The sequence below is a fragment of the Marmota flaviventris genome, chromosome 10 (assembly GCF_047511675.1).
Source record: "Marmota flaviventris isolate mMarFla1 chromosome 10, mMarFla1.hap1, whole genome shotgun sequence".
Classification (NCBI taxonomy): Eukaryota; Metazoa; Chordata; class Mammalia; order Rodentia; family Sciuridae; genus Marmota; species Marmota flaviventris.
This window is the reverse complement of record NC_092507.1, coordinates 23,198,521-23,327,099: the sequence shown is the minus strand read 5'-3', so window position 1 is coordinate 23,327,099 and position 128,579 is coordinate 23,198,521. Positions and strand designations below refer to the sequence as shown.

At 53.4% G+C, this 128,579-nt stretch overlaps 5 protein-coding genes across 8 annotated transcripts in view; 2 read left to right on the top strand and 3 right to left on the bottom strand.

Moving 5' to 3' along the window:
- The first annotated feature begins 19,435 nt into the window (after positions 1-19,435).
- On the top strand, positions 19,436-67,412 carry Col16a1 (collagen type XVI alpha 1 chain). 2 transcript variants are annotated; one of them, XM_071617584.1, is made up of 72 exons: positions 19,436-19,614; positions 21,153-21,259; positions 23,226-23,300; positions 23,406-23,523; positions 24,287-24,410; positions 24,672-24,938; positions 25,500-25,580; positions 25,733-25,858; positions 26,576-26,629; positions 26,892-26,918; positions 27,446-27,481; positions 28,520-28,546; positions 29,614-29,676; positions 29,900-29,941; positions 30,047-30,091; positions 30,189-30,224; positions 30,580-30,642; positions 30,962-31,006; positions 31,085-31,180; positions 31,364-31,402; positions 31,971-32,015; positions 32,167-32,202; positions 32,871-32,981; positions 33,370-33,405; positions 33,634-33,669; positions 33,743-33,853; positions 34,169-34,204; positions 36,078-36,113; positions 36,263-36,307; positions 36,619-36,750; positions 37,486-37,521; positions 37,724-37,831; positions 38,117-38,239; positions 38,346-38,399; positions 38,602-38,643; positions 39,004-39,039; positions 39,133-39,186; positions 39,349-39,417; positions 41,466-41,519; positions 41,606-41,632; positions 42,316-42,375; positions 42,563-42,610; positions 42,749-42,802; positions 45,800-45,853; positions 46,077-46,109; positions 48,421-48,537; positions 48,620-48,661; positions 48,749-48,835; positions 49,491-49,535; positions 50,321-50,365; positions 52,023-52,076; positions 52,579-52,632; positions 53,153-53,206; positions 54,542-54,586; positions 54,699-54,752; positions 54,919-54,954; positions 55,280-55,342; positions 57,068-57,139; positions 57,316-57,369; positions 57,967-58,011; positions 58,204-58,248; positions 58,420-58,473; positions 58,785-58,838; positions 60,817-60,867; positions 61,207-61,296; positions 62,719-62,754; positions 63,842-63,886; positions 64,693-64,881; positions 65,214-65,280; positions 65,930-66,106; positions 66,243-66,320; positions 67,059-67,412. In XM_071617584.1, the coding sequence occupies exons 2-72, from the start codon at positions 21,187-21,189 to the stop codon at positions 67,259-67,261; spliced, it is 4,869 nt and encodes a 1,622-aa protein (XP_071473685.1). In that variant the 5' UTR covers positions 19,436-19,614; positions 21,153-21,186; the 3' UTR covers positions 67,262-67,412. The 2 variants fall into 2 exon arrangements, with proteins under 2 accessions (XP_071473685.1, XP_071473686.1); XM_071617585.1 differs by lacking the exon at positions 42,563-42,610.
- A 7,631-nt stretch (positions 67,413-75,043) lies between these two features.
- Pef1 (penta-EF-hand domain containing 1) lies at positions 75,044-91,777 on the top strand. 2 transcript variants are annotated; one of them, XM_027937264.2, is made up of 6 exons: positions 75,044-75,143; positions 75,252-75,343; positions 85,868-86,153; positions 88,997-89,152; positions 89,616-89,759; positions 90,816-91,777. In XM_027937264.2, the coding sequence occupies exons 2-6, from the start codon at positions 75,320-75,322 to the stop codon at positions 91,043-91,045; spliced, it is 840 nt and encodes a 279-aa protein (XP_027793065.1). In that variant the 5' UTR covers positions 75,044-75,143; positions 75,252-75,319; the 3' UTR covers positions 91,046-91,777. The 2 variants fall into 2 exon arrangements, with proteins under 2 accessions (XP_027793065.1, XP_027793062.1); XM_027937261.2 differs by lacking the exon at positions 75,044-75,143 and adding an exon at positions 76,271-76,397 and having other exon boundaries at positions 75,242-75,343.
- On the bottom strand, positions 84,069-85,494 carry LOC114094215 (transmembrane protein 230). Its single transcript, XM_034636207.2, has one exon. It carries the CDS (start codon positions 85,365-85,367, stop codon positions 85,005-85,007), a length of 363 nt encoding a protein of 120 aa, XP_034492098.2. The 5' UTR covers positions 85,368-85,494; the 3' UTR covers positions 84,069-85,004.
- Positions 91,778-94,744: 2,967 nt separating the features above from the next.
- Hcrtr1 (hypocretin receptor 1) lies at positions 94,745-101,966 on the bottom strand. The gene is made up of 7 exons (XM_027937550.2): positions 101,768-101,966; positions 101,412-101,590; positions 100,142-100,385; positions 99,784-99,899; positions 97,920-98,146; positions 96,566-96,687; positions 94,745-94,935 (listed from the first exon to the last, which is right to left on the bottom strand). The coding sequence occupies exons 1-7, from the start codon at positions 101,964-101,966 to the stop codon at positions 94,745-94,747; spliced, it is 1,278 nt and encodes a 425-aa protein (XP_027793351.1).
- A 21,207-nt stretch (positions 101,967-123,173) lies between these two features.
- Tinagl1 (tubulointerstitial nephritis antigen like 1) overlaps positions 123,174-128,579 on the bottom strand; it is a 9,636-nt gene continuing 4,230 nt past the window's right edge. For both annotated transcript variants that reach the window (XM_027937574.2, XM_071617582.1), the window contains exons 4-12: positions 127,051-127,143; positions 126,790-126,904; positions 125,665-125,788; positions 125,438-125,588; positions 125,144-125,333; positions 124,990-125,035; positions 124,622-124,745; positions 123,801-123,846; positions 123,174-123,711 (exon numbers count right to left, since the gene is read on the bottom strand). In XM_027937574.2, coding sequence (XP_027793375.2) covers positions 123,571-123,711; positions 123,801-123,846; positions 124,622-124,745; positions 124,990-125,035; positions 125,144-125,333; positions 125,438-125,588; positions 125,665-125,788; positions 126,790-126,904; positions 127,051-127,143 — 1,030 coding nt within the window. In that variant the 3' untranslated portion in view covers positions 123,174-123,570. The remainder of the gene's footprint in view (positions 123,712-123,800; positions 123,847-124,621; positions 124,746-124,989; positions 125,036-125,143; positions 125,334-125,437; positions 125,589-125,664; positions 125,789-126,789; positions 126,905-127,050; positions 127,144-128,579) is intronic.

Here is a 128,579-nt window from a genome sequence, read left to right as displayed (position 1 = left end):
GTGGAGCCTCAGTGTCAGCCCAGGGCAGGGCTTGGGGTAGGTGGGGTTGAGGAGTCCGGCTGGCTTGGTGGCAGCAGGCGGGGGTCAGGGACTCAGTGCCAGGTTGCATTGTTTTCACAACTCAGCAAACACTTGCTTGATTCCTGGGCACCCAAGAACGGGCATAGGGTCAGCACGTGGACTCATCTTGCCATGCATGCTGGGGCTCCTCTGTCATCAGCACCTGGAGCGGGGCAGTTAGCAGGGGCCACAGAGCTGGCTGGGCCGCTTAGCAAAATGACCACTTCTAGGGACTCTGAAATACAGACCCAGGCTCATGGAGTGTTGAGGGAGAGGTCAGGTGCTGTGGGTGGGTAAAGAAGGGACTGCCCAGTAGGGTGGGCTATCACAGCTGAGGCCTCACTGACCAGGCTGGAGGCAGAGCAGCAGCCCCTCTGGGGTTTTGCAGGCCTTGGTGGCACGGGCTTCTGCTCAGTCCCTTGCAAATCCTGCCTTCTTGGACCTCATAGAGGAGGCATGTGGGCAGGTTCCTCTCAGGACTGTGCTTCTAGACCTCTGAGCTCTGGGGATTCCTTGGTCCCCTTCCTCTTGGGCAGCCAGAAGTGCTCACTCAGGCACCACCTTATCTGATGCTTCAGGGCAGCTATTGTGACTCCCATTTACGGATGAGGAAATGGAGGCTCAGAGAGGGCATGTGATTTTCCCAAACTCCCACAGGTTTCCCGTAATTATTATATTGGAATGTGGTCAGGAGAGGTAGAATCTAGTGCCAGCCAGCTTAGGCACAAGGGCACTGTGACCACTCAGGAGTGCACATGGGTCCGTGGGCATGTGGGGCTGGCCCTGGGTGATAGGCTCCACTGTCAGAGGAGATTCTGCTCCTCCTCTCTTGCTCTGTGGGTGGCCTTCATTCTTGGAGGCAGGCTTCCCTCCCAGCTTCTGTCACTCAACTTTGCCCCCAGAGGGGTAGAAACTTTCTCTCTTGAATCCCAGTTAGAAAACCCCCAAGGAATGAAGGGCTCTAATTGGCCTCAAGCCCTGTGATTGGCAGCCCACAGGAGCCCCTATGGAGAGGGAGGAGAGCAGGTCTCCAAGAGGGGGCTTCTTCCTAGAAGAAGGTGACAGGTTTGCACAAACAAAGCCCCTGTCCATGACCATGTGCCAGCAGAGCCTACTGCGCCAGGCCAAGCCTTTCTCTGAGCTACCCCTGACGCCTTCTAATGGACTTCTTAGTGCCTTTGCCTGTGCTTCTGTCTCCTCCTTCCCAGCCCCGGGCTCCACGGCTGCTGCCTCTGGGGCCATCCAGGGCTGAGCTTTGACGTGCATTTCCCTCTCCTCTTATAGTTCTAGCTTTGCCTCTGGTTGAGGGGAGTGTGTATGTCCACCTTGTTGATGCTGCTCCATCAACAGCCACAGCTGAAGGCAGAAGCTTCTGGCAGCTTTGAGACCCACCACCTCTGTGGTCAGGAACCGAGCTTTCCTGTAGGTGGAGGCTGTGCCCCTCCCCACCCCCTCATCCCTGCTCCCCTAGGAACCATTTTGCCATGTGACCTTGAACCAGGTCACTGGGCCCTGCCTGACAGATTTCCTTATGTATGAGTTGGCCTGAGAGCTCTCTCATTTGGGCTGATGTCTAATGACCATTTATTCCCTGGGCATAGCTTTCTCACCTCTTAGTCCTCCTTGTGTCTTTTGCTTCCAGCCTTAGTCCCTTGTCCACATGGCCCAAGTAGGATCTTTCCAAAATGCAGATCTGGTGGGGCCACTGCCCTGCTCAGATGCTTTCTGTAGGTCCTAGAATTAGCCTAGAAGGCCAGACCCTTAGTGACATGGCCCTTGTCTTCTTCCTCTCCTGGCCCACCTCTCACCTCTATGCCTGTGTGCCCATGCTTCCCTCGGCCCGAACTCCCTCCTGATGAAAACCCTCGTCCCTCCAGGCCCAGCCCAGGCAGCCCTCTCTGTGATGCTGACCCTGAATCCTCTCAGCCCAGCTGTTAGCACTCCTTGGGCCCCCACTGCCCTTGGTACATATGTCACTGCCCTGATCAGAGTAGCTGCCATCTGCGACCAACTGGTTCAGGTGGGCATTCAGCTGGGTCACATGCAGCAGGCATCAGTTGACCCAGCTGATCACCTTTACAGAGTGAAATGGAATAAAGCTCTTTGAGCCTTGGTTTTCTCATCTGCAAGATGGGGATAATGATAATGCCTACCTAGTGTTCCTCACTGGGTATCTGGAGCATGACTCAAGATGATTCTTGTGTGTGCTAGGCAAGTGTTCTGCCAGCTGGGGACGTAGCTCTGCGGTAGGGCACTTGCCTGGTATGTGTGAGGCTCTGGATTCTAGCCCTAGCACTGGGTTTGGGGTGGGGAAGCTTGGGAAACACTTGTTGGGTTCTATTTACTCCTCTGCAGTTAATTATTACCTGCCCCAGCCTCAGGGCTAGTGCAGATCCCCCTGTGGGGTGCTGTCCAGGGTGCTGAAAATGGCTGATCCTCTCCCAAGAGATGAGGCAAAACTCCAAGACCTACCCAAGGTCAGGTACGCAGTCTCTCCTTGCCTTCCAGGCTATGGCATCCTGGGTCCCTGCCTTCACAAGGCCAGTCAGGCCCTGAGGGATGTCCAAAAAGTGTAATGTAATCCACATACATAATTGAAAATTTCCTAGTAGCCATTTTCTTTTAATTTTTAAAAATTGAAATTAATTTTGATAATATATTTAACCCAATATATTAAAAATATGATCATTTTGACATGTAATCAATATAAAAAATTACCAAGATGGTTTACATTATTTTTTTGTATTAAGTCATTGAGTGTGTGTGTATGTGTGGGTATGGGTGTGTGTTGCGCAGTCCTAGGTATTGAATGGAGGGCCTTGTACATGCTAGGCCACTGAGCCACATCTCTGGCCCTTTGTGTGCGTGTTTTTCTTTCTTCTTCTTTTTTTTGGGGTTCTGTGATTGAACCCAGGACGCTTAATCACTGAGCCTCATCCCCAGGCCTTCCTATTTTTATTTTGAGACGGGGCCTCACCAAGTTGTTGAGGTTGGCCTTCTAACTTGTGATCCTCCTACCTCGGTCTCCCAAGGAACTGGGATTACAGGTGTGTGCCACCGTGCCTGGCCATGTGTATTTTACACATACAACACAGCTCAATTCTGTCTCATCACATTATGTGTGCTCAGTCCACATGTGGCTGGTGGCTACCACACTGGACAACACAGCTCTAGGCAGAACAAAGGCAGTGCCTTTGGGCAAGTTCATTCAGTGTCACCTGTGAAAAGGAGGCATCTCTCTACAACCTACCTCACCTGAGTCACAGAGAGGGCCCCAGGGGGGTGATATAGGAAAAGCTCCCCACAGTGACAGCTTGAAGGAGGTCCTAAGTCAGTGATCCTGGAACCTAGATATTCTAGGGCTACAGGTGGACATGGAAGGGGTATGGGGAAGCAGAGGACAGTCCTGAGGACCCCTAAAGGCTGATAACAGGCCTGTCTCAGCAGGACTGGGGGAAGGGTATGCTGCCCACCTGACCCCCAACGCCTGCTTCTTCCCTCCCTCCTACAGCCCCAGACCCAGGGGGAAGGGGAGCAGATTGGGGCAGGAACTCGAACACACACATTAAAACTCAATTGGGTTTAATTCACTTTCATTAAGCACCAATTAAAAGGAAATTAGGTGACCTGGGTGTCCTCAGGGAGGACCTGGGGTGGGAAGTTGCTGGCTCCTGCCTCACTGGGCTCATTTCTCTCTGGCTCCTCATGCCCACCCTGGCGGCTTCATGGGGCCCACAGTTGGGATTTTCTAGGGCCAGTGACTAGGATGCCCCCATATTCCTTCCATTCCAGGAAGACTGCCACCCTCTCAGGCCCTCAAGACACACGCTAAGTGTCCAGGCCAGGGGACACTCCACTGAGGATTTTGGCCTTTAAGACCAGCGGGAAGCCAAGGAAGGCTCTGGTGGAGGGTGGGCAGGATGGGATTTCACATCAGAGGGGATCTTGGGGTGTGTGAAATGGAGGGGGAGAGCACCGAAGTGAGAGTAGACACAGCGACCCAGAGACCATCCAGACCAAGGAGACCTTTGAGGGGTGCTATAGAGGAAGAAGCGGGTGCCAGCCCCAGGGGTGGACTGGGATTAGGAGAGGAAGTCAAGGATAACCCTTGGGCTTCTGTCTTACCCACCCTGCCACTGGCTTAGGGGCACAGGAAGAAGACCAACTTTGGGGAAGACAATTAAGAATTGGCCTTGGGCATATTAACTTTAAGATGTTAAGCAGAAAGCAGGTGGTAGGATACCCAGGGCTGGAACTCAGGAGAGGGCACAGCTAGAGTCACTGACAGGGCAGGAAGCAAGATTGGAGAGTAGTAGGCTTTTGAGGGAGTGGGAGGTGAAGAAATGAAGGCAGTACAGACAATACTTGAAGTGAAGCTTTGAGAGAGGGAGAGAAAACCCTGGGCCTACTGTAGGCTCTGAAGGTGAATTAGCTGGAGAGGATGTCCTTACCCTGTCCCCAGCATCCTACAAAATGACAAACCAAAAATAACCAGCCCTACCACCCTGGGAGGCAGGGTCCTGAGACCCAGTAATGGATATCATCACAGAGATTGATTCTACTTATCTGTTGGGCTGTGGGCCAGCCACAGTTCCTGGATGGGATGAAGGGAGTATTGTGGGGGGTGAAGGGGGTGCTGGAAGGCACTCCACGAAGCCTGACTCCTAAACCTTCAGGGAGGAGACAGCTCTGGACTCCAGGAGGAAGCTTCCCGGCACAGATAGAGGTGCCAGCGCAGTGCCCAGCACTCCCTGCAGCCCTCACCCCAGGCACGGGCAGGGGTGAGCCCGCCCTGCAGGGTTCAGCTTCCCACAGGCCTGCTCCAGGCTGGTGTGTCCCCATCTCCTGGGGTGGCACCACTGGGCCCCAGCCATCAATCCAGGCATCCCTAGAGTCAACCAAGAAAGTCAATATTTAATTTGGGCACCATGTTAATGCCATCGATCGCCACCCCCTCCCCCCTGACTTCCTCAGGCTCATTTGTCACTTCCCACTCACTGCACACACTGCGGGTGGGGTAGGGTGCTGAACCCAGTGGAGGCAGAGAGAGCTCAGGTTGGAGTTGCCTTGGGGGAACTGGCCTGTGAGTGGGGGTGCTTGCTCCAGCTGCCTTCCTGTTCCCCTGCAGAATCACTGATCGGCGGTGCTGGAGGTTCCCAAGCCCTGTCCCTGAGGAGGGCAATGCGGAGGGGGACAGGGGGATCTTTCCTTCCACCTGGGAATGGGGTCTAATTCCCTTCATGTCCATACACAGAGCAGCCATTCCTGGGGATTGAAAGGGTGAGGGAAAGATGGAGACTCACCTTTCCTAACAGCACTGGGGGACAGGGGCGAGGACAGTCCCTGAGACCCAGAGCCCATGGGCGGTGCAGGCTCAGGCTTCCTGGGTCCTTCCTTCCTTGGTGCCCAATGTGTTTGTGTGATGCTACAGGACAGGGGGATAGACCTGGATGAGGGTCTATCTTTAGATCCTGGAGAGGGACCCAGAGGGACCTGGAGGGAGCAGGGAGCTTACAGGCTTGAGCCCAGCTGGGAGCAAAAGGGAGGATGGGGGGAGGGCCGCCCCGGTGGAGGCTGGGCGTGGCCGAGCGCCACTTTGTTCTTGTCAGCTCCATGCATCAAGCGGTGGGCTGTGCCCCTTGGGCCAACTTCCTGTCACTGAGTGGACAGTCAGGGGAGCTGTGATCTATAGCACTAGACCACCCAAGGGAAAGATTGAGCCCTGCTTGGAACACCAGCAAGGCAGCAATAGCACAAGTGTACACACAAAGAAGCAGAAAGGAATCCTGCTTCAGTGAACTTATCCAGACATTTGCAATTGAAAAGCCAAAAAAGTCATTTTTTTTATTTCATCACATGTGGAAGTATGATGCTTCACGGAATAATGGGATTCCCATTATCAATTATGCATGGGAATGTCAGACTCTTTTTAATGGGCACCTACATGTCTTCATCTGGCCCAGATGACCCCATCCTAAGCTGCCCAAGGATCTTCCAAGCCACCCAGGTGACCCATTCTGAGCCATTGAGTCCAGCCTGGCCTTGGTCATTCAGTAAGCACTATCTGTGCTGGGCCTTGGGCCTTAGGCACTGACAATCTGAAACCAAGGAAGACAGAGTCTGTAAAGATACCAAGGTGGAGGAGCTGGGAGAAGAGATTAAGCTTCTTTCCTAGAGTCCCTAATTGTTCTTTTTTGGGGAGGGGGTACCAAGGATTGAACCCTGGAGTGCTGAACCACTGAACCACCTCCCCAGCCCTATTTTGTATTTTATTTAGAGACAGGGTCTCACTGAGTTGCTTAGGGCCTAGATAAATTGATGAGGCTGGCTTTGAACCTGGGATCCTCCTGCCTCAACCTTGCTTAGTGCCTTGATTTTGCTGAGGCTGGCCTTGAATCCTCCCGCCTTGGCCTCCCAAACTGCTGGGATTACAGGCTTTCGCCACCATGCACAGCCATGATTGCTCTTTGAATGAAGTTAAGGCTCCTCTCATGGCTCAAAAGGCCAAGCATGATCTGGCTCCTCCCTACCACTCCAAAGTAATCTCCTGCCACTCTTCTGCTCACTGACTGAGCTGCAGATACATGGCCTCCTGTCTGATCTTAAAACTCATTTTATGGTTTCTTCCACCCCAGGGCCTTTGCATTGGCTTTATTCTTTACTTGAAAGACTTTGTCCCAGTTTTCTCCTTTGTTGCCTCTTCCTCTGTTGATTACTGCTCCAATACTCCCCAGAAGAGCCTTGCCTGCCTCTTGTCCTCTCGGAATAATTTGTTTTAATCACATCATCTTAATCCTTCCATTGTAGTGTTTCTCCCAATCTGAAATTATATCACCTATTTCCTGTTTATATATGTCTCCCCCCTGAACTGTGAGCCTCTGAGGACAGAACAGGGTCACATTCACTGACATACATACTGTTGCCTGGCACATGATAGGAACTTAATAGATGCTGCCAAATTAAGGAAGGAAGGAAGGAAGGAAGGGGAGATATTGGGGGAGGAATGTCCAGGAACCAACTGGTGCTGAGGTTCTGGGCCCCACACCCAGCCTAGAGCAGACTGTGTCTGTGTTTATGCCCAGGGTGGGGTGGGAGCCCTTGCCTGTGCAGGCCTGGGAGGGGGAGAGCCCCCAGGACACCAGCCTCAGGGCATGCATATTGCAGAGGCTCATTCCTTGAATATTAACTCACCGCTGGACTGGCAGCCCTGACTGTTTTCTGAATTTTTCACTGTCAAGGCCAATAGCTGACTGGGGATGGGGGTTGGGAAGACAGAATCTGCTTCCAGAAGGCCACATACGCTTTTGTGTGCAAGTGTCACACACAGCTCTTTTTCGGCAGGGGCTTGCTCCCAGGTGGCTGTACCTGGTGTTGTGTACAGCGGTATTTCTGGGCATGTTCTGCCTCTAGCTGGCCTGCAGGGTGCACAGGTTGGGTTGGGCTCAACATGCCATCACTTCCAAGCTCAACTGAGAGACAGAAGGGCCCTTAGAGACCATGGACTTTCACTCCCCCATTGTGCAGAGAGGAAAACTAGGTCCAGAAGGGAGAGGAAGCTTGAGGTCACATTAGATGCCACGGAGGCTCAGGACTCCAGCTCAGTGAGCAGTGGGTATGTGCGGAGGGAGCCTTTAGCGTGTCCAATCCTACACCGGGCACTAGGGACTCACTTCCCCAGAAAAGCCAACAGTCGAGGAAGCGGGGCTTGGGATGAGGGAGACAGAGCCAGAGCAGCAGGCTCTGGAGCAGGAGGGGCTCTCCTCTGCCTGGCGGGGAGAGAGTCGGGGAAGACAGAGAAGGAAACGCTGAGCTTTGAGGACTAATTGAAAGCTCAGCAGGCAGAGAGAGGGGAAAGGGCACTCCCGGCTGAGGGTGCCACATAAGCAAAGGCACAGAGGCATGAAACAACCTGGCAAGTTTGGGGAATGGCAGATAGTGCGGTTGGGCTGGAGAGCAGCGTGCAGGGAGGATGGGCCGCAGAGCTGAGGCCGTGAGGGGGCGGCTGACATCCCAGCAGGCCCTGGGGGCCACGACAGGGGTTTGGACTTTTATTCTGAGGGCCATAGGGGAACCACGGAAGCAGACAGGTTCTAGAAGAATTTCTATAGCTACCCAGGAAAAGTGCATTCAACAAATACATTTTGAGCACTTATTGTTGTGCCAGGTATCACTCTGGGTCCTCGGGAGACAATCCTGAATGAGGCGCACACAGTCTCAGCTCTGAGTTGGAGACGTACACAGACAGGTGCACCAGGTAGGAATCTTGGCAAACGAACAAGAAATACCCTGTTTCTATACTCTCTTTAAACCAGCTCCAGTCTGATTCAACCTAAGCCCTTTCCTACAAGTTGGCAGAAAATTCCAAATTCAGTCATAACTGGGGATACCCCCCCCCCTTCCTCCATAGGTGTGCAATGACCTAATGGTCCCACCTCATTTAAATGTGGAGGAGGTGCCTCCTGTCCTGGGTCACAATGCTCACAGAGTCCTAGTCCACGTGGTTCCTTGAGATTCAGTGACTCAGCTGTTCCCCTGGGGCCTCTGGTACCTTCCCTCCCCACCCACAGCTCCCATCACCTGTCAGGGAGGGCACCACTCCTCATAGGACCCTCCCTCCTGCCCCCTGTACAGCTAGATGCCACTCTCCTTTCTCTGTCCTCTTCTCTCTGTCCCTTGGGAACCCCTAGCACAGTCCCTTCCAGAAGGTTAGCTTTTTTTAAAAGTCAGAATGAGCCATCAGACTTCAAGCAGCTTTTGTGTTCAGCCCAGCACAGTTCCCCGAGGCTAGGAAAATCAAAGGCTGTGGCTACCAGCTTGGAAGGGGAGAGGGGAATACAGGGAGGCAAAGCAATTCACATCTCAATAAGTCGTCCTGCCTCTAGAATGACGGTGACTAGAGACCCAGGTGTGCACTGGAGGTGGGGGCATGGGGTTGCTGTAGAAGCTCAGACAAGGGCACCTGACTCCCACTTGGGATCAGGAAAGGCATCCCAAGGAGAGGAGCTTCTGCCCGACTGAGCCCTGAAGACGGTAGGAGTTGGACAGGAAGGGTGTTCCAGGAAGAGACAGGAACTAACACCCTGGTGGGGTGGAATGCAGAAGGAGCCTGTGAGTGACTAGGGGCTGGGTGGTGAAGAGCCAAGATTTGGAGTTATCAGGACCATGTGAAGCCATGGAGATATTTTAATCAAGAGAGCGACACAGCCAGAATTCTGTTTTAGAAACAGGCTTGGCTATGAAGAATGGATGAGGGAGAAAGTAAAATCGGAGGCAGGGAGAGCAGTTGGCAGATGCTTCAGGAACCAGTGGCTGGGATGGAGAGAAGGCAGGTTCTAGAGATATGAGGAGGACTTGAGGCTGGGGACGGGACAGGGGGTGACCTTAGGATGGCGCCGATTTCTATCTGGGGAGAATTCTGGAGTTGGAGCACGTTGGGCAGGAGGGACATCCAGGGAGAGGAAGGATTACCCGCGCCTCCCCACCTCCATCTCTGCGCCGCGCAATTCCCAAACTTCCCACTAGATGGTGCCGGGAGAACGGGCTCCGCCTCCCATCCTCCACCCGTCTCCCGAAGAAGGATGGGCCTTGACTTGGGCCTCCCCAAACGCGGGTCCCTGAACTCGCCACGAGATCATATGTGTCTATCTGCCCTCACTTCCTAGGAAGTGTTTTCATGGTCCAAGGATTATTAGTAGGGAATCTGACGAGATACCTCTGCCCAAGTGCCACGTGTGCCTCCTGGTGCCCACCTGTCCAAGGTGGTTTCTGCGCTCGGTCCCTCTGGCCTCCAGGACTGCCTAGGTTCTGCAGTTTAGAGGCTTCTAGTAACCGCGTCTTCCCTCCCTCCCTTCAACACTCTCCTTCTCCCTGAATCCACGCGGGGGATAGGGCCTCCTTCCCTCACGCCTGTCCCACCTCCCTGCATCCACGCCTCTCTGGACCTTGGGATAGGATCGAAGGTTGGCCAGGGTTGGGCGGTACCGCCTAGGAGGCGGGATCTAGATTTCAGTCCGCACCAGGGCTATGGGTGGAGCCCAAAGTGCTTCGGGGGCGTGACCAATGGGGGCGTGGTCAGGGTAGGCCGGGTAGACCGCAGGGTGGGGTCGGGATCCCGTGAACCTGGAGGGTCCCTCCTCTCTCCCACCCTGGGCAGTTCCGTCGCCGGAGCCCCACCCGCCCCGTCCTGCAGCCCAATAGGCAGACACTGACCATCTGGAGGCTCCTTGGCCCCACTTAACAGAGGTCGTTCCTCAGGAGGTTGCGCCCAGCTCTCTGGAGCTGCCCGACCTTGTAGGGAGGGGGAACGCGGGACGCACCTCTGGGCCTAAGTCGTACCCCCGGGGCAGGTGATGACAGCCCTGCCCCACGAGCCTCTGCCCTTTTCTAGGTGGACGGCTGGAGGGCATGGAACTTGAAGCCCGAGAGGGAAGAGCTGGTCAGGCACTTGCGCCCCCACGAGGCCCCCCTTCCCAGCCATTCAGCGCTCCAGCCCCGAGCCGGCTCTAAAAATAGCCCGGGGCGCCGGGACCTGCCCACCCAGGAGCGGGTCAGGGAGGCCTGAGTCACCCAGTCGGGCCTACCCCCGCTCCCCCCACGGGAGTGGAGGCCGCCTTGATGGCCGGGCATCACTCCGAGTCTCTTGGCTCGCCTCCGCGCTCTTGGCTGTGCGGTGCCCTCCTCCCAGGCCCGGCGAGCCGGTAGCAGCCACAGCCGGGAAGGATTAGGAGTTCCTTGGCCTGATTTATTTGGTTGTTTTTGTGTGTCTGGCGGGCGGCGCCCCCGCCTGGCGGGTCCATCACGTCTGCACCTGCCCTTCCCTAGAGCCTAAGCTCACCAGTGTGTTCTGGGCTTCTGGGTGGAGACCTGGACTGGGACCAAAGGTCCCTACTGGGAGCTTAGAACTTCTGGAGCAAACATCCCCATTCTACAGATAGAGAACAGAGTTCCGAATTGAGGAAGGGGCCATCACACAGGAGTGCGCGGTGATAGCCCCGAAGTCAAATCGCAGCTCTGCCTCTTGCAAAGAAATGTTAAGAGGACCACTTGCCTAACTTCTTTTAAAGCCTGTTCTCTCATGATTCCTATTCTTATTTTCAGTACTGGAGATTGAACCCAGGGCACTCTACCACTGAGCTAAGTCCCCAGCCCTTTTTCTTTCAAAACAGGGTCTCACTAAGTTGCTCAGGACAGCCTGGAATTTTCAGTGCTCCTGCCTCATTCTCCCAAATTGCTGGCATTGCAGATATGTGCCACCAACCGATTAAAATGACTTTTTAAAAAGCATGTTGCAGTCACACCCAGCAAGTTAGTTACCACCTCCAGCACCTCTTTTCCTCCCAGTACCAAGCAGGATTAATGAGTGTGGTGTGCGCAGCTCTCCACCTTGCAGCTAAGGTGGTGTGGGGAAACTGGATGGACATGGAACCGCTGGTAAATTGTGAGGGGTACACTAAGCCTCCGTGGGGGGAGAGAAGGGATGGCATCCTAGGCCTCACACAGGTCTGGCTTTACCTCATCCCATTCCGCGTTCCAAGGTCGGGGCATGTTTGGGCCATTATAGGTTTAAGAGCCTCAGACTTGAGGAATGGAAGGGGCTCAAGCATTCCCAAGTTCAACCTCCCCTAAAATCAAATGCATCTAGACAGACCCTGGCCTTGAACCCAGGTCCTTAATCCTAAAGTCTTACCCCACGTCTTCCAACCAGCTTTCCTCTTTTGCCTCAAAATACCAGCATCAGGCCTTTCTGAATGGTCAAGGAGGACAAATATTCCAGCTGGTTTTATTTTTTTACATATTATCTAGGCCACTCTACAGAAAATTCTATCTTCTGTCAGAAACTATATGATGTCATCTATGTAAATAGTGAAATGGTGGGGGAGGGGGAAATATCAGAGATGAACATGGATGTGAGCTGCAGAGCAAGAGTCTCTGGTAAATTACTAGCCCTCTCAAATGATAATAATTAACATCATTGAGTGTTTCCTGCGGGCTTGGCTCAGTCTTCATGCATTATCTCATTTAATCCTCCCTACAATTCCATATGGTTCGATATCTCCATTTTACACATATGGAACCTATGGCTCAAAGAGGTAAAGGGAATTGGCCTAAGAGATCAGTGCCAGGAAGTAGCAGAGCTAAGGTCAGACCCTCTCATTATCTTTGATTTTATTTTCTGTCTTGGTGAAAAGTTGGGTTTGTACCCTGAACATTCCCCAGCTCCCCTCAGGCAGCCCATCTTGCTAGCCCGGTTGTCAGGCCTCCCCAGCTAAGGCCCAGGGACTGACTCCTGGGAGGAGGTGGGCAGAGCAGCAGCCAAAGCTCCACCCCACCCCAAGATCCCAGGATTCTAAGAATTATCAGTTCAACAGTCTGAGGCGCTTGCGTGCAAAGAAGGAATCTGGGGTCCCCTGGCTGCCCCTCTCCTCCCCAAGCCTCACCTGGAGGCTCTTTGGTTTGCATTTCATGAAGGAGATGCTGAGTGTCCCTTTCATTCACATGGCAAGTATTTATAAAGTACCTGGACTCTCCAGGGCTCTTGGGGAAATGGTAGCAAAAGCAGGTCCTTCTGTGCCTTATGATCTGGCAGAGCACCAGAAGCCTGACACACCACTAACCAGTAACTGATTATACCCCTCCCTCCTCCAAGCTTCTGCTCAGATCTACCCACTCTGAGAAACTGGTCCCTGCTGCCTTTCCTACCCGCAGAGGCAAAGACAGTCTCAAAGCTAAATGCTGTGGGGAGAGGGGGGCGGAGGGGAGCCAGCCACAGACTGCATGTATTGTGCAGTGAGGGTTAGACACACTCCCTGTCTGTCTGGGGTAACTGGCATCTGTTGAGTTCCAGGAATCAAGCTCAGCACTTTACATATACCCTCTCAGTGACCCTCACCACATCCTTGTGAGGAGGGACGAATCCATTTTACCAACAAGAAAACTGAGGCTCACTCCAGGAGATGCAGTAATCTGTCAAAAGTCCACAGCTAGTAAATGGTAGAGGTGGGATTCGAATTCAGGTATTCCAGGGCTGGAGCCCCCACATTTAGCCACTGTGTTAAGCTCTTAATTGATTTATTATAAAATTCTATTTGAAATGTTTCTCTTTTTATTGGCTCATTATAATTTTATATAACAGGGGTGTTCATTGGTATATATTTGTACATGAACACACTATCACAATATAACCCTTACTTAATTTTTATAGAATAAACTAAGGTCCAGAAAGGCCTAGGGGTTGACTCAAGGTCACACAGCACAGCAGGACTGACTTGAGTCGGTTGGCAGCCAAAGGGATGCTTGAGTAAGGGTACAAACGATGACAAAAAAGCCTTGGGAGGCCAACTCTTGCCCTGACAGATTGAGGTTCTTAGGGGTGGGACCAGGCAGGCCTAGGGGACCTCTATGCAGCCTGTACACCACCCTCACACCTTCTCTAGGAGACCTTGTTCTAAGGAACAGAGGCCCCAAGGGGTGCCTGAGAAGACATGGCCTGTATCCCACTGCCCCTCCTGTGCTTATTTTGCAATTTAGTGTCTTCTGTGCCCTGCTCTTCTGTGGCCAGAGTCAGGAGAAAATGACGTTTTAGTCTTTGCCTTCTGGGAATTATGTCTGGGGAGGAGACAGTTGGCTGTGTTGCAGGTTGTGATGTGGGACAGTAGGAGCATCCCCTAGGTGCCAGCATCAGGAAGGGGGCTTTCCCTTTGTCACCATCTCCTTTAATCCCCCAGCAACCCTAAGTGGCAGATAACTCTTAGAAGAAGAGAAGTGACATCCCCAAGTGACAGGGTGAGCAAGAACCCGAGCTGGGATCTGAACCCAGGTACCAGGGTCTACCACTGTGCCTGCTGTGGGTTTCTCGAATGTGCTCCTGGGGCCAGCATCACCTGGGAACTTTGTAGAAAAGTGAACTCTACAAAACCAGAAGCTCTGGAAGGTTCAAGAGGCCAATTGGGCTGGGAACTTGCTCAGTGGTTACTTGCCTACCATGCACAAAGCCCTGGGTTCAATCCCCGACACTGCAAAAATAATAATAAAAATAATAAAAGCTGCCCCAGGGATGGGACCCGACCCTCCATGTGTACCAAGTCCTCCCAGTGTAGGAACTATGCCCCTGCTTACAGCACTTGGGAGTCTGTGGGTGACCTGATTGCTTGAGATCACAAGCCACGGGATCAGGCACAACTGAGTTCAGATCTCAGCTCCCAGCCCCCGACATTGAGACTCTGATCTTGAATCCTGGCCTTCCTGATGAAGTGGAGGCCACAGTGGCATCTTACCTCCTAGGATTGTTGTGGGTGAAATGAGATGGTGGATCTCATCAGACAGAAAGCGTGGCCCAGAGGGGAAGGATTCACCCAGGCACATTTGTGGGCTCTTTCCCAGACAGTCCTCTGGTGGACCTGTTCCCAAGTGACCAGTTCAAATCCAGGTTCTGTCTGTGTCCTCTGTGTGACCTTGAGCTGTTTCTTCCTTCCCTGTTTCCTCACCCTGAGAATGGGGATGGCAATAGTGCCTGGGCCTCCCGTGGTTGTCATGAGACTGAATTGAGTGTCTTCATGAATGGTGCCAGCCGGCACTTCAGAAGGGCTCCATAAATGCTAGCTGCTGTTATTAAAGGCAGAGCCAAGATCAAACTCTGGTGTCCTGAGTCTTCTAATGACTCCCACCCCTGGTCAGAGTATGATTAAGAGTTTAAAGGAGGACACGGAATGTGGGATTCTGCAGAGCCGGAGCTTCCTCTGGGAGCAGTGCAGGGCTTCTTTGCCTTGGAAATACTGACATTGGAGCCAGCAATTCTTCATTGAGAGAGGACTTTCCTGTGCTTGGTAGGATGTCTGCATCCTGGCCTCCACCCTCGGATGCCAGCACCTCTCTCCTCCTCTGTTGTGACAATCAATAATGTCTCCCGACACTGTCCAGTATCTCCTGGGTTGGGGGGAGTATTGCCTCCCTGTGGAGCACCACGGGGTGGAGTGAGCAGGTGCCCTGCTTTCAGGTGCTTTTAACACCAGGCAAGGTGGGTCAAGCTGGGATCCTACAGGGTTGGAGGCCCAGGCTTATGCAGTGGGTAGAGGGAAGACTCTTGTGCCTGCTACTTCTCCATAGTCCCTCAGAACAGGTGGCAGAGCCCAGAGGATAACTGAGGTGGGGCCCATGATAACTGGAGTGTTGCCCTCCCCTAGCCTCTCCCTGCCCTGACCGTGGCCATGTCCACATCCATGCCCAATAGCGTCTGGCTTCACCTTTCCAGCTGCTCTAGGGTGGTCAAACCTAGCAGGTGCCTAGTAACATGAATGACTTGAAGTAAAATGTGGTAACTGGGCCTGGGTGATGGATGGCCATCGCTAGGGCCCAGGGTGTCTGTGAGGGGCTTGCCATGGCCCTATAGGGCAGATGGGGCATGAGCAGGGTGGAGTGCTGGCCCTCCCACTAGGACCATAAAGCTGCCAGCCAGAGATGAAAGATGGGTCTCCCTGCCACAGGAACGCGGACAGCTGTGGAGACGTGGTGGCAGTGCTGATTTAGGGCAAGGAGCATGGGAATGAGAGAGAGAGAGAGAGAGAGAGAGAGAGAGAGAGAGAGAGAGAGAGAGAAAGAGAGACAGGGCCAGAAAGATGGAGCCCTAAACCGAAACAGAGACATGGGAAGACAGAGATAGGGAGAGATACCACTAAGAGTCAGGGTAGAGCTAGATACAGAAGCATAGAGATGGTGGCATGGAAATCAGAGATAGAGACAAAGACAAAGACACAGACACAGAAATTGAAAAAAGACAGAGACAGAGAACAGAGACATAAAGAGAAAGAGGTACAGAGTTGGCGTCCCGGAGCAGAGGGAAACGGGTTCCTGGGTGGGTTCCAGGATCAGTAAGGCAATAGTAATGGTGTCCAGGGTCACTCAGAAGGACAACACACACACACACACACACACACACACACACACACACACCAGAGCTGTGCAGGGTTTCCACCAGAGCCACGTGGTAGGGAGTGATGGGGGCTTCTCGTGCCTGGAGGTCAGGGAAGACCACTCTGAGGAGCTGGCTGGGGAGGGGAGCCCTGGACAGCAAGGAGCCAGCCTGGCAAAGATTGGGGGTCCAACCTAGGTAGAGGGAAAAGCAGGATCAAAAACCCTGAGGCAAAAACAATGTGGTAAATTCAGGGCTGAGAAAGGAAGTGGGGGGTGGAGTCGGGGAGGCACAGCTTTTGGGGAGAGGTGGTCAATGGGAAGGCAGAGGCCAGATCATGAAGGTCTTGGTGAGGCTGAAGGAAAGGTCTGGGGTTTTATTCTGTGTATACTGAGACCTCGAAACCCCATAGGTAGAGGTCAGGGAGTGTCTCCTTGGCTGCAGGGCAGGGGCAGAGCAGTGGTCCCCAGCAGTGGGCGGAATAGCTGGGAGCCCCTGCAGTGGGCTGCATCAAAGATGATGGTGACTCCAGCCAGGGTGGTAGCAGCGGAGGTAGGGAGGAGTACTCGGATGCGTCCTGTGTTTTGGGGTAGAAGTGACAAGATTGGATGGGACTGTTGGAGGAAGGAAGGAGCCAGGCTTAGGTTTTCAGCCTGCACATCCAAATGAATTATGGTGATACTTACCAGGATGAGGAACCAGGGAGGGACAGATCCATAGAGAGCAATCCATCATGTGTGACACGTCTGTGTGCGCACCCGTGTGCACCTATGCCAAATCCTAAGAGTGTGTGTGTGCTTGGAGGCCTAGGACCACTGCAAGACGAGGACACGCGAGCCACCTCTGCTTGGATGTATGGGGGCTCCGGGTCTATCCTGGGACCAGGCCCTACCCCAGTGCCCAGTGGGAGTACTGGGAGGGGGCCCTGAGCATTGCCAACATCTGGGCACATTACCCAAGGCCCAGGATGCCCAGGAGCTCTACCCGGCAGCGTCAGGCAGGCTCCAGGGCAGCTGGTGGCGATTAGCAGCGTTGATTATCTTGTTGTGATGCCATCTGGGGTGAGGGCACTGAGCCTGGCCCCACGGGATACCCCACTTGCTGACTTTCTGGGGCCGAATGCATGTAAATGTGTCCACATCGATACATGGACTTACATACACACGTCAGTGTGTGCATGACTGATCTTCTTGTGGGGACAGAGTCCATGTTGCCACCTGTGTCTGTGTGCACATGTGTTTATATACCACAGGTGTGCAGGGGTCTCTGCTTGAACAGCTGAGTAATTATGCCTGCAGGTATAATTCTATGTATATGTGTGCACACGTCTATGTGTACACACGTAGCTGTGTCTGCACATTCAAACACATGCAGTGCTGTATGCATACATTCTGAGAATGAAATGCCTGTCTATGTTTGGATATGTCCAGGGATATATTTCTGTGAGGTCCCCTGGTTCCTACCTATGTCCTTGTGTATCTCTTTAGGAGGGCATATGTTGTGCGTGTGCACACCTATGTGTGAACATGAGTGTCTATGGATGCATGTGGAGTGTGCAACCTAAGTGCTGCGAGAGAATGCGTCTGGCTGTGTACACATGGTCAGAGTGAGGAAGGCACATGGCACATTTTTACATTGCGTTTATGATCCAAGCAGAGGGTGTGTCCCAGGCTTGGCTGTTGTGAGTGCACTTGGGGTGTTATGGGAAGGCATCTGAACTCCCCCTTCTCAGGTTCCTGGGTCCCTGGCTCTGGCTGCTCTGGCCCAGACACCCACTGCTTGGGGCATGATCAGGGTAGGGGTGGGAGTGGCCAGAATGACACAGGATGATGTCCAGGCTCAGGGATGGTGGTCTCTGCTGCACCGCGGACTAGCTGCGTGATCCTGGCTAGTTATATTTTTCCTCTGCTTCCTTTCTCCAACAGCAAGATGGGGTTGAGCATAGACTTCTGCCTCACAGAGTTGCTGTAAAGATGAAGGGCAGATGTGGGATTGTTCAAACAGCCTGGCCCATACGTTTTCCCCAGTTCTCCCTGTGCCCAGCCCTGGGCAGTACTGCTGGGACTGTGCCTGCCCACTCCTCAAGCCAGAGCCTCAGAAAGTCCCACCCCCTGCACTTCCTGCCTGCTGAGCTCAGCACTTCGCAGGCCCCACCACTGTCACCACCACATCTGGGCCCAGCTCCTCTGCAGGGACCACAGTGGGGCGCCTCTGTGGCCTGAGGTAGTTGGGGTTTCCACTGACTCAGCGCCTCTGAGTCTGGAGGCGGGAAATCCCAGGCCCGGTCTCTCCCTGCCTGGGTTAGACAGAGCCACAGGCCTGTGGCTACACGCCGCTGCAGGAAGCCCACTCCCCAAATCAAGGCCCTCCAGTTGCTCCCTGCTCAGCCCCACATCATTCCTTACCACTCCTGGGCTTCCTGAACCCATTTCTCTGAAGCCCCTCGATCTTGGTGCCAAGAAAGTTGTTGGCTGCCCCTTGGGGGAGACCCTTCTGCACATGGGCTCACCTTAGTCCATCTCCCCTGCTTTTCCCTCCTCAGAAGTCTCATCTTTCATCCAACCTCAATTCCTTTTGCTTCCTTAGAACCTGGATATAAAGCAACCACCCCACCCCCACCATCCTCTGCCAAGGATCACAATAATAATGAAAACAGCAGCAAATATTTCTCCCCTATGTGACAGACCATGTCTAAGTGCTTTCACAGACTAACTCATTTCCTTTAACTAAGGTATATGAGGCAGATACTATGGTGACCCCATCTCACAGACGGGCAAGTGGAGTCCAGTGCATTTGAAGTGCATTTGAAGCCACAAACCACAGCGGAGGGCAGGGATGTGAGCTCTCCTCCTCTGGACTGAGAAGGAACAGGGCATTCCTCAGTTTCCCTACTCTGCGAATGAGGCCAGAGCAGAAGGGGTTAATTTAACGCAGGGTTGGGGGGCTGGGGATCCTCTGTCCCGCTCCAGTGCGGACAGACAGACGGACAGACTGGGAATGTTAGGCCGAGGAACTGGAAAAAACTGACCACAGAAGCCTGCGCAGCAGCCACGTCACGGGTTCCAAGATCTTGGGAGGAGGGTCTCCGCCCCCCAGCCTTCGGCCGGCGGGGAAGACGAAGGGGGGCCCGGGGGCCCTCAACTCCAGGCCTGGCTCTTCAGGCGCTGGGCCTCCCGCCGCCCGCAGGAGCCCCTTCCAGGGCAGCTCTGGGCACGCAGGTCCCGGCTCGCTCGCTCACCTGGCGGGGAAGCGGGAGGGGCGGGCCCGGGCGCTTGGCCAGGCCGGGAGGGAGCGGGTGCGCGTCCGACCGCGGCCAGCAGCCCCTGCCGCCGCCGCCCCTCCCGCCTCCCTCCTCCTAGGGCCCGGCGGGCTGGCCCAGCTGGGAAGCATTAGCCGCGCTGGCAGGTCCCCAGCCCCTGGAACCGCCCCTCTTCCCCCACCCGAGTGGCCGGCAGTCCCGGCAGGCGTGTGCCGGCTGCACTCAGCCCGGAGAGCTGGGGCGCCGGGAAGCCGGGGACAGGCCCTGCAGGGACAGATCCAGGAACTCCAGGTGGCTGGTGGAACCCAGCCCCTGCTTCCCTTAGCCCGCTGCCCTGAGGCTGCCTGGATCGCTCAGCGGGGGTGAGGATATACCCGGCCACCGGCCACTGGTAAGTGGGCATGGACTGGGCTGCCTCCCTGCTCTGGGCTCAAAGGCCCTTTCTGCCCCTGACTTGCTGTGTGTCCTGGGGCAAGTGGCATCCCCTCGCTGAGCTTCAGTCCTCTTTGCTAGGTAGGAATGAGCTCTAATCTCTATTCTGGTTCTACTTTCCCTGCCCACAAATCTGTCCCTCTGTGTTGAGGTGGACATTTCCTTGAAAGCCTGTCTCCTTCCATGCCTGCTCCCTGTAGCTCTCCAGTCAGACTGGGGCTTGGAGCGGAGGTCAGAGATTGGGAACCGGAAGAGGACAGGAACACATCCACATTCACGCCTCCACATGTACCCACTTGCCACCCACAGTTGGCAGCTCTGCCATTGGCTGGCAGAAGCGGAAGGCCAGAATGGGGCTTGAGAGGTGGGATGTGCACACCGCAGGGGCCGGGAAGAATAGGGTGAGGGCACACTTCTGTCCTAAGGAGAAGGGACAGGAGCCTGCCTCCAAATATTTTGGAACAAGGGGTCCCTTCTGTTCACGTTTCCTATCCAGGACCAAGGGAGGAAAAGTAGGATTCCAATGGAAGGAATGAGGTCAAACTTGCATAAGAACTTCCCAACAGGAAGGCCTACTGGAGGGGTGGTCACAGGCTGGCTGTGTGCATGTGTACATATGCAAATTGGGATGTCTGGGTTTATCAGGTGTCACACACGTGAGCATACCTGTGTGCAGGTAGGCTTGTATGCACTCACCGGTACCACATGTGTCTGTGCTTGTGCATCTGCATGCGTTGAGCTGACACACACTTGGCTCTGTGCGCATGAGCTGCCTGTCCTGGAAGAGGCCGAATGATGTATGGCTTTGAGGGCCGCTTGCTGAGCCTGCATTGATTTATCTGGGCCCATCCATCAGGGTTTAATAAAACTAAAAGACGAGCATCCATCAGCAGGGGAGGTTGGCACCAAGGTCCGGAGCCCTGGCGACCTGCTCTACCGCCTACTGTACCCTTGGGGGAAGTTTCCTTGGCCCACACACAGCCCTGGAATACCTGCCAGGAGACTCATCCCAGTCTCTAGCCCCTGACCTTGTGGGTGCCTGGCAGGGCTGCGTGCGCTGAGCCCGGAACTGGAGTTAGGCAGGTACTGGGCTGCTCTCTGCCAGCGCGGTGCTCAAATACCGAATTGCTTCTCACTGTTTTGATAAATAGCCTTTACCTCAAGTTCCATCACTATCCCAACTTTCCTGGCCTTCTAGGACCTTTCTAGAGCTCTCTCAATCCAGAAAACTACCAATCCCCTTTAACTGGCACAGCCAGAGGTTGCCAGGGCCTGGTTTTAGTGCTCTGGCCAGTATTCTGCTCTGGCTGGCCAGTGTTCGTGCCATACCGGTGGTTAAATATTTTAATTATCATCCTTGCCCAGATGCTCACCCCAAGATGTGATTGGGCTCCCAATTCCAGAGCCAGGGCACCGGGGGCTGTCAGGATTCACCCCCATGTGGAGTTATGCTATGGGAATTCAGGACCTTGCCTTCCTGGTCTCTGTGGTTTTCAGGTGCTGTGGCTGTGGCTGACCCCTCTGGACCAGGATGTGGGTATCCTGGGCTCCTGGTCTGTGGCTGCTCAATCTCTGGGCCACCTTCAGCCATGGGGCAAATACAGGTGAGCTAACACAGGAGGACTGGGGCACCACAGGTCTGCAACTGGCTCCCTGAGGTGCGGGGGCCTTTGCACATATGTGATCATGTATGTACTGGTCACGTGGGCATTCATGGGAAAGTCTAGGGGCCGGGCTTAGGATGGCCTGAAGCGTTGGCAGACTCAAGCCTGGAGAGTGAGCTGGAGAGTGTGTGCGTGTGTTTCTGTGTATGCTTCTGTCCCTGAGCACCTCTGTGTTTGCATCTTGGAGTGGCTCTCCATGTATACACAGTCCTGGGCCTCTGGGGGGAGAACAGCCCCCTCTCCAGTACATAAACCCATCTTTGCGTGCCTAACTGGGGCCAGTGGGGTGGGGAGGAGCCAGCGCTGTGTTCTCCTGCAGAGAGCAGCTGCAGCATCCTGAAAATGCCTCTGCTCCTTCTCATGGTGGAGAATTCATGCTCCAGCCCCGTGCTCCTCCTCCACCCCAACCTGGGTCTTCCACAAAGGGCTGCCCAGAAGTAAAGTCTGCCCCAGACTCTGGATAGAGTAGAGGGGGGGCATTTTCGAGGGTTCAAAGCCAGGGGAATTTGACGTGGCCAACTGCCCAGCCCTGCTGGGTGCCCTCTGGGCTGGGTGGCTGCACTGCCTAGCCAGGCGGGAGCAGAACTCCTAGAGCCCAAATCCAGCCAGCCAAGGGGATAGAAAAACCAAGGTTTGGAAGTAGAAGAAAAGGGGTTGTGCAGCGGAGTAGGTGTGACTGCCAATCCCGTGTGCTCTGTGCGTGTGCGTGCGTGAGAGAGGGCATGTGCGCGCCCACACGTGTGTTTCTGCATATGTGTATGGAGTTGTGTTCTCCTCTCTCTTACTAGGTCCCCTGGGGGGCTGGGGCAGAAAGTTTCAACATCTGTAAGGAATCTGGGCCCATTGCCAAGGGGTGAGTCACCCATGGCTGCTGCAATGCTGAAGACAGTGATGGTCTTTCTGTCCAGACCTGGGGGAGGGAGACGCCGGTGGGGTCACCATGCCCAGGAACACAGGATGCCAGGGGGGTCACCGGCTTCTGGGAGCTGACTTTACTGTCTTGCCCCAGCTTCCCCACCTACCTTGATGGCAAGGCCCTTTTGATTCTAGCCTCTATGTCTCTGATGTAGCACCTCCTCAGTACTCTGCCCAGTCAGCCCCAGAGACAGGGATCATGGCCGCCCGCCTGTCCCTTCAGGGCTTTGGAGACTTGCATTAAATTATCCCCTTCTTCGGGACCCTTTACCTGCTTAGTGTGCCCTGCCTGGGACCCGAGGCCCTGATGGTGCTCTTGAGCTTGTGGTCCTCTGCAGCCCTCTGTCTCTTCTCCCTGTTTTACTAGATGGTTATCTAGGTGAAAAGTCATTCTGTTAGCTGGGACTTGTGTCTGGCCTGCTTGTCTGCTTTGGATGTGGGAATCGGAACCCCACCCATTACAGAGAACATGTGTGCCAGCTGCACATGGCATCCCCAGTAGCACTAGTGTCCACAACTCACAAATGTGCAGATGAACACATGCACTCTTACACAACATGGAGTGTGCGCACACCTGACCCTTCCTCACCCTGAGGTGCTCCTCTGCTCCCGCCTGGTGTATATCGTGGAGGGAGTTCATGGATATCCATGGCTCCCCACTCCACCTGTGCTCTGGGGCTCCCCAGAGTTTCTTTTCTCCTCTGACTTCTGCCTTACCCTGACTGGGGGTGCTGGGAGGTTCAGGTTCCTGGAGTTCTGGTCCTGTGGTCGGTGACCTTGAGCTGGGCCTCAGTCTTCCCAGCTGTACACTGGGCTCCTCCTGGATCCCTGGGCAGCCAGGGTCGGAGTGCGAGTATGGCCTCAAGGCAGGACCAGGCTAAAGGTCCAGGACGAGGTCTCTAAACTTGCCCCTTCCCAGGTTCTCCAGGAGCCAGCTAGCCCGTACCCCATCCTGAGTCCCCCTAAAGCCCTTTGGTCCCTTCTCTTCCAGGTGAGCAATGTCCACCTTCACAGCAGGAGGGACTCAAGCTGGAGCACAGTAGTGACCTATCAGCCAACGTGACTGGTGAGTGTCCCTCTCATCCCACTCTCCCCCTCTGCCGTCTTCCTGGAGTGGACTGTGCCCTCTTCACCTGCCCACTGAGCTCTTCCTCTGGTGTCTCCCCTGAAGGCTTCAACCTCATCCGCCGACTCAACCTCATGAAGACCTCTGCCATCAAGAAGATCCGCAACCCCAAGGGGCCTCTCATCCTGCGGCTGGGGGCAGCCCCACTGACCCAGCCCATGCGGTAAAAGCATCAGTGTGACCACGGGGAATCGATACTGACCTCAGCCACACCCCAGCCACTCAATGTGGGGCCTAAGCCCAGGGTCCTTTCTGGGGGTCATGTCATCCAGGAATCAACCTGATCTCCACCTCTGGGGCTTGCAGGGTGGGCTGCAAGGGGGCGCCTGGTAGACCTACCTCCATCTCTGGCTAGTGGGTGGGACCAGGTCTGCAACCCTTGGGCACCATGAGAACACTAGAATGGAGGCAGGACTCTCTCAAGTGTGTGTGTGTGTGTGTGTGTGTGTGTGTGCGCATGTGTGTGAAGTCCAAGTTCCCACCAGTCTCTGGGTGTTCTGGCCCCTGCTTACCTCGGGCTCCATTCCCTCTTTCTTGCTGCTCTGGTCACGCTGAGCCCTCTCCATGTTCTTTTGTTTCATTTTGGTTTTGGCATCTCTCCTTCCACCCCTGGCCCAAATCTTCACCACTGGGCGTCCTGGATTCCCCAGAAGCCCTCACCCAAATCATAGTGGAGTGAAATATCATTTTCTGGGGATTCTTTGTGTATGTCCGTCCTCCCCTCCCCACCTCCCACCACCATCAGCCTTCTCTGTATTTTTGCCACTTGTCTCCCCAGCAGCCAGTCCTGCGTCTGGCATCTAGAAGGCTCTCAGTAAATGTGCGCGGAGGGAAGGAGCGCCGTGTGTTTGGAGGTGTGTGCCTGTGTGTGTCTTGGGTGGGTTTTTCAGTCCTGAGCCTCAAGCACCCCTGTGTTCCATCCCCAGACGAGTGTTCCCTCGGGGCCTACCCGAGGAGTTTGCTCTGGTGCTGACGTTGCTGCTCAAGAAGCACACCTACCAGAACACGTGGTATTTGTTCCAAGTGACTGATGCCGATGGGTACCCACAGGTGAGCCCAGCCCCCTCCTCTGCCCTCTTAGCTCCTTGGGGCGTCAGGGTAGTGCCAATCCAGCACAGCTTTTAGCCCAGTGTGTGACTCCTGGGGCTTTCCTGCTTCCCCCCACCCCCACCAGGGTCCACCCTAATTCATTTAGGATGTACTTCTCCGTTTCCCCCACCCGGTGAAATAAATTTGAGGGCCCTTGGCTTTGCTGTACGGTGGTTCTAGGGCTCTGAACCTTTAGCCTGCCCCTTTTCCGATTCTGCACAGATTTCCCTAGAAGTCAACAGCCAAGAGCGGAGTCTGGAACTCCGGGCTCAGGGTCAAGACGGCGACTTTGTGTCCTGCATCTTCCCAGTGCCCCAGCTCTTTGACCTGCGTTGGCACAAACTGATGCTGAGCGTGGCTGGACGCGTGGCCTCCGTCCATGTGGATTGCATCTCAACCTCCTCCCAGCCTCTGGGGCCCCGGCGACCCATGCGACCTGTGGGCCACGTATTTCTGGGCTTGGATGCTGAGCAGGGCAAACCCGTCTCGGTGAGTGCTGGGTTGGGCCCTGGCTTCTTCCACCTTCTGGGAGCCTGAGTGAGCGCCCTGGAGTCTGTATCTGGCCTTGTTCAGAATCTTCCCTGGTTCCCCCGGGACCTCCAGATGCAGCCTAGCCTGGCATTCAAGCCCTTGGCGTCTTGGTTTCTGCAAGGGTCCCTGGCACCATCTTCCTTTACGTCTCTCCATGCAGCTCTGCTCTGGCTCCACTTCCTCCTCGTCACCCAGCTCACCTAGTGCTTTGCCACCTCCATGCCTTGGCCTGCGCGGGGACCTCTGCTGGCACGACTTCCCTTACAGACCGTCCTCTGCTGAGCCGGCGCAGCTTGCATGGACCTCCTCTTGCCTGTCACTCTGAGCCTCCTCTCCCTCTTTCCTGTACGTGCAGTTTTGTTTTGCTTTTGGTGACAGCTCTATTCTCGATGGTCTCCCAGGCCAGACTGGACTCACACTGAGGTCATATTGTGGGCTGGACATCTTTGTGCCTCATGGGAGAGCTTGCAGGAACTAGTTGATAAAAGAAAAGGAAATTAACTTGTGTATCCCCTGCAGTTTGATCTGCAGCAGGCCCACATCTACTGTGACCCGGAGCTCGTGCTGGAGGAGGGCTGCTGTGAGATTCTGCCAGGGGGGGTGAGTGGTGGCCAGACACAGCCGCTGGGGGCTGCACGCTGTCCAGGGGCACAATGGGCTGAAGATGGGGTGGGGGTCTGGAAGGGGACTTGGGGAGGTCTTAGAATGAGCCTGCCTCTGTATTGACCCCAGTCCTCCCCTACACTGAACAGTGCCCCCTGGAGTCCTCCAAGGCCCGCCGGGACACACAAAGCAATGAGCTCATCGAGATCAATCCACAGATGGAGGGCAAGGTCTACACTCGCTGCTTCTGCCTGGAGGAGCCTCAGAACAGCAAGGTGGGCAGGCAGGGCAGGCACCAGAGAGATGCTCCTCCCCTGACCTACTGAGGTCACCACCACGGTCAGTTAGTCACGTGCCAAGCAAGGAAGGGCACTGGATGCCCTGTCCATTGTATACCACCCTGTAGGTTCAGGGAGGCAGCCCACTGGGTGACCCTGGCCCCTTCTACCTGTTGGTATTGAGAGCTTTGCCAATCTAGCTCGGGCACTGCTCAGACCCTCACTGATGCCACCCAGACCCTCTGGTGAGGCCAGGACCAGTCTTGCTGCCCAGGTATTTTGTCCAGAACAGGGGTACCTGGGGTCAGAGTCCTGGTTGCACTGTTTCCCCCCAGGGCTCCCTCACTCGCCCAGCACCATGGCCAGCTGCCCTGTCCACTCCCAGGTTCCTTGGAGGTGGCAGGGAAGCCTGGTTCCTCCCTCAGCCCCGCCCCCTGGCAGGGCCCTTGATTCCCATCCACCCGGGCTGCATGCCAGCCTTTGGCTGCAGGAACACAGGATCCCATTGATTCACAGCCTTATTTTCTCCGACATCACATGGGCACCAGGGTGCGGGGGGGAAAGGGGCGCCTGTGGGGGTGGCCTCATACCCTGGGAGGTGCCAGACGCCAGGCTGAGGGGGTACCTGGGGCCCACGTGCCCTCCCTAGGTGCTCCTTTCTAGCACAGGCCCAAGAACTGCCTCGGGGGGTCTCCCTTTGCTCTGTTTGTCCAGGTGGATGCACAGCTGACGGGAAGAATCAACCAGAAGGCTGACAGGGGAACGAAGGTAGAGATGGTGGGCGGGGGGAGGAGCCTGCAGTGCCCTCTGTCTGCCCTGTAGGTGCCCTGTGTAACCCCTTGGAGAAGACACCCCCACTCCTCCTGCCTGGACAGAGCCCAGGTCGCGTAGGTGCCAGCTCTGAGCAGGAAAGAGACACAGTACCTGGCCCTCTCTAGAGAGCCCACTCCTGCTGGCTCTTGGGCAGGGGTGTTGGAAGAGTGCTTGACCCCTGAGTTCCCTGCCCACTCCCATGTTCCCCTCTTCCCAGGTCCATCAGGAGACAGCAGCCCATGAGGTAAGCCTCCCATGTGGGCTAGCCAAAGAACTCAGTTGAGGGGTATCACACAAACTTTTGGACAAGGCCTTGGGGCCCAGAGCCTGGACATTGGGGCGATGGAGGCCTATACAACCCCACATTCCTCAGAGATGCCTGGCCTGTCTGTATACTGCCTCTTCCTGGGTTGTGGGTCAGTAGCCATGGAGGGCAGCCTTGTCCATGGAACCCCTGATTTCTGCTCTTCACTCTGCCTTGTCATGCCGCATGACCCAGGGCCCACTACTGTTCCACTCTGTCCCCTCATCTGGAAAATGACAAAATGGCTATGGGTCTAGGCTGGTGGGAAGCGAGGGGCAAGGGTTGTTTTTTGGGATTTCTGTCTTCACGCTGCTCTCAGATCATACCCAGGACATGTGTGATGCTCTATGGGTGTGGCATGTGCTATACGTGTGTGTGTGTGTGTGTGTGTGTTTGGCAGGGGTGAGGTGCAGAGGGCTGATCCCCAGGACTCACAATTGACCTCCAGGCCTGTTCTCCCCTTTCAGTGTCCACCCTGTGTCCACGGAGCCCGAGAGAGCAACGTGAGTGAATGGAGGGTGTGCAGGATGGGGTGGGTGAGGGCTGGGCGTGGATGTGGCCTGGAGTCGGCTGGGCTGCCTCCTGGTTGAGGACAAGGGGGTCTTTGTGCATGTTCGCACTCCCTCCCTGCTGTCTCCCTGAGCTAGGCCTGACCCCACCCCCATCCCCACCAAGCCAGGGCTGCGTAGAAGATGGCCTCCTGCCCTGTGTTGGGGTCCAGGGTGGAATGGGCATGGGGTGGTGGCTGGCAGGATGGGATCAGGACTTGGCTGCTGATCCCATCTCTGCACTCCCCACAGGTCTCTGGCCTGCTCTGTTTGGAAGGCTTCACGCGTCACCTTGCAGGCCTAGGGAAGGGGCGAGCTGGCTCAGCTCACACAGCCCCGAGCCACATATTATTTCAGGGCCTGAGCAGATTTTCCTCTTCCCCTTTGATAACTGGCTCTAGCCCACCTTCCCTTTGGGGGTCCGGAAGGACCAGGGAAAGGGGCTCTGTGTGAGCCCAGCTGGTACCCAACTGTGCCTCTTCCTGGGGCAGCATGAGTCACTGCTTTTCCATAGTTTGACATTCTGACATGTCACGCCCCACCTCCCTTCAGCTCCAAGCCCCCAGATTTTGAGGGACACATCAGGAAGCACCCTCTCTGCTGCCTTTTCCTCTTCCTATCCTGTCCTCCACCAAATCTAAGGCTGATGGTCCCCAGATGTGCAGGGGTTACCATGGCAACTGAGTGCCATGTTATCCCAGCAACTGGGGGGTGGGGCTAGCCAAAGCCAGGCAGTTAGAGAAAGTAGATTAGACCCCTCTGAAAGATCCTAGGAAACAAGCCTTGCCCCTCATTTCCCACTGACCCAGTTTTAAAGCCATGGAAATAGAGTCAGCATACTGACCAGCCTGGGAGGCAGAGAAGGGGCTGAGATTCAGGCTATGGGGTCCTGACACTATGCTGTGTGACCCTAGCTGAATTGCTTGCCCTCTCCAGGCCCCTGGTTTCCTCCTCCTGTCCCAAGGCATAATACTCTCTTCTTTGTCCTCTCAGGTCACACTAGGTCCCTCTGGCCCCAAGGTGAGTCCTGATAGCAAACAAGGTGGTCTTGCCTTCTTTGGTGGCCCCATCCCATCCCATAGTGTGTAGCCCTGTGGCTGTCTGTTTATATCAGGACTCTCAACGGTATGAGTGTGGGGCGATTAAGTGTGTGTGCTGGACAGAGCAGGGACTTGTGTGTGTACAGAGATGTCAGGGCTGCCCTTCTCTGATGCCCTATTGTGCGCTAGGCCTGGGGCCACACGTGGGCACATCTATTACCTTCTTGATCTGCTTAGTGCTTGTTCTGCAGGGTGAGTGCTCTCATTTTCCTCCAGGGGAAACAGGCCTTGCTGTGCCTATGTGTGTAGGACTGGGTGTATCAGAGCCGTATGTGTGGACATGGATAGATGCCTCTCTGGGACACATGTTTGCATGTGTGACCAGGGGTTGAGCCGAGTACCTGTGCCTAGGGGACCACAGAGCTGTGGGTGGTGGGGTGGGCGGCACCTGCCTATGCTCACGTGCGATGCGACTCCTGGAGCCAACTTCAGGGACAGTGGACTGTGTGCCAGGCTCTGTGCCACCACCCTGCCTGTAGCATCCCACTTCTTCCTTGCCACAACCCTCGAGGCAGGAGCTGGCATGAACCCCATTTTATTAATGGGGAAACTGAGGCTCAGAGAGGTGACATGACTTGCCCTGAGTCACATGCTGGCAAGATGTGAACTCAGGCAGCCTGATCCTCAGCCATGGTGGGCTTCTCCACCTGCGTGTGTGTGACTGTGCATGTGTGTCTGTGTACTTCTCCGGATGTGCTGCATGAGCTGCACATGGGCGCGGTGGACGTGATACCCTTGCCATGAGACTATAGGTTTGCCAAATATAGCCTCTCGGGGTGGGAGGAGCATGTGGACGGTGCTTATGGAGTCCATGTGCTGTGTGCGAGGTGGGGGTTGTGGTAGGGCTGGATGCTGGGCACGCACATGTGTGTGGGGGGGTGCGCGTTCATGGAATGGGTGGGTGGAGGAGCCCAGGAATGGGGAGCACTTCCTGGAGGCTCCCACATGCTCCCTCTGGTCACAGACACCATCTGGCTTCCCCCACAGGGAGGGAAAGGTGAACGAGGCCTGCCTGGTCCATCAGGCTCCAAAGGAGAGAAGGGAGCACGGGTAGGTGCCCCAGCTGGGTCCTGGGGGTGGGACAGGATGTGAGCCATCACCCCATCCTCTCAGCATCAAGCCTGACCCAGTGGGGGCTGAGGGCAGGGTCCCTCTGGGGGTCAGCATGTGGAGTCCTCTGTTTTCCAGGAATACCTGGGCCTTTCCTCATATAGCAGGTCTAGGGTGACTCCCCCAGGAAGCCCCAGCTCAGATCCCCGTTCCTCACCCCCAGGGCAATGACTGTGTTCGGATCTCCCCGGACGCTCCACTTCAGGTAAGACCTGAGGTGAGGCCCACTTGAGGGCCACGACCGGGTCAGCTTCTCTGCACCCCATCATGCCAGCCCGGGGCCCTCTCAACACCTTGTCTCCCTGTTCAGTGTGCAGAAGGCCCAAAAGGAGAGAAGGGGGAGTCAGGAGGCTTGGTGAGTGTGGGAGCAGGGAGCGGGCAGGGGTGGCGGTCAGGGCCACCATCTCCCTTCCTTCCTCATCCCTCCTCTTGTGTCCCCCTCCTTGCCTCAGGGACCCTCAGGACTCCCTGGCTCCACAGGCCAGAAGGTAACAGGCCTAGATTTGGAGTGGCGGGTGTCGGGGTGGTCTGCAGGCCCTGCAGCAGGAGGGAGGCGTCCAGGGTCTTCCTGGAGGATGGTGACAGTGGGCAGAGTGGGTAGTCCCCTCCCATTCCTCCCAGCCCCTGCACCTTGTCCCAACACCCACCCCACCTAGAGGAAAATGTCACAGACTCCCTGAGTGAGTGGCCTGGCTGGTTTTGAAGCTCTGCCCTCCTGTGGAAGCCATTCAGTTTTAGGGGAGGCAGAGACCAGGGCTCTGGAAGGCTGTCGCCCCTCCCCCAGGTGGAGCTTCCCGGGCTCTTCCAATCCTTTCCTGGTCACTTTGCCTCTTCTTTCCCCAGGGCCAGAAAGGCGAGAAGGGTGACGGAGGCCTCAAGGGCTTGCCGGGAAAGCCAGGCCGAGATGTATGTTGCTTGGGACCCTCCCCCACTACAGCCCCCAGCCTGGGATGGAAAGGCTAAAATTTAGCCAGGGCATGCCCCCCACCCGCCCTTGCTCAGCTGGGAGGACAGGGCCCAGGGAGGGGAGCAGCTGTGTTCAGGAGGCGCAGCAAGAAGGGGGAAGAAATGGCCCGGAACCCAGGCCTACAGACCCCCGCCTCAGTGTCCTGAGGATGACATTTGACAACCTGGAGTGGGGCCAGGGGGCAGGCAGTGAGGATGGACGTACTGTCTCAGTGGGGAGGTGTCAGGCTGTCCTTCCACCCTGCCCTCCTCCCCACAGGGCCGGCCTGGAGAGATCTGTGTCATTGGGCCCAAGGGGCAGAAGGTGAGTGAGGGTCTGGAGGTGCAGAGGGCAGTAGGGCTGAGGTGGCCACTGTCTCACACCCACTTGTGTCTGTGCCAGGGAGACCCCGGCTTTGTTGGGCCTGAAGGTCTGGCAGGAGAGCCTGGACCCCCCGGTCTTCCTGGGCCCCCTGGGATAGGACTGCCCGGAACCCCAGTGAGTGCCCTGTTGTCTCTCCTGCTGTCCTTTTCTGAGACCCCCCCTCTTGCCCTGGCCATGGCTGGGGAGGGTAAGGCCTGTCCAGGGATCCTGGTTGGAAAGGGTTTAGGGTGAAAGATGTCACTGTGCAACAGTGATGGGTCCCTGGGAAACTTCCATCCACCCTGTTTCTGCCCTCAGGGGGACCCAGGTGGCCCTCCAGGCCCGAAGGGAGACAAGGTAAGCCCAGGCAGGGTTGGGCACATGGAGGGGGGGCTCCTGCTCAGTCTAGAAGGGAAGAAATGGGGAAGAGGGGTTCCTGCAGCAAGCGTGTCCCAGAGAGGAGGCCAGGCATTTGACTAAGGTGGCTTAGTTCAGCCTGGCCAGGCCCTTGGTGCTCACTGAGGTGGGCCTTGGCCTGTGTTCCAGGCAGGGGACAGGCAGGGGACAGGCAGGCCTAAGCCTGGTAATGACAAATTGGCTTCCATTGCAGGGCCCAAGCTCCTTTTTGATGAGCAAAAAGCCCTGAAAATATCTGTCCCTGAAAATGTCTGTTTGTCTGTTTGTTTCCTCTGGGGTCACTCAGGTCACCTCCTCACCTATTACCCCAGGGAAAGGTACACAGAGGCCTCCTTTTCTATCTTCTTTTGTTTGAGTTAGACATGGAGGAGAACAGGGAACAGGAAGGGAGGGTTTACTGAACAGATGGGAGATTTGGCAGAGAGTGTCCTGCCATTCAAAGAAGGGACTGGATGGGGAAGGGGAGAATGGGCTGAGGTCACATCTTTTAACCTTCTTCTGACCACAGGGCAGCTCTGGCACGCCGGGAAAGGAAGGCCCTGGTGGCAAACCTGTGAGTGGCCCTGATCTGGTGGGGGAGGATGTCCCTACCCAGCATTTCTGGTCTGTTCTTTAAGGCCTCTGAGGGTGGGGGCTAGGTCCCTGGGCTTGGCACCCCAGTGCCCCCACCCTGTCACTAATGCCCCCTGCTTCTTCTCCAACAGGGGAAGCCAGGGGTACCAGGGATGAAGGGAGAGAAGGTGAGTCCCAGGCCTGGTTGCCCAAGGTTGGGGTGGGAGTGGGAGCCCCTCTCTGCAGATAACACAGCCTCAAGGCTCTGGGTCTAGGCTGCTAGGCCTTCCTCCATGTCCCTCCTCTTCTTTATTCCTGTGGAATGCACGTGTGGTATGTGGCTCTGCCATCCAGGTGGTCTATGAATGAGGCAGGTCAATGAACTAGCTCCCCTCAACCCAAGCTTCAGCGGGACGCATTCATTCCTTATGGCTTGCTGTGGGATGTAGTTTTGTGATGTCCAGGAGGTGTGTGGGGGGTAGGAGGCCCCTGCAGTGTTTCTGCTGTCCACATTTTTTTTTTTTTTAGTTCCAGGGATTGTACCCCGGGGTGCTTAACCACTGAGCCACATCCCCAGGCCTTTTTATTTTTTTTATTTTGAAACAGGGTCTTGCTAAGTTGCTTAGGGCCTTGCTAAGTTGCTGAGGCTGGCTTTGATCCTCCTGCTTCAGCCTCCCAAGATGCTGGGATTATAGGCATGTGCCGCCACGCCCAGCCTTTCCGTCCACTTCAATGTTGGGGACAGTGTGCTGGCCACCTACCCAGTGTCTCTAGAGCTGGTGCAAGTAGGAGGCACTTGACATTCCCTGGGGTCTCAGCCCCATCCTGTGCTCCTGTGGCCTTTCCTTTCTTCTAGGGTGACCCCTGTGAAGTGTGCCCAACGCTACCTGAAGGGTTCCAGAACTTTGTGGGGCTCCCTGGAAAGCCAGGGCCCAAAGGGGAACCTGGTGATCCTGCACCAGCCAGGGTAAGTGCCACGAAGGGACACCCCTCAAACACACACCTCACACACAGAGACCAACCTTGGGGGCATGATCATAGAGAGGAATGGGGCAGAGGGACTCGGTGCCTCTCATGGCCACAGAGATTGTGGGCAGAAGGTCAAGGCCATAAGGGGGTATGAACCATAGAGCTTAGGGATGAACTAGAGTGTCACCCCAGGTCTCCATGGCAACCTTCTAGGACTCTCCAAGAGACTTTAGGATGCCTTTTGGGGAAGCTGGGGTGGATCCAACCCTTATTGTGAGTGCCCAGGCCTGTTATTGGCCAGAGGCAAAGGAAGGGAGAGGGCTGGGCTGGGCTGGGGTCTTGGCCTGGTCTCCCCACCCCACTGTCTCACAGATCCTCTGTTTCAGGGGGGCCTGCAAACTGCTGGACAAAAAGGTGATCGGGTACGTACAGGAGCTTTCCATGGGGGTGATTTCTCCTGGCCTCATTTCCCTTATTTGTTACATGTGCTGGCTGACACCTATCCTTCTGCGGTGCTGATCTTGAACCCTGGGACCCCTGCGTGTTTGAAGAGCATGTGTTGGGTCACCTTGCTGTCCTCATATATGGCTGTGGAATTTGGGGTGCCCTGACATGCCCAGTTTCAGCTCATAAACCATTGTTCTCTGCAGGGAGACCCTGGCATCCAAGGCATCAAAGGAGAGAAGGTGAGGGAGCCCCTGCCCTGGCTGCCTGTCTGCCTTCCAGGGAGCCTTTCTGATCCCTGCCTTCCTTCCCCAGGGGGAGCCGTGTTCATCGTGCAGCCCAGTCGTAGGAGCCCAGCATCTTGGGCCCTCTACAGGGGCTAAAGGAGATGTGGGCTTTCCTGGCTCTGGTTTGCCTGGCCTTCCGGTGAGTGACCCACCCTTGCCATGCTGGTGGCCTTCCTGGCTATTCAGGCCCTAAGTCTTTGGGCAGGGACCAGGAGGCGGGCCATGAGGCAGGTGTCCCAAGCCTGTATCCTGATCCCTCCCTCCATCCCTGCGCTGCCCTGGGATATTTACCCTGGGGTTTCCTCTGAGCCCCTGGAGGTGCCATTTGTAGCAGAAGAAACTGTCCAGCTACCTGCAGGGTGGGCATCAGACCTTCCTCTTTCTGGCTGGACACTGGGACATTGGGGTCTTGGGAACAGGCAGGTGCTGTGACTCTGTCCTGGTTGTTTTTCAGGGGAAATCTGGGGCTCCAGGGCTGAAAGGAGAGAAGGTGAGACCTGGGCTTGATGCGAGGGGTGCCAGGGCTTCTTGGCAGGGAGGCAGGGCAGGGGTGGCCCTGGGCAGGGCACAGGGGCAGAGATCAAGCTGTAAATTCACGGTGAAATGCACTCATCAGTGTTTTGCAGACCAGAGACAAACAATTGATTTCTGAGAGCCTTCATGTTCTCCAAGAGAATTCTGTCGTGTTTGATGATAATCTAAAACCCTTAAGCACATTCAAGACTATATTATAGTAAAATAATATTTAGCATTTCTTTTCTGCTTAGTATGTGTTGGGTACTGTTCCAAGTCTTGCACATACATTAACTTCTTTTTATTCTCCCTGCACCTTATGGGGAAGGTGCCCTGTTTGTTATTCCCATTTTAAAGATGAGGAAAGGGAAGCAGAGGAAGCTACCCAAAGCCACACGGGTGTTTGTAGAACTGGGATTTGAGCCCAGGAAGTCTGGCTCCAGAGTCTATAATCTTCACTACTCGGCCGGGTCACTCAATTTCAGTGCCCGTGTTAACGTTTGTATTCATGATTGTGTGGGAGACAAATGACAGCGTTGAACTTCTAATGGGGTGTTACTCAAATGAGGGGTTCTGTGGGCGTACGAGCACCCAAGTGTGAGAAATACCGAGCTACGTGTGCAGACTCGACTCGAACGGGCAAACCCCTTGGCATTTCTCAGAGTTTCTGTGCGCCTCCCCGCCCGCCCCGCCACCTGCTTCTCCTTCTAGTCTTTTCCATGTCAGCAAATGTCATGTATTCATATCCCCAAATCCCAAACCTGGTGTCATCTTTGACTCCTCCTTTCCCTCTGTCATCCTCCCCACCATCCCCTCCAGCAGGTCCTGTCAGCTCTGCCGGCAGCTCCTCCCTCAATGCCCCTGCTTCTCTCTACCTCCGCTGCAGCCACCTCAGTCTGGGTCCCCGTCATTTCTCACCTGGATGGCGGCAGCTCCTCTGACCTGCCTGGGGCCTCTGCAGCCCTTCAACGGTCCATTTATCATCCAGTAGCTAATGTGGCTTTGTAAAAAGGAGCTCAGATCACATTTTTTCCCCTGCTTACAATTCTTCAGGGACTTGACTTTGTGCCACAGTCCTACTGGGCTTCACCCTGGATGACCCCACCCTGCCTCCCCTTCCAAATTCGTCTGGTCTTTCCCTCCTCTGCTTTACTGTGCTTTAGCCATACTGGCCCTCCTTCCATTCTGGAATACCTCAAGACCATTCCCACCTGTTAGATTCTCTACTGGTGGCTCCCATTAGAAACATCTAGAACATTTTTCCTCCTCACCTTCCCCCTAGGTTTTTTTTTTTTTTTTTTTTTTTTTTTTTTACCAGCTGATCTTATTTTTATCTCTCTGGCAATATAATGTGTTGTTCCTGCTCTGACCGCCTTGTCTAAAATGAGCTCCCATCTTTCTGTCTCATCATCCTGGTTGTCCCCTTCATAGCATTCATCACTGTTTTTGATTATTGTTTAAAAAGTTCCAAGTGTGCAGGCTCCACAAGGTGTTTTGTCTGTGCTGCGCACAAACCCAGCACCCAGCCAGAGCCCAGTACAGAAAGGCATTCAATAACCAGCTGTTGGGTAAATGAATTGATGCCCTCTGGGTGCTGGATCCCAGGCAAGGGTGGAGCTGGGCTCTGAAGTGAGACAGGAAGCAGAAACATAGTTGCTAGCCTGTGGCTGCCACAGGCTCCCTTGGGGACTTGGGGAACTCCTTTTTCCCTCTTCAGGCCTCTGCTTCTCCGGGCAGGAGACAAGAGGGTGACCTAGACATCCCAGGGGGCTGCTCCTGCAGTTCCTCTCTGGATAGCCCTCTGCCGCTGCCTCCTGCCTTTGACCATTTGTTCTCTGTTTGACCCTCAGGGTAATTTCGGGGAGGCAGGGCCAGCCGGCAGTCCGGTAAGGATGGTTGGATGGCAGCAGCTCAGGGCCAGGGGGGAGGACAAGGCCGGGGTGCTGCCCACTGCCTGGCAACCTGATAGGCCTGGGCTGTGCCTCTGCATGGCCCAGGGTGAGGCTGGGCATCATATTGGCTCCTTCTTGTGTAGGGGCCACCAGGACCAGTGGGACCAGCAGGTATCAAAGGAGCAAAGGTGAGTCGGGGGCATTCCCTGTGTGCGGTGGGCACCCCCCCAGGGTGGACACTCATCTTGCTCTGCTGTTCACCCTGTGGGCTCCTCACTGCCTGCAGGGTAAAATCCAACTCCTTAGCCCGGTGTCAAGACCCTGATGACCTGGTCCCCACCCAGGTTTCTCTCCTGTGTTCCCACTGTCTCTCCTAGATGCCCCCTGCCCAGCAGAGGAGCTATGTCAGCTCTGGCTATATTTCATAGCCCCAGACCCCAAGTGGAGCCCTAGGGCCCCGGGGCCTAGGGACCCCTAACCCGGCACCCTTGCTCTTCAGGGGGAGCCTTGTGAGCCGTGCCTGGCGCTGTCCAGGCCTCAGGAGGGGGATGGCCGTGTGGTGCACTTGCCTGGCCCGACTGGAGAGAAGGGGGAGCCTGGGCTTCCCGGCTTTGGCCTACCAGGAAAGCAGGTGAGTCTGGGGGCCTCTGGAGGTGGCTGTGGGTAGGGCTGGAGAGAGTGGAGGAGTCCCTCTGGCGTCTCTTGACTCCCTGGGCAGAGTAGAGCACTGGAAGTACCTGGAGGGGTTGGCGCCTCTGTCTTTAGCAGAAGGTGTCTGCCTGGGACACAGCAGGGCAGGCAGGAGGGGCACCACCCTTGAACCAGACAGACCTGGCTTCTAATCCCAGCTCTGCCTTTTCCCGGATCTTTGGCTTGAGTGCATCAGTTCTGTTCTCTGTGCCTCTGGATTCTGCCCGTAGAATGTGGTCAGCTGCCCTTGTGTGAAGCTGTGAGCAGCAGGCACAGGCACAGCAGAAGCGACACTTACGGCCCTGAGCATTACTCTCGTCACTGCTTTAATAGTAACACTAACATTGAATGGCAGCCTAGGGGACACTATGTGCCATGTGCTGCTCCGTGCACATCAGCTCATCACATCTCACAAGAACCCCATGGGCAGAAGCTCTACTAGTTTATCACCCCCCATTTGACAGATGGGGAAACTGAGGCACATAGGTAAGGTAATTTGTCCATGTCACATAGGCAAGGAGTGTGGCTCAAGGCTCCTCGTCACCTACACAAGATTCTTCCACTAGCTGAGAACAGAGAGTGTTTTTCTTTCTGTCACATCCCCTGGTCTAACAGGGCTGGGTGCTCAGGTGTGTCCAGCGTGGGTGAATGGGTGCTGGGAACACTCTCTCCTCAGGGCAAGGCCGGAGAGCGTGGACTGAAGGGGCAGAAGGTGAGAGAACCTGGGCGGGCATGTGGTGGGGGACCAGCCCTTCTCGGAGGCCCTCCTTTTCCTGGCTGCCTTGCGCCCACTGTACTCCCTTCCCAGCCCCAGCCCCAGCCCCAGTGAGGGACTGTGAGTGCCTGCAGGTCCTAAGGGGGCAACCTGCCCCCAACTGGGCCACCCCACACTCCTTGAGCCCCACTTCTTACAGGGTGATGCTGGGAATCCCGGAGACCCTGGAACTCCAGGGAGCACAGGACAGCCAGGGCTGTCAGGAGAGCCTGGGGTTCGGGGACCTGCAGGGCCAAAAGGAGAAAAGGTCAGTCAAGGGGCGCAGTTTGTTGCATGGGCAAAAAGAAACCGGGTGGAAGCGAGTGAGGAGGAATTGCAGGGCAAGCATGAGCCTCGAAGGAGGCCAGGATCACTGGGTGGAGGCTCCGGAGCTCGTTTTAGCTTGGAGCATTGGGGACCCATTTTGATTTCCCAGGCTGATGTGGGGGCAGTAGAGAGGTAGGACTTTCAAAGGGGTGTGAGAACCCCTTTAAGTGCCTGTGGCCTGGTTGCTAGTCCTGGCTCCCTGGCTCCCATCTCCATCTCTGAGCAGGGTGATGGCTGCACTGCCTGCCCCAGCCTGCAGGGGCTGCCGACCAATATGGCTGGATTGCCTGGGAAGCCTGGCCCCAAAGGAGAGCCCGGCCCAGAAGGTGTGGGCCAGCCTGGCAAACCGGTGAGCTCCAGCTGCCTGCCCTCTGGTCCTTCCCTCCTGGGCTTTGCCTTCTCTTCCTCCTGCCCCCCCTTTCCCGGGGTGATTCCACAGGCCCCTTGTCTTTTAGGGCCAGCCTGGTCTACCAGGAGTTCAAGGACCCCCAGGACTGAAGGGCATACAGGTATGTGTGAGTCTGGGGCCTGGACTGCAGCTGTGTGAACCAGAGTAGGGGAATTGGGGGGGCTGAGGGCTTAGAGAGGGAACGGGGACAGGTGTAGAGTGGGGAGAAGATGAAGGCTAAGGAGGTAAAGGAGAAGAGGCTGGGAAGAGGGTGAAGGGTGAGTTACGAATCTTGAGCCAAGGATGCACTTCTGCCTCTTCAGGGGGAGCCAGGTCCTCCAGGAATGGGAGCCCAGGGGCCCCCGGTGAGTCTCCAGCCTTACCTGTACCCTCCCCGCTTCCCTCTCCTGCCCGTACCTACCTCTCTCTACCTCCTGTCAGTAGCCCACTCCCTCCCTCTCCCCAAAGCACAGAGCTCTGCCTCCCCCAGACACTCAAGGGCCCACCTCTGGAACCAGGGGTGGGACAGCAGCCCTGGCCTGCTGTTGCTCTCGGGGTCATGGCTTTAACCCCCATGTCTCTGACCCTCGGGGGTCTCCTTGGGGAGCTCTCCTGACATTGAGCCAGTAGATACCCCCACCATGGCCAGGTCTGCCAATGGGATGGGGCCAGCGGGGCAGGTTGGCTGGGCTGCCACGTCTCAGCCTGCCCTTTCTAACTTACAGGGAGAGCCTGGAGCCCAGGGTGTGCCTGGCATGCAGGTATGTCTGCCTTGGGCCTGACGGAGACCCTGATGGAGACCAGCAGAGGAAGGGACAGTCTGGGATAAGAAATAACTGTGTTTCCATCTACAGGGATTTCCGGGACCTCGAGGACCACCTGGCCCCGCTGGAGAAAAGGGTAACCAGGTGAGCCTCTGCCTCTGTGGACGTTGGACCCAAGGGACACAGGGGCGGGGGCTGAGTGATGCCAATCGGAGGATGGTCCAAGACCCAGTCTGATGTATCACAGCTGCTGGATTATGCAGCTCTAAGCCTGTCCCTGCAGTCTTTGTGTCCTCTCTTCCCCAGGGATCTCCAGGGCTGAAAGGAGCCACCGGACCCATGGGACCCCCTGGTGCCAGTGTTTCTGGACTTCCGGTAAGAGTCCCCTCTGTGCTCTATGCTGGGGATATTGCTGGAACCAAGACACTGCTGCTGGGAGGAGGGCACGGAGCTGACCCTGCCTGTCCCACAGCTTGAGCAGGAGAGGGGAGCGTCCCTCAGCCTCAGGGAAGGAAGGTGCTCTGGGGGAGAGCTCTTGCGTTGTAACAAAAACGATCGCCACAATCTTTTTACTGTCCTCTGTTGTTTTTTAGAAATATTTTTATTAATTTTTTTCCTTTTAATTCACGTGTAGTGATTGCACTTATTTATGGGGTGCGGCGTGATAATTTCAATACATGTATACAATGTGTAACGATCAGATCAGGTACTTGGCATTTCCATCTCATATCATTCCTTTGGGTTCAGTGCCTTCAGCTCTTCTTCTGCTTCTTCTCAAATGTTTAATAGGTTATTGTAAACTGTAGTCACCTACTGTGCTATGGAGCTCTAGAAATGGTTCCTCCTGTCTACCTGTGTCTCGGTACCTGTTATTCAGCCTCACTCCGTCCTTCCCCCTCGACCTCTAGAAATCACCTTTCTACTCTCTTCAACTTTTTTGGGGGAGCATGGAGATTGCTGGGGATTGAACTCAGGGGCACTTGACCACTGAACCACATCCCCAGCCCTATTTTGTATTTTATTTAGAAACAGGGTCCCACTGAGCACCTAGGTTTAGCTGAGGCTGGCTTTGAACTCACGATCCTCCTGCCTCAGCCTCCCGAGCTGCTGGGATTAGAGGCATGCGTCACCATGCCCAGCTTACTCTCTTCCACTTTGAGATCAACTTTTCTAGTTTCTGCCGAGGAGAGAACGTGCCCACCACTGTGTTGTGAGCAGTAGCTGTGCTAAGGCCCGGGGCTAAGCTCTGAACACACAGCCTCACTTCTTCTCCCAACAGCCCTTGAAGGGAACTGTTATTGTCCCTGTTCCCTAGATAAGGAAGGCCAGAGAGTAAGGGGCAAAGCCAAGAACTTGAAGCCTGACCCTACTTCCAACCTTGGAGCCGCTAGAGACCGTCTATACCAGTACTCCCTGGGAGAATGGTCGGACCCGTGCTGCACTGCCCAAGAAAACGATTCGCGGTCATAAAGACATTTCCATTGAACAAATTACATAGATTAAGTCATAATAAGTGCATTTTCTCATTTTAGTCATCAAAGACCTGTCTAATAGTCAGCTTCCACTCCACATGAACCCACTAGAACTTTACAAGATGATATAATTTTAGCCTAAATCAAAGAAATGCTACCTTTCAGCTGGCTCGGGCCATGCTGGGCCGTGGGCAAATGTATAATTTTTCTTGAGCTTTTGGTGATGTTGAAAATAGCCCAGTGAACCATATCCTTTTCTATCTTTGTGGATCCCTAGAGAAATTCTTGTTCCAGTTTGGGAATCACTGATGGATTCCTCCTGAGGGGGCACCGAAGCCCAGAGGGGGTGGGGACTTGCCCAGGGGCACATGGCCAGTCTGTGATGCTCAGCAGAGCTGGGCAGTCAGGGATCCTCCCAGTCCCAGGGAGCCACAAGGTGAAGGCAGAGATGGGTCCTGGTCCTGGGGGAGCTTTGAGTCCCAGGTGTGACTATCGAGGGTCCCCTAGGAAGGCAGCCCCATCCCACACTCACTAGCTGTGTGACCTTAGGCAAGTGACAACATCTCAGAGTCTCCAGTTCCTTGGTAATAAGAATAGGGGCTGAAATTCTCTTCTCCCAGCTCAGTCAACTGAGGTGACTTTCACGACAGGGAGACGTGTACCATGCACTCAAGTGAGAAATGGGGAGCAGGGACTTGGGGCCCCACAGCCTGGGTGCTGTTGTGCTGTCGGATTGACAGTGAAATTTCTCCAAGCCTCGATTCCTCACCTGTGGAAGGGAGCAGTGCCACCTGCCAGCCTTCTTCTCCTTCCCTTCTCTTTTGCTCCTGGCCTCAGTCTCCTCCAGCAAGACCGGCTGCTTCTCTTTGTCGCCATTGCCCTTCTCTGAGGCGGCTGGATGGCTGGCCACTGTCCGATCTCACCCACTCACTCTGAGCTCTCTCCCTCCAGGGCCTTGATGGGCAGCAAGGACAGACTGGACTTCCGGGGGCCAGAGGAACGCCGGTGAGTGTGGGCCGCGGGCAGCAGGAAGCCCCGGCTGGCCCTGCCTCTGCGCCCCTGCTTCCTCACTGCCTGCTCCTTCTCTGCAGGGTGAAAAGGGATCTCGAGGAGAGAAGGTAAGTTCCAAGGACCTGTGGCCACTGCTCTGGGGGAAATAGCAGCCCCTACAGCCCCACACCAGGGGAACCTGTGCACATGGTAGTGTCCCCAGACCGGAGGACAGGAGCTGAGGAGACACCCTGGACTCCTTGCTGTCCAGAAGCCCCAGGTACTTCCCACTCTACATATTTGCCCAGGACTTAACCAGGATCCCAGGAGGCCAGAGAACTCCAAGGCCCTCTTAAGAAGGAGCTGCAGTTGCAAATAGGGTCTGAGTCAGAGGATACGGCAGGAAGTAAATTGGAAGGACTAGAAGTGAGAAGGCAGAGAGGTGAGGGTCCAGACAGAAGGGTCTAGAAGCAGGACTGCAGCTGGAGGAGCTGCGGTGAGAATAGCTGTGTAGCTACAGTGATGCGACTAGGTGACAGCAGTAACAGCAGCAGCCGCCCGTCACTTGCTGAATACCTGCCAGGTGGCAGGACTGCTATACACATTAATCCAGCCTCATGAGAGCCTCTAAAGTCCGAATCGTTATCCCCATTCTACAGATGAGGAGACTGAGCTCCACAGGTTGCCCGAGGGTAATTCTGAATTTAAGCCCTGGCCTCTCCATCTCTAGAGTCCAGGCTAACTCACAGATGTCCGTTTCCAGAGAGCCCTCCATCCTTGCCGCCTCTAACCAAGGCTCTTGTCTTTCCAGGGTGAGCCAGGGGAGTGCTCTTGCCCCCCTCGAGGAGACCCCATCTTCTCTGGCATGCCGGTAAGTGGTGCTGAGAGCCTTCCCCGCCGGGGGAGAGGCCTGGCCTCCAGCCTCGCCTGGTGCCCAGTGTGCAAGGGCCCCGCAGGGCTTTGCGCCCCAGCCAGCCGCCTCCCCTCGCAGCCCTGCGCTTGGTGTAGACGTTGCCTGTAACCTCTCCCCTTCTTTTGCGACTCCCACTCCCACCCAGGGTGCTCCGGGACTTTGGATGGGCAGCTCCTGGCAGCCGGGCCCGCAGGTGTGTGTCGCTTGTCTCCTCTGTCTCTCCTCTTGTCCGCCAGCGCCCCGCGGCTTGCCCACCTGGACTGGACACTGCTGCCCCCAGCAATGGGGTGAGCTCTCTCTTCTGGCTCTGATTCTACCATCTCTCCCTCAGGGTCCCCCAGGTGTCCCTGGACCTCCAGGCCCCCCAGGAATGCCCGGGCTGCAGGTAAGGGGGAGAAGAGAATGAGGAGTTTGGGGGAGCCAGGCTCTTGCACTCTTGGTGGCCACTCCATGCTGGACCCTGAGGACACTGATCCCCTACACTAGCCACATATGCCAGTCATGTCTTGCTGGTCATTTGTTCCTGCCTGCCAGGGTGACATGGAGGACACATGGATGCCTCAGGCCAGGCCGTGCGCACACTCAGCCCTTTTTAAAGGAATGCCCAGGCATCTCACCAATGGGTACCAAGCTCAGACCTTGGTCAACTCTCAGAATCTGGGTCAAGTCAAAGCCCTATACCCTGGTACAGAGCTCTCCATTTTGGAGCAGAGTTTGACATCCATTCACTCATGCAACACACATTTTGCACATCTTCTATTTTCCAGGCACTGTTTTAGGTGCTAGGAGACAGCGGCAAACAAAAATGAAACCCTCTGCCCTCTCGGAGCTCGCATCCTAATAGAAGAGACAGTCAATAAGCAGGATAAAGAAATAGAATATAGTGTTTTGTAGCAAGTGGTGTGTGCCAAGGAGAAAAATAAAGCAGGGTGAGGATAGGAAATAGAAAGAGGGCAGGAAAGATGTTTGTGAAAAGAAGTGGACATTTGAATCAATACTTAGGAAATGCAAAATGAGCCCACTGGGGAAACTGTTTCTGGCAGGGAAAGCAATCAGTGCAAAGGCCCAGAGGTGGGAAGGTGCCTGATGGGTTTGAGGAACAGCAAGGAAGCCAGAGATAGGGAGCGGGGAGTTGAGACCTGTGCGGCATTTTGATTAGAGTTTGCATTTTGGAGCCAGGCATCCTGAGTTGGAATCCCAGCTCTGCCATGTCCTAGCTGTGTGACGCTGGACAAGTTACTTAACCTCTCTCTGACTCAATACCTTCATCTGGGGATGATTACAACACCCACCTGATAGGGCTTTTTGTGGGTATTAAAAAAGAGAATCCATGTGAAGTATACACTGTTCCTGGCACAGAGTAAACATTTGAGAACATCAGCTATCATAACTGTCCCGATGGCTGCTTTTATTGTTTTACATCCATTTTTTTTTTCATTCATTTGAGCCTCACATCAGCCCCAAGAGGCAGGTGGAGTCATCCCAGCTGGACAAGCTGATCTGAGAGTTGCAATATAGTATCCAAGGTCACATGCCCAAGAATTGGCAACCTGGACTGGGGCTTCCCCCTGCAAAGCACTTTCTGTTCCCGCCCACTGCGTCTCAGGACAGTGCAACCAGGAGCTAGAGTCACGCCATGTGTCTGGCAGCCCCACAGTTGCTGAAAGTGTCCAAGCTTCCTGTACAGTGCCAGGAAGTAGTAATTTGTCTGCAGGGGGGCTTGCAATTGCTTGGGGAGGCTGAGAATCATTTCTTGATGACCCAGTAACAAGGGAGGGCTGATGTGCTATGAATCCTGCTGAGCTGTGCTGGAGGGGGGCGGTGGGAAAGCCCGAATGCTGAGTGGTCCCAGGCACCAGCGTCCTCCTGTGGTGCCAGTGACTGAGACCAAGCCCAGGCTGCTGCTGGCAAGTGGGCCAGGCAGAGTGCAGGAGGGCCGAGCAGCTCCTCCCTTTGGGTTCAGAGAGAGGCTCAGAGATGCATAGTCCTTACCAGCCCAAGACTGCATAGTCCTGGTGCCTAATTACTGCATTTCATCCCGATCCATTTCATAGATGGGGAAACTGAGGCACAGAGGGTAGGAAATGTGCCCAAGGCTGTATAGCTAGTAGGCAGTTGAGCCTAGACTTAAACTTGGGCTGCACTACTCTCTTCTACAGTGGAACAACACAGGGACATTGAGTTCTGGGAGGGCAGGAAAAGAATCACAAAGTCTCAGGCTGGGACTAACAGGCCAGCCGCAGAGAATGGAGCAGGGGGTGAATCACCGTCGTCATCACATTCAAGGCACTTGCCCTGTGCCCGGCAGGGTTCTAAATCCTGATCGCTCTGGGCGACAGAGGGGGCTGGGTGGAGGCTGACTCAGGGCTGACCCAGGCCTGGGAGAGCCTGCCCTGGATAGGGAGGGCTGCTCTGGAGGAGGAGATGTGTTCCTTGCTGGAAGCTGGGACTTGAAGGGAGGCCAGATCTCAGAGTGGGCCAAGGAAATCCTGCACAGGGAGGAGCAGGCTGAGCGGCGGTGCGTTCACTCAACACATATTTAATGCGCACTCCTCCATGTTGGGCGCTGGGGATTCAAAATGGAGTATACTCCCTGCCTCTGTAGAGGATTTAATATGCAAATGTGAACTGCCAGTCTGCAAGGGGAGCTGAGCGCTGCCTGGTGCTCACTTAACAAGAGTGTCCGGGTGCGTCCCAGGCTCTGTACCAAGCCCCTCATAGCCACTATCTCCTTGAAGCCTTGCTGTAAATTATCACTGTTTTGCAGATAAGGAAACTGCAGCTTGGAAGTATTCCCCCCCCTCCCCAAATAGCCTGCCCAAGTTATAGGTGTAGCCAGGTTTGCTCCTAGACGGGACTGATTGGCCAGCATCCCGTATTCTGGAGATGTCTTTTGAGGGATGACGTGGAATAGTGGGAAAGAGGGTCAGAAGCCGGTGGTCCTCACTCTGAATCTCAGCTCCGTGGTTATCTTGAGTTGTGATCTTTTACACTCTTTCTCTGAGGTCTTTCTTTTGTTTCTAAGATGAGGTAAAACACCGAGTTCACCAAGATAGCTGTGGTTCAATGAGAAAATACCAAGAAGCTAGTACAGAAAGAAACAGCAGTTCCTCTAGGGGAGACCCGCTGACCAATGGCTGACCTTCCCCTGCTGCACAGGGAAGACACTTCCAGCGGGGCTGGTTTCGGTGGTCACTCCTCTGAGCCTCCTTGGCTCCTCTTTCTGAGCTGTCTGGAAACTTTTGAGCTAAGAATAGAGGCAGACTTGTGCTGTGCTGGCTGGGGCTCTCAGTTCTGCAGGATGAGGGAAAGGGCTGAAGACAGGGAGCAGGGAGAGGGCCAGGGAGGCGCCTGCTCACTGTGTCTGTGTCTTCTTGCGCAGGGAGTGCCTGGAAACAACGGCTTGCCAGGACAGCCTGGGCTCACTGCAGAACTGGTGGGTACCAGCCAGGACTCACCGTCCATCACCCTCCCTGCCCTTCCCAGGCCTGAGCTTGCCACGCCCACCCCTTCGGCAGCTGTGAGGGTCCCTGTTTTCTCCCCCTTCCAAGGCTGGGAGAGGCCCAGATGGCATGATACATCCTGAGACTGCACCTGATCCCATAAGTCTCCTTCCCCTTTCTCCCACCTGCTAGAACCCACACATCTGTCTCTTGCAGGGCTCCTTACCCATTGAGAAGCACCTTCTTAAGGTAAGAGGCCACGGGGGGTGGGTGGGGGGTGGCAGGGTTGTCTCCCAAGGGAATTCTCATAGTAAACCCTCAGCTGTGTGCACCTCATGGAGAGCACAGATTTAGTTTGCTGGTTCCCTGTTCTAGGGATTGCATTCCAAGCATCTGTCTTAAGAGGGCCTGGCTGGTGCCTGGCTTATAACAGACCCCCAGGCAACATTTGTTGAATGAGTGCTCAAAGGAATCCTGTGAAGGTCCCCACATGGTGGATGCTGGTGGCAGAATCCAACCCTGAAGTCTGCTTGCAGCAGCTGGCAATGAGCTCCTGTAGCACTCAGGTCACACCAGGGCAGGGCCCGGCAGCTTCCAGCACAAGGCACAGTGCAGTGGTGGGAGGCTATGAAGGTCAGGTTCTCCGAAGACTCTGGGTGGGCCAGACTGGGTATTTCAGGGAGGAGAGGGATTTGGGGAACAATTCTAGCAATAAGAAAGGGGACATGGTGCTTGGGAGGAGAGTCGGCCGTGTCAGGCCTCTGAATAGCTGTAAAACCCAGACCATAGTAACTCAGGCTCCCCCAGCCCTGCCTTGCGCAGTTTCCTCGAGATCTTAGAGCACAGTCATTGCTAAAGGCTGCCTTCTGGTACCTGGACTTCCTCCTCTAGCCCAGCAGCTTTGGACCCTGACTGTGCCTTGGCCTCCAGGGTCTCCCCCAAGCTCCCATCCTGGCCACCCTCTCCTGGTACTGGCTAGCTAGTCAGTGTCCTGGACATCCCACTCCTGGGTGGGCCTTGGTCAGGGCGGAGTATGGGGACTGTCTCTAGGAGGACTGTTGAGGTCCAGAGACCTGGGGAGCCTCTGAGGAGCAGTGGAGGGAAGGTCCATTCCTGTTCTGAATTCAGATGTTTCTGGAAGAAACTGGAAGAGGAGGTTGGCTGACCTGGCAGCCGCCACATGTTGGATCATAGTACATTTGTGCCACTAAGGCCCCTGCTCCTCTCTCTAGGCAGCAGCAGCGGCCTCCTCCTCCTCCTCCTCCTCCTCCTCCTCCTCCTCCTCCTCCTCCTCTTCTTCTTCTTCTTCTTCTTCTTCTTTTGCAGTGCTGGGTATTGAACTCAGAGCCTTGCACATACTAGGCAAGCATGCTCTACCACTGAGCTGCACCCTCAGTCCATTTCCTAAGCTTCTGTCAACCCTGGGTTCTGTTAATCCTGCTCCTGAGCAGAAATCAGGCCAAACCCAGGATCTGACATTGCTTCTCATAGCATCTCACTTGTGGGCTTCGTAATCAAATGCTCAGCGAAGACCCCAAACAGGATCTGAACATAGCCCATAGAAGAGGTCAGGTGGCAGCCTGGGTGCCTCCAGGAGCCCTGGCCATGGCTGTGTCCACAACCCAGAAGAAGCATAGACTTGGCTGCAGACAGACGGGGCCAATCCAGGCTCCCACTTACCTAGAAGAAGTGCATCTCCTCTTTCTCAAAAGAGAGGCTCCCTCAGCTCCACAATGCTCAGGAGATTCCCCGCCTGGCTGCGCCCTGAGGATTAACTGTGATAACGCTCTAAGGCCTATTAGGAGGGCCGGCCTCGTAGCTGAGTAAATGACAGCATTATCCTTGGGCAATGCAGTGAACAGTGAAGGTGAGATGGGGGCTCCTGCCTGGGGTCCCCGACGCCATGCCAGGCCAGAGAGAGGCTCCAGATCCCCAAGTCCTTTGAAACTGCAGGCCGGTTTTACAGGTGGGTTTTAGTGGATGGAAGGGAGGGTCAGAGAGGTCTGTGAAGGAAACGCCTAGGGTAGGAGGAAGCTCTTCCTTCAGGAAGCCTGTAGAGGCCCAGTGACCTGGGGAGCCTCTGACAGTTGGTCTCTCTGAGCAGCGGAGGGCAGGCCCTCCCCAGAGGGGAGGCCGAGAGCTCTGCTGCTCCTGCACCGCTTCCCTGGCTCCCTCAGGCAGGGGAACTGGCTGTTGGAGCCAGTCTTTCCAGCCTAGATTCTCGTGGCTTGTCCTCACGGTGGGTGCAGGTTGCACGAACAGCCGGGACAGATGGTCCCTCTGTGGGCCCCTGCGCCTCCTCCCACACGCCTGTCTGCAAAGTGCTGTGGCTTGGCCCACCAGAGCTGCTTCCTGGAGGAAACTCAAAGCCAATTGTTGGGATTGGGTCCCCTGAGGATGGAGCAAAGCTGCCGCAGGGACGTGGCTGGGGAGGGAGAGAGTGTGGGCAGAGAGCTCCTGGGCAGGGTGCCCCGCCCTGGGTTCTGAGCGGAGTTCCCCATCTGGCCCACCCTGGCCGGCTCTGACCCAGGCCCCTCCGCCCTCCCCATTTTGTCTTCAGAGCATCTGCGGGGACTGTGTCCAGGGCCCGACGGCCCACCCAGCATCCCTCCTGGAGAAAGGAGAGAAGGGAGACCAGGGCATCCCGGGTGTGCCAGGCCTGGACAACTGCGCTCGGGTAGGGCGTGGGCTGGGGCAGCCCGTGTGCGGCTCGGGGGTCTCCCAGCTGCCCCAGCTGACCGCCTCCCTGTCCTCTGCAGTGCTTCTCAGAGCGGGAGCGCCCGAGAGCTGAGGAGGCGAGGGTGAGTGAGCTCTCGCTTCTCCTCCTTCCTCGGGCCCCATGAGGAGAGGATCTGCTGCTCACTCTGCCACCTCCGTCCCACCTCCAGGGAGACAGCATCGAGGGCGATAATGGCTGTGTGGGCAGCCCTGGCCTCCCTGGTCCTCCGGGACTGCCAGGCCAGAGGGGAGAAGAGGTAAGGCCAGGGAGCAGGCCCTCCTCTGGGCAGGGGTGGGAGCTCCGGTTTCCCTGGAGAGCTCCCCGGGGGCCTTCAAGGCCTCTGTGGCCCGGAGTGCCCCCTGCTCCCCTGGCACCCTGGCTCCTTGCTGCTTCCTCTGCCCACCCTTCTTCAGCAGTCAGGTCCCATGTCCCCTCAGTAGACTTTCCTAACCACCCTCTTTAAAATGGAAGCTCCACACAACCGCAGCACCCCCGGCACCTCGCCTGTACCATCCTCACCATCCTCTGCCACGCCTTGCTTTTATTTACCTCATTCAGGAATATTTTACGGATAGCGCCTGAGCACCAACCATGTGCCAGCCCTGTTCTGTGTGTTACTGTCCACCTTGCCTCTAGGATATAAGTGCTGTGAGGCAGGGATTTTTGTGTTTTGTTTATGGCTGTGTTCCCAGCTCCTGGACCAGTGCCCAATACATAATAACTGCTCAATAAATGTTTGTTGGGTGACTGAATGAACCAAATGAAAGCCATTTTATGTCAGCTGAATTGTCCTGTTTTGACATCGGCCCTCTGTTGCCTCCAGCTGTGGCAAGCTAGGAGGAAGGCTGCTGTGACCTGGGGCTCTGTGAGGCCCCATCCTCTTCATCTGTTTCCCTTGGCTTCCTTTATAGGGTCCGCCAGGCATGAGGGGCTCCCCGGGTCCTCCAGGCCCAATTGTAAGTATCTGTGGTGCCCTGGCTGCTTGAGAAGCTCTGCAAGGGGTCCTAACGCTCAGACGTCATTCTGTTGCCTTGTCCAAGAAGCCCAGCAGGGCACAAAGAGGGGACACCCACCGTCCTTGCCTTTCTCTCCCGAGAGCAGCTCTGGGGACCATGCTCTCCACCGTCAAGTCCCCTGGAACTGCCCAGCTCTGTCCTTGGGCACGTCTTCACCTCTGCACCCAGGGAGCTCTGTGTCCTTCTGGCCAGATCTCTCTGTGCCCTTGTGGGGCTGAGACAGAGCTACCCTGGGTTGCTCTACGGGGCCATGTCTAGGACAGGTCTATAAAGCCCAGCCCTGGGGCACCCACCCAGTGTCTTTCGTGGTATTGACAAGGCTGGAAAAGAGAAATGATTAGAAATCTGGGAAGGCCCGGCACTGTGTTCTTTGGAGAAAAAGAGCTGGTGGGATCTACCCACCGGAGGGTGGGCCGGCGGAGGGCAGGTGGCAGGCAGGCTGGGCAAGACCAAAGGAATGGGCTTCCACTGCAGCCAGGGCATTCAGGAAACTCTGGAAAACTGGGGAAGGATTTACGGACTCTGGGGCTGTTTTGCGTCTCTGCCAATGAAGGGGCCATCCTTTCTGGGGCCACGAGGAGGAGCAACTGCCTTTTGGGCCGCGGAGGTCAAAGAGTCTCTTCTTCAGCTGCCTTCAGAGCACCCCCTGGACCTCCTCCCCCCATGGCCCCCCAGTTCCAGGGTGACTGTGCTTGTGAGATGTGACCTGCTGTTTCTCCCACCAGGGCCCCCCAGGCTTTCCTGGTGCTGTTGGCTCCCCCGGATTGCCTGTAAGAACCTAGTGCTGCTCCCGCTCCCCTCCCCACCAGCCAGGTCTCTGTGGCTTCTGCTTGTGTGCCCTCACCTCCGTGTTCGTTGTCCCATGCAGGCACGGTAGCTAACGACACAGGTTCCCTGAGGTCCCAGCAGTTGGACGTCCTCCCGGTCGCTGACTTCTTCCCACTCTCCCTTCTCCTCCTGCTTGCTTCTCATCTTCTCACTTTCACTTCTTTCTGTTTTCCTTTCCTCCTTCTCTTGCCACGCTGCGTCCCTCCCCCTCCGTCCTCTTCCACCTTCTTATTTGAAGCTGGTGCCCCCAGGAGCCCCTTTATTCCGCCCTTCTCACTCCTGCCTCCTGCCTCTCACCACCTGCCGTGTGGACTGAAGATTTGCTGAAAGTAGTTCTTGGGGCCCTGCCAGGCACTGGCTCTGAGCCCGGCAGAGATGCCAAAGCTTTAGGGCTTCACATTGCAGGCTGGCACAGGTTTGCTGCCCTGCTGCTTGGCAGGGCTGTCCAGCGGCCCCCCGGGGACTCAAGGCAGCCCTGCCTGCACCCTTCGCTCCTGCTGGAGGAAACCCTCAGCTTCCTCCTCCTCCTCTTCCTTGGCTCCAGCCCCAGTTTGCTCGAAGGCTGGGCATGTGACACCAGCCAGTTAGGTTTCTGGGTGTCATGGGGCTCTGCCCCTCTTGCCAGGTGCCCTGGTCCGCTCCTTCTGCCAGGTGTCGTTAATTGCTCTGCCTTCATCATCGTCACAGGTGTGTTTAAGTCACCCCCATCCTCGCTGTTGCTCCTTCCGGGGTCACGGAAGCTAACCTCCTGTTTGTCAGATTCGTGTTCCTGGGGCCTGGCTCCTCTCCTCCCAGGCCTGGTGACGGAGGCTCGGGAGCAGGGCCCCTCCTTGTTGCAGTTCCATCTGTCCCCACGTCCTCATCTCTGGCCGGGCCTTGTCTGTTTCTGCTTGCTTGGGTGAAGGGGCCATCTGTCTGTCTAGCCATCTGTCTTGTGTTGTGAAAAAGTTTGGGCGCCGTTTCTGGAGGGCACGAGGGAGAAGGGACAGCAAAGGTGCACTTAATGTCGTGGCCGACCTACCAAGGCCAGGGTGAGGAGTGAGGGCTGGGGCTCTGGCTCTGATCGAAAGTGACATCCCCTTACACGTTACTGAGTGACAGGGGTCACTCTGGAGGGAGCCCTCTGTGCCTCTTCCCTGCGTCCCTAAAAGGAGGTGATCTAGGGCTTGATGGGGACAGGGACAGGTAAGTGGTCTGTCACGATGCACTTCATGGGGAAGTCACTCTAGGTGCACCTCTCCTGACAGCTGCCCCTCAGAAGGAGATTATATCTGATTTGTCATCCTTTTAAATGTGTACCCCAGCTAGCTCCCATGGTAGGACACATCGGTGACACCCATGTGACACTCAGGTGAGAGGTGCCATCTGAGAGTCACGCACTTCAGGGGCGATTCTCCAGAGCCAGCTGTCTTGAGGGCATGCTCCTATGGGCACCCATAGGTAGGGGTTGAGAGTCAGCCTTCTGGAGCACAGATCCTGAGTGCCATTAGCGACGTCCACCTTTGCCGAGATTGTGATCAGAGGCTGCAGGGCAGGGGCCATCAGGGGCTGGGCGGGGACTGCCCTCCTCGGCAGGTTCTCATGAACTTTCTCTCCAAGGGTCTTCAAGGAGAACGAGGTCTCAGGGGCTTGACAGGAGACAAAGGTGAACCGGTAAGAAGAGATGGCATGAGCTGGGGGGACAGGAGCCCTGGGAGAGAGGTCGAGCCCTGAGGAATGGCCGCTGAGCAGAAACTGGGTGGTGAAGCCCTGAGGCATTCAGCATGGGGTCTTGGCACTCTTGGGGTCAGAGGATCTGGGTGTCATGGGGCTCTGCCCCTCTTGCCGGGTGCCCTGACCTCCATGTGCCTGACTCCCGGTGAGGTGCACGGCTCCGTCCTGCCCTCTCCACCTCCCTGGGGGCTCTTCTCCCCTTGGCCTGTCTGGGCCTTCTCTGGCTCAGCTCCCAGGGTTCAGTTCAGCCTGGGCTTGCCGTGGCCGGGTCGGTGGTGATGGTCATGTCCAAAAGAACCTGGGGCTTGGGAAAAGGCCTGAGGTGGTCCCGGCTGGGTATCACCTGCTAGTTGGCAGCTCTGGATATTCTGGCTTAGGTCACCTTTTTGTTCCCCCAACCAAAATGGGGGGGCTTGTCCATTTTGTCTGCCTTTCTTTGCAGGGTCCTCCAGGACAACCTGGCTACCCAGGTGCCATGGGCCCCCCGGGACTGCCAGTGAGTAAGGGGGTCCTGTCTGGGGGGTGCGGGAGGCTTGGGCTGGTAATCAGGACAGGACCGGGCTGGCATCCCTTAGCAGGCTCCTTCTTTCGGAGCGTTTTGGCCTTGGCCTCTGCCAGGCCGGTGGTGTAGTCCCCTGCATGCCCGACTGTAGCCCCTTGGCAGCATGGTCTGTCCCACTCTGCCTGGGGGCCAGTCTCTGTGAGCACACTGGGAATCCCAGATATGGCAAGAACTGAGATCTACCTCCTGAGGTTGGGAGAGTTGGGGAGACAGCTGGGAGGTGCCACCCCCTCTCAGGTGCCCGCTGGGTAGGCGGGTCCCTGCTTTCCACTGAGGGCCACAGTGGCAGGTGGGGAGGACACTGTGGCCCAGTCTCTCCTCCCCCAGCCATCTCCCTCGGTGCCCTCGACCTCCAAGTGCCAGTCTGGGTGCCTGCTGCAGTCTCCACCCCTCCTATTAGCGCCGTGACAGGCGGGCCGCGGGCTAATTCTGCTCTTTCTTTGCGGATTGTCAGGGCATCAAGGGGGAGCGTGGCTACACAGGGCCCGCGGGAGAGAAGGGCGAGTCGGTGAGTAGTGGCTCCCGCGGGGGCGGAGGAAAGGCCAGGCCACCACCTCGGCTGGAGATTTTCCTAGCAGCCATGAGGAGGAGCCCATGACCCCTGCTGCCCCTGCCCCCAAATGGCTCCAGCTGTGTCCCAGCGCCTGCTGGTGGCTGCGGAGGCGGAGGCTGTGAGGAGAATCCCAGCAGGTTCATGCAGCCAGGCTGCGGGAGGACGAGTCAGCTGGCAGAAGAATTCCTCCCTCCCCTCCCGCTCCTGCCAAGGCAAGCTGGCCAGGGCCAGCCTGAGAGAGAGCCAGGCCTGAGTCTCTGTCCCCAATAGAGCCACCCTTCACAGAGGCCCCACGCCGAGCACAGGAGCCAGGGGGCTGCTATCACACGAGGACAGGCTCGCAATGTCATGACTCACCCAGGGTCCTGCAGCCAGTTAGCGAGTTAGTGGCGGAGCCTGGGCTGGGTCCCAAGTCCATCTGGGGACAGACCTCAGATCTGGGATCAGCCACGCGGGGACTGGAGTCTTACCTCTCCCCCTCACAAATTTCAGTGAGACCTCAGTGGGATTCGGCAACACTTTTATTCAATAACAGAAAGTTCTTTGGGCCTGCTGGGTGCCAGGCCCTGTTCTGAGGGTACTGTGGTGAGCGAGCGGGCAGCTGTGGTGCATAGACATGAAAGCCGGACACATGAGCACACAGAGCGGGGAGGGGCTGGAGGGGAGGTCCCCACTGAGGAGGTGCCTTTGAGCTGAGATCTGAATGGAGGGAGGGGGAGTCACATGCTTGTCCACACTGGGGAATCCCAAAGGGAGAGGCCACGGGTGGGGCGTGGTAGGAACAGCTTGGAGCCATCCCATGATCCCACACGGTTTCAGGACAGCTAAAAGGAGGGGGGGGGATGGTGGTCATTCCAGGCAGAGGGGTGGCCACACAGAGGTCCAGGTAGGAACAGATAGAGCAGTTCCAGGAACAGTGACCTTCCTGAGCAGGATGGAAATGGGGGAGACAGACCTGAGGTGGGAGAAGGGACCCTCGACTCCCAGCACTGATGGAAACTGTGTGCCTCATTCAGTTGGCAGAGGGGAGCCATGGAAGGTTTTTGAGCACGAGAGTGACTTAATCAGAACAGTGCTGGAGGAAGAGAAGGGGGTAGCCATTTGCTGGATTGGGGTGAGCTGGGAGGTGGCAGGACTAGTTACAAGGCGGGTACCACAGCTCACACAAGAGGGGAGCCCGAAGAGACCAGGCAGAGGGTCCTGCCAGCTCAAGGAGCCTCCCACCACATGCCCAGCCACCCCCAACCATCCTCATGTCCCCAGAGTGATTCTGCTTCTTCCCCTCTCCAGGGCCCGCCGGGAACCGAAGGCCTCCCAGGTCCCCCAGGCCCAGCTGTGAGTGAGGGAGGAGGCCGGGAGATGTGGACATGGGCCCCTGCTTGGCCCACCCTGGGGTCTGAGGACAGGAAGACTGGGATTCCAATTTCATTTTTCTCTGTGGTGACAGGGTCCCCGAGGAGAGCGAGGACCCCAAGGGAACTCAGGTGAAAAGGGAGACCAGGTGAGTGAGGCTGGGACCTGGCTGGGGTGCAGGGATGACTGGTCCTCCCAGAGCGTCACCTGCTGGCCCATGGGCTTGAGGCTGCCTCACCCTGTCACTCTTTCCACCTGGGCAGCCAGGTGGAGAGAGGAGTGACACCCACACTGTCCCTTGTGTCTTCTCCTAGGGATTTCAAGGCCAGCCAGGCTTCCCAGGCCCACCGGTGAGTAAAGACACAGAGCTGTTCTGTCTGCTGTGGCCTCTTCGGGAGGGGAGGGGCAGGCCTGACCAGGCTGGGCTTGGGGAGGGGGGGGAAGAGCAGGGGAGCAACAGCCTGGGTGGCCAGGCCTGATTCCAGGAAGTGGGACCTGGAGTTGGGGCTTCCTGGGTGGGCCCAGTGGGCCAGGCAGATGTAATGAGCACCGGGTGGTGTTTCTAGGAAGTCAAAATCCATCCCTTGACAACAGTAGGATGTGCACGCAAGGGAAAGAAGGGGTGCTGTCCACTGTAGCCTGCGTTCACTCCTGACTGCTTTTCTGTTAACACAGGGTCCCCCTGGATTCCCAGGCAAAGCTGGAGCACCTGGCCCACCTGGGCCCCAAGCAGAGAAGGTGAGCAGGACCCCCAGGGTGGCCAGTCATGGATTTGAGCCCTGTAGCCTCCATGCCGTGTCCCACCCCTCACATCAGGCCCCGGGGAAGTTCAAAGACAGAGTTCACGGCATCAGAACTTGTGATTGCTGGACCCAGAACAGAGGCTGTGGCAGGCCAACGGTCCTTGGATGGCCCTGGGCCCAGCCTGCCCGCTGGCCTCTGAGCAACCCTGGCTCCTATCTGCTGGGAGAGGGGAAAGGCTGGTGGAAGGTGGGGAGGGGGCAGAGGGTATGGTGGAGGCAGACACCTGGAATGTGTCAGGCCATCCTCGGGCCAGCCGGGGAGGAGATGTACATCTGAGACCAGGAAGCCCTGGAGGAGGACACCAACCTGGAGGGGGATGGGCCTCTCCCTCAGACAGCCATGCTTGGGTTGTCCCCAAGGGCCCAGAGAGGGCAGAAGGAGCCTGTTGACAAGTGTGGGGAGGTACAGCAACTTGGGGATCCTCACACTGGCTGCCTCTTAGTTTGGCTTCATGGATTTTGGAGACACAGCTCTGCTGTGGTTTGGGGCTTATATCCCTGTGTCACCGAGCCTCTGGCCTCCCTCGATGTGATGTGCTGGATGAGTGGTATACGTGGCCCCAAGATTGACTTCTGAGCTTAGGGTGGAGGCTGGGGCCCAGAGGGAGGGCAGGAAACTGCAGAATTGGGAAGCTTTTTCCTTTGAAACCACAAAGTCAACTTCTCACTGTACAGGCAAGGAAAGACCCAACAGCAAGGGGCATCCCAGGGCACAGCGTGTTGGCAGCACCAGCACTGAGACTTCCCCCAGCTCAGGAGAGGCCCCAGCCCCTCCCAGCCTCCCTGAGCCATCAGTCAAGGTTGGGCACTGGAGATCGCCAGCTCCCTTCATCTCCCTTCTCTGTGGAGGACCCCGGAGGCAGCTCCTGCCCAGGCCGGTGGCAGCAGAGAATCCCAAACTCTGGCCAATGGTTCTCTCTCAACTCCCAATGGGGTCTGATATTGACTTGGGCTGTGCTGACCCCTTCTGGTGACTGGTGGCATTGCAGTGCCCCCCAAGAGCTTTTCCCTCAGCTAGGCAACAACCCCCACAGCCACCCCAAGACACCATCCTCTCCCCACTGGGGAACGCAGCAGTCCTTCCCTCTAAGCCTCTCGCCACCCCCTCTTTCTTCAGTAAACATTCCAATTCACACATCTGTTCTCATCACCTCCCTGTTCTGAACCGTCAATGGCTCCCCAGTGCCTCTAGACTTAATTTTAGAGTCCCTGAGCCTTTTTCCACTCAAACCTCAACCTATAAAACAGAAAGAATCTGAGCTGCTGTGGCTAAGACAAGGATAGGGTCCTGGAGTTCCACCTTCTGGGTCCCCACTTCATTCCCCAGCTTCCAGGGTCCCCCCAGTAGCCCCCAGAGCTCTGAGAAGTACAGTTTGGAAACCACTTGCCTGTTTGGTGAAGTTTAGCGTGACGTTCAGGCCTTCAGTCAGGCCGTGACTCCCCCAGCCTCCTCTCCTGCCCTGCCATCCCGCAGACGGAGAGCCTGGTCAGTAGGTGTGTGACCATTTCCAGATCTTCATCTTTCTCCTGAGTGTGGACTATATCAGTTAGGTCAAAACAGAATGAGGACTAGAAGCCAGAGGTCCTTGAACCCTGGGCCCAGGCCTAGTCTCCGTGGGCGGGGCCAGGCCCTGCTGACTGTTGGGGTGCTGCTTTCCAGGGCAGTGAAGGGATTCGCGGCCCAGCAGGCTTGCCTGGTTCCCCTGGGCCACCAGGACCCCCTGGGATTCAGGTAGGTGTGTGCCCTCAGCCTGGAGGGGAGGGCTCTGTGTGTGTGTGTGTGTGTGTGTGTGTGTGTGTGTGGTGGGGGTGGGAATGGGGTGAGGGGCAGGGAGTTGGGCTGGGTCAGCTCTCCCTCCTCCCAGGGCCCTGACACAGCCTGTAGAATCGCCTTTTTCCTGTCTCTAGGGCCCCGCCGGCCTGGACGGTCTAGACGGGAAGGATGGCAAGCCCGGCCTGAGGGTGAGATGGTGTCCAGGGCGGGCAGGCACCTCTTCCTCTCTTTCTCTAAGAGCCAAAGCCAAGGGAGCCCTGGTGAAGGGAACTGAAGTGCCCCTCCCCTTTGTCGCGGGATGTCCACTCCCCCCTTGCTCTCTCCTGTTGCACCCTCCCTGGTTTCTCAGTTCAAATGGCCTTCACCAAGCTAGACAAGCTGGGGCTCACCAAAGGCAGGACAGTGACATTTTAAATAGAAACTCAGGCAACTAAAGAAACTAGGCTGGCTTTCGGAGAGAATCCGGCTGCAGACATGGAAGGCCTTGAGCAAGCCCTTCTCCCTGGGCGGAGTTTTGCGGGGATGGGACCAGGCAAAGGGCATCAAGATCACTACCCCCACACTGTACCCAGAAGAAGGAAAACTAAGGCCCAGAGAGGCCTGGGATTCTCTCAGGGTCCACAGCCAGTGAGAGGTCAGGCCAGGTCGATTCCTCCTCTGCCCCACGTGACATTGCCGCCACGCTGGGCTGGCCCGGGGAGGGCTGGAGCAGGGATGGCAACGGTGAATGAGTTGGGTAGAGGCTGGACAAAACCCCTGCCACAATGTCTGGTCTCTTTCCCTAGGGGGACCCTGGTCCCGCTGGCCCCCCCGGACTCATGGGACCCCCGGTAAGTTGAACTGCAGGAAGGGGCTGAGCCGCTGCAGCCTCAGCCTGGGTGGGTGGGCAGCTCCCATCCTCCAGACCCCGTGCACCAAGTCATGACTGGATTGGTTCCATTTGTTTAACCCGAGGAAGGAGGTTCTGAGAGAAGCCTCTGGATGAGGTGAGGGATGTGATCGCTCCTTGCTTTTTCTTCCAGGGTTTCAAGGGGAAAACTGGACACCCTGGCCTCCCAGGACCTAAGGTAAGGGTGACTTCTGGAGAGCAAGTCTTCTCTGCTCTCTTCTTTGCCACCTTCTGGCCTGAGGGCACCAGAGGGACTGTGGCTGGAGATAGGATAGGTGGCAGGGTGCCTTTGATGAGGGACCCATTTGGGGTGGGTTTCCCAAGCTCTGGCTGACCCTCTCTCTTCTAGGGTGACTGTGGCCAACCAGGCCCCCCTGGTAGCAGCGGCCGGCCCGGCGCGGAGGTAAGGTGGGATCTGTGCACACAGCGGGCTTTCTGAATCTGGATGCAGCTGCTTCCTGCCACTCCTGCCCAAAGTGGCTGCTTCTCTCCTGGCCTTCTGGGGCAGAATTTCACCCAACACTGCACATCTCCCTCTCAAGTGTTGTAACTGGTCCCCTCCCAAGAAACAGCTGGGCCACTCACCTACAAGGAAAGCATGCTCCTCTGGCCATTGGCATTCCCACCTCCCTGCTCACCCGTCTCCCATCTAAGTAGCCACAGGTGTGCCAGGCAATCTGTGTCTGTGTCATCTTTTTTCTCTGTCTCCCACAGGGTGAGCCTGGTGCCATGGGACCCCAAGGACGACCTGGCCCCCCTGGCCACATTGTGAGTTAAAACTGGTTTTGTCTCTGTTTCTTGGAATGTTGGGAAGCCACTGTGGGTGGTGGTGGGCAAGTCACTGATGGCCTGAAAGGGCGCTTCCCTAGACATAGAGAGCTACAAGGGGCTGTGGGCTCACCAGATTCAGCGGTCCCAAAGCTCTCCGCCTCTTGTTTTCTGGGCACGTCCATGTTCACTTATCACAAAGGGCATTCGGTTAGTCAACAAATAATTATGGAGCACCTGCTCCCTGCCAGGCACTGTTCCAAGCATTGGGGCGACAGCAGTGAGCAAGACAGACAGGCCCCCTCATCTCATGGCACTTCATGGCAGGCACCAGTCTGGTACAAAAGCATCAGGCAGAGGTGATATTACAGAGGGGCCAGGAGCTGGCTTTGGAGGAACACTTAGTGGAGAAGGGACATTCAAGCTGAGGCCTGAAGAAAAGGACGAGTCAGCTCTGAGGAGTCCAGGGGAAGAGCCCAGGGCAGAGGGGTCTGCTGATGCACAGGACCAAAGCAGCGAGAAGCTTGGTGTGTCTGAGGAACCCTGGGAGGTCTGCATGGCTGGAGTGCCATTTGAGAAGGGTGGAGAGTGGGGTCAGAAAGCTGAGCCTTGAGAAGGACACTATGACATACAGGAGGCCCTCAGAGGTGCTATCAGGAGCGTGGGAAAGACGTGCAGGGAAGTGGTGGATGGGTGGCTGTAGCGGAGAGGGGACTCAGGATGGATCTAGGATGTGCTTGGCGGTGGCGGTCTGGGGCAGAGGCAGGGTGGAGTGGTAGAAAGAGCAATTAAGGACGACTCCTGAGTTTGGCCTGGGTGAGGTAAGTAGGTGGTGTGTTTACGAGATGGAGAGACTCGGAGAGGACATTCGTTAAGCAATAATGAATTTCCCATCTACTTTACTCATCGGTAGCGCAGATAGCTGCCAATTGGTGCCTTTGATCAGTGTGACGGCATCAAGCTGATAGGGCTCCAGGGACAGCGAATACACTGGCATTTCTTGCAGCCCTGTTGTGCTGGCTGCATAATCTCTAGGAGGCTTTTAGAAATGTTAAAAATAGTTCATGACCAAAAAAAAGGAATTCTCAAGTCCCCGTGGATGTTTTAATGTACCTGAAGGGGTCCAGAAGCCCTCTCCTGGGGACCCCAGATCTAGACCAGTTCCTCCTCACTTTACAGATGAAAGGAGTCTCATACTCTGTATTGTGGCCCCAGTGGAGACTCAAGGGACAGGGGTCAGGGTGTTGCGGGAGGAGGTGTAGGGCTCCTCCTCTTGTTCCTGTATGTGAAGCCCAGGTCCCTTGCTGCATGAGAGTTCCAGTGCTGGACATTTCTATCCCAGGAGTCTTAGATGAGTGGAACAGAGGCCATGGCTTCTGGAACTTTCCATCTGTGAAGGTGGATGAAGGTGCTCTGAGAGAGAACTGAGTGCCCTGGGGTTCAGAAGAGTCACTGTGACCAGAGAGGTGACATTTGAGCTGTGCCTCAGAGACAAGGATGTGGATCATCAGAGATGGGACAGCCCAGCAGGAAGGAGCATTCCTGGGGGTTCCTCACTGTCCCAGGGTTAGAGGGTTCCAAGAGACTGGGCTTGAGTGCCTGGCTGTTGAGCTTCTTAGTGTGTGTTGGGTTGGTGCTGAGCCCCCACCCTTTGCCCCCTGCTGTGTAGACCCCAGATCCTGGTCTTCCTTCCTCCTTAGAATAGCAGGAAGTGAGGCTGCCTCTGGGAAAGCAGGGGTCTCAGAAGACACCGGGCAGTAGTTCATTCTCTTGGGCCCTTTGCCTTTGGCCTCTGGCTATAGCTTCCAGGTGTACCACTCAGGGGGCATTAGCTGTGAGGGTCCTGTGTCCCGGAGGGAAGGAAGGGTTTCAGGAGGAGCATGGAATGGGGCAGTTTGGGCCTGCTCGAGCTCTCAGCCCTCTGCCCCTCATCTTGAGAGCCTGTTTCCATCCCACTGATTCCATCGCTTCTCTTTAGGGGCCTCCGGGGCCTCCGGGCCAGCCAGGTCCAGCTGGGATCTCTGCAGTGGTGAGTGACACTTCCCATCGTTCCTCCCTCCCAGGAGCGTTGCCCTGTTCTGCTGTAGGTTCCTTCTGGAGGTATCCAGAGAGATGGAAAACAATTTGCCTGCATCCCCACTTCTGCCATCCGCCTTACCTACCTCCAAAGATCCCCACTCTGGGATGAGGCTAGGGCTTCAAAGGCTGGAGGCCATCCTAGGGCCCTGCTGCAAATTCAGGCAGCACCCCTCCTCATGTGGGGCCCAGGAGGTGGGGACATGGTTCCTGGTACATAGTGGACGGTCTGCCTCTGGCTTGGTGGGGTCCACTTCTACCCCCACCCACCATTCTCCTTCCTATTCTCTAGGGCCTGAAAGGAGACCGGGGAGCCACTGGAGAAAGGGGCATGGTGGGCCTCCCAGGTCAGCCTGGCCCACCTGGACACCCTGGTCCCCCGGTAAGACCCCTTATCTTATAGCACAGGTCAGAGGAAAGGGTCAGCTGGCTTTGCCAGTTGGGCTCAGCTTTGCACACCTGGGATCTCCAGGGGAGGACAGGCATTAGTATAGCAGGACCACATCAAGGAGCCCATACCTGGGACAACTGCACACTGGGAGTGACAGGCCCTGCCAGCCAGTGCACACAGGTCACTGCCTCTGAAGATGCGCCACTGACCTCATGCAAATTCTTCAATGAGTTATCAGACAGAGGAGACTCTGTCCCTGTCCACCGCCCCCCGCCCCCGCCCTAGGGATGCTTGCCAGCAACCACAGAGTCTTTGAAAATGTCAGGAACCAGAAATGCAGTGCTATTACTGTAACTTTCTGAGCTCCTCAGAAACCACAACGTGGTCTCAGCTCATGTTTAGCACCGAGTGATGCTATATTGGTCACAGACCATGTGCTGAATGGTGAGCTCGGTGCTTGATGCACATTTTGTCTTACTCTGTATGGCAGCCCCACTTAGTGGATCTGGTTGGCCCCGTGTTACAGATGAGGAAACCAAGGCTCAGCCAGGCTAAGCAGGTTGCTCAGAGTCACACAGTGGAAGAGCTAGACTCCCACCCTACTTGATTCTAGATCTTGAGTCCTTACCCAGTCTGCAAATATCCAGACAAGGTGACCCACATCAGCTGGAACTGATTGCTAGTCTCTGGGATGATAGCCTTCTAGGAGACAGGGACTCAGGTCTTCTAGCCCCACCCCCTGCCCATCAAGTTCTTTCCACCATGTGGGCTCTCCTTCAGGTAGCAGTCACAATGACCTGAGATTGGGGGCCTGGAATGGGGTGGATGAGTCCAGTTAGTGTAGAGGTGGCAGTCAGCCCATGTGCCAGGACAGCCTAGGTGGCTTCTGCTGCTTATTCTGATTCTTGCCAAGGATCCTGGACAGGTCCTTCCCTCAGGAGCTCCCAGAACCCCAGAACCCCAGAACTCTATTACTCACTGGGCAGTCACAGATTCTTTGTCCCTAGCAGCCCGCCAGAAGGCAGATAAGCAGGGGGTGGGCAACCTCTCCTGTTGTGGGGAGGGAGCTGGCTCAGGCTCATCCTGGCAAATCTCACTGAGGACAGAGGCTCACAGTTCATGTGTTCCTTCAGCAAACATTTACCATATACTCAGAGCCAGGGAGTGTGCGAGGTGCTGGGATCCCAAGTGAAGAGGCACAGTCTGTTCTTCCCTTGCAGAAATCAGTCAAGGAGGCAGCTGGGAGCCATCAGTGGGGCTCCCAGACCAGGCTGGAATGTGAGGCATCAGAGGGTGAGGGATGCAAGATTGGCACCTCTTGGTGGAGCTGGTTGTGCCTGGTGGGCAAGGTGAGGTTTGCAGGGTCAAACTGGGTCACAGTTTATCACATGTCTATTGCTCTCTACTCCCCAGGGTGAACCTGGTGCAGATGGTGCGGCCGGCAAAGAGGTACTGTTATGCTGGCTCCTTTACCCTTGGGAATGCTGCTTGGCTTTCTTAGTTCCCAGCTTGCCCTGGTCCCTCCTTATTCGTTCAGTCAGCACTCCCTGCGTGTGCAGACCATCTGCAGACAGAATCCATAGCCGCAGGTTCCATGTCTATGGATTCAACTGAGATTGAAATATTCAGAAAAAAAAATTGCTGGACTGAACATATATAGATTTTTTTCCTTGTTATTATTCCTTAAACAATACAGTATCCCAGAATTTATAAAACATTAACATTATCTTAGTATTATAAGTAATCTAGGACTGGGGATGTGGCTCAAGCGGTAGTGCGCTCGCCTGAGATGCATGCGGCCCGGGTTCGATCCTCAGCACCACATACAAACAAAGATGTTGTGTCCGCCGAAAACTAAAAAATAAATATTAAAAAAAATTCTCTCTCTCTCTCTCTCTCTTAAAAAAATAAGTAATCTAGAGATAATTTAAACTACATAGGAAGATGTGCATAGGTTTTGTGCAGATACTACCCTATTGAATACAAGAGACTTGAGTTTCCACAGATTTTGGTGCCCAGGGGGGTCCTGAAACAGTCAGTCCCCTTTGGATTCAGAGGAATGACTGTATATAGAGAACTGGTAATTCTTGTTGCCTTGGGGGAGAGGAACTAGAGACTAGGGGACAAGGACAAGGATGGCAGTGAGTCTTGTTTTATGCTTTTTTTTTTTTTTTTAACCCTGTAGCTGGTCAAAAAGAGACAGTAATGAGAACAGCGTTCCCTGGGCACCAGGTCTTGCAGGGCCCTCCACTGACTCAGACTGGCTCTCTCATTCTGACTTCTTTTCACTTCTTCTCATCTGTGATGAGGGACCCGGCTAACAGGATCAAACAAGGCCATGCCCCAGGGGACATCATTCTCCCTTCCAGCTGTCAGCCCCTCTGTTGGCAGAGAGATGTCATCTCTTCTTACACAGAGCCCAGCTAGATGCAGCCTGGGGCCTGGGCCAGTGACGATGATCTTTTCATTGCTTTGACCTCCCCAGAGGTCTCAGAGATGCTACATAGACTTGATCCCTGACTTTGGTTTCTTCTAGGGACCCCCTGGAAAACAGGGACTCTATGGACCTCCTGGTCCAAAGGTGAGTGGGCAGCAGCTGGGTTTGAGAGGATTGACTCATGTATCAATCAAGCCCAGCTCTAAGCTATGATGTTAGCTACAGAAGGGACATAGGAAGGCCAGCGGGCAGGACTGGGAGCAGCCACACCTGTGAGTCCGCCTCATATGGGGCCATTCCAGGGTTCTTAGCTGTGGCTGGGGATGGAAATCTCTGCTCCCTCTCACTCACATCCCAGCCCCTTTTCCTGGCCTGGGATAAAAAGAGGCCCTTGAGCAGCGGTGCTCCCTGCAGTCCAGTCATATTGACCCTAGAGTAGGGCAAGTTTTCTACTTTTCTTTTTTTTTTAATAGAAGACTGGACACAGCACTGTGGGATCTGGGGCTGAGAGAGGCCGTGTAAAGAACAGGGGCATTTCAGCTGGGGAGGAGGTGTGGAAGAGATGAGAGAGGGTGTCCAGGCAGGGAAAACTTAGACAGTATGGCAGGATCAGAGAGTTACAACCAGGGAGGGCTGGCTGGAACTGGAGGGCAGGAGATGAGGCTGAGGAAGGTGTGACCAGGAGCATGTCATCAATGGCCTTGAGTGCCTGGCAGGGAAGTGGGGTCTTTATACCAAGGGCAGTTGGGAGCCACACCATGAGAACCGATTTCTAGAAGGGTTAGGGTTAGCGTTAGGACTAGGACTGCTCTGGTGACAGTGAAGCGGAGTAGGGAGAGATGCTGGAGACCTGGTGGGAACAGGGAGAAGAAGGGGTAGATTGCTGAGACATCGTGACACAGTCTTGGTGGTGGCTGGTAATGCTGGACTGTGACTTCCTCTTCTCGTAGGGTGATCCAGGACCCGCAGGACAGAAGGGCCAGGCAGGAGAGAAGGGAAGATCTGGCATGCCTGGCGGACCTGGCAAGAGTGGCTCTATGGGGCCTGTTGGGCCACCAGGTCCTGCAGGAGAGAGAGGCCACCCTGGGTCTCCAGGTCCTGCGGGAAGCCCTGGATTGCCCGGTGTGCCTGGCTCCATGGTAAGGAGAGGCTGGCAGCTCTGGGCACTGTCCCAGAGCAGGCATGTGGGATGGAGCATGGGTCCTTTTGGAAGCTCTTGCTGACATTCTGCAGGAAAGAGCATGACTCCATCTAGGTGGTTCTTAACTGCATGGGGAGGGTGGGGGTTACAGGTCCCTCTCCCCAGCCAACTATGCTCTGCACAAAATGCTTGAGTACCATCTCAGGGAAGGTAGGACTTTGGATTTAAAATCTGTGGGAGGATTCTGGACCTTTACCCTCCTTTATTTCCATAAAGGCTGCTCCCAGGAGAGAGTGTAAAATTGAGGCAGCTTCTCTTCTCTTCCCTCAGGGAGACATGGTGAATTATGATGAAATCAAGAGGTTCATCAGACAAGAGATCATTAAAATGTTTGATGGTAAGTGGCAGCCGGCTGGGTGGCAGTGGGGGCCACTTGCCCTTCCCAGCTACTTCTCCACCCAGCCCTGGCCTCCTTTCCCTTAAAGCTTCCATGTCCTCCCTTCCACCGCCCACACACTTAGAGGCCAAGGGGATGACAGACATGTGTTCAATTATCCATCCGACCTTCCTTGTCACCTGCTCTGTTCAGAGATAAAAGGATTCCCTCCTGCCCTCCTGGTCTCTACTTGATCAAGGTGGCCGACAAGAAAATTGATTTCAAATGAACCTGCAGGGAATGATTCCTAAACAGAGGGGCAAGCAGCAATTGAAAGATGGCTGCTGTGGTTTATTTTAACTTTTCATCCAATGTTGATGTGCTGAGGGACTGGGGGCACACTGTCCTGGGGGGGCTGGGCATCCTGCTTGGGAAGCATGAAGAGCAAGGAGTCGACTTATTTTGAAGCCAACAGTGAACCGGTGAAGGGTACTGGAGAAGTGAGATGCTGAAACTAGATCTGTGCTCCCCAAAGATCTGGGACCAATCCCCATGTTCCGTATCCTGATGTCCTTTGGAGAAAGGCTGTTCCATATTGGTGCCATGTCTATGGCATTTGTGGTCTTGAGTCCCTGGAGCCCCCTGTGACCTGCCCTGTCCTTTCCTACAGAGCGAATGGCTTACTACACCTCCAGGATGCAGTTCCCCATGGAGATAGCAGCAGCTCCTGGTCGGCCAGGGCCGCCAGGGAAGGATGGTGCCCCAGGTCGGCCAGGTGCTCCAGGATCACCCGGACTCCCCGGTCAGATTGGCAGAGAAGGACGACAGGGTTTGCCAGGAATGAGAGGTAGTTCTGCCCTCTGGTTCCCCATGGGCATATGCAGCCTTCTGGGGGCTGGCCTGAGCATTGTATTTGTATGTGTGTTTCAAGGAATCTATCATTTTTCTGCTCAGAGATAAGACTTCTTATTTCTCTTGTCCAGGGTTGCCTGGTACCAAAGGTGAAAAGGGAGACATTGGCATTGGCGTTGCAGGAGAAAATGGTCTCCCTGGACCCCCAGGTAGGAAAACCTAGCATTTGAGTTGATGAATCCAGAGCCAGCATAGGTCCCATTTCTTAATGTTCCTTCAACAACAAAGTGTGTAGAACTCCAAATATCTACAGGGCAGTCATCCATCATTTACAGCAATGTCACTGTGTTAAGACACTCTGCTAGGGGTGGAAAGAAAGACCCAGCTTCTGTCCTTAGTTCTAAGCTGAGCTAGCATGATGTAGTGGGAGAGAGCTGTACACGGTGGGAGTCAGGAACCCAAGTTCAAGTCTTGCTCGGCATCCTACTGGCTGTGTAATCTTGAAGAGGTCACTTAGGTCCTCAGCGTCGCTTTCAAAAATGCAGGCATGGCAATGTAGCCTGAAAGAGAATAGCCAAAGTCTGATGACCTGGCTCTGAGGTCCAACTCTATTACTTAGCTTGAAGTGCAACCTCTCTGAGCCTGTGTCCTCATCCACAAAATTAGATAATAGTTCTCTCCTCAAGGAGCCGTTGTGCAGATTCAGTGACTAATGCATACAAATCACCCAGCCCCCTGCATGGTCACAGAAGCTCTCAATAAAATGAGCCAGTGGTATGGTTGTCCTTGTTAGATCAATGTGAGGTTCAGATCAGGTTTTCACAAAAACAAGTTGTGACTTGACAAATATGCATCAAATGTAAATATATTACTAACTATGACCATTATTTCTTTTCTTTTTGTGATCTGGTCTCCTGATTTCCCTTCTGTGACTCTTCCCTCCCTAGGTCCTCAGGGGCCTCCAGGGTATGGCAAGATGGGTGCAACTGGGCCGATGGGCCAGCAAGGCATTCCTGGCATCCCTGGTCCACCAGGTCCCATGGGCCAGCCAGGCAAGGCCGGCCACTGCAACCCCTCAGACTGCTTTGGGGCCATGCCAATGGAGCAGCAGTACCCACCCATGAAAAACATGAAGGGGCCTTTCGGCTGAAATCGCCACCTGCCACAAGATGAAGGACTTCATTGGGAATAATTGGCCAAAGCGTTCAGGACTCTGTGATAGGTTGTGAATGTTTGTGTGGTTGATGTTGTTATTGTTAATTGCTGTTAATATTTTTTTAACAATAAAGAAATAAAACTATCTGCAGTCCCACTTGTAGTGGGATTCCCCTGGTGCTGCAGCCACATCTCCCAGTCATCCTCTTCTTCTCATTTGGTCCCAGAGCCACAAAGACGTCATTGTCCATGGTCAGCCAAAGGTGTAGTGAGGTGCTGTTGTATAGGATGTCCCCAGCTTAATTTCCCTCTCCAGATGCTTCTGGTTCATCCTTTGGTCCTCCAGGCCTGTGTCTTATCCTCATGGCTCACTTGCTCCAAGTTGGGGATCTGCTCAGTCTTTCCTCCCAAGGGAACCAAAAGCAGGTTTGAAGACCCCACTTCCAGCTTGTAAAGGACCCTCCCTGTTTCTTTCCTAAGGAAACAGTGTGTGGTACCCCACCCATCCTTGCCCACCCTCCTCACTTCCTGATCCAGCTGGTATCTTGGGAGGTGCCACCCAGTGCTGAGGTGTGTTCGTCCACCTGGAAACCCTCCCAGGCTCTTCTCTGTGCTCTAGTAATTCTGTGATTAGAAATCCTGGCCAACAGGAGAAAAGACAGGTTCCAGCCCCTGCCTAGGCAACCAGGGACTGCTTCTCGGAGAAATGAGACGGAACCTCCCGCCTATCCCAGTGCACGGCTCTGTCACCAGCTCTCCAGCTGCAGGCAATGACTTTCTGGACTGCAAATGGCATCTTTTGTTATTTGAACATGTGTGGTTCTTTTCCTGTACATCTTAGCCTAGGGCTTCAGAGACAGCCAGGCTGGATCAGTGAGAAGGGGTCACAGGCAAGCCACCATCAGATCTAAGCCTGTGGTCCTCAAAGTCCAATGGAGGCTTGGTGACCCATCTGCTGTCTCCTTCTCCGTATGTAAAAAGGAAAGGAAGAAAAAAAAGAGTGAATTGAACATTACAGAAAGTATTCTGTCTCAAGCTTCTTCCTTCTCTACTTTTCAGATCGCCTGTCCTGATGGGCTGTGGCTGCCCTGTGAGAAGGCAGCAGGGCATGGCCAGGGGACTTCCAAAGAAAGCTTTTTGACTGGCCCCAGATTTGGGGAAGGTTTATTCAACTTGGATAAACTTCAAAGGGATGGATCACAGAGCAGGCTCAGAAATGTACTCAAAGTCTAGATGTTTATCCAAACTGCCTGAAGCTCTCAAACCGGCTGTCAAACCTCTCCAGAGCTGGCATTGCTCTGGCATTTCTGAGTATTCCCTTCTCTGGTTGGGCCCCAAATTCCAGGAGACCAGCCTATGGATGGCTTCAAAACCTTTTCCCTATTTTTTTTTTCCTGTCAGGGACAGAGGTGTGCCTGTGGCCAGAGGAATGAAATCAGGCAGACAGACTCCTGAGCATGCCTGAGCGCCTCGTAGGCTGTTTTTAGATATGGGAGGAGTCGATTCTTTTTTTCATCTCTCACCAGCAATTCTCAGTTAACCCTGGTTCTAACAGAAAACATTAAAAAGCAAATACATCATCTTTGCATTGAAGTATCAGCCAGGTTTTGGACAGTGGATGAGGACAGATGTTAAATCACTCCCACTAGAAAGCCAGGCTCCACTCTCAGCCCCGTCTGCGAAACGAACTGATGATGGGACTCAAGATTGGGAACACGTTGGCGTGAGTAGAAAGAGAGGGAAGCAAGGACCAGCTGTTGAACTGAGCAGGTTGGCTCTGAAGGCCAGAGGGGGAAATTGCCATATGGAAACATCAAACTCATCCCCTTAGAGGGTCTCCAGGGAATCGATCCTTATAAAGTAAATGATGTTTCCTTCGCTCTTCTTCCTGAGTCAAATTCATGCTGCTCTTCGGGGATTCTACGACAGGCTAGGTTTAAGCTTTCATGATTTGAGTGCTTGTCTCCCCGGAGTTTGAAATTGCTGTATTTTCTTGGACCATGAAGAACCAGATGGGAAGCTGAATTTTATAGTCTCTTCTTCTGTGGTCAGCAAAAAATATCTGTGGATCTTGCTCATCAGTTCAAGAGCTGGATAAGCTGAAGGGAAAAGAAGGAGGGGCACATGCCTCCTGCTTCTCTTAGGCAGTTTCGGCACATTCCTACCCTGTTATTCTCCCATCTTCATTTCCTAGTCTATTCCGGGCTTTTAAGGCAACACAGAGATCATTCAGATTGACAAAAGTCTAACTTGAAGAGTCCATTTCCTCTTCTCACTTTGTGCCAGGAAATGTACTAGGCTCTGGGGATCCAAAGGCAAACTAGACACATATGTTTCCTGTCCCCACAGAGTCTACAGGGAGACAAGACAAAGTAGGATGGTGGGGCAGGGGTAAGCATTGCTTGGGGGACCTGTCCATGTCTAGACAGAGAGAAATGGGTCCAAGCAGAGGGAACAGCATGTGCTGTTCAAGGTCTAGAGATGGCTGAGCACAGCAGGCTGAGTGATGGGACACAGAACAATATGGTTGCTCTGCTGAGTGTTTGCAGGGGAGAAGCCATTGATGGGTACGACACAAAGGTACGTTGACTCTGGTCTGCCTAACGGGGAGTTTGCTGATGGCAATGTGAAGAATGAACTGGAAGGTCCTTAATTTGAGAAAACCTCTGTTCTTTAAGATGGAGAAAAGGCTGTTGCCTATTTCTTCTGCAAAGAAAAACCCAAATTCACTGCTTTCTGGAGTTTAAATATTTCTCTTTGCCTAATATTTTCTTCTATCACCACAATTCAACAGAATCTAACTAGACTCCTTCACATGTGGTCTGTGAACCCCTTAAGAGATTAGATCTTGGTTGTTGCTGTCCTGAATCATTTATGGTAATAGAATATATCAGGGTCCTCTGGTTATGATCCCACAATGGAAGGGGAATGTGTCCAAATTGCCGTGCCTGTTGTTCTCATTTTTTGGTTTGGTTCTGTGGAAATCCAACTAGAATTTAAGTTTCAAAACTGGATCTAGTTGGAGTACAAAGAATTAATTCCATAATCATTTGCTGGGTGTTGGCATTCCTTCTCAGTAAGCCATACAGGCATGTGGAGCCCAGCCAGGAGGCAGCAGGGATGACATCTCTGGGGGAGGCAATATTTTCCAGTGGATGGCCTTCCATTACCAAGCTCTGTCTCACCTCTGATGGGTCAACCACAGGGCTCCCATGATCTCCGGAAGGTACTCTGTGCTCTACAAAGGGATGAAATCCAAGTTTCTCCCTTTGGCTGAAACTGAAACAACAACAGGAACACCCCCACTCACCTCTGTCTGCCTCAGGTAGTTGAGGTTTTAGAAATGAGTTGATTGTTTTTCAATCTTTGGAAGATCCTGATCTCTCTTTCATCTAGTCCCCTCCAAAATAAACACACCTGGGCCTGCTGCAGGTCCTCAGAGGCACAGTCCTGGGTGTTGTCTTTGGCTGATGTCTGACTTCTAACTGCCTGACAGAAGACTTGGCTTCCTCTGGCCCCCCAACAGAAAGTTCTACTAAGCCTTTTGCTTGGCAGAGGGAATGGAGGCGAGGAATTCTCATAGGCGGTGAATCCTCAGCACCTAGAACAGAGCCTGGCTAGTGCTAGGAACTCAATAGGCTAATGTGTTTGTGGAGTCATGAATATGCATCATGCTATCTCGGTTTGTAAGTGTCACTATTCTCTTTCTGGGAAAATATCCCCTACATCTTCAGTCCCATACTTCAGAACTTTTTTCTTTCTGATATTTTTTTGGGGGGTTACTAGGGATTAAACCCAGGGGTGCTCAACCACTGAGTCACATGCCCAGCCCTTTTTATTTTTTTAGTTTGAGACAGGGTCTTGCCAAGCTGTTTAGAGCCTTGCTAAGCTGCTGAGGCTGGCCTCTAACTCCAGATCCCCCTGCCTCAGCCTCACAAGTTGCTGGATAACAGGCATGTGCCACTGCATCTGGATCCACTTATCCTTTTCATATTAAGGAAGTCACTTAGACTCGCTGAACTTCAGCTCTGCATTATAAATGGGTGATAGTATTTAGCTCAAGAGACTGTGGCAAAAACTAAGTACCACTTAGCACAATTTCTCACACCTGGGGTATGTTTGATACAAAGATGATAATAAAACCATTAATCATGGAATTCATGCCAAGCCCTATTCTAGGTGCTGTCGACAGAGAAATGAGTAAGAAAATTACAACCTTACTGTACACATGTAAACCTTACAATATGCACATGAACCTTAAAAGAGGATAATTCAAGTGACAAGTATGAAAAATTAAGATTCAGTGGTGTGATGGATGACTGGAACGTGTGTGGGGAGGCAGAGTACTTTAGATGTGGTATCAAGGAATGGCCCCCACTGAGGTAATAGTTCAACTGAGACCTGGATGACCAGGAAGAGCCAACCAGTGGAAAATCAAGAGAAAATATTCCAGAAAAAGCAAAGAGCTAAACCAAAGATCTGGAGGTGAGAATGAGCTCAGTGTGTTTCAGGGGTGGTAACTAGACCCATGTGGCAGAAAGGAATGGAGAAAGACAACAACGGCAGGAAATGAGGCCCACAACACAAGGCAGGGTCTAGGTCATGTAGGACCATGAAGGTCATAAGGATGAGTTCAGGTTTTATTGTAAGAGTAATGGGAAACCTTTGGGAGTTTAAGACAGGGAATAACATTATGTGACTCAGAGTTTAAGACGATTACTCTGGTTACCTATGGGAATGGAGTGTGGGGGAAAGACTGAAACCAAGAACACTGGTCAGGAGGCTATTGTAGCGATTCAGGCTACAGATGATGGTGTCTTGGACTGGAAGGATAGTGTAAACAGGGAGAAAAGGGCAAACATGGCATATTTTTTTAACTAGAGCAAGTGGAGGTCGGGGAGTGTGCAGAGAAACAGACAACAATGAGCCTAGGTTTTTGGCCTGAGAAACTGGGTGGATTTTCTGAGATGGAGAGGAATGGGTTTTGAGGAAAACATCAAAGAGAACTCTTATACAAGGCAGGTCGGAACATGGCACAGCCACAGTGCCAAGTGCAAAGGCAGACTGGCAAGAGTGGCTAGCTCTGGAGCTGGAGGGAATGTGGGAGGGTTAATAGAGGGGGGGACTGGAGTTGGGACACAGAGTGAAAGGAGTGGTTTGACCTTAAGTCTGCGCAGGGACAAAACTCTCATTTTCAAATTTACATATTTGTATCTCACAGCTGAGAAAACAGACTCAGAGAAGAAAAATTCATCTGCCCAAGATCTTACCATTAGAAAGTGATAAAACTAAGATCCTCATATTAAAACAAAAGTGTCCAATAAGTGGAATTGTGTGTAGGAGGGTGGAATGTTGACTATGAGACCTAAGACTGGAAAAGTGATAAAAAAAAGATTGGCCTTATTTTGCCAGTGTGGATGAGAAGCACATATTGCAGGCTGTCCACAGGCAAGTAGATGATCAACATTGTAATTTTGGAAATGCCTGGATATATGATAAGATGGTCCTGACTGGGTAACGCCTTATAACCCTAATTTATTCATTTGTTTATTTAAAAAGCACAGTGTGGGCATTGCAGATACAATGACAGGTAAAACCAGACACAATTCTTGTCTGAGTGGAAGAAATTAACAAAACAACCGTAGAAGTGGGCAAACAAGTATAGAACCTGAACCCCAAGAGGCAAGTACATAATATTGAAATCACTTAGGAACAAAGATTTGATCTATCAAGGTGTGAGGATGGCCTTAGGCTTTTTTTGAGCCTAAACAACTCAATTTAAAAAACTCCAGTTTGAAAACTCCAGTCTAATCAGGCACGCCTAACAGAGCCCTCCAGTATGGCCTCAGACAAGTTAGTTCCCCTCACCCTGATAAACAGAGTGAAGCCCCTGGCAGGCTATCCTCACCTAAGAGGGAAAGGAGAGAAGATCAGGGTGGAGACCACCAGACCAGATGTTTCTGACCTCAGGGTAAATGATGTCATGGAGAAATCCAATGGTAGCTGATAAGGATTGAAAGAGGGGTCAAAAGCCCCCAAATTATTATTTAGTATAAATAATAGAGTTAATGAACAGGGATTCAGCCAGATGAAACAAGGATGCACTCGAGCTGGAGAGCCTGATGAGGACCTGGTCTGACATCCCATCACTTGTCATCGTTTTCCTGATCCTCTGTGTGATCCTCACAGCTCTCAAACTCTACTGCCTCATCTGGACCTTGGTGAGAGCCTCAACTTCTCCATATTACCCTCTCCTCAACCGGTCATCCACTCCACCCCAGGAGAAGCCTGCCTTGGTTCTGGAGCTGATCACCGTGGTCTGAGTGTGCATCTGCTGGACTTAAGACTTTTGATCTGACATTTGAACTTAGTATGCAGAGGGAATGTTTGTCATTAGCCTGTCATGATGAAGTATATTTACACTGCTTAAAAATTAATCTAGAATTGTTTGCTGTCAATTAACTAATCTAGAATCGTTTGCTGTGCACTGATTATGTCTATTGCAGTACCTAGCATTAAGGATTATCGTTTTCTTGATTAAGAACCTATAGAGAGTTAGCCAAACCCTAAAAAACAAATGCCGAATGTCTTCTCTGATATAAGGGGGGTGACTCAAAATGGGGTAGGAAGGAAGAGCATGAGAAGAAGATTATCACTAAATAAGGAAGAGAGGGGCTGGGGATGTGGCTCAAGTGGTAGCGCGCTCGCCTGGCATGCGTGCGGCCTGGGTTCGATCCTCAGCACCACATACAAACAAAGATGTTGTGTCCGCCAAGAACTAAAAAATAAATATTAAAAAATTCTCTCTCTCTAAAAAAATAAATAAATAAATAAATAAGGAAGAGAGGTGGGAGGGAAAGGGAGGGAGAAGGGGAATTGCACAGAAGATGGAAGGAGACCCTCATCGTTATATAGAATACATGTATGACGAAGTGAGGAAAAAGAAAAAAAAATGTGTGTCACATTAGATTGGGTAGAGAGAAGTGATGGGAGGGGAGGGGAGGGGCAGGGGAAAAGAAGGACAGCAGAATAAGATACACATTATTATTGCTGTGGGTATATACGTGACTGCATGACCAACGTGATTCTGCAACCTGTACACTCAGAAAAATGAGAAATTATACCCCATCTGATTCAAATGTATAATTTGTCAAGTTCATTGTACTGTCATGTATATCTAATTAAAACAAAATTTTTTTTTTTTTTAAAAAAAGAACCTATAGAGTGAAATTATATTGAGTAATTTGAGTGAATAAAGCGCTGAAAGGGGCAGAAGCATGGACATTCTTTATTTCTCCCTCTCCACTACATGCATCCCAATTTTGCCCCCTCGCACACAAGGGGACCAATTACACTTCCTTGCTGAGACCTGGGCGTCCTGACCCCAGTTCTAGGCCACAATTTGCCGCGACCTCACTGTGAACTAGGACAAGTAAGTCGCTGCCTTTCAGAACCTGTTTCCTCATTTATGAAGAGGTACCAACAACCTTTCTTCCTACTCTTACAGTCTGAGGTTTTCTCCAAAACCCACAGATCTGTGCATCACCCCAAGGGTTCGAACTGGTACCGGCGTCTTGACACTAGCGATGTCATGACGCCACCGCCTCTACCCTTTCCAGGAGGCCTCAGTTAGTTCCCCAGTAGTCAAGGCATCCTAGGGCGGGAACTTGAGAAGGACAGCAACTACGCCACTATCATGCGTCCAATTTGCCAGGTTATAACATGGCCACCGCAGCAACACCCAACCCAGGCTTCTCACTAAATATCCTGACCTGGTCAGCCCTGGGACCTAGTTCTGGACAGGAAAAGGAGAAACAAGCGCGCCGGCACAACCCTCAGAACCTCCGAAACCCTCTACAAGTCTTTCAGAATTTCTGGTAAGTCGACGAAACACCCGTCCACCGCTCTGTAGCGTCACTTCCGTCGGCCGACTTTGCCGAAGATTGACAATCCGACTGTCCATTCAGATACGGCTTCTCCCCCAGACCCAGCGAGGGGTGGCTTTGAGGGCAGGAAGCCCCGCCTATCACCAACGTATCACGTCAGAGTCGCCATGGCCAGCTATCCGTATGGGCAGGTGAGTGTGCTAGGGGCCCGCGAATGCAGGTAGGGGCCTAGCCCCGCTCAGCCCAGTCCCGGCCCCTGGACTCTTCTTTCTCCCGGCGTTGTTTGCGCCTCCTCACGTTGAGGTTCGCTTCAGCGAGGCCTCGCGCGAGGGAGAAGGAAAAAGGGACTATCGGTCGCACCCGGCTCACGTCACACACCCTGCTCAAGTCGTGTCCCGCCCCATCTGACGCCTCGATTGGGATGATTTGGGAAACTTCAGACCCTACAGATTCAGGCTGGACCCCACAAATCTGGTCTGGGCCCGTCCTGGGCTCCACACCCTCCGAAGGCTCCCGTGGACGCCCTGGGCGGGGTCTTCCGTGCTGATAAGGTGTTTAGCGCTCTGGTTCCTTCGATGTCATTAGGGAGTCGGATAAGAAATACAGATTTTCCAACTCACGTATTGCTTCAGAATAATCAGGAGAAATTGTGGTGGTACCAAGATCCTCAACTGAGCTGGTTTGATCACTGACATAGCTCAACGTCTCCATTTCACACTTAGGAAAAGTGAAAACCAGAGAAGACACAGTTTATCTGAAGTCACCAAGTACTTAGGCAGCAGAGCCAACGACAGAACCTGGGCTGTCTACAAATGCCTCTTCCTTACTTTCCAGTTTATTTCAAACCAGCCAAGAACACCATAATATGATTCTGTGGCCAAAATGCTTTGTTAGGTGGCAGAATGTTGATAGGGTAGTTTAGAGGGTCCACCTCTAAATTAGGGCCAAATAATAGGATCTTTCTCAGAGCAGTTTTGAAAAGAATGAGGTGATGCTTTTACAGCATTTGGCACAAAGCAAGGTGTAACATGTTGCCTTTTAGAGTTTTGATTTTTACTAGACTTTTTTTTTTTTTTTAAAGAGAGAGAGAATTTTTAATATTTATTTTTTTTTTTTAGTTTTCAACGGACACAACATCTTTGTTTGTATGTGGTGCTGAGGATCGAACCCGGGCCGCACGCATGCCAGACAAGCGCACTACCGCTTGAGCCACAACCCCAGCCCTTTTACTAGACTTTTAAGATGGTCATTTCCGGGAGGCCCTCAAAACAGCCCCCTCATTTTACAGAGGAGGAAACAATCTCAGGAGGGGTTCTAAGTTGTCCAAAATCATGTAGTACTTTAGGAGATAAATTTCATGCAGGAAAAATTGGAAAACAAGATCAAATGTGATATTACTAAACTCAACTGACACGCCAGAAAATGTAGCAAGACTCACTCCAGAAGGTGCACTCCTATATCCAGTTTACAGGGCATTTGGACTTCCATTACACCTATCATGAAGGCCCAAGTGTCATACAGAGATTGTTACCCCCAATTTACCACTGAGGAACAAACCCAGAGAGGTTAAGTGGCTTAGATGTCACACATAGCAAATAAGGGTGACACCAGGGCTAAAACTTAGAATTCTTTAGAGAGACCAGCATGGGCTAGGTTAGGAGGAATTGTATCATAGCAGTGTTTCCCAAACCCCTTTCCATTTGCTGAGTCTTGTGAGATGTTAATAGTTATTGTTAATAGAGGAGAATTCTGTGGTCAAAAATTTTGGGAAATACTATGTCAAGCAGAATAGATTTATTCATTATACGACAGATTAGAATTCTTAATTTGCTAATGTACATTGTAACTCTTCCAGAAATAAATAGAATATGTATTTTATATCAGTCATTTTTGTGATATTAGCATTCCTGAGAAATGCAATTTTGGAAAACATTGCCATAGTACATTTCACAGTGGCTGGTCTGCATTGGAGTCATCTGACAGCTTGTTAAAAGAACCTATCTGCACGTTACTGAGCTTTGGGGATGAGTTGTATGCATCCTAGAAAACTGGCTCAAGTCATCAGGTCAGACACAACTGGACTAGAATCCTAACTCTGTCACTTAATAGTTATGTGTCCTGGGACAAACCATATAAGGGCCCCTAAATCTTAGTTTCCTCACATGTAGGATGGGAGAAATAATATCTGTATAAAGGACTGAAAGGAGGAAGAAATGCAGCAAAGCCTACAAGGAGTTTGGCACATTGCTTGTACATGCTGGTGTATGGTGGCAGCTTTTGCTTCTGCATTCTGTTACAGTGTCATGTTGCCTGGACTTATGCTTGGAGAGAAATGTCAAAAAGGAATGCAGGGAGAAAAGGGTTCTGGAATAGAAGAAATGGTGCTTTTCCCCCCTCCACACCACTTTACTTTACCTGCTGACTTGTCCCAGGTATTCTAAGAAAGAAAACTGGTTCAAGTCATCCAGAGGTTTGGTCACTGCTGCCTCTTCCCACCTGCTACATGGTCCTGGAGGATTCCCACCCACTGCTAGGAGTCACAATTCCTGTAATTTTCCATTGCCTTCAGCCCAGGGTACTCTAGCATGGACTGATTTTGGAGTAGTAAACTTTGCTCTTGTGGGAGAACCAGCTTGAAGGATTTCTTAAGAGCTTGATCTCTGAGGCCAGAGAGATTTGATTTCAAATCTCTGAAATTTTTTTGCAGAAATTTGTTGCAAAGGTCTGAAGTTTGGTTTCCCCTCTTTCGAAAAGAAATCATAACAGTATTTACCTCAGAATTCTCATAAAGATTAAACGTGATAATCCATATCAATCCTGGTATGGTGTTTGGTATGTAGTAAATATTCTTAAGTGGAAGAGGTATGTAGATAGGTTGATTATAGAATCAGTATGATAAGTATTAAATGGGAATAAGTGTAAGGTGCTAGAATAGCAGGATACCTTAGTTTAGGGGTAAACATTGCCATTGTTTCTCAGTAGCTGGTCTGCATCAGAGCCATTTGACAGCTTGTTAAAAGAACACACTTTTAGGGCCCACCTCAGACCTGTTTTTTACCCAGGAATCTGTATGTTACTAAGTTTTGGGGATAATCCAAAAACTGAATCACCAGTAGGAGTTAGCTAGATGAAGAAGGAAATTGTATTCTAATAGAGGAAATAAGTTCACAAAAACCAGGAAGCAAGTAGGCCCAGTATTTGGGGAGAAGTTTAAGATCAGTCTAGCTGGCCATGGTGATGCCCACCTTTCGTCTCAACTGCTTAAAAGGCTGAGGCAAGAGGATCGTCTGAGCCCAGGAGTTCAAGACCAGATTGGGCAACATAGCAAGACCGTGTCTTGAAAAAAGAAAGAAAGAGAGAGAGGGAGGGAGGGAGGAAAGAAAGAAAGAAAGAGAAGAAAAGAAAAGCAGTCTAGTAGTAATTGTGACAGGGAAAGGGGCAAGAAATAAGACCAGAAAGATAAGCAAGGGCCAGATCCCTTATATACCTTTTGGAGAGAGTGAATTTATTCTAAGGGTAGCAGGGGAGCTCATTTGTCCTTTGGGACTCTTACCGTGGAACACTATGAGAATGGAGAGACTGAGGCAGTTTGAAACCACTGAGGTAATCTGGGCTAGAAAGAATAGTGACCTGGGTGAAGGTTGATTTGAGGTGCGTTCGAGAGGTAGAGTTGATAAAACTTGGTGTTTAATTGACGAAGGGAAGAAAGAGAAGGTACCCTGGAGGGTACTAGGGCTTTGGGTTTGGGTGACTGAGGTAGATAGCAGGAAATGGGAACACAGAGGTAGGCATAGTTTTGGCAGGAAGCTCAGGAAGCCTTTGGATTTGTGGGTCTGCAGCTCAGGGGAGATGAAGCTGGAAAGAAAGATTTTGGAGTGTCAGCACAGAGGTGGTCTTGGCACAGTTCTTGGCTCATTTTTCTTTGTTTGCGTGTTTCTGTCCTTTAAATATTTTAGGAAGCTCTGCTGGTGAGTTTGGGCACTTTATGTCTTCTTGTGATCATTCAACCCCTTATTTGGGCTTCTGGCCACTCCAGTAGACACTTGATGGGAAGCTCCAGGGCACAGGCTTCTCTTTCAGTGCAGCCTCCTTCCTTCCTCAGCAGGACTCAGCAGGGAACAGCCTTTGATACCTCTGGGCCTCAGAAGGGTCTTGCAGGTAGAAGAATGAGCCTTTGGAGCTAAAAGTGGGGGAAAAGACCCATGCAGGACTTTCTGAGTGGGTTATTGGGGGGGGGGGGGCGTGAGCTCTTTATCACTAGCAGGAGTGCAAATAGAGATTCCAGTGGTGCTGCAGAGACTGTATTATCAACTGAGAGGTTGGACTGAAGGGTCTGTGGGATTTCTTCCAATATGTAACTTTCAAACTAGACCTTGGTGCTGGAGTGAACAAAGAATATGAGATTCCTCTGAGACTCCCTGATTTCTGGGCCTGAAGGCTCGGAAAGATCACCTACTCCAGTCTTTCCCCTCTGAGCCTGTCCACTGTAGAAAGCCATCGTATTTGACACAGGCATTTTACACAATCTGTGGTGCAGGAACATGCCAGGCACCCCTTCATGCAGACAGTGTTTAAAATCCTAACTTGCCCATTCTAGCTTCGTGATCTTGGGCACATTGTTAAACTTTGTGCTCCTTAATTTTCTCATCTCTGAAATGGGAATAATAGTACTTAACCTTATAGAACTGAAAATCAATTAAAGTTGATTGAACTGGAAGCACCTAGCAGAGCTTTAATAATTGTATCCACCCCCACAAGCCCCTAGTATATCAAATGTAGCTTATTTGCAATTAGCTAAAGACCTAGAGATGCTTTTTTGGTGATACTTTGGAAACCATGGTTACTGAATGAACTCCTCCTGCCTTTTTTCTCCCCTCTTTCACAATCTTATATTTATTATTTTGAAATCCTTTTGGAAAAACTCTCAAAGGGTTGGCAGCACCGAGTAGTATAAAAGAATGTGGAGTCAGGGGCTCTGTTTTTCATTTCTTGTTCAGACATTTACAAAGAACTCAGTGACCCTGGGAAAGCACACTTCCTCTCATCCTGGATTGTGTATCATCAGTTGGTGGCTCTACTTCCGTCATCTGTGCAAGCTAGAAACCTGAGTCATTCTAAACACTTCCCTCTCCTCACTCCCCCTCCATCTCTTGCCTAATCTAATTAGTTGTCAAGTCATGTCTAGTCTATCTCTGAAATAGCTTCAGAATCCATCCTGGTCTCCTTGTTCCCAATTCTCTGTCTGGTTCAGGTCCTGCCTGCCCAGTACCTGGGCCCCTGCCTCCCCCACTAGCTCACGTCCACATCTCTGCTGGTTCTCTAAACAGGGCTCTGCTCACATTACTCCCCTACTGGAAACCTTTCTGTGGTGCTGTTTTCTTCAGCATAAAGCCCAAACACTTTAGAGTGGTGGTCATTTGTTCAAATATTTATGAAGGTTTGCAGGTGTCAGGCACTGTGCTGGACCCTGGGGTACCTTGATGAATGAGGCCCAGTGTTTGTCCCTAGGGAGCTTATTGTTGGGTGGAGAGATGCTAAATAGATAGAAAGTACTCTTTGGCACCAAAGGCATCCACTGACTGAAGGGCGGGCGGGAGAGATGCTTGGTCAGGGAGTGTGTCAAGGGCCTTTCTCAATTCACACTGGTTTCTTCCCACCTCTGCACCTCTGCTCTTCAGCCCATTCTCTGACCACACTGTGCTTGCTTATGTAAGTCTGTGCTTTATCTTTCTTTAGCCTTCTGTCTGGAGCGTCCTTCACCGTCTTCCTCTTGGGGGAATGCCCATGCATCCTTCAAGGACCAACTCCAATGTCACTGCTGCCTCAGCTGAGAAGCCCTCCTTCATGCATCATTCATAAGATTGCTTATTTATTCATTCAGCAAACAAAGTAAATTCCTTCATAGCATGTAAGAAGAATTTGCTGACACCAGTTGGATCATATCATAATTATCTTTGGGCTACTCAAAGGCAGGGTCCCATTTAGTTTTGTGCCCTCAGGCCAAGCACAGAGTCTGGTACAATGTTGCTCTAAAATGCTTGCTGAATGAAGTCATTTAACAGCTCTGTACCTCAGTTTCTTTATCTGAGAAATAGGCCTCCTGACATCTTCTCAGGGGATCGTTGGTGATATTCTGCCAATAGTGTTTGTATATGTATAATGCAAGAAGAGGATTTAGTTACTCTCAGACTGTCTCAGACACACAGGTCTCTGTCTGGAGTGTGGTAGCTGGGAGGGCAGAAGAACGGCCTGGGTGCACCTGCTTTGCGGTCCTGGGGATGTGTCCCAGGTGGGAGGGCTGGGCCTCAGATGTCCTTGGCCAGGACAGCTCATGGCTTTGCAGTGCAGCAGCTTCCTGGCATGGTGTTCAGCCTGTCCTTTGGGTATGCCCAGATACCGCAGAGTTCCCACCCACCTCCATCTTACTCTGGGATACTGTTGCTTAAGGGAGGAGCACTGTAGCTGGAGGTACTGAGAGTCTTCAGGTGCAGATTGGTGGGAGTGGTTTGGCACCACCTGTGCCTTCAATTCAGAGGATGGCTTGGGAAAGTTCCTTCCTCTCTCCAGGCCCAGAGGGTTAGGTTATGTGACTGGCCTGCAGTGTACCTCTCTTGTCACACCTCTCAACCCCCTTGGGAATCTTGGGTTTTTTCCATGGTACTGGCAGTTTGATGGGGATTGAACCTGGGGGTGCTCTACCACTGTGCTAGATTCCCTTTTAATTTTTTAAAAAAATTTTTTAGTTGTAGATGGACACATATCTTTATTTTTACATGGTGCTCAGGATCGAACCCAGGGCCTCAGGGTATCTGCATGCCTGTCTGTTAACTACAAGCTCCTTCATAATGTCCATTCTCCTTTAAACCCCACAGGGTTTACCTTTGCTGACAATAATAATTCATATAATAATAATACAGCAAGGATTTATTGATCATTTGCCTATGGCAGGCAGTGTTGTAAGGACTGTTTATTTCCATTAGTGGTTTTAGGACTCTTGAGTTACTCTGAGGCTTCTTCTCAGTCCTCTAAAAATCTAGGCAGGGAGTCCCATGTGACCAAGGATCTGGAACCCCACCTGGCTACAGCCAAAGCAACTTTCTTTGATCAATTGTATTTATTTTATGTCATCAAAGGGTTGTTTAGCTGGGCTGGAGATGTGGCTCAAGCAGTAGTGCGCTTACCTGGCATGCATGCGGCCCGGGTTCGATCCTCAGCACCACGTACAAACAAAGATGTTGTGTCCGCCGAAAACTAAAAAATAAATTTTTGTTTTCAAAAAAAGGATTGTTTAGCTAAAAATTAAATTAATAGAACTTTGCTGTGTTTAATTCTTGTAATTCATGGCATAACCATTGAAGAAGGGATTTATCATATTTTATTTTTTTATATATATATATATATTTTTTTTTTTTAAAGAGAGAATTTTTTTAATATTTATTTTTTTTTTTTAGTTTTTGGCAGACACAACATCTTTGTTTTTGTATGTGGTGCTGAGGATCGAACCCGGGCCCCACGCACGCGAGGCGAGCGCGCTACCGCTTGAGCCACATCCCCAGCCCTCATATTTTATTTGTAAAGAGCAGGTTCGGAGAGCTTAAGCCACTGGCCCATAATCATGAACTCAGCTGGTGAGAAAAGAGTTTTGAATCTGACTCCACTGTCTGTGAGAGCCTTGCTGCCAGCCATGGCAGCCTCCAGGAAGAAGTTCCCACAGTGCAGAATGGGGAAGGTGGCAGTGCCTGCGTCTTGCCTTCCCCTGTGAAGCCTCCCTTGGGCAAGCAAGCCCCTTTTTAGAGGAAGTATGAGTTTGACCTTAGCCTTGAGGGTAATTGAGAAGCTATCAGACACAATAAAAAGAGAAAGCCATAGTTTTCAGTGCTAGGACCCTGGGGTACCTATAAGTTGATCTAGCACACTTCTAGAACCTGTACCAAGCTGGGCACAGTGGCATGTGCCTGTAATACCAGCAACTCACAAGTTCAAGGCCAGCCTTGGCAACTTAGCAAGACCCTGTCTCAAAACAGAAAATAAAAATAAAAAGGACTGGCGATGTGGCTCAGAGGTAGAGTGTCCCTGAGTTCAAACCCCAGTACCACACACACAAAAAGAACCTATACCATTCTCAGATCCTCAGCTGGGCCAGCTCTCCTCTGTGTCCTTGAGCTCAGCTGGTTGCAGATAGGTTAGGGCTGTGCTCTGCCAGGCCCTGTGCTGGCCATTTAGGGACATGCAGCAGAACACTCTGAGCCTCAAGAATCCCTGGATAGAAGCATGCAGAGATGGACAAGAGAGTGTAATGTCCCCTTGTATTCTCTAATGCCTGACCTTTGAGCCAGGAGACCTGGGTTCTGGGCCCAGCTCCTCCACACAGTTGGTATGTAACCTCCCTGGACTTGAGTTGCCTCCTCTGTAGATAGAGATATTATTAATAGTTAATGTGTATCAAGTGCTTACTCTGTGTCAGGCCCTATGTCATGGCCCTTTACATGACTGGTCCCGTTTCATTCATATGGCAACCCAAGGTAGGCACTGTTATTATTTCCATTTTACAGTAGAAGATCCTGAGGGTTAGGGTAACTCATTAGGCTAGTTAGTAAGTGACAGAACCTGAATTTGAACTGTACTTTTTTTTTTTTTTTACCATTGGGCCATATTGCCTTAGGAATAGTTGTCTCCCTGCCTGCCTCAGAGTTATGAGTGAGGATAGGAAAATGTTCTTGCATCTTGAGCTGGTGGAGCTTAAGGAAGACATGCTGTGGGTATATCCATACTGTGGCTACATCACTGGTGACTGATGAGGGTCACAGCTGTGTGGCAGAGTCTGCATTTGTGCTGTGAGTTCTGCAGATAGACATGGAGGTACCACAGGGTGAACACTTGGGATCCCATTTGATTCATTTTTTTTTTTTTTTTTTTTTTTTTGGATTCTGACATTTTAATTTCTTTTGAATATAAGTCACTTTTTCAAGCAAAGAAATAGAATCAACCTAAGGATGTGGTCCTCTAGGGATCCAAGCCAAGTCTTGAGATCTTCAGCAGAATGACACTATAGTACCAGGTGCTACCAATAGAGTTATACACTCTAAATAGCAACCACTTATCTTCATTTTTTTTTTCATTAGGGAACAGCCAAAAGTTCAGTCTTTAAAGGCATGATATATAGAACATCTTGATCTACAAAGGATAGAATGACCCAAATTATATGCAGGCCATCCTATTGGGAAACAAGATCAGAGCTGGTCAAGGATTGGTTATCAGAGACAGTGCTTATACTTTGAAAACTTACTCTGTGGCTCAAAAAATTCCTGGTTCCTGTCACTAAGAAACAAAGTAAAAAATATTACAGATGGAGCCACACCAACATGTGGTTTTAGGGAGGTCTTCCACCAGAATGTGAAAGTAGAGTTAAGTGTAGGGGATAAGATCTTTTGATATTTTAAAAATAAATTACTTAGTAACTAAGAAATTAGACATACCACACTCTTCCATTTGCTACAATAACAAATTGACAAAGAAGACTATTTAAAAGAAATGCTCAGTATAAAGAGGGTGGGAATGGTAACACTTTCCACTACAGGATAATCTCCTGTTTTCCCAATTAGCATTGCTATTCTTCCATGATACATGTGGAAAAACTTGTTGAGTTTTGCCACGGCCAGATGAAAAACAGCGTTTCCTAATTAGCTAATTAAGCTCAATGAACATTTTTGGGATGGAACCATAAACTCTGGCCATTGTTTTGTCAAACATCTGCAAACTGCATAATTCCTCAGCCCTTAGCCATAGTTTCTGTTCAATATCTTAAAGCTGAGTTTAGTTCCACTGTGATTTGTCTCAGGGCTGAAGTGAGTGTTAGTCATCAAAGTCTGGAATGTCATCATAGGAGTAACCCCGGTAGCCTTTAGACGCATAGTAGGCGATGCGCAGATGGTAAAATCCTGGCAGGAACACCAGAATGCCAATAATCAGGACAGGGACGGCCCGGTCTGCCCCCCCTTTGCTAATGTAGCCTGACAGCAGGAGGGAGCCTATGATAATGAGAAAGGCGCCAATCAAAAACAGCACAGTGGCAAGTGCAATGGCCTTATAAGGGATCTTAGGAGGGCTTTTCTTAAACTGAAGGTCAATGTAGCCATCATCTGTGCTGGAGAGCCTTGAGTATTTTACTTTACTACTGGGGATTCCAGTAGCCAGATTAGTACGAGACGGCATCATAACACACGGACACAGCTACAGTCCGAGCATCGCGCTAAGACTGGAGCTAGAGAGGAACTCGCCCACGGGTACCAGCCGAGGCGTCCCAGGCCTCATGGCACAGCCAACCTAACCGCCAACCTAGCAAATACCCCCATTTGATTCATTTGCCTGCTTTTTCATACATTAAGTATTTACTGAGCATCCTTTGTGTACTGGTTGCTGGGGATAAAGTGGCAAACCAGACATGATCCCAGCCCTTGTAAAGCACCTTGGTGTGCAAGAAAGGGGAGTCAGGAGGGCAGGATTCCAGCCCTGACTCTGCAGACATTGGTGGTGTGACCTGGGGTAACTTATCCCTTCAAGTAGAAGCCTCAGGCTGCCCATCAAGCAAGGGGACTATAATTCCAACCCTACCTGTAGAACCATTTGAAAGAACGGCAGTGGGATCAGCTATGGAGTGCCATACTGTGGCTAGTTTCTAGTTTATCATTCTGACTGATATCTTGTTCTTCCTGCAGGGCTGCCCAGGAGCTACAGGACAGGCACCTGGAGCCCCTCCGGGTAGCTACTACCCTGGACCTCCACATGGTGGAGGGCAGTATGGCAGCGGAGGTTATGGGGGTCCTGCCCCTGGAGGGCCTTATGGACCACCAGCTGGTGGAGGGCCCTATGGATACCCCAATGCTGGAGGGCTCCCCCCTGGAACCCCAGGAGGACCATATGGTGGTGCCGCCCCAGGTGGCCCCTATAGTCAGCCACCTCCAAGTTCCTATGGTGCCCAGCAGCCTGGGCCTTATGGACAGGGTAAGTAGGATCTTAGGTTCTGGGTGCCTCTACCCAGCTTCTGAGTCCCATCCTGTCCTTCATGTATGAGTGTGCAGGCACCCCCATCTCTGGCACCAGAGCTTCTTGCTTCCAGCTTCAGCCTGCATCAGCAGAATGAGAAGATGTCAGCTAACTTGGCTATGGGAAATCTCCTCAGCTCACAACAAGCAGTAATTTCTATTGCTTACTCACGCTTATTTACTCTTGCTCATGTGTCAGCAGCTGCAGGTTGGCAGCTGAGTTTCTGCTCCATGTGTCTTTTCACTCTGGGATCCAGGCTGAAGGAGCATCCCCTATTTGGAAAATGTTATCCTTGTGGCAGAGAAAAGGATCAGGAAGCTAGCAGGGATGGACAAAGGCTTTTTAAATTTCTACTCTGAAGTACCCTATGTGTTATCTATTCACATTGTTTTGGCCAAAGCACAGCTCCTGGCCAAGCCTGATAGCAATAGGATGGGAATGGATGCTTCTGCCGTGGAGGGGTTCTGCAAGTTGCCAGGCAGTGGGAGAACATGTACAGTGCTTTTATAAGGAGGAGGAAATCAGCAAACAGTTGGAGACAGTAATGTAGTGTACCAGAGGACAAGCCCATTCTTGTGTGAGGGAGACTGATCACTATCTATAGAAAGGCAAGATGGCTTAATTGTTGAAAGCTTGTCTTTTGAACACTTACTGACCTGACCAAACTACATCTTTGAGCCTCAGTGCCCATACCTGTAAAATGGGGCAATGCCACTGCCTCATGGAGTTGTTCACATGGATTCAATGAGAATATACAAGTAATGGCACAGTGTCCAAGCCATGGGAGGGGCTTCATTAAATAGTATTCTCTGAGAGGACTCGTTCTAGGGCATTCTCAGCAAAGAAGAATGTGGCATTTAATGTGATAGCAGATATGGCATGGACCTTGCTTTTAAAAAATGCTGAGGCGGGGCTGGGGCTGTACCTCAGTGGTAGAGTGCTTGCCTAGCATGTGTGAGGCACTGGGTTTGATTCTCAGCACCATATATAAATAAAATAAAGGTCCATCAACAACTAAAAAATATTTTTAAAAAAAATGCTGAGGCAAGACAGGAGCATGAGATAAGGGAAACAAAAATCAGAGAGACTGGAGATGTGGTGCTGGACAGGAGAGGGACAGAGACTTGGAGATTCAGTGGAGGCAGAGCCTTGGGTGGGGGCTACAGCCTCCATGAAGATTTCTGAACAATCTCAGACAGAAGGCCAGGGAAAGTGGGTACCAGTGCCCTGCTTCCTCTCTAAGCCCATTTCAGTTAGCTCCTTGACAGAATGATTGTTCCTGGGAGACCAAGCCACCAGCAAGGCAGCCTGGAATGCTTGGGAAGGGCCTCCAGGGAGTGTCCTGCTGGGAAGCAGGCAGCGTGTGAGTTTACATGCGCAGGCAGGTGGTCCAGGGGGAGCTGCTTGAACCTCGGGGGTTCTGAGCAGTGCCAGCCAGTGGCATTTATCTTCTTAAAGCCCAGAGTGTCTGGTCATTTGCTTTCAGCTCAGCAACTTCACCACACATTTCCACACTTTTAAAAAATCCTGTCTCTGAGCCCATAGGAAAATGAGCCCCAGCCCTGAGACATCCTCCAGGGCCTGAGGCTCGTGTTAATCCCTAGGGCTAGAGAGGAGGGATGGGCCTTGGACTCTCTGCCATTCACCCTCTGCTGCTTACTCTCTTGCCAGTGCCTCTTCCTCTCCTCTTCAGTGTAGCCAGCCCATAAAGCAAGATCCAGACATCATCTGCATTGGAGTCCTGGAAGGACCATGTCTGGTGTTAGAGCACCACTGTTTTGGAAGACAGATTTGACCCTTAGCCGTGCCCCTCTGCTCCCAGGAGGATCCTAAAGGGCCTTTCCAGCCTCCTAATCTGTCATCAACCCTTCCTTCCCACAAACCAAGACCCCTTGGAATGCTCTTAACACACCTGTGCCTTTGCCACCAGCTCTTTTTTCTCCCTGCCTCACTCCTTATCATCCTCTCAGACCCAGCTGGAGTATTCCTTCCTTAGTGACAATATCTCTGATGGCTTGCATTCCAGTCCCTTTGCTAAGGAACCTTACTTTGCTGTTATCTCATTTAATCATCACAATATCCTTGGGAAGTGGGTTCATTTTAGAAATGGAGAAATCAGTACTCAGAAAGTCACACATTTCACCTGAAGTCACGCAGACTCGTAAGGCTAGTAAGGATGAGAGCCAGGATCTGATTATAAAGCCTGAGCTCCACGACACACACAGCACGGCATACATGGGTTGCAGAAACTCTCTTTCTGGGGAATGTGAATCCCACTCCCCACTGACACTGCCTGGATTTTATCTAAGGAGTTGAGACCAGCCCCTCAGTCAGGCAAACCTTTTCCCCTCTGGCCTCGCCTTCTGGACTGGGCAGTGGTTTCCATCCTTCCCAACTACCCATGATCCTTTCACATGTACAGGAGCCTCTTTTCTGGCTAATTAGTATAAGTTTTTTCTAAGATGGATAGACTTCTTTGCTTCTCCACTTTCATCTATCACTGATCCCTCAGCTTACCTTCCCCAGAGAATTCTTGACATACTCCAAGGGGACAGGAAACAAACAAAGAAGTGACTGGGGCACTATACAGAAGTCTGAAGTACTCTTGGGGTAGAAAGCAATTGCAAATACTTTTGAGTCTACCTTGAGGCCTTTTCCACCAGAGTAAGAATTTCAGCTTGATGGGGGAGATGTGGGTAGGAAAGGAGACAAGGAGGCACTGACGCTGGCCCTGCCCAGCATTTCAACAGATTGGCCTAGAGGCCTGGGTCTGACTTCCCTGGTTCACACCCTTTTCCCAGGTGGTGTCCCACCCAATGTGGATCCTGAAGCCTACTCCTGGTTCCAGTCAGTGGACTCAGATCACAGTGGCTACATCTCCAAGAAGGAGCTAAAGCAGGCCCTGGTCAACTCCAACTGGTCTTCATTCAATGACGAGACATGCCTCATGATGATAAGTGAGTCCCAGCCCTTCCTAGTGGGATTGAGCTGGTGCACAGCCATTGACAGATGACAGTAGGTGGGTGGATGGTCACTTGGGAGAAATTCTTTGGCCAGGGAAAATTTCAGGGATAAAGTGAGGTTCAAGGTGATTTCCCCTAAATTGAGAGCTGTTTCTCTCTAGACCAATAAGTCATAGGCTGATTTGGTTTCCCATTCTGCAGATGGGCACTCCCACCCCTGGCAGGAAACGGCTGGGTGGGGGGCTCAGCATAGATCAAGTTCTTGGGGCTCAGCCTTCGACCCTGCAGAGAAAATGAAGTTCTGAGTGGAGTGGGGCCGAGGCAACCAGGGAAGAGGCTTTTTTAGCCTTTGATGCTCGTGTCTCAGACCTGCAGTCCTGTGGAGTCTTCTACTGCAGCCTGGGAAAGGGGCTGCTTCAATGGTACCCTTGGCCATCCTTTGCCTTCTCCCCCTCAGACATGTTTGACAAGACCAAGTCAGGCCGCATTGATATCTATGGTTTCTCAGCGCTGTGGAAATTCATCCAGCAGTGGAAGAACCTCTTCCAGCAGTATGACCGGGACCACTCAGGTTCCATCAGCTACACAGAGCTGCAGCAAGGTGAGGCCCATGCAAGGGCATGGTGGGCAGGGCAGAGCTGGACTCTTCTCTTTAGTTCCTAAAACAGAAACGTGTCCTTTCATGTGTCCACCCGTACCACAAAATGCTGTCCTAGTGCAGGCCCACTCTTGGAGACTAGTCTGTGTGGCTCTTCCCTCTAGTTCCCAGCATATAGAATGGAAAGAGCCCTGAACAGGGTCTCAGAAAGCAGGGTTCTGCTGCCACCTCTGCCAGAGGCTGTTTCCTTTTTGTCTCCAGGACCCATAGCACTCTAAAATTGCAGTTGAGCCAGGTTTGGTTGTGCACACCTGTAGACTCAGTGACTCAGGGGGCTGAGGCAAGAGAATTGCAAGTTTGAGGCCAGCCTTAGCAACTTTAACAGGACCCTGTCTCAAAAAATAAAAAGGACTAGTAGCTCCCTGGCAAGGCACTCCTGGGTTCAGTCCCTGGCACAGGGTGGGTATGGCGGAGGTGGAGTGGAGTAAAAGTTGAAGCTGAGTAAGATGACCTAAGAGCACAACTCCAAGTCTGGTTCTGATCCAACGCTGGGTCCACAGCCTGCCATCTGAGCCCAGACCAGTAGGTAGGAGGACAGGTAGCTTGTGTGGTTAGCTGCCTGTTAGAATGGGGCTAGCTATTGGTGAGAACCCAGTGGGGAGCTTCCTCACCTAGGAGAGGGGAAAAACTACAGAGAATCTGGTCCTTTGCCCTGGCCATGGGTTTCAGTCAGACTAAACAGGTGTGTGGTTGGTGAGAACCACTTCTGCCCCTGGCAAGAGGGAGGGAGGGATCAGTACTAGCACTACTCTTGCCAGCTTCTCTAAGGGAGATTTGGAGAAAGAGGGAGGGGGGCCTTCCAGCCAAGGGGAACCTCCAGACAGAGCCCCTCTTGTGCACCTGACCACCTGAACAGACCTGTGGGACTTCTCTGGCCTCCTTGTGCTTCCATGCCTGTATCCTAGAAGTCCCCTGCTCCATGTGCTCCAGTGCTGCTGGTCAGTGGAGTTGCTCACAGCAGGTTTTTGTGTGTCTGCTTTGTGTGCCCCTCCTCTCCAGCTCTGTCCCAAATGGGCTACAACCTGAGCCCCCAGTTCACCCAGCTCCTGGTCTCCCGCTACTGCCCACGCTCTGCCAGTCCCGCCATGCAGCTCGACCGCTTCATTCAGGTGTGCACCCAGCTGCAGGTGCTGACCGAGGCCTTCCGAGAGAAGGATACCGCGGTGCAGGGCAACATTCGGCTCAGCTTCGAGGACTTCGTCACCATGACAGCTTCTCGGATGCTATGACCCAGCCTATCTGTAGACAGTGGAGCACACCAAGGACCTTTCCTGGCTCCTTAGAGTGGGAGAAGCATGTGGGTCTCTCTTCTTTTCTTTCCCCTTCTAAAAAAATTCTCCCTAGCTTGATGCAGCACTGTTCCCAAAGAGGGTTGAGGATTCTGCATCAGAGCCACCAAATAATGGATCCCTGGACTGTGGCCATACAGGTAGGAAGGAGCCTGACCTAGGAGAGGACTGGAAATTGAGTGTCCTGACAGGCCTGAGCAATCGGCTGTGCCTCTGGCCCTTAGCTTCCCCCTCTGTGCACTGACACCAGTGATAAGTGTTCTTCAGCCTCTTACCGTTAGCATCTGCCTTCCCTCAGCGACTGTCCTGTCAGATGAGCCCAGCTTCTCCAAAATGGAATTTGACCAAGCTTGAGAGAGATTTGCCTGTGGGACCAGTGGCTTGGATTCCTGCTCATTCACATCCACAAGTCCTTGTGTGTTAACTTCTAACTGGAGGCTGTCCCTGCTCAGGGAGCTGGGACAGTCTGCCGTCTGGGTATCTCGGCCAGGCTACTGCCCTCCAAAGCTTGGACCCTTCAGTTGCCTGCCATGCTCTGCTCTGCTTTAGTTCCTGGAGGACAGATGTCACCTCCTACCGCCAATGCTTTTTTTTTTTTTAATGTGTGAGTTATAATATGGGGCCAAAAGTCTAGTGAAACTGTAAGCTTCAATAAAAGAATGAAATTCTGTAGTCCCATGCTTTCCTCCATGACTTCCCAGCCACCAGTTCCTACACATCTACCCACTTATTTATTCTTTCATTCAGCAGATATTTAAGTCCATACTGTCTACCTAGCCATGCAGAAAGAAGCAGCCTGGGGGCTGAGACTGACAGGGCTCCCCTCACTTGTCAGGGTGAACCTGAGGTGTTGGGTGGCTCCTGGGCCCTGCCAGGTGTACTTCCATACAGCTGGGGGTCAGCCCGAGTCTATTTCATGGAAGTTGTAGGGCTGGCCTTTGGTGCTGGAAGCAGCCACCCCAAGCTTTGCACAGCATGGCCTTTTTATTATCTCAGGCATGAGTTTTATTTTCCAGACAAACTCCATTTATGAAGTCATAACTTCTCCCCTTTTTTATTAAGTACAGACGTCTGTACCTGCCAGTTGGATCTCTAGATCAGCATGACACCCAGACTACATTGGGTGTCTATAATGAACTGACAGAATTTCAATCAAAAGCTAAAGACACCAGACATTCTAATGTACCAGGGGGGCCTTATCACAGGAGGTGGTGTGATTATCCTTTGACTTTTGGAGATGAAGATAAGCACTCCGAGGCCTTTAGCAGGGCTATCCTTCCTGCAGAGGGTGAGGGGTGGTGTGACTGTTTTGCAGGCCAGTGAGGCCCAGCAGGCATGGCCGGCTCAGTCTGTTCAGCCTTCTTCCTCTCCTCTGGGCTCTGTGGTGCTGGAATCCCACAATTAGATGGAGCCAATTCTCAAAGGACAACCCTCATCCAGAGCTAGAATCCCCTCCAGGGTCCCCATGGGAGTCCAGTCTCTTCTTTTAATTCTCCAGTAACAAAAAACTCAGGGCTTTTCTAGGTAGCCCATTTCCTCCTTTACTGGTAGAAACTTCCTGATGTGCATCCTAAAATTTACCACCTTGGAAACACCAGCCATTGGCTCCAGTTTTCTCTTTCGGGCCACCTGGGACATTTGTTTCCCCCCCTGCATGCCAATCCTCTAGACAGTGAAGCCTGCCACCACATTACCCCAAGACCCCTAGGCCAAGGAAGCCCCAAGGTCTTCAGCTGCTCCTCACTGGGCATCACTCCCCTTGCCATGTCCTTTAGTTCATCAGTCCCCAAAGTGCAAGCCTAAGACCCCCTGTTCTGGCTCCATCCTGCAGAGCAGAAGCAGAACTGCAGTCATTAGAGGAAACTCCTATTGTCTCTGTTTCTGCTGAGCCAAGTGTCCACTGAAAACTCTTTAATTTTTCTTTTTTCATGGTGCTGGGGATCACACCCAGAGCTTTGCACATGCCAGGCAAGTACATTACCACTGAGCTGCAGCACCGCCCCAAACCTGTCTTTAGAATGGTGCCAATCACAGTCCCTATCTCTGTGGTCAGGGCAGTGGAGGGCTCCAAGACCTGGGCTATCCTTGTGGGTCTGGCCCTGGGGCCTGGTCCTCACACTTTGTTCTTGCACCGTGCACCTCCAACCCTGCCTACAAACTTTGCCAACAGCCTTGGACCCCAAGGGCAGTGGGAACATCAAAAGGACAGGACAGCCTGTTGCTCCTGGCAACCATTGCATGTCCACTGACAGCTGGAGCTGGGCTGGGGCGAGTCTTGAGGGCCTGTGACAAGCAGCACACTGTCCACCTGCTCGGGGCAGGGTGGGACTCCTAAGAAGCTGTGCCTAGGCGCTCCTGGGCGGGCCCACAGCTTGCCCTGCTTCTTAACAGGTGAGGTCGGGGAGCCCGGGACTCCATTAATCAAGTGAAGCAGACCTGGTGGCAGGCACGGCCGCATCAGCCTCGGCCAGATGCCTCCCGTTCCTCTCAGCAGAGCAGCACTCCAGACTGTACTCCCATCTTGCTCTGGCAACGAGGATCAAGGCCTCTGGCAGCCCTGTAATCAGCTTGGTAGCAGCCGGAGCACGTCCGGCCAAGTCTGTGGCTTTCTCTTTTTATCCTGTGAGTTCACAGAAAATAAATGAGACCCTAGTTTCCAAGAAGGTGAGGGAACAGTAAATCAGTCTGTTAACCCGCTGTCTGCCCACCCTACCCCCTTACCTTCCAGAGACCACCGAGTTGGGAGCCAACAAATGTGTCAAGAATTAAGGTCCCAGGCATCAAGGGCTTGGCACCACTGCGGAGGCAGCACTGAGCATACCTGAGGCCTGGTCCATCTGGGATCCCACGGGGAGTAGGGGGCAATGAGTAGAAGCATTCCAGTGTCTTGTGTCACCTCCCCCAGCTGCCCCACCTTCCTCTCCTCCTAACCTAAGCAGCACAGATTTTGTGTAATGACAGGGAAAGGGAACATTCAGTGCCAGGCTTTTAATTACAATTGCTTTGGGCTGCTGGCTTCCAAGCCGACCGGCCACACATAGATGTTTTATCACACCACAAAGCCATCAGGTCCAGCTATGGTGTGTGTACTGGGCACCTGGTGACATGGGGCTGTGTTCATAACCCACCGGGGAAGGGCTGGGCCCAGATTGGTTCACACAAGCACAGAGCAGCTGGCCAAGTACAGCCCTGGGCATTAGGGAGCCCCTGGAGCAGATGGAAACACCTGTGGAGACCTTTACAGCAGACTCCAGGGAAGGCTTATAATTGGGCAGGAGAAAGTTCTTTGGGAGGAAGGCCAAGCTCTGGAAAGATGATGGCGGTGGATAATACTGTGGGGTTCGGCCAAGTGAGAGAAGTACAACAGTAACCAAGTCCACAGCACTTCACAGTTGACAAAGAGCTCTCCACTCTCTAGAGCATGCTTAAGCCTCACATCAACCCTGCCTAGGGATCACAAGCTCAGAGAGGGGAAACCACTTGCCCAGAGTCACAGGGGCAGAAAACCAGGACTCCACCCCGAGCCTGTCACTGCATCCAGCAGTCTCTCCATGAGGCACAGGGATGAATCCCAGGACCCAGAGGAGCAACCCAGGCAGGGCCCACTGAGCCTCCCAGAGCCTCCAGGGTAGCCCTCCCTCACGGCAGCACTGTGGTGACGCTGGTGAGCACCACATGCTCGGAGACTTTGGAGACGGAGCACCGGCTCTGCAAGGACAAGGACTTGTGGCTGGCAGAAGAGCGGGGACTGGGGGCCTTCAGAGAGCTGCAGGGACCCAGGCCAGGCAGGCAGCAGGAGAAGGCGGCCTTAAACTGCTCCCGGAATTTACCTTGGTTAGGAGACAAAAGACACAGCCATAAGGAGACAAACGCAGCAGGAAGGGACCTTGAGCCCAAGGGACCTTGAGCCCACACAGCTCCAGCCAAGCTGCCTGAGAGGAGGCTGGGAGGGAGGGTAGAGTTGGAATGGAGAGCCCCAGCAACCTCGGCACTGCACAGGGAACGAGAACAGAGGCCCAAGCGGCTTCCCAAAGAAAAATGCAATTATCATCTGATTCCTTGGCTCTGGCTCAGAGCCTGGCTCAAGGCGTCTGGCTCAGGGGCCTTGGGTCACCTCGGCCCCACTCTGTGTGCACATGGAGAGGCTTGGGGCTTACTCTGCTGCCAGGCTTTCCCCAGATCTCCTGTAAGATGATGAGATGGCAGCAGCAGCCCTTGCATGTGGCAGTCCCACTGTGCCAGGCACAGTAACAGCTTCCCCAGCATCCATCCCCCCAGAGCATCCCAGCATCCTGAGAGGTCATAGGGCTTTATCCTCACCTCACAGAGGAGATGCTCAAAGACACAGGCTCACCCAAGGCCACCAGTGAGAGAGAAGAGTGATCACCACACCCACACCAGCTCAGCCCACTCTTCCAGGGGAATGCGGAACCAAGCCCTCCTTGACCATGTGTCACCAGCCTGCCAGCCGCACTGGTGCCCAACATAGGCCAAGCACACAGTAGGTGCTCAGTAAATGTAGTCCAAGCAAAGAGGTGTGATTCAGGAAGTCTGCCTGCCCTTTCCTCCCCACAATGCTCCTCTCTTGTGTTCTCTCCCCTGAGCTAGAACCAGCCAGGCAGCCTTTGGGAGTAATTTTTGGGTGGCATTGAGGATTACATAATGACCTCCGATAGCTTCTTGAACATCTTAACTGTTTCTGAAAAATTATTTGTGTCCAGACTTGAATGGCCATCTAGACCAGCTCCTTAGAAGCCTAATGCTAAATATGAGGTCTAGCGAGTCACTTCTGCTGTGCCAAGCCTGAGGGGTCAGGCCACTACCACCCTCCTGGAGGCCTGAAGGCAGAGTGGAGATGGGGGCTACAGGACAACAGACACGAAGCCCATGGTGGGAGTGAGGGCCTGCAGGCCTGGACTTCCGGAGGTGGGAGAGAGAGGGCAGTGCTGGAGGCCGTGGATCCAGGGGAAGCCCCTAGATTCCTGGGGCGTCTGCTGGACGGCCGGGAGAGCCCTTTCATGGGACTGAGCTGCCTCTGCTGGTGGCTCTCCCTTACCCTGGGCCCTGGATGATACACCATCCCCTCAGCCGGACTCCTGGGCTTTCTTCCCACAGGCCTGGCTCCCTCTGGGGAAAATAGACTATTCTGCCTGTATTGACCAGAGAGGGGCATGCCCCCAGGCTGGGAAGGGAAGTGGAGGCCACTGGCCCAGCCCTTGCCCTTCTGTGGTCTGTAGGATCTACCAGACTCCATCCTGGGTGCTGGCCACTGCTGGAGCCCAGGCTTCTGGGTGTGACCTAGTCTTTCCTGAGTGGGGGAACCCAGAGCAGAGGCGTGATGCTCAGGAGAGAGCAGGTATATCCTTGCCACCATCCTTTCCTTGGGCCCTGGATTGACAGTGGGGACACTTGTCCCAGGTACTGCTGGCCACCCTCATTCACTCTGCCCAGCCCACTCACCGCTGAGGAAGTTGTAGATGATGGGGTTGGCGGCGCTGTTGGCATACACCAACCAGTGGGAGAAGGTGAAGCAGGCGTACACAGCTTCGCGGTCGCTGGCTTGGCGGAACATCCCGAACACCCTAGTGCCAGGTGGAGGAGTCAGAAAGGGGCAGGTGTTGGGGGTGGTGCTCACGGAACTCCAGCTGGGAAGGGCAAGTTTCCCCCGCCCACTTCTGTCCACTCAGTGGCCTTTCCTGGGTTTCCAAGTCTGAGGTCTTGCCTATAGTTTTGGGTTCTCAAGCACAGAAAGTAGGACCACAGAGGGCCTAGGGACAGACACCAGGTATATGTGCCCAGTCTCCAGCTACCTAATCCCCTGGAGTCCCCATCCACCTTCTCATCCAACCTCACAGCGACATGAGGAGCCCCGGTCAGCATCTATTCTTCAGCTAAGGAAACTGAGGCTTAGAGAGTTGAAGTCCCAAGATCACACACCCAGGACACAGCCAAGCACAAACCCAAACAGGCTGACTCCTGCCCAATAGCCTATGTACTTCCCCAGAATCCTGTGGCCCCTCATCTGCTGTGTCCCTGTGTACCTCTGCCTCGACTGCTGTCCCTCCAGATCCCTGCAGGCTGACTCCCTCACTTCCTCCAAGTCTCTGCTCAAGGGTCACTTCCTTTTGTTTTTATAAATTAAATCTAAAACAAGCCAGGCACCGTGGCACACGCCAGCCACTCAGGAGGCTGAGGCGAGAGGATCATGAGTTCAAAGCCAGCCTCAGCAACTTAGCAAGACCCTGTCTCTAAATGAAATATTTTTTAAAAGGGCTGGGGAGGGGCTGGGCTTGTGGCTCAGCCATAGAGCCTTCACCTCGCACATGCGGGGCACTGGGTTCGATTCTCAGCACCACATAAAAATAAAATAAAGGTATTGTGTCCAACAACAACTAAAACAAAATATTAAAAAAAAGAGCTGGGGATGTGGTTCTGTGCCTAAGTCCCCCTGGGTTCAATCCCCAGTATGCCCCCCCAAAAAAGTCTAAAACAGAAAAACCATTTTCCCTATTTTCTTTTTCTTTATAGCAATGATCACTGCCTGATAACACACATGAGTTTTTCTATTTTCCTCCTCTCCCACTACAGTGTAGTCCCCACGAAGAGAGGGACTTTGCCTTGTTCACCCTGGAACGTGATGCTTGAGGAGTGAAGGGACGGGTTTTCACGACAGCCCAGAGCCATTACTATTGCTATACCATTTAATGAGCAAGGACATGGAGGTGCGGGGACTCAGGGAAGAGAAGGATCTGTCCTGATGTGGGGGGCCAGTAGAGCTCCTCCCACACCCTCCCACCTTTGGCTGCGCTCTCACCTTTTGAGGACATTGAGGACACTGATGGGCAGGTAGCAGAGGGCAAAGACCAACAGCACCACCATCAGCATTTTGGCTGTCTTCCTCCGGGCCCGCATCTGCTTCACCTCCGCCAGGAAGGCGCGGGCCCGGGGCTGGGGCTGTGCACTGGGACCCTGCCCCTGGTCCTCCAGCTGGTCTGAGGGTCTCTTCCAGTTCCGTACCAGTGCCAAGGTAGTGCCTGGGATCTGTCCAGCACACACAGAGAGCAGTGGTGGGCATAGCTCTTTGGCAGGACTGATCTCTTTGGGTGGGTCCACTCCTAGCTAGACCCTGGGGCAGAGTGGAGGTGGCAAGGAACGAGCTCTTGCAAAAGGAGGGAACCCAATATTCACAATAAAGATGAACACTCTGGACTTGGTGATTAATATACTCTCATTTTGCATTATCTCACTGCAAAACCACCTACGGCATGCTTTTGAAAAGGCATTATTGATTTTTAGCTGTAGATGAGACAATTGAGACTCAGAGAGAGGCGGAGCCCCAGGCCACAGCCTCAGGTCTGAACATCTCCTGGCTGCCCATCCATCCTCCTTCAATATCCAGCTGCATCTGCGGGGACAGGGTGTGGGTGGGGTGAGCTGGGCCTCTCCCTGGCCCATGTCAGACCGTGGGGAGGCCTAGGTGAGGGGTGAGCAGGAGGGCAGCAGTGAATGACCTGGGTCTCAGAGCATGGGTCCCCCTCTGGGTTGATGCCCATAATCCTGGGGTGGTTCTGGGCTCTTGGAGCAGCCAGAGACATCCTTGAAGACCCTCCTGCCTCTAGACACCTGGATCACCCCCCATCAGAGGAGGATGGGGCTAGAGTGCAGGAAACTTGGCATCCAGAGCTAGTCAAACATTCATGAGCTGTGAAACAATCTCATCTAACTTTCCAAGCCTTGGTTTCTTGTCTGTTAGATGAGGTCAGTGCCTCTGTCCTGCTGGACAGGGGGTCTGGGAGGGGCAGGTGGCAGGCGTTGGGAGCCTGCAAGGCAGGCCAGTATGGAAAGGCCCCACCTGACTGGGCATCTTTCCAAAGCAGGGCTCGGGTCTAACCAGTCAATCTCACCACCCACCCTGCAAGGTCTGGGTGCCGTCAACACTGTGTGGAATGTAAGTGGTATTCCAGAAGCGAGTGTCCGTGCCTGAGCCTGGTCACTCTCTGGCCTGCATCCTCTCACTGCCCCAGCACTGACCAGGGAGTTAATTCCACTAGTGCTTAGGGCCTCTGAGCACCCCTCTCCTCATGACCCCCCAGCAGGAAACCCACTGCAGAGCCATTTGTAATAGAGGAAAGAAGCCAGGCCCTGGGACCGGCTCTGCCCCTCATTGGCCTTGGCAGGAGACTGCCCTTGCTCAGCACTGTGACGCAGGCAACAGCATGTCTTTTTTAGGTAGTGGTGAAGACACTGGATACAAAGCTTCACCAGGCAGAAACTCAGAGCTGCTGTTAATGTTTCAGAGATAAAATGAGTATTAGAAACTCACAGATCCAGGTTTCAATCCCTGATTTTCTACTCTCTAGCTGAGGGCTTTGGGGGACATGATGTTCTTTCTCTGTTTTCTTACGTATTTCATGGAGGATAAGATACAGAGGTTAAGAGGTTGCAGGATTCCCTGGGGGTGATGGAACATAAATGGCAGCTACTGGTAATGGAGTTACCAAGAGTTAGGCCTAGCACTCTAGGTTTCAAGTTCCCCAATGTCCCCACGTCCCTGGGCCTTGCCTCTTTCCAGTTGCAGCCAGGATAGCATATTCTGAAGGCAGAGGGTGTCTACTCCCTGAGGCCAGTAGCCCCCCACCCCTCTCAGTATAGACAGTGCCCAAAAGAGCTGGCCTCACCTGGCGGCCCCAGAGCTTGCGGAAGATCTGGAAATAGGCCATGGCCATGAGGCCCAGTGGGGCCAGGTAGGTGACAATGAAGAAGCAACTGTGGTAGATCTTGGGGTACAGGTCATCTGTAGGGGCCAAGAGATGTAAGGGTCAAGCTCAGCATGGGGGCCCCAGGCTTACCTGGTTGGCAATGCCACCCTTCCTGTGTAGGGCAAGGCCTGAGTGCAGCTGAACCTCCCCCATGCTGGCACCAAGGCAGGGAGATCGCCTGGAGTCACCCAACCTGCAGTGTCTACCCTGGAGGGACCCCTAGGGATGGACAGATGTCTGCCCTATGGGTATGTGTCCTGGAGGTGCCCACTATTACCTGCCCAGCGTTCGTCACAGACAGAGAAGAGCCGGGTTCGGTTGGCTAGTTCAGGCAGCACACTGCTGCATTCCATGACAGCAGCCTGCGGGACCATGACAGCCAGCGACACGGCCCAGATGCCCAGGATGGAGCCACGGGCACGCCGGGCGGTGCTCTTGAACAACAGTGGGTGGCAGATGGCATACCAGCGGTCCAGGGCAATGAAGCTGAGAGTCAGTACTGCCACTGACACTGACACGGCCTGCCCCACAGGGACACAGCATCAGAGATATGAGGGGGAACAGCCCAGAGATAACAGACATCCCAGTGTGGTGCAAATTCTGACTCCATTTAATGGCTGTGTGAATTTGTGCAAGGTACTCACCCTCTCTGAGCCTCATATGCAGAATGGGAATATACCATGTACCTGGCAGGATACTGGTGAGAATAAATGAAATTGTGAATGGGAATGCTCAGCTGGAGACCTGGCATATAGTAGGTGTTCTCCTACTGTGAATAATTACCTCCATTTATGGAAAGCATTACGTGGCAGGCACCATTCTCATGAGGTGGGTACTGTGTTACAAATGAAGAAACTGAGTACAAAATTCCCTCCTCTGTCTTTATGTTTAAAGTCTCCAGAGTTAATCAATTGAGTGGAAAACCTTGAAACAGCGCAAAATCCAAGAAGCATTTCTCTCACCCTGGAATGCCACCCCTGCTATAAATTGTTAGGAGAAGGAGGCAGAGATGGGTCCGGACCAGTATCATGGGTAAGCATGGCCTCCAGGGCTGCCCCCTGCTTCTGGGGTGCAGGGAGAGGGTCAAGAGATAAATCAGAGAGGCCACGGCCAGCCTCTGGCTGGCACTCCTTCTCCACAAACCTCATCAGGTGCCCTGGTTCCCACCACAGGGAAGGCAGTGGATAGTCCCCTCAACTCTGCCCCCCTTGGGATCAGGGTGCAAGCCCAGCAAGTATTGGTGTTTGTGTCACAGTGGGCTGATGCCTCTCTTCTCTGCTGTGTGCCTGGAGGTCACCATGGATGCGTATGTGGTGTGGCAGTGTTTGGGACCAGGAGTTCTGTGTAGTAGCATGTGGAGCTGTGGCTGTGTCCTCAAGTGCTCACCCCAGTAACCTGTCCTTCATGGCAGTAGGGGATGACAGTGCATTGGTCTTGAGCCACTGTGTCGTGCCTGAAAGGCCAGCCAGAGTCACTGAGACCTCTGGAAGATGGTGGTTTTCGTGTAGGTGTGACAGAGGCTGGTGAGGGGTTCCTGAAGAGCTCACCTGTAGATAGGGGATGACCTTGCAGAGGGTGTGGCCAAAGAGCCAGGACTCGGTGATGTCCACTAGTAGACTAGCGGGCAGGCAGATGGCCGTCACCAGCACGTCAGCCAGCGACAGGTTGACAATGAAGTAGTTGGTGACTGTCCTCATGTGGTGATTCCGCCACACGGCCAGGCAGACTGCAGCCAGCAGCCAGGGGGCCAGGGCAGTGAAGCCTGAGTCAGAGCCACGCCCACCCCGCCCCGCCCAGCCAGTGAGCCCCTGTCCCCGCGAGCAGGAGAGGGTCAGACGGGACCGGGACTCACCCCCCAGTCCCCCGAGGAAGCGTTACAGGAGAGGGCAGGACCGAGACCTACCCAGAGTGTTGCCCACCAGGGCCACGAGGAACACGGCCACGTAGGCGGCGATGAGGACCCACTCGTACTGCTTCGGGTACAGATAATCGCGCCACAGATAGCGGAGAAACTCGTCTTCGTAGTCTGGAGGCACGCGGGACGGCTCCCCGCTACCAGTTGGGACCTCCGTCTGGGCCCCTGGGGCTGCCGAAGGCTCCATGAGCTCAGGAGCCGCTGCAGCCGAGGGGTACCCTGGGCTCTGCGAAGGGAGGGGAGCCCGGCCAGCCCTCAGCCCACTCCCCTCAGGGGGCCCGCTTCTTGCACCCAGGTCTTTGGGGTCCCAGCCCAAACTTCCTGAAGGAAGGAAGGAAGGAGACATTAGGGAGTGTGCCTGGCACTTTGCATATGCGCTCCCTCTTAATTGTCAGCTATCAAATCCGTGGAGGAAGGCAGATCTGGGTTGATCCCAACTCCACACAAGTTGCTTTTGGGTAACTTACCTCGCCTCTTTCAGCCTCGATTTCCCCATTCAATGGAGTCCAACGGAGTAATAACGGTACCTACCTCCCAGGTCGGCGGCGAGGAGTAAGGAATGAGTTCTATTGCGCGCTAAGCGCTTTGCCCAAAGCCTGGCACTGGAAGCTAGCCTCACGAGGGACGTTGCCGAATACCATTATTAGGGAGCCTTGCTTTGTGAATGGGCAGATGGAGGCTCAGAGAGGTTGAGCCCCTTGCTCAAGGTCACAAAGCTACAAAGCCAGGTCTGTCTGGATTCGCGGAACACCACAGGGGTGGGAAGGGAAGATGTATGGATTACAAATATTCTCTCTTGAGTTAGCTCAAGGGCCTTAATTTTTTATTAGAAAAAGAATTGAGGCAGGTATTAGAGATCCAGGCTCCTCCCACCAGACCCGCCTGACTCCCCCCCACCTCGTGGGTGTACACACACACACACACACACACACACACACACACACACACACCAGGAAAGGTGCGAGGAGGAACAGAGAACTTCCTTGCGAGCGAGAGGAGAGGCCAGGGCCCAGCGGCCAGGCCCTCAGACCCTCTGCCCCAGGCCCCTAGCAAATCGCCGCGGCGCAGTGCTGGGGACCGCCGCTAGCGGCCGCTCTCTCCATTCATAAATCCGGCCTCGCTCCCGCCCCTCCTTCCCCCCTCGGACCCCTCCTTCCTTTGACTGGGCAGAAGCGACCCCGGGGTGTGTAGTAGGGTTGACGGTCCCTGGAGACCCCCGGGGGAGCGAGGGTACAGGGGCCGAACAGCTCCCTCCGCGGGATCTCCCTGCACCTCGGGGACTGCGGGGAAGGGGTGCAGGGGTGCAGCAAGACCCCTGGGTGTTCCGCAGCAGCCTGCCAGGAGGCGAGCAGGGTGGGATGGTGACCCAGCCTCCCAGCGTCCAGATCACTCCTGGACTCTTGGTCCACCCATCTCCCGTCGCAGGTCCTTTGGAGCCCTCACCCCCGGGCCGGGGTCCCCCACTCTCCGCACCTGTTGGCTCCGGGACCCGGGCGTTCTCGCTTGCTGGTTTCCAGACCTTGCACCCGGGACTCCGCCTTCCTCCGGGGAAGACGGACTCCTGGAGAATGCGACTAGGGAGGGGGCCGGGCAGCCCCCTCCCGAGGCGGCGTCGCCTAGCTCGCTGGCAGGGAGCAGCCCGGTTCCAGCGCGGGCAGTGGCTCGGCGCGGGTTCCGCCGGGCTGCGCCGCCGCGGGGAGGGGGGCCGGGAGGGAGGGGCAGGGCGGGGAGGGGAGCCCCAGCCTGTCTCGCAGCCCGAGACCCGGAGGGCGGAGGGAGAAGCTCATCCCTCCCCGCCTGTCACTTCACGCTTCCATCCCACCTCCATTCATGCGTCCATCCGTTCATTCATACGTCGGCATTCATTCAACATTTATTCCCCCGCCACCCCCATTTGGGCGCATCGACTGCATCCCCAGGGCACCATTGGGGGGCCACAGGGCAGAGGTGCACCCCAGCCCCACCTCTTCTGGCTACCTTACCTAGCTGACGAGGATGATGGCATAGGTGGGTCTCAGGGGTAAGGATGCCCGCGTCACCTCCAGCCGAGCTTTGGATGCTGCCAGAGCAACTAGCTCCCAGCGATGCCCAAAAGCCCTGCTCTCTCATCTCCCGACTCTCTGCCCCAAATCCTTCTTTCTGTTCATACCTACTTCCCCCTCCCAAGACCGACATGAGTTGGAGGCAAGAGAGGGGGTGCCAGAGGGGCTCATTAATTCAACAAATATTTACTTAGCTGTGTGCTGGTCAATGAATAGTAATAACACAGCTCCATTCCTATAGAGTGGTGAAATGTGATCTCATGAAACTGTCACATCAACCTGGTGAGGGTGTTTTTATTCCCACTTTACAGATGAGGACCCTCTGGACACACTTGGCTCAGTGTTTTGCCAGAAGTCATCCAACAGAGGCAGAGCTGGGTTCAAGCCTGTGCTCCTCTCAGATCTAACAGACCTGACCACCAAATAGAGGCTCCCCAACCCTCCAAAGGCTCTCTGGTTGCTGGAGGAAGGCAGGTGCACAGCCAGGCAATTCACCTATGGGTTCCCTAGAGCCGGCCCCTGGGGCTTGGGATCCTGAGACACAGCAGATGGGCTGGGCCAGGGCTTCCTCGAGACCTGAAAAATGAGAAGGTGACCCCGCAGAGGAGGGCGTTGGCAGTAGGTCAGAGGTCCTCATGGTAGAGGAAGTTGCAGGTGCAAAGATTTGCAGGTTGGGCTTCCTGGAAATGGCAGGTAAGTGAAGAGTGACCTCATGGGCCTCAGGCAGCCATTCCCTGTCTCAGAACATTAAACCCCGCCCTCCTCTCTCACCCTCTGAGGCTCACACTCCTTCCCTCCTAGAACTTGGCTCCTGAGATATAAACACCATCTTCCCTTAGCAGGGAAACCTTTTCACAGGTGCTGGAGATGCGCTGTTAGGCACAGAACATGTGGGCGGGAGCCGGGCAGCTATGGAATGGCGCCTGACCTCCTCTGCAAAACAGAAAGGAGCACTGAAGCTAAACTAAGGCAGAACTTTGTCCTTGGGCAGCCACAGCATCTGCACGAGGATGATGGGTAATAGAGACCTAGGATTCAAAACCGTCCTGCCTGCTTTAGGTGTGGCAGAGGTAGAGGCATGGATGAGGGACTCGAAGAGAGGGGCTGGCGTGTGTGTATACGCATGCGCACACATATGTGTAGAGGACAGGTACTAAGTTGGTGACTGGGGGTCACCTGGGTGGGATGTGTGTAGATGTTGATTTGTATTTTGGTGTGTGTGTCAGTGAGGAGTGTGTGTTGGGAGAGGGTATGTCTGTCTCTTTTGTGGGTCTAAATGTAAGGCTGTGACCAGCCTTGGCTTGCCAGCGCATTGCTCTGTGAGTGTGAAAATGTGAGTGTGGTCATGCCTTTGTGTCCATGGCTCTGTGAGTGTGGGAATGTGGAACTTGGTACATCTGCTTCCGTGAGGATGACTCATCCCTCCATGTTAACCCCCTCCCCCCATCTAGAGCTGTGACAGGCTTTGCCATTCAGGGGCTGGGGAGGGGGCTGCAGCATGTGGGGAGATGGAAGGCAAATCCTGCAGGGACATTTAAATGACAGCTGCAGCAAAACAAGGTACAGCCGCTGATGCGGAAGGTACAGATCCATGTGTCTGCGTGGGTGGTGGGTACCAGCTGAGCCCAGCCCAGCCAGGCTTAGAACTCAACAGCTTAGGGCCTCCCAGACACCCTGGATTGGAATGAGCAAGGGGCTCCTCAGGACCCCCCAGATCACTGTTCATGAGGGATGTGTCTGTGTGTGCACATTCAGACACACAAAGAGAGCCAGATGCCCCCCCACACACACACACACACATACTCCTTACAGACACAATCGTGGCTGAGATTTGCCCAACCCCACCCAAAATATCCAATTTCCCACAGCCCATCTCCCCTTATGAGGGGGTCCCCAATTGCCAACCTTTCCCCCTTTTTATCCTTTGGCACCCCAAAAATAGCTGCTCCCCAGGACAAGTGACCATGAGCAGCTCCCTAAGGAGGCAGATCACTTTTCCTCTGCTCTCAGACCCTGGCCGGCAGGAGGCTCTGGGCCCCAAGTCCCTCTGGTCCTGAGTCTGGCCCACTCAGCTGCACCTGAGAGTGGGAGAAGCCATTCAGTGGCCCTCATTGCACATGAGGGAGACACCCCTGGGTGTGCTCAGAGGAAATGCTGCAGGCCGGAGAGGCCAGTGGCCCTCTAGAAGCCCCACAGGGACTGTGGTTGTTTGGTCCTCAGGGGGAGCAGCATAGCACGGGGCGCTCCTGGCAAAACATCTGTGCCTAGAAGAGAACCTTGGGTCATCCATCTCAGGCTGGGCCCTCAGCCCTGGCGCCTCTTCTACCCAGGGAGGGCCAGCCTTGGCTTTGCTGGAGCTGTCTGTCAACCAGTGCCCACATGACCTCTTTCCTGGAACCAGCCAGCCCCAGCCTTGTTGATCTAATCCTGAGCCTCTGAGCCATAGGTCCCTGTCACATCCATCTTCAAGTGTCAGCCTGGGCAGTGGCCCCAGGTGCTATCTCCCCCTCCATCCCAATTCCAATGAGACTTACAGTAACCTCTGTCTGGCTGGGACTAGAGCAATTGAAATGTAATTGGGTTTGCAACTTGCTAATGCTGCTGTAGCCTGGGGATGTGGGTGGGAGACGCTGGGAGGGCAGAAGTGCTGTTTAGGACAGAAATCAGAAAACAAGCAGAGATTGGGGGAGAAGGCAGCCACGACTGGGCTGTGGGTCCAGAAAAGGGGTTCTGAAGTCTGGGTCATGGGAGACCCATGACCAGAGGAATGAGGAATCTATGGGGTTTTTGGTCCTTGGGCCCATGACTGGCCTCTGGCTTCTGGGAATGCCTAGCCAAGTGCTCCTGCCCCTGGGAGGGAGCCATGGACCTCACGTACCCTGCCACCATCCTTTGTTCCTCCTTCCCCAGGGAAAGCCTCCTCCTTCAGGTCTGGGTAGCTCAAAGGGACCAGCATCACTGGGAGAGCAGGAGCCCAGGGCCTAGAGTCAGGCCTCCTCATGACCTTAAAAGCTAAAGAGCATCCTCAAGCCAGGGCTGGAGAAGGCAGCCCCTGCACCCACAAACACTGATGGTCCCTGGAATCCCAGTGGTTCAGGAGGCTGAGGCAGGAGGATTGTGAGTTCAAATCCAGCCTCAGCAAAAGCAAGGCACTAAGCAACTCAGTGAGCTCCTTTCTCTAAATCAAATACAAAATAGGGCTGGGGATGTGGCTCACTGGTCAAGCGCCCCTGAGTTCAATCCCCAATACCTCCCCACAAAACAAAAAACACTGATAGCCCGGAGGCTGCAGAGAGGGCCCCTGATGATTAGGTTGGGGGTCCCTCATGCAGTCAAGGGGTGGGGGTGCCAAATGCATTAGGGCTGGAGCCTGTGGAGGGAGGGAAAGGGCGAAAGAGGATCGAGACTGACCATGACCGTGCATGTGAGCCCAGGGGAAGGCCAGTCAGCCCCAGAGGTGCTAAATCCATCTGAGGGGAGGTCCGGAACACAGGCTTCGGGGCCACGAAGACCTGGCTTAAGATGCCACTCGGTACTGTGTGACCCTACAATAGTCACTTCCTGAGTTTCTGTGACAGGCTGAATCTTGGCCCAGTGAAGCCACATCCAGGTGTAGCTCAGTGGTACAGCACAGGCCTCGCACTCACGAGGTCCTGAGTCCTGTCCCCTAGTACCTCCAAAAACCAACAAAAAGTTAAGGATCGTAAGATGGGGAGAGGAGCCTGGATTATCCGGTGGCCCCACTAACCACAGCATCCTTATAAGAGGGTGGCAGATGCACCAGAAAGAGGAGAGGAAATGAAGGACCTGGGGCTGTGAGGGATGGCAGTGCTGGAGGGGACCACAGCCCGAGGAATGCAGTGGCCTTAAAAGATGGAATGGCACAGAGCAGGCGCTCCCACAGCCTCCAGAAGGAAGGAAGTCCTGCCCATTTCTTGATTTTAGCCTCCTGAGGCTCATCTTGAATGGCTGTTGCTTTAAGTCATTGAATTTGTGATAATCTGTTAGAGAAGCAGCTAGAAAGGAGCACACCCTTTCTGTGCCTCAGGTCATTGGCTGTAACAGGAGCCTTTGTCACATGGAGGTTGTGAGAGACCAAGACCAGAGAGGTGTGCAGAACGGCAGGGTGGGGAACAGCAGGGCAGGGACACAAACAAGCACATGCACAATCTCTTAACCATGATTTCATATTTTTAAAAGTCAAAGTGGGGGCTGGGGATGTGGCTCAAGCGGTAGCGCGCTCGCCTGGCATGCATGGGGCGCTGGGTTCAATCCTCAGCACCACATAAAAATAAAATAAAGATGTGTCCACCAAAAACTAAGAAAAATAAATATTAAAAAATTCATTCTCTTTTGAGCAACTAATAAAAAATTTAAAAACGTGAAAAAAATTCTCTCTCTCTCTCTCTTTAAAAAAAATAAAAAAATAAAAAGTCAAAGTGGTCTTGGGGAAGAATAGCGAAGGCTATGTCGAGCATCCTCACACTTAAGCTGTGGTTCGGTGTTGTTTGTATCTTGAATCACAGACTGGTGCTAGGAGCCGTGACAGCTCCAAACCCTAAAATAATAAATAATGCCAGTAATAAACAATGATCATAGTAAAAGTGTGCTGGCGTGGGTACATCAACACAGGAACACGCAAGAGAAAGGAAAAGGAGAGGCCTGTTCTCTCTGGGAGGGGTGTGGGTGCGTGCGTGTATATGTGTGTGTGTGTGTGTGTGTGTGTTAGGAGACGTGGGGAGTTGGGGGTTTTCTAACTATGACCTGGATCACCAGAAATTTGAGGAAAATCTTGAGTAGATAAGAGAAAGACCAAGATAAAGAGAAAACATTGCAGAGGCATTATGGGCTGGGTCTTGAAGGATGCATAGGAGTTCACAGACCGGCTTTGAGTGACACATGCTGGGTGAGAGTGACAGGGGAAGAAGGGGAGGTATTCCGGGTAGAAGGGACAGCACGAGCACAGGTAACGGGTGGGCATGATGGACATCTATTCTGGGAGCACAGTGAATGCTAGTTTGGCTGGGGACGCTCCCCTGGAGAGGAGTTAGGAGAAAGAGAAAGCGGGTGAAGGGCTGGCTAGAGCGAAGGCTGAGGAGCTGGCACTCAATCCATCCCAAGGTGGGGGTCCCTGGAGGGTTTAAGAGAGGCACTCTTATTCTAAAACTTAAAGACATTTTAAGTTAATAAAGAAGACATCTCCTTACAAAATAGTCAAACATTCCGAATAAAGTGAAAATCGTTATTTTTAATTATGTGTGTTAGAATATAACTGCTGTCAATGAAGAATCACTCCCCAACCCCCCATCTACCTCCAGATAATCGTGGGTTAGAAAGACCAAAGTTTTTTTCTCCCTGAAGACCACCAGGTCAGGTTATCATTATCAGGAAGCCAGCCCGTTAGAGGGGTATCATGGTAATGTGCATAGACGCCAGCGCCACACTTTAAACTTTAAATCCTGGGTCTGCCACCTACCAGCTCTGTGACCCTGGGCATGCTACTTAACTTCTCTGTGCTTGGGTTTCACCATCTTCAAAATGAAAATCACAGAATACCAATCTGGTTAGGGAGAATAATGTTCCCCTCAAAGATGTCTAGATCCTAACTGTTAGAATCTGTGCCCAAATGGACATTGCCACGTGATTAGGTTAAGAATTCTGAGGTGAGAATATTGGGGTGGGCTCAATATACTCCCAAGGGTCCTCATACGAGGGATACAGGAAATCAGAGTCATGACAGCTGTGCTGAGGGAAGCACATGGTGGTGGTGACAAGGAGGGGCCAAGGACTGCAGGGTGCCATGGAAGCCACCAAAGGCGAGGGGGCGGGGCTTTCCACACCCCTGCAGGAGGAGGCAGCCCCAGCGGCTTCCATTTCCAGGACTGTAAGAGGACAAATCTGTGCTGTTTTAGCCACTCAGCTTGTGGAGCTTTGTTACAACCCATAAGAACTGAATATCTATCCACGTTAGGGGAAATGAGTTAGTAGATGCAAAGCACTTTTTAAAAAAGGGCCTAACGGCAATTAGCACACAAAAATGTATTAGGTATTATTATTTATGGCAAAACTCTTGGCCTGGGTCAGAGATGGCCAGTCAGCCATTGGAAAGGCACATCACGCCTACATATGTCCAGTGGCCTGACCTTGGTCACCTGTCATGTAGCTGCAAGAGACACTGGGAAACATAATTTTTCTCTAGAGAGCCATTTCAGCTAACGCTCAACTAAAACGTTAGGGCTCTATGACTAAAGGAAGAAGAGGAGGTGATTACTGATGCATTAAGTACCTAGAACAATTCCTACTAGGAAAGACAAGAAGCTTGGAACATAGCCTTTGGTAAGATGCACATATTTCCAGCGCGTCTTCCCTGTGACATTAATTTGATGCAATGTTTCTTGACACCCCGAAGTGTGAGAGGAGACATCCTTGCTCACTACTCGCTCTGCCTTCCTCCTCCCAACTCTTCTTGCTAAACCCTACATTTGCATCTGGTTCTATATCCGTAATTACAAGGTTCCAATTGTGTGTATTGTCTATCTTTGAATTTCAAATATCAATAAAGTTATTTTTTAAAACATTATGATCATATAAACATGATTCTCTGAGGAACCAAGTAATATCCTGGGGCCTAGAAAGGAGCTAATCCTAGAGTTTCAGTGCTGTTTGAAGGGAATCGCTTCAAGTTCAAGTATATTCTCCTACACTCCCTTTGATACTTGAAGTCATGTTACATTTTAATTCATTTCCTATTTGGGCCATGACTTTCTTAGAGAACTTTTTGTTCTCTTGGAGTTTCTAATTGCTTTTCTCTTTTCTTCTTTAGAGAAGAAACATATGCCTTTTAAAATCAGGTCATTAAAATCGCCCAGCTTCTTAATTACATTATTTGTTGAATGAAGCCCATTTTCCTGTTAAAGACCTTCTTCTCCAAACCCTCTGACTTCCTGTTCTAATTTTGACTGATGGCTCTGTGGACCTCTGGTATTTCTAGTCATTGTTCTCCTGGGTTAATTCCACTGCTCTGTGAATCTATTGAGTCTCTCTTTCGTGGATTATGTCACTGTTTTGCTGCAGTAGATCTTCAAATAATGATTTTAAAAGAAGGGCATAGAAGGAAAGCTTTCTGAATCTTTGCATGTCTGCAAATGTCCTTCATTTGTCTTTACATGTCTTCAGGGTGAAGATCAACCGGCAGGGCTCCGGTGTAGGGTACGCGCTTGCAGACAGGCGTACAGACACCCTGGGCTCCCGCCCTGGGCCAGGATGAGGAGGAATTTATTCTAGACACCAAGACTCCCTGTAGAAACTCCAGCCTTATGAGAAAGATCACTCAGTGCCTTTAGAAAGTAGTTCTTTCTCACTTAAAATCTGTTTCTATCTCGATTTGTTCCAGAAGTGTGTGTTGAGGTGGGGAAGGTTGGTGACCGACCATGGTTGTTATGCACATCATAGGACTTTATTATGTACTGATGGCATTATTTTTCTTTATTTTTTTTCTGTCCTAGTCCTACGTGTTGTCTATACATTTGCAAGTTTGATGCTGTGGTTCTAATTTTTATTGTTTGTAATTAGATAGCTATATCTTCTAATCTACATTAAAATAATCATATGACTAGTAAGGTAACAGAGGTTTATCTGTCTGTGACTGAGCTCCACCCACAGCTGAGGGACCTTCACAATAACCTGGGGACATTCTCTAAGAGTTAATGTTGATTGCCCTCAGGTCAATAGTCTGAGCTTTCTTCCTGCACCTGCTGGTTTGGGATTCCAAGGGGTGGAGTTTAAATAGTCCGCCTCCTCCCCGCCCAGATTGACACACTGGGAAATAAAGTAATAGAGTAATTATGGAAGACAAAGTATCCCTTTTATTATTGACCATGTCAAGTGGAAGGCTTAGTGTCAGCTTTTTTGCTGCTGTGACTAAAAGATCCGACCAGAACAATTTTAGGGAAGAAAAGTTTACCTGGGGGCTCAGGGTTTCAGAGGTCTTAATCCATAGACAGCCGACTCCATTCCTCAAGATGCACAGTGAGGCAGCATGTATATCTTGGAGGAAGAGTGTGGCAGAGGGAACAGCTCACATGGTGATCAGAAAGCAGAGAAAGGGGTCTCCACTTGGCAGGTACAAACATATACCCCAGAGCCACACTCCCAATGAGTCACTTCCTCCAGCCACACCCCACCCGCCTCCAGCCACACTCAGTTAATCCCATCAGGAATTAAAGTACTGATTCTCCGTGAGGGCTAGAACCCAATCACTTCCCCCTCCAAACCTTCTTGCATTGTCTCACATGAGAGTTTTTTGGGGGACACCTCACTTCCAAACCATAACACTTATCTTGGGGTGAGAGCTGAGCGTCCTGCTAACCAAACCTCAGTCATGGCCATCACTGCCTGATGATGGGGATGGCGGGACCCCTATCTCACTACAGTGGGCCCACGGCCTCAGGTAACCTTTTCCTGTCCACACTGGGTGTCCTGGTGTGTGTGGCCACATTGCTGAGGATTCTTCTGGGAGAGAGAATCCTACAGACAGTGGCAAAGCCAAGGTCATCAGAAGGGAAAGGTGTTGGGGATTTACACATAGCTGTAAATCTCTCACACTGTGTGACTCCAAGTACTCTGGGCTCGAGTACATATCCAGGGAGCAGAAAGCCCAGATCTTACACAAATTGTCTCAAGAAACAGAAAAGGAGGGGAAATCATGTGCTGCATTTGATATGATCCCCAACCTGGATGAGGAGAGTTGGAGACAGGAAGATTTTTTGCAGGTCCATTTCACTGATGGACACAGACATAAATATCCTAAATATATTATCAAACTCAATACATAAATATGTTTAAAAACACATAGTCACCAAGTTGGATTTCTTCCAGGAAGGCAAGACTATTTCAACCTTAGGAAATTGTCGGGGTGGGGGATGTGACTTGGTGTCAGAGCACCGGTGAAGCACGTGGAAAGAGAAGACAGAAAGGGCAGGGGAGAGAGGGAGGGAGAAAGAAGGAAGCATTTGATAACATTAAGCAGATTATTAAAATTTTTAGCAAATGAGGGACAGGCAAGAGCTTTCTTGACCTGATAAAGGGAATCTCTCCAAAGCCACCTGAAAACATTCTACTTAGTGGTAAGGACTTAGAAGCCTACCTTTTCAAACCAGGAACCCACAGAGGGTGTTCTGTTTCTGATCCAATTGCACTGGATTCCCTAGCCTGTGCAATAAGAAAAGTCAAAATAAATAAATGGCATAAACTATTGGGGAGGAAGAAACAAATCATCCTATATTTGTAGATCATGCGATTGTCTACCTAGAAAATCTAAGATTTTATGACAAACCATTAAAACTGCTGAGCGGGTGCATGTTGAGACTCCTCACCTGGCCCACTGCATTGCTAGAGGGTTAGCAAACTGACGCCTGGATGGTCCTCTTGGTCTGGACTCCTTTTTCCTCGTCGTTGTAGGCCTGAGAATGGAGCCCAGGGCCTGCCAGGCGAGCACTCTGCCACCCAGCTGCACTTCGGGCCCTGGAACGTCTTTTGAAAGCTGGTTGTGTGGCACCCATCTGCATTTCCTCTCCATCGGCATTCACCTGTGGGCCCCTGTGCTCATGTTAGTCATGTCAAGATTCAGAAAAGCCTCAGGCATCGATTCCATGAGCCAGGCTGGGAAAAGAGAAGTAAGGAAACAGACCTGATTTCCCCCTTATCTCCTGTTCCAGAACGGGGGTCACATGAGCACCTTTTCCCTAAACATTGACCAAGAAAGACGTGAGTGACCTAGACCCAATCATCGTCACCCTTTGGGCCTGGTACTTTCCCATTTTGAGGACTGAACTGGTGCTGGGGTGACACATCCTGCCAGGGGCAGTGGATTTCTGTCTGCTACCTGACAAAGCTCCCGATCCTGCAGCAGAGAGCCAAAGGCTCTGAGCTCACTGTTGGTCAAGCCAAGGACAGTGTCAGGTCAGGGGGATCTTTTCTCAAATCTTTGCTTTCAGGAGGCCCACATTTTGTTTTAGGAGTGTCTCTTGTGAGCAGCACAGAGCTGGAGTAAGTGTTTTCATGGATGGGAATAATCTGTTAAACGGGAAATCAGTGCATTTACATTGTTTGAGATTATCAGTGTTTTAAAATTTATTTCTACCATCCAATTTGTGCTTTCCATTTACCATGTATATTATCAGCAGTCATTACTAGGTTAAAAAAAATCCCCCCCCCCAAATCAGACAACAAACATTTATTATCTCATCCAATGTCTAAGGGTTGGGAATCGGGGGGGCTACACTTAAGGGATTCTGGCTCAGACTTTTACAGACTTTGGTCAAGCTGTGGCCAAGGCTGCAGCCATCTGGAGGGCCTGCTGAGGATTTGTTCCACATCCACTCACAGGGCTGAGGCAGGAACCTCCAGGTCTTCCCCACCTCAGCCTCTCCCCAGAGCTGTTCACAATCTGGTTTTCCCAGAATGAATGATGCAAAATAAAGAGAGATAGAGCCAGAGAGAGTGTCATCAAAATGGAAGTCACAGGCCTTTTCTAGTAGGGTCACCAGATTCAGCAAACACCCACACAGGATGCCCAGCTGAATTTAAAATTCAGACACTACATCAATACTCACTAAAAAATTATTCATTGCTTCCTTGAAATTCAAATTTGCCTGGATTTCCTGTATTTTATCTGGTAACTCTCTATAGGACACCGGACAGGCTACACAATTTGTGGAGTCCCTTATTAAAATAGTGTTGAGAGGAGCTAGGGTTGTGGCTGGGTGGCAGAGTGCTCATCTGGCACGTGCCAGGCCCTGGGTTTGATCCCCAGCCTGCAGGGGAAAAGAAAATAGTGTGAAGAATTTCAAAGCGAGCAGAGCATTAAGCATGGAACCCTTCTGAACATGGGGCTCAGAAAGTGGACCCTGCTCGAACCTGCCCTGGCTTCTGCCAGACCCTATGAGACAGAAATAGGTCACAAGTCCAGCCTGCTCTTTATGGGGGAGGACTGCACCAGGGCATGGAGAAGGATGGGGAAGGATCGTCTTAGAAACCAATCAGGTTTTCTTCCTTCTTTCACTTGTCATTTCCTAGCTGGTGGTGGACTGACTGGATTTTCTTCATTCTCTGTTTCTACAGGTTGGGAATTCCTTCCTTTCCTTCTCCTTCATTAGTCATCCTTAAATTTTTAATCTGCAAGTTTCATTAACAATGTCTGAAGTTAATCCATGTCCTCTGGAATAATCTAAGAATGCCTGTGAGCCTGATCATGGCTTCCCTCACATCCTCCAACGTTTTAATTTCACCTTGTGGGTTTCTTTCGTTTCTCTGCAGACCCAGGGCCTCACACATGCCAAGAAAGTGCTCTCCCACTGAGCCATACCCCAGCCCACCTTGTTTTCTTTTAATTTTTATTTTATTATTATTTTTTGGTACCAGGGATTGAATAAGAGGTGCTTTACCACTGAGCCACACCTACAGCCCTTTTTTTTTTTTATTTTTTAGTTTAACTAAGGGTCTCACCAAGTTGCAGAGACTGGCCTTGAACTTGGGATCCTCCTATTCTAGCCTCCCAAGCTGCTGGGATTACAGGCATGTGCCACTACGCCAGATTCATTTTGTTTTTAAAGCAGCCTTTAAACATCTTTTTTTTTTTCTTGCAAAGTCTGAGCCAGTTTGAATTTTCCATGATTGATCATTTTTTTTTATTTGCTCCCCATTCAAACAAGCTACTTCTTCTGAGTTTATTTCCTAGGTTTTCATATTATCTTAGTCAGATGTTGCCAAAACCAAAGCTCCCTGTGGTGTTTTCTAGTGATTTTTTTTTTATAACCTCGATTGCATTTCTGGTCATATTCTTTTTGTTCCCAATATTGTGTATTTCATGGTAATGCTTTGTTTATTTTATTGAGGCTTTTTAAAAAAAATCAACCCAACTTTTGGTTGTTTGTTTATATCATCACTTCCTATTTTATCTTTATGATTTTCTTCCTTTTACTCTCTTTGGGTTTTCTGATCATCTCTTCCTAGTATCTTGAATTGGATGTTTAATTCATTTGTTGCCAATTCTTTCTGTTTTTAATAAGAAGTGAAGTGAAGGCTACAATTTTTCCTCCAAGTTCTACTTTAGCTTATTGTTATTCCATTTAAAATATCTTGTAATTTTCTTTATAATTTTCTCCTTTCCCCATGAATTATTTAGAATTGAGTTTTTATGTTGCCAAACATATTGGATTTCCTTGGCCAACTTTTTATTGTTGATTTCTAATTTTATTATTGGGATAAAAAAGAATGTGATGGAGCCAGGCGTGTTGGCACATGTCTGTAATCCCAGTGGCTCAGGAGGCTGAGGCAGGAGGATCATGAGTTCAAAGCCAGCCTCAGCAACTTAACGAGGCCCTAAGTAACTTCTTGAGACCCTGTCTCAAAATAATATACAAAAAGGGTTGGGGATGTGGCTCAGTGATTAAACACCCCTGGGTTCAATCATAGTACTAAAAAAATTTTTAAAAGTGATATAGTAATATTGATTTTTTTTCTTTTCTTTCCTTTCTTTCTTTCTTTTTTCAGTGCTGGGGATTGAAGCCAGGGCCTTGAGCATGCAAGGCAAGCACTCTGTTCTATCATCAAGCTACACCACTGGCCCTATATTGATTCTTTGAAAATATCTTAGACTTCCTTTATTACCGAGTATGCAGTATTTTTTAAAATGTTGCACATCCGCTTGAAAACACTGGATTTTCTATTGGGGGCATTGCAAAGTTTATATTTATCTGATGGACCAACATCCTTAATTACATTGTTCAAACTTATGTGTCCTTACCAATGTTTTGTTACTTGATCCATTGGTTTAAGAAAGTTTAATTAAAATTTCCCTCTTTGTTTATAGATTTCTCACTTTCTCCCTGCAATTCCTCCAGATTGGCTTTATATGTTTCACCAAGATAAATATGTGCTGCCAAATACATATAAATTCACAATTACCGTAGATTCCTGACAGATGTTTCCCTTCCTGAGTGTTTTGCCCAGGTTATGGGTTAAGCTGCTATTATAAAGACCCCAAGAAAAGCATGGTTTTAAAAAGACAGACATTTTATTTCTTGTTCACTTAGAAAGTTCGCAGCTGCAGTCCCCTGCCCTCCAGCCTCCTGTGAACTTGGGATCCATGTGGAGCCCACAGGAGATGAGGGGGAGGAATGAGAGGGAGGCGAGGTCTTTATCCCCTGCTTCCCCAAGGCAGGTCGCCTCTGCCTTCAGAGACTCTCTCCTTCAGAGTGGAGTGGCCTCTCTCTTCGCTTGGTCCTGCAGGCCTAATGGAAGTGACAAACATGCTGCTGCAGGCCCCAGGGTCCTGTACTCTCCTGTGACCCCCTACACTCTGCTTTCTCATGAGTCTTTTTGAAAATAAATTCTGCCCAAATTCTCCTAATTAGCACTCGCCGTCTGTGTCCTGTGGAGACCCTGAGGGGCGCAGGCTGGCATGGGTTTTTAAAAGTCACTGACTCCGAGTGCCCAGAGGCAGCGCGCACTGCCCCCAACACTGGACCCTGTGCCCCATTCTTTCTCACCCCAGCTCACTTATTAGACTCTGGCTCAGGGATCCCACCACAGCCAGGTCTCTGTCACAGGGGCAGGGACCTCGTCACCAGTACCACCTCAACCCAAGGCTCAGCTTGACCACACGTCTGCTGGCCAGGGCTGCCTCTCTCAGCGTCTTGGGGTGATGGGTTAATGCTTTCACTGGATGCCGGTCAGCTTCCGCGGGTCCCAGAGTAAGCCTGGCCCTCTGGGGAGACTTGCGCATCTCTGCTCTCACCCTTTAGGTACCCATTTCTTAATTGAGCTCTTGGGGATAAGCTTGTCTCCCGGTTTCCTCATTCTTAAGGAATTCCTCAAGCTAGAGCCATTTCTACAAAGAGATCATAGAAATCACTGTTCCCATTTTACAGACCGGGAAACTGAGGTTCAGAGTGGAAAGTGAGCTTCGGGGAGGCCAGAGGAACTGGAACTTGAACCCGGGGTCTAACTGGCTCTGAGTGACAGGTCTCCTACAGGGCGTGGGTGTGCTTGGAGGAGACGGGAGTCAAAATGGAGGCAGTGTCACAAGAGCCGCGATGACTCAGTCCGGGAAGGTGCGTAAAACACGCGGTAAACGGTAGGTGCTCGGGTCTGGGAACCTGCGCAGGTGCCTCCGTTTCTCCTCTGCGCAGCCACGACGCGCGGACTCAGCCACCAGGGGGCGCTGCTACCCGGGCGCCGCCCTCTGGGGGCACCTTGTGCTTTCACGCCCCGCGTTCTTCCAGCGAACCCTCCATAATCCTGAGGGCGGAGGGTGTGGCCCAGCCCAATTCTTGAGAAACCTGCGTCAGGAGGGAGGGAGACGGGGGAGGTCTGCAGTGCCAGAAGGTGACAGAGAGACTGGGGGCGGGATATCTGAACGATGACTGTCTAGGGAAGGCAGGGATTTCTCAGAGGAGGTGGCTTTGGAACTTGACTCTACAAGATGAGCAGCGATTCGCTCCCCCTCTGCAGACCCTGACACTTCCCTGCAGCCCCAGGTCAAGGCCACCGGAGTGTTGCACAGCTAACCCCCCTCCCCAGGGTTGAGGATGTGGCTCAATCGCCAACCCTCAATCGCCAGCAGACAAGAGTCCCAGACTTCAGGTGAAGTTGGAAGCCAAAGCCCCTGTCTGGGTACAAGCCAGAGTTGACCGACACCTGGATTCGGCTTAGGGGAAACAAAGGCTGCCGAGTGACCAGTGAGGTTCCTCGGTGTAGAAAAAACAAACTCCAACCCAGACCCAGGTCTCCTGCCATACACACAGAGTGTCCCAAGTGACACAGAAGACGGTGGCCTTAAAAGGCGTGGGGCCTTCTCACCAGCAAACAAGCCATTGTGCAGCAGGGACACCAGGGGGTATCCTCTGTCCAGTTCCGTCTGGACACCCATACGTGGAGATGGCATCAGATCTCACAGGTTGAGGAATCACACCCCAAGACCCCCCCCACACACTCTAATTTTATTATGCTGTTATTTATTTATTTGGGCACTGAGAACTGAACCCATGGGCCCTTCATCACTGAGCTACATCCCCCGTCCTTTTCATCATTTTATATTTTTTTGAGGCAGCGTCTTGCTAAGTTCCTAAGGCCTGGCTAAGGAGGGAGGCTCCCGAGAGCTCCGTCCCTTGGGATCCCCAGGGAGGCTTCCCTGCATCTCGGATGCTCACAGGCTGCGGCCTCTGCATCCTTCTTGGCCTCTCTGTGCAGCCCTCCCCCCCGCACCGTTGGGGCAGCTCCCCTCTGTAATGAGGAGGGTCTCTGACCTGCCATAGGCTGGGGGCAGGTCAGAGTCTCTTTGGGCCTGGAGGTGAGACAGAAAGGCAAGGAAGACAGGAATTTCTGTGATGGCCTCGGGGAAGGTCTAGTTTCTGTGGCTGGCCTCAGGGAGGGAGTTTTGAGCCAGGAACCATGGACAACATCAAAAAAACAGGTGTGTCATAATATCACACACATCGCTTGGACACTAATAACGTGTCCCCGGGCAAGTCACTTCACCTTCTCCCGCGCCCATGCCCAGCCTCAGCTCCCTCCCTGTAAAGGGGGGTAGGGGCCATCCTCTCCTGCAGTGTGTGTCTTTGGGACAACTCGCCTGACACCCAACTCTGATGGATAAACCAGCGTGTTCTGTCACCTGCCTCATCCCATCCCAGGGATGAGGCAGGATGGCCCCTGAAGGTCTGCTAGGACTCCACCTTGTCTCCCCTGGAAAAGAGACTGCCTCTGCATCCTCACAAGCCAGAGGGATTCTAGAAAAGGCATCTCCAGGGCCCAGGGGAGAGCTCTGTGGGAGCAGCTGGGGGAGGAAGCCCTCACTCATCTGTCCCTCTGGACTGAGTGTCAAGGTCAGCGGAAAGCAGTCGGGTCTGTGTCTGCATCGAGCTCTACTACTTAGGGGCTGTGCGAGCTGACAAGTCACCCCTGAGCCTCCGTCGCCTCACCTGACAGGTGGAGGGCAGCAGTCCCTGTGCCATCCGTCCAGCGTCCCTCCTTCCTCCAGACACTGATTCCACAAGGGCCATCATGATTTCCATGATCTTGACCTTGGGCACAGCGACTGGCCAACAAGTGGACACTGACCAGAGCCATGTTAATCAGCAGACTCCCCAGAAAATGGCTGTGCTGAGGCTCCCATCATTGGCCACGTGACTTTCCTCGCAGCAGACAAATCTAGAGAGACAGGAAGAGGGAGAGGGAGAGGCAGAGAGACCACGTCCTGGCAGGACTGGGCACCCTGGTTCCAGCTGTGCCTGCCCACCAGCCCTCCGCGTTGTCTGGAAGTCCACCCCTCCAGGGCTCTCCAAGCCACCTTGCTGGTGGCATTGGGTATTCCTGAGATGCACTTCCCCACAGAGGAGTGAGTAATGGGAGCGAGCTGACGTGTGGAGCACTTGGCCTGCGGCCTGGCCGGCTGCAGGCTCAGGGGACATGGATTCCTTTCCCTTCATGGGCGCCAGGCAGGGATGGGGCTTGGCAAGATACCAGGAAGATGTGAGGCATCGCACTGGTGAGGTGACTTTGCAGCCCCTGGGAGAATAGAGTCAGGTGCTTTGGGACCCTGCAGGGCCCAACAGGAGACCAGAATTAATGCCCAAGTGGGATATTCGGTAGCTAGGAAAGGATGAGGCTCAGGGGAAAAAATTCTGCCCATTCTTTTGCGGGAGAGTTTTATTTTATTTTATTTTATCTTATTATATTGTGGATTGAACCCAGGGATGCTTAACCACTGAGCCACATTCCCCACCCCTTTTTAAAATAATGTATTTTCAGACTGGGTCTTGCTAAGTTGCTTAGGGCCTCACTAAATTGCTGAGGCTGGCTTTCAACTCAAATCCTCCTGCCTCAGCCTCCTGAGCTACTAGGATTACAGGTATGGGCCACCATGCCAGGCTCCTTGAGAAATTTTAAACAGGCACTCCCTCTATGGTATGCCAGGGTCCCTAGAGGTCAAGAAGATGGGTGCCAATAAAGCGTTTCCAGAGGTGGGACATTTGAGCTGGGTTTTGAAGGGTGAATAAGAGTTTGTCAGTCAGGGAAAGGTCTTGGGGAGGGGCATTAGGCTATGATTATCAATCTTAAGTTCCATTAGTAAAGAGCTGATGACTATGAGGATTTAAATGACCTGGGTCTGCATCCTGTCTCAACCACTAAACTTCTGTTCCTAATAAAGAAAACTTTCAAGGCTTAAACAAGATTATATGCATAAAGTATTCAGAACAATAACGTTGGCAGAAACCTGTAGCCAAGCTCTTCCTAAATGTTTAGCTCATTATGAAAACTTACTTGACCAAGTCCAATCCCCTGAAATGATCAGAGCTGTTACTATTTATTGAGCTTTTAAAAAGCCCCAAGCACAGAGCTAAATGCTTAGGTGCTTTGTCATTTAATCGCCCCCCAATCCCAGGAGGGAGGTGAATAGAGTCACCCCATGAACGATCTGGGTCACACTGCAGAGATTCAAAGCCAGGTTTGTCTCAGGACCGGTGCCCTAGGCCCAGAGAAGGAGGGAATTAGCTCCGGGACACACAGCAGGAGACCAGAGTGCCAGGGTTTCCTTATTGGCTGACTCTAGGGCAGTCAGGAATGCGGCTGGGGACGCCTGAGGTTTGCCTCACTCTTCGCGACCACACGTCCATCATCGGCCTCCGAGCACCGGGGCGGCCCGCCGAGGACACGCGGCACCTGCCAAGGCCTCGGCGGCCTCGGCGCTGCCTGCCGGAGAGGAGCGGGCGGGCGGGCGCGGCGCAGCGCAGGGCCGGGCGGGCGTCGCAGCCGGGACCGCCGCGCCCCTGCTCCCTCCCCGCCCCGCAGCTTCCGCCCGAGGTCCGCGTAGAAAATTCCAGCCTGGCCCCGGCCCAAGGCCCCCGAGGGGGATTTTTCCAGCGGGGCGCGTCCTGGAGCCGAAGGCGCGGAGGGGGTGGCCCTCCTCGGCCCCTGCACCGGAGTCGTCCCAAGGCCGCGGCCGGCCGGGATCCTTGGGGACGAGTGGGCGGGCCAGGGGAGCCGGCTCGGGACGTCCTGGCCAACAGGAAGCGAGACAAAGGCGGCCGCTTATCGCGCGCCCCGCATTCCTTTCAGGTGATGCCCGCCGGCCCGGGGGAGGCGGCCCGCCGGCGCAGAGGGGCTGCCAGGGCCCCTGGAGGAGGACCCCCGCCACCTGCCCGCAGTGAGGCCGTGACTCGGCCACCTGCCTTTCCACCCTGCACTTGGGGACGCCCCACCCCGTCCCCAGGCCCAGGGTCCTGGGCTCCAGGAAAGGAAGGGCGCAGCTGGCATCTGTGCTCGAGGGACCAGGCTGCCGCAGTCTTGGGCGGGAAGTAACTGGAGGAAAAGATGGGTCACAGCCACTCAGTCATTCCACAAACCGAAATGGCTCTTATACCAGGGCAGCCCGCTTGGGGACCAGGACCCACTGTACTGCCCTCAGGAGGCACAGTGGGGGAGGCAGGTGGACACCCCGATGAGTGGAACATGAAGTCGAGGGCAGACGGCTGCTCTGTGGCAGGAAGGGGTGTCTGATCCATGCCTGTGGATTTGGGGTGGCTTGGGGAGGATGTACAGCAGATGGCCTCTGTCAATAGTCCCCCACAGGACAGTACCTAGTAGGCGACTGCTTGAATGAGGGAACCTGGAATTGACAGAAATAGGAGTGGGCCTGGGAGGTGGCATGGAAGGGCATCTGGACTGGGGAGCAGCAGAGTGCGGCGCCTGGCGGTCCACACGTGTTCTCACCATCTGAGGAGCAGTGGGGACGCTGGAGCTGTCTGGGCACAGGGTAAAGACACTGGTGCCGCACAGTGGTTGGCAGGTCCTGAGAGTCAGGCAGAGGTCGGGGTGTATTTTGAGGGCACTGGGAGCCTGGGGAGGTGGGGGGCTAAGAGGGCGCCTAGGCAGGCTGAGCTTGACCCAGGAGGAGGGAAGGCGAGAGCCCCCTGCCTTGGTGGCTTAGAGAAGATGATCTGCAGAGACAGAGGTCCCAGCACTGTGGGGCTGGGCCCCCCTTGCCCGTTGGGCCCTGGTGCCAGCTCTGCTGATTGGTGGGCTGGCTGCCCCTACAGGCAGGGCTGAGTCAGCGTCTGAAAGGTGGTTCCCACGGTCTCCATATTCCTGGGGGCCAAAGGCCATGCCATCCCTCTCCGGCCTCCCAGTGGGTCACTGCCCAGGGCACTGACGATCAGGACTGAAAGGAGACTAAGATGTCCACTCCACCCACCCGACCAACCAGCCAGGGCTCAGGCAGTCCTTTCTGCCCTCTGGCTAAGTCCCATCCCAACGCTGGCCAGGCATTCCACCCTGGAGGGTCGAGATACTGTAGTCATCCATACTTTGGTTTTATTTTAAAACAGTGAAAAGAAAAATAAATATCTTTGAAAAACAAGAATACAGGAGTGGGGTGGGGTAGTGGGGCTGGAGATTGGCGGTGTCCTGGCTTCCGTGGTCTGGGCTGGAGTGCCAGGGGCCCAGGGTCTACAGGCCCCCTCCTGCCGCGCCAGGCCCTGCCTCATCCCCGCTGGGAGGTCTGGGGGCTCGCCAGCCTCGCCTGCCCGGGCTCCCAGGCCGGGCGCTGCGTCAGCAGATCAGGCTCCGCGCGGGGATTAGCACCAGGCGCCCGCCTGCGCCAGGGGCCGCCCGAGGGCGAGCTGGGGGCTCTTCTGCCGGCCGCCCCATGGGGACCCCAGGGCCGGGCCTGGCTTAGTGCCCGAAACTTCAGTGATGACCCATGTCCTCCATGCCCACGCGGCCCCAGACGCCCAGCACGAAGCTCTCGATGTCACATTCGTTGGCGCCTCGCACGATACGAAAGTGGCCCCTCTCACCCCAGGAGGGGCCCCATGAGTTGGCCGCGGTCTGGGAATAAGAAGTGCGGTGAGGAGGGGAGGGGAGAGGGCGAAGAGGGAGCAGGGGAGAGGCAGCAGTCGGGGGGCGGCGGGACTCACCCAGTATTTGAGCGTCCTTCCGTCTGGCAGCCGCTCCTCTCCCCACCTGGCAGAGAGGGGAAGGGCAAGGGCGCTGATTGGCCCTCTCTCGGGGGCGGGAACCCTTTTTGCTTTTTGAGCAACACTCTTAGGACTTGGGGACTCTCTGTCCCTCTCTGCATCCCCTCAGCCCCGTCCCCCATCTCTGAGTCTGTGTGCCCATGCTCAGTGTGGGGGAGACACCAAGGGTATAGGGGAAGGGGGAGACAAAAGAAGCAAACGTGGATCTGGTCCTCCAGGGCCCCACATGGTGGGACCTCACATATCTGCCTGTCTTCCCTTGCAGCCAAAGAGGGGTACCTACCAGGGACTGGAGGAAAAGACCTGGAGGGTGTGGGCACCGTAGAGGCCCCAGACTCCCTGCAAACACACTCCTTTAGTGGACCTTTCATTGAGTACTGAAATGGGTGATCCCACCTTCTCCTGTGGTATCAGAGGGGGAAACTGAGGTCTGGGGGAGTGACCTGCCCTGATTCCTGTGCCTGCCAGAGCTGGGACAGGTGCTGAGGTGAGAGAAGCTGAGCAACTCTTGAAACCTTGTCTGTCGTTTTGTCCCCAGGGCTATTTTATCACTGTCTAAGGAAGGAATGGTTTCTAGAGCTCTTAAAAGCTCCCCACTCTCCCTGTGACTCAGAGCAAGCGCCTCCTCTTCCTGAGCCTCGTTTTCCTCCTTTTGAAGCACGGGAAGCAGTCCTGACTTGGTAGAGGTCACAAGGACTCAAAGCAGGTCCCCAGTGCAAGCCCTGCTGCCCCCAGTCTCCCTCTGCCCACGAATCTCTCACCCTGTGATCTTGACCGAGTGGGTCCCGTGTCGGCGATACTGCTCGGGTCTGCTCAGGCTCACGGGCGTGTGGCTGTAGATACCACCCTGGTACAGGAAGAAGTCCTCGTGAACCTCCATGAGCGCTGTGGGCAGAGATCAAGGGAGGCCCCACTTAGTCCTCCAGTGTAGGACCTGCTGCTGTTCCATGTGCCCAGACACCGGGACCTCACCCTGCAAGACTCCATCCGGGGCCTGCCTGTGAGGAGGGGACAAGCCTCACGCCTGGCCTCACTGCACTTGCTGCTCAGTGCCGTAGAGACCTCCTGGGCCACCGTACCTAGCCTCGAGCAGACACCAGCTTCTGGAGCCAGGGCAGAGAACACTCACCTTGGACGGGGCCATTCTCCATCAGTTCCTTCATGATCTCCTGCTCCTGGAGGGAGGAGATGGGGCAGGAGAGCCCCCATCAAGAGTGAGACTCTGGCCTCTGGTCACCCCCCAGCTCTCCTGCCTCTGCCCCCTCACCCGTGTGCAGACTTACATTGGAGCCCAGGCGGTAGGCAGGAGTGACCTGGTAGATGTCATTGGCATGGACATGGCTATTGGGGCAGCGGGCAGTGGCCTGGCGCTTACCCCGACCCATGGCCCGGCTGTGCATCATGCAGGGGGGCGCAGGACCAGCCTCATCCCGCTCACGACCCGAGAACGGATAGCAGTGGTCAGACACAACCCTGGGAGACAGCAGAAGGGAACAGGGTCAGTGATGTGGTGCGCATGGCCCAGGCCCTGCCCACAGGTGCCTTGCCCACTCCCCCGCCAGCCCCTCGCTGCATACCCTCGACGTCGGAGGAACCACCAGGCACCGTCCAGATGCCCACCGCGGCAGCCTTGCTGGTGGTGGGTGTCACAGGACAGCAGGTTCTGGGGCGACAAGACTGGCGTCATGTGTCCCAGAGAATGGATTGAGACCCGATCAGAGGCCACAGCTGGGGGAAGCAGAGGGGCCGTCAGGGCCAGGCCCTGGCTCGCCTTCCCCAGGGCTAGCCCTGCCCTCAGACTCACCCGCCGTGGAGAAGGCCCAGGAGCCTGCGCAGTTGCCCTGGTCCAGCGGCTCGTGGATCAGATTGGGCCACTTCTCGGAGGCCTCGAAGGCCGCGGGCAGCACCTCCCCTGGGTTTAGCACCGTCTGCAAGGCAAAGGTGGCCCTGTCTGCTGCCTGCCCTGGCGTGGCCTGTCCCTCAGGAGCACTGTGGTGTTGGAGGACCACCAAGAATCCGGGGCCTTCCTTCCGCAGTTGGAGCCAGGGCCTCCTGTGGCATGAGACTCCAGCCGCCTCCACCTCCAAGGAGAGTGGAAGAACCAGGCGCCATTAGCGCCTCCGTGCCGCTTTACAGGTGAGGTGCCGAGGCCGGACCGGGGATGTGGCCCCACCGGGGTCGCCCACTTTCCATTGCCCACCCCTGCCCTTTCCTTCTGCCCCTTCTGATCTACCACACCCGCCTTCCTGCAGGGCCTTGGCCTCCAAGCCCCAGAGGGCAGGGGAGGGAAGAAGCAGCGGCGTCCCGTGACCAGGCAGGCGGCCAAGACAAACAGCACCAGGCAGAAAATAACCAGAGGCCCGCAGAAGTAAGGCAGGGGTGGTAGGGGCTGGTCACCCCAGCCTTGGGCCAAGGTCTCTCTGCAGGAAGGGCCAGCCCCTGTATCTCCCCTGCCTGCTGCTGATGGACCGACCCTCCGGGTGTGCTCCAGCCCAGCCCTGCTGCTTTCTCCCTCCCCCAGAGGGTCCCACTGGTGGGAAGGAGAAACCCCCTCCTCCCTAGGGGTTCTGCTGAGTCCGCATTTGTTCCAAGAATTGCTGCTCTCTGGCCAGAGCTGGAAGAGCGTCAGTCCTTCCTTTCCTAAAATACCAAGGTGACCTCCTGGCCGCTGGGGCCCTGGCCCAGCTCTGTTGGATCCAACAACATTTTTCCCAGGCTGAGGAGGCAGGAGGGACCAAGCTGGGACCACACAGCTCAGCTCTGAGCCCAGCACCTCTCGCGCAGCACATCTGGTTATAAGCAGGCAACAAAGGCCCAGAGAGGGCAGTGATCTACCTAGGGACACACAGCCTGATAATAGGGGACAAGTCTGAGCCCTTGTAGGAGCTTGCAGATTGCAGATTGGCACTGCAGGCAAGGGTGGACTTACATAGATCTCGTTCATGTTCATGACAGAGGAAGATGGGCGGATGGTGCCCAGGCGGTAGCGAATGCCCTCATCCAGCGTCATGCCCCAGAAGGCACTGTGGTTCCCAGCCTGCCACCTGAAGGAGAGGGGACGGAGGGACTCAGAGGCCTCCCCTCACGTTGAGGGGAGGGGTGCCTACTGGCCAGAGGGGTGCCGTGTGCCCGCCTCGGTGTGCATCTCGGCGGAGCACCGGTACCTGCCGGGGGACGTGCAGGCTCCTACCCGTAGTTGCCCTGGTTGATGGCGTTGATCGCGTCCAGGTCCACCAGGCACGGCTCCTGGTCACACTCCCACTGCCCCTTCTCCTGGCAGGTGCTGACAAGGACAGGAGGGAAGGAGAGTGAGTGGGGAGCTGGGGACTCTGCAGGGACGCGGCCTCCGGGTCAACGTGGGCCTGGGATTCGGTACCGGCCACCGTGGGAGAACCCTCAGACACTCCCACCCGGCCTGGTGGCTTCGGTGCCAACTTCGAGTTCACAGTTCTCAAGTTTGTGGCCACTGCCCAGCTCACTGCCTGATCTCCAGAGCCACGGGCCTCACTGCCACTCCACACCCAGTGGGCACCTGCCAGCAGCCCAGACTAACATTCCACAACCCAAATCCTGACCTTACTTGTCACAGCGCCCAGCTCACCCTTCCCGGGAGTCCTTGACGCCCTCCCGCCTGGGATCCAGCCATGGGCCAATCCTCCGTCTACCTTGAACACACACCGGATTCCAAACCACCTGTCCAGCAGCCCCCGCCCCCCGCTCTCCCCGGGATTACCACTCGGCCTCATTGTTCCTTAACCTGCCCTGTTACCCGACGTCCCCCCCGGGATATTTTTAACACAGCCACAGAGCCATCCTGCTAAACCTAACTCATGCCGTGCCTCTGCCCAAACCCTCCATTGGCTTCACATCACAGAACACGAGCCAAAGTCCTCAGGTGACGACAAGGCCTGCACCATCTGTCCCCTTGTCCCTTCTCTGACCCCCTCCCTCCAAGGCTCCAGCGAGGCTGAATGCTCACACAGCACCCACTCCTGCCTCAGGGCCTTTGAGCTGCCCTTCCTCCCACCTCCCCATGGCCCACTCTCATTTTCCCCAAATCTTCAGTCAAATGTCTCCTTCTCAGGGAAGCCTCCTCTGGCCACCCTATCTTTTTTTTTTTTTGTCTGGGGGAGGTACTAGGGCTTGAACTCAGGGGCACTCAGCCACTGAGCCACATCCCCAGCCCGATTTCAAATTGTATTTAGAGACAGGGTCTCACTGAGTTGCTTAGAGCCTCGCTTTTGCTGAGGCTGGCTTTGAACTCGCGATCCTCCTGCCTCAGCCTCTCCAGCTGCTGGGATTACAGGTGTGCACCATTGGGCCCAACCTGGTCACCCTACCTTACAATTCAGCATCCTCCATACTTCCTGTCCCTCTTCCCTGTCTTTCTGTTTACCTTGGCAGGTCACCAACCCTGACACCCTACAGCTGACATGGTTTGTACCCATTTCCTAAGACCCTTGGGGGCAGGTATTGGTTGGCATCTTCAGAGACTAGGAAAATTAAACCCAGCTCATAGCGGGCACCCAATAAATACTTGTTGAGTGACCGAGAGACGGAGGCGGTACAGTGAGGGGGCTAAGAGTGAGCAGATTCTGGGGTTCCAATCCTGGGTTCCAATCCTCACCGCCTCCTTGTGTGAATTTAGGAAAGTTATTTAAACTCTCTCCCTCAGGGTCCTGTCTGTAAAGCAGGATAATAATAGTCTACTTTCCAGGG

Excerpts from the sequence above, each read along its gene's own strand:
- Hcrtr1 (XM_027937550.2), bottom strand. The coding sequence starts at position 101,966 with ATGGAGCCTTCGGCAGCCCCAGGGGCCCAGACGGAGGTCCCAACTGGT. Across the intron at positions 99,900-100,141 it reads CTGTGACGAACGCTGGGCAG|ATGACCTGTACCCCAAGATC; the intron begins GTAATAGTGGGC and ends TGGCCCCTACAG. Across the intron at positions 98,147-99,783 it reads GCAAGCTCTGGGGCCGCCAG|ATCCCAGGCACTACCTTGGC; the intron begins GTGAGGCCAGCT and ends TGTGCTGGACAG.
- Col16a1 (XM_071617584.1), top strand. The coding sequence starts at position 21,187 with ATGTGGGTATCCTGGGCTCCTGGTCTGTGGCTGCTCAATCTCTGGGCC. Across the intron at positions 46,110-48,420 it reads TTGAGAAGCACCTTCTTAAG|AGCATCTGCGGGGACTGTGT; the intron begins GTAAGAGGCCAC and ends TTTTGTCTTCAG. Across the intron at positions 53,207-54,541 it reads CGGGAGAGAAGGGCGAGTCG|GGCCCGCCGGGAACCGAAGG; the intron begins GTGAGTAGTGGC and ends TCCCCTCTCCAG.
- Pef1 (XM_027937264.2), top strand. The coding sequence starts at position 75,320 with ATGGCCAGCTATCCGTATGGGCAG. Across the intron at positions 86,154-88,996 it reads GCCTGGGCCTTATGGACAGG|GTGGTGTCCCACCCAATGTG; the intron begins GTAAGTAGGATC and ends CCCTTTTCCCAG. Across the intron at positions 89,760-90,815 it reads CTACACAGAGCTGCAGCAAG|CTCTGTCCCAAATGGGCTAC; the intron begins GTGAGGCCCATG and ends CCTCCTCTCCAG.
- LOC114094215 (XM_034636207.2), bottom strand. The coding sequence starts at position 85,367 with ATGATGCCGTCTCGTACTAATCTGGCTACTGGAATCCCCAGTAGTAAA.